The sequence below is a fragment of the Sphaerodactylus townsendi genome, linkage group LG04 (genome assembly GCF_021028975.2).
Source record: "Sphaerodactylus townsendi isolate TG3544 linkage group LG04, MPM_Stown_v2.3, whole genome shotgun sequence".
Taxonomy (NCBI): domain Eukaryota; kingdom Metazoa; phylum Chordata; class Lepidosauria; order Squamata; family Sphaerodactylidae; genus Sphaerodactylus; species Sphaerodactylus townsendi.
Genome location: NC_059428.1, coordinates 20,014,406 through 20,136,301, shown reverse-complemented (window position 1 = coordinate 20,136,301; position 121,896 = coordinate 20,014,406). Strand labels below are relative to the sequence as shown.

At 46.2% G+C, this 121,896-nt stretch overlaps 3 protein-coding genes across 10 annotated transcripts; 2 read left to right on the top strand and 1 right to left on the bottom strand.

Annotated features, from left to right (window-relative positions):
- The first annotated feature begins 716 nt into the window (after nucleotides 1-716).
- Nucleotides 717-61,773, top strand: MTMR2 (myotubularin related protein 2). 3 transcript variants are annotated; one of them, XM_048493649.1, is made up of 15 exons: nucleotides 717-1,017; nucleotides 7,686-7,794; nucleotides 26,900-26,975; nucleotides 29,973-30,067; nucleotides 31,315-31,425; nucleotides 32,949-33,050; nucleotides 35,506-35,589; nucleotides 39,076-39,225; nucleotides 44,013-44,201; nucleotides 46,863-47,048; nucleotides 49,214-49,420; nucleotides 50,712-50,804; nucleotides 53,282-53,395; nucleotides 55,393-55,569; nucleotides 59,272-61,773. In XM_048493649.1, the coding sequence occupies exons 1-15, from the start codon at nucleotides 926-928 to the stop codon at nucleotides 59,431-59,433; spliced, it is 1,947 nt and encodes a 648-aa protein (XP_048349606.1). In that variant the 5' UTR covers nucleotides 717-925; the 3' UTR covers nucleotides 59,434-61,773. The 3 variants fall into 3 exon arrangements, with proteins under 3 accessions (XP_048349606.1, XP_048349607.1, XP_048349608.1); XM_048493650.1 differs by lacking the exons at nucleotides 717-1,017; nucleotides 7,686-7,794 and adding an exon at nucleotides 11,391-11,458; XM_048493651.1 differs by lacking the exons at nucleotides 717-1,017; nucleotides 7,686-7,794 and adding an exon at nucleotides 16,190-16,449.
- A 5,922-nt stretch (nucleotides 61,774-67,695) lies between these two features.
- Nucleotides 67,696-89,441, bottom strand: CEP57 (centrosomal protein 57). 3 transcript variants are annotated; one of them, XM_048495570.1, is made up of 12 exons: nucleotides 89,311-89,428; nucleotides 84,188-84,344; nucleotides 82,960-83,139; nucleotides 81,270-81,391; nucleotides 80,535-80,651; nucleotides 76,928-77,005; nucleotides 73,891-74,007; nucleotides 73,286-73,366; nucleotides 71,779-72,005; nucleotides 69,859-70,003; nucleotides 69,235-69,337; nucleotides 68,505-68,628 (listed from the first exon to the last, which is right to left on the bottom strand). In XM_048495570.1, exons 1-11 carry the CDS (start codon nucleotides 89,347-89,349, stop codon nucleotides 69,272-69,274), a joined length of 1,329 nt encoding a protein of 442 aa, XP_048351527.1. In that variant the 5' UTR covers nucleotides 89,350-89,428; the 3' UTR covers nucleotides 68,505-68,628; nucleotides 69,235-69,271. The 3 variants fall into 3 exon arrangements, with proteins under 3 accessions (XP_048351525.1, XP_048351524.1, XP_048351527.1); XM_048495568.1 differs by lacking the exon at nucleotides 69,235-69,337 and having other exon boundaries at nucleotides 67,696-68,628; nucleotides 89,320-89,441; XM_048495567.1 differs by lacking the exon at nucleotides 69,235-69,337 and having other exon boundaries at nucleotides 67,696-68,628; nucleotides 89,311-89,415.
- Nucleotides 89,442-89,889: 448 nt separating this feature from the next.
- FAM76B (family with sequence similarity 76 member B) lies at nucleotides 89,890-116,216 on the top strand. Of its 4 annotated transcripts, XR_007244285.1 has the most exons (12): nucleotides 89,894-90,390; nucleotides 92,349-92,413; nucleotides 94,571-94,625; nucleotides 95,067-95,222; nucleotides 96,953-97,164; nucleotides 98,168-98,215; nucleotides 98,363-98,443; nucleotides 99,070-99,205; nucleotides 109,893-109,994; nucleotides 112,517-112,643; nucleotides 113,318-115,733; nucleotides 115,848-116,216. XR_007244285.1 is itself a non-coding variant. In XM_048493843.1 (11 exons), exons 1-10 carry the CDS (start codon nucleotides 90,244-90,246, stop codon nucleotides 112,604-112,606), a joined length of 1,092 nt encoding a protein of 363 aa, XP_048349800.1. In that variant the 5' UTR covers nucleotides 89,890-90,243; the 3' UTR covers nucleotides 112,607-112,628; nucleotides 113,318-116,216. The 4 variants fall into 4 exon arrangements, 3 of the variants coding, with proteins under 3 accessions (XP_048349800.1, XP_048349799.1, XP_048349801.1); XM_048493843.1 differs by having other exon boundaries at nucleotides 89,890-90,390; nucleotides 112,517-112,628; nucleotides 113,318-116,216; XM_048493842.1 differs by having other exon boundaries at nucleotides 113,318-116,216.
- Nucleotides 116,217-121,896: the final 5,680 nt, after the last annotated feature.

Here is a 121,896-nt window from a genome sequence, read left to right as displayed (position 1 = left end):
CAGATGGACATATTCTTTTTGAATAAGGAATCTTCTTACATTTGCCTTCCAGAACAGAAGATGCCAAGGCTGTAGACTTAAGGTTTCCTAGGGTTCTGCTAAGGGGGAGGACATCTAGATGTTACGCACAGAAGCTAGGGAGACTGGTTTGCTACTCGGAGGAAGGCAATGGCGAACAACCTTGGCTCTTCCCTTGCCAAACGTCATGTCCCTGGTTGTTGATTATGACTTGATGGCACACAATTATTGTTAAATATATATGTAGGGGAAGGACACATTTGGTAAAGATAGCTATAATCTAACTACCCAAGAGATAGAGATAAGAGATGTCTATAGTTAGATTATAGCTATCTCTTATCTCTAAAACAGAAGTCTAAATGCTTATTCCTGATGCCGCCTCATAATAAAAGAAATCAACTGAAATACAAAGTCTTGTTATGGAACATTCAACTGGCAAAGAATCCTACAGGACTCGAAAGAATTCTATAGGACTTGCTCAGTGTTCTATAGGACTCAGTGTTCTATAGGACTTGCTCACTGTGTTGCATGGTTTTGGTTGGTCCTAATAAAAAGCATGGATCATAATCATTATTTGCAGCTGGGGACAGTGGGGCAGAGGGAGAAAAGGGCGGGGTAGGAGCCACCCTAATTCTTGTTGTTCTTTTCTCTTTCCTTCTTTCTCTCCCTCTCCCTCCTTTTCCTGCCTCTCCCCCAGCTCGAGCGAGGGATGCAGCGGCAGAAGGGGGTGGCAGGAGGTTGGCGCATCAGCCGCCGCCTCAGCCGGCCTCCACTTGCGCGCTGCACTCTGGGCTAACATGGCAGCTTCCTGTCCCCCTCTCGGCTTCCCTCTGCCCTGACCCCCCGCCCCGCGGTCGGCCGTGGGGGCTTCTCTCCGGGCTGGGGGGGCTGCGGGTTGGAGCTCGCCATGGAGAAGAGCTCCAGCTGCGAGAGGCTCAGCCCCCAGCAGGCTGCCGCCCCCGCCGCCACCCGCCAGCCGAGCATGGATTCCCTCTCCAGGTAAGTCCGGACCCTGCCCGGTGGGCTGCACCGGGACCCTCTCGGACCCTCGCTTGCAAAGCCAGGACTGCGGGGAGGGGGTGCCTTTTGGAGACTCGGCCCTCCCTCCCTGGCTGAGCTCTTCCATGTGGGCTCATTGATTTGCTCAAGGCGCCTGAGTCGATTATGGTCAGCGCGGCATAGCCTCTCCTGGGTCTCAGGTTGAGGTCTTTTCCCGTCCTCTGCCACCTGATCCTCTTAACTGGAGATGCCCGGGATCGAACCTGGAGCTTTGTGCATTCAGAGCTGATGCTCTGCCCCTGAGCTGGCGCCCCCACTGCTGGAGGTTGGTGCCCCTGCTGCTTCACATCCATTTCCTAGTGGCAGATTTTGTACACCACATTGTGCATCTGGCAATAAAAGTCGCAGGGGGGCCAAAGATGCTGAGGCTCTGTCATTTGCAGTGGGGGGGGGGGTTGTGTGTGTGGGGGGGTGTTACTGGGTGAGGGGGGAAGCTGCAATACATGTGTCTGAAATTTTAGAAGGCTCATCCTTTGTTGTATCAGAAGTGAACCCGGGTTTAGCGACTTGTGTTGAATTGAGCTCTTTTTTTTTTTTTGGTCATGCTAGGTATACCGAGAGCTGTTTGTTTCTTCACATGTTCAGATGCTAACTGCGTTTCCCTTGCAAAGCTGTGGCTTTGCATTCTGAACAGTGGCCAGCCTGACTCCTTGCAGAGGGATCCCAGGGCTGTGGACACAGAAATAAATCACAGTGTTCAATAGGGCTTTTGGTGGTGGTGGTGGGGGGGGGGGGGGGAGTAAAAACGCAGCTGCAATTCTATTCAAAAGCCCCATTGACCTTGGAGAGATTTACTTCTGAGGGGAGTGAGGTGTTAGTTCAATCAGACTACCCTAACTATTACCCCTTCTCTCCCCCCCCCCCCCCCATACTTCAGTGTGGGCTAGTGGGTGAATCTGGGATTGTAAATCATTTTACCATTGATCTAAAATCCTACATTCAGTTTGGATTCAGTAACATGAGATTGTTCTGAATTGTGCAGTGTGTCATATTTAATAGTTACGTTTGGTGTGAATGACACCTCCGTTTCAAATTCTACTATTCTGAATGCTGTTACGTTACTTATTGTAAATATCATGCTATTGCTTACATGATTTGCATTGTGTAAATGAATGCATTTAAAAATTAGGCACTTATATACTGCTTTTCTCCCCAGTGGAGAGCCAAAGCAGCTTACGAAAATATTCTCCCCTCTTCCACTTTATCTACACAACAACATTGCAAGGTCGGTTAGACTAAGAAAGAATGGCCATTTGCAGATGCGCTACCTACCTTGCAACTGTTTGGATATTTTCCCACCATTTTTTGGCAAAATGTTCTTTCTGTGCAACCTTCATTTGGGGAACTTGTCCACTGCCTTTTTTCCTGCCATCTTTGGTCTAGCATTAGTTTTCTAGACCATGGAAATTTCTTGTCAATTTCACTGGGTCCAGTAATAGACCCTCAGAGAGAGAGAGAGAAGGAAAGAAAGAAAACTGTTCTGATCCTTCTGAAATGGTGGCCCAAAGAGAGGGAGGAACTGCTGTGGTGTGGGTGGGGAAAGTCAGAGATGAGTGAAAAAACCTGAAAAAAGGTAAATGTATGCTGGTCTCCTTTGCTTTCCCCCAAAAGGAAACTAAAAACTTTCAGAAACTGTGGGGGTTCTCTGATCTGAAGGGAGGGATTTTGCAAAATGTGTGTGTTACTGAGAATCAAATCCAAAGGGAACACTTCTCATTGTGAAGGAGACTACAACTGTGTAAATGGCCCGTGTGACCTATACCAAGGTCACCCAGCAAGCATCGTGTCTGGGTGGGGATTTGAACCTAGATCACAGAGATCCTTAACCAGTTCCACAGGGCCTGAAATGTTCTGCCGGGTCTTTGGTTGAGGCAATAATGGGTCTGCTCCAGCTTGCCGATGTGCTCTGCAGGCTCTGATCCTGGGTGCACTGGCGTAATGCCCATTGGGCAAGGTGGGCAGCTGCCCAGGGCATCACCTTGTGGGGAGCATCAAAATGCTGGGTTCGTTTTTGGGTAATTTTAGTGGTTTTCCATTTTTGGCCTGCAGGGGGCGCAGTTTTTAGGCTAGCGGCACCAAAATTTCAGCGTAGCATCAGGAGACTGTCCTTATTCTACCCCCCAAGTTTGGTGAGGTTTGGTTCAGGGAGTCCAAAGCAATACTAACTGGGATTCTTGCAACATTCCCTGGAAAAGAAGAATCCATGGAATACGTTTAATAGTTGGCAAGGGAGGGGTTCCCAAGCAAACCAATGGTTTTTTTTTCAAAGTGATTTTATGGTGGTTTGTGTTGTACCCCACCCAGAGCCCTTTGAGGTTAGGGCGGTATATAAAACCAAATAAATAAAAATAAATAAAATAAAAGTGGTGCACAATGGAATAAAGGCAAGGAGGAGACAGGCCATGCTGTTTCTGTATTCTAATACACTCCGTAGGCTGGATGGAACACTTGCCATCTGCCTTTCTATTTTCAGGCCCAACTGTGATATTTCGTGCTGAGTCTTGATAGAAGAGCAGTTATGTGTATGTTGTGTGTGCTTCAGTTTGTAGGCAGTTGAAACTCGGGGGCAGTTGACTGCAAGTTATGAGCTGGGCGTACATTTCATCATTTTTAAAAAGAGCAGAGGCAGCACAATTTGGCACTTAGGAAACCCAAACTTGCCAGCTGTGTGTCTACTTACATAAGCCAACTTCGTGCTGAATCAGACAATTGGTCTGTTGAGGTCAAAATTGTCTGCTCTGACCGGCAGTAGCTTTCAAAGGTCTCAGATCCCTTTCACATCACCTGCCACTGCTGCTTTGAACTAGGGATGCCAGGGTTTGAACTTGAGACCTTTTGCATGTAAAGCAGATAGGCTACACCTGAGGTCTCCAATATGGGCACCATGGTATTGGCTGCCATCTTTCCAGGTGCCCACCAAATGTTTTTTAGAAAGAGGGCGTGGCCGTGGTTTTTTTTTTAAGAAAGTGGGGCTTTTGCCCAGCAAGGCTTCTGATTGGCCATTGGCCATTTGATTAGCTCGGCAGATTTTGTACTGTTGGTTTGGCAGCAGCTGCCATCACAGCTTAAGGATCTTCACTATGTGACTGAAGATAAACTGTGGCAGCCATTTTGTGGCTGACTGACTCTTGTGGCAGCCATTTTGTGGTTGGCTATCTCCTGTGGCAGCCATTTTGTGGCTTTGCCCCCATCCATGCTGTGTCACAATTCCAAAGGAACCAGCTAGCTCAAAAGATTTAAGGACACTGGTCTTCACTGAGCCACACTCCTGCTCAAAATCCTCATATTTCACTGCTTTTTTTTCTCTGCAGAGGGCAGGCAGGGGAACCTGTATCTTTTCCCTCTTCCAGGTGGAAAAGCAGATGAAGAAGGGGTTTTTTTTGGGGGGGGGGGAGCCCTCAAAGAAAGTGTAATTCCATTTCTTTCATCTAAATCTCCCTCAGACAGCTTCTCATTTAAAACTTGGGGAAGAGGATGAGTTTGGCCCTGATTTTTTTTCCAGGCCTTTCCCATACACTGCCAAGTCTGATGTCGTAACTTGAGGGCTAGGAGCAGCCGTGGCGTAGGAGGTTAAGAGCTCATGTATCTAATCTGGGTTTTATTCCCAGCTCTGCCGCCTGAGCTGTGGAGGCTTATCTGGGGAATTCAGATTAGCTTGTACACTCCCACACACGCCAGCTGGGTGACCTTGGGCTAGTCACAGCTTCTCGGAGCTCTCTCAGCCTCACCTATCTCCCAGGGTGTTTGTTGTGAGGGGGGAAGGGCAAGGAGATTGTAAGCCCCTTTGCGTCTCCTGCAGGAGAGAAAGGGGGGATATAAATCCAAACTCCTCCTCCTCCTCCTCCTCCTCCTCTTCGTCTACTTCTTCGTCTACTTCTTCTTCTTCTTCTTCTTCTTCTTCTTCTTCTTCTTCTTCTTCTTCTTCTTCTTCTTCTTCTTCTTCTTCTTCTTCTTCTTCTTCTTCTTCTTCTTCTTCTTCTTCTTCTTGAACCATGTTTTTAAAGGGAAAACTTGGAATCTCTCTGCTTGCATGCTATATACCCAGTACAAAAGGACTGTGCTCTTAGGGTGCTTTTGAGTCATGAAAAGTATGATTCAGTGGAGACTAGGGATGGTTCCTTAAGAGAACAGGGAGTTGCATTTCAATGGGTCTTGGCTTTCTGTTCTTGGAGGCCAGCTAGAGATCCTAACAATTCACGCTTTGTTTACTGGATGGTTTAAGCAGCCTGCAGGCTTTCTGTCATCCCCCCCCCCCCCCCCCAGGTTTTTTTTAAATGACGAATAGTGCTGGAGCATAGCTTCACACACTGTAGGCTATTGTGTGTTGACAGAGAGAACTGATGCTCTTAGAAAAAGCTCGCTCACGGCCCAAATATAGGATACTTTTTCCCCGCAATTACTTGTGGGAAAATATGTCCCAGATTGAGATTCAGCAGGAAGAAAGCTCAAGCCAAAGTCAGACGCAGAGTCGTTTGCAGTCAGCAGCAAATTTTGCTGAGGCGAATCATTTAAGAGGAGTTAGCATCTTTCCAGAGCCGACCATTTGATTTCTGACGGCGAAGCGTATTTTCTCCTAGAATGGCAGTTTCAACTTTTGATCATCTCATTCGTCCTGGAACTCCTGTGTGTTTCAGACAGTTCCCAGGATTGTTCTAGGGTACACACCTGCTTCATCCAAAGATGTTGATCAAATTTGTGAGGCCTCTTGATCAGGTTCCTGTCACAGGTTCTCCCTGCTGAGAATGAACAGCAATCGTCTTCTCCACCACCCTAAATTCAACTAACAAAGTTTATAAGCACAGCACTGTTTAAATTGGTGCCTGTTCTTTTTTTATTGCATAAAAATAGGATGTAAAAGGGAAATATTGTTACAACAATAGCAAAAAACAAATTGGGCACCTCAGCAACAAAAGCTGGAGAAATCAACAAGGTTCATTAAAAAAACGCAGAAAGAATTGAAAAGATTGGTGTTATTCTTGAAATAATCGCACTGTCATAAGAATATACAGTTAGACCAGGAGTTATAATTATCTGTTGCTATAGAGGAGTGATACTCAGTGGCTCAAGAACCACATGTGGTATTTCCCAATGAAGCACATGTTCTGTTATTACAGTTCATCTCTAGGCAACAGAGATCAGTTCACCTGGAGTAAATGGCCACTTGGGTCGATTCCGCACTTGCGTTATCGACCTAAGTTCGAGCTGCGTTCGACCTAAGTGCTCCGCACAACCACTGGGATCGACGTGGTTTGTACCAGCTTCGCCCCGTGTAACGGTCAAATTTCCGACTCCAGTTGGGAACTACTACTTTTTCAGGGAACCACGCTCAAACTCAGCTCGATTCCAGTAAAGTGCGGAATCTCTAGTGCCAGGAGTCCCCCATTAAGCCAATCACAGCTGAGTGTTTCGGGCATGCATACAGCTGGCCAATCACAAAACGCCACCTTCGTCCCTCCATTCCTGTGGCAGTTTTTTTTTTATGTGTGTGGGGATAGACGGGACATGGCCGTAGAACAGTAGCCAATTGGAACGGAGCGGCGAAGAGGCACAGGATGATTCCACCCTCCGAGCTGGGATCAAGCTGGTTGCAGTGGGGAACAACAAAGGCTTCGACCTAGGTCAGTACCCTTCTCAGGGAACTGGGTCGAACCTATTTTACTTGTGTGCGGAATCGTCCTTGGAAAGGTAGATTCTATGGTATTATACTCCATTGAAGTCCCTCCCCTTCCCAAATCCCACCTTTCTCAGGCGTTTTTTAAATGAGCCTTGTTGATTTAGGACGGCATTTCACATCCCAGAGTTGGCAGCCCTAGGTATAATGCCATAGAGTCTGTCTTCCAAAGCTGCCATTTTCTCCAGCTGAACTAAACACTATCACCTGGGTATCAGTTGTAATAGTGGGAGAACTCCAGCCACCGCCTGTAGGTTGGCAACTGTAGATGGTTCCCACCTTGACGCAGCAGCTATCCAAGGAACAGGCAAGGAACAGGCCTTTCTTACAGGCCTCAAGCCTGGGATGGAAGTGTAGTTCTTGCAAAAGTGACTGTCTGCTAACTGAGCACCAGTAATGTCTTACATTAAAAAATCTTCATACCGCTACACAGTATACCCTGCCTTTCTCTGCCCACATCAGACACCTTGTGGGGTAGGTGGGGCTGAGAGAGTTCTGAAAGAACTGTGCCTAGTCCTAGGTCACCCAGCAGCCTTCGTGTGGAGGAGCAGGGAAACAAATCCCGTTCCCCAGATAAGAGTCAGCCACTCATGTGGAGAAGTGGAGGAATCAAACCCAGTTTTCCAGATTAGAGTCCACCTGCTTTTAACCACAACACCAGGCTGGCTTGAGCAAGTAAAACCTGGGCAGCCCAATCTGGAGGAGAGGGAGTAAGATAGGGAAGTGACATGAACTCCCATCAACATGGACAAACAGTCCCTAATGTGAGCTTACCTTGTCTGTAGCAAATTTCTCTGCATTGGTATTGCTGAAGGTTAAGCACTGATTGTCCCTGGACCTGTAAGTCAGTGCCTGTAAGAAATTTATCTTGGATATGCAGTTCTGCAAGAAGTAAATTGTCTTCCTTTTCTCCCCTCCTCCCTCCTGTGTCTTTCAGCTGCGCGTCCACCTCTCATTCAGACCAGTCAGCACAGACAAAATCTGCTTCTGTTGTCTCGTCAGACTCTATCTCCACCTCCACAGAGAACTACTCTCCAGATTTAAGGGTAAGTCTAAAGGTCATTTAGGCCACAGAGCCACCATGCAAAACAGCTTTGACTGCCCCATGAACCATCAAGTGTGGCAGCAACATCGTAGTGTCCCTTTCTAGGAAGGAAAAACTTCCTGCCTATATAAAGCTAGCACTTCAGGGAAGAAGAGGAGGAGGAGTTTGGATTTATAACTCACTTTTCTTAACTATACGGCTTACAAACTCCTTCTCTTCCTCTCTCCACAACAGATACCTTGTGAGGCAGGTGGGACTGAGAGAGTTCTGAGACAACTGTGACTAGACGAAGGTCACCCTGCCGGCTTCATGTGTAGGACTGGGGAAATAAATCGGGTTGACCAGATTAGAGTCTACCACTCTTAACCACTGCACCACACTGGTTCTCCTGGGCCTAAGGCTTCAACCTCTCTCCTGATGTGGACATTTTCTGTATGGAGGGAGGGTTTTTTAAAATTGCTGGGGAGCATTCAAGCAAGCAGTTTCCCCCTGCAACCTCCAATAAATCTCAGCTTGGGTTGCCTTCTCACCTGCACATGTAGAAAAGCTATCAGTATCATAGTAACCACTCTGTCAGGAGCGCTTTGATTATGTGTTCCTGCACTGCAGGGGGTTGGACTTGATGGCCTTTGGGGTCTGATCCAACTCTATGATTCTAATTGTTGAAGAAGGGCCCACAGTTCTGCTTGTATTCATGCTCTGTTTATCTGGAGGCTAGAAGGTTCAACTGCTCTCTATACGGTAGGACTCCCCAGCCTTTTTGAACCAGCAAACCTTTGGATTTCTAACACAGCTTAATGGGCACTGCCACAGAACAGCTGCCACAGGAGACAGAACCAGCCATTAAATAAGAACATAAGAACAAGCCAGCTGGATCAGACCAGAGTCCATCTAGTCCAGCTCTCTGCTACTCACAGTGGCCCACCAGGTGCCATTGGGAGCTCACATGCAGAATGTGAAAGCAATGGCCTTCTGCGGCTGTTGCTCCCGAGCACCTGGACTGTTAAGGCATTTGCAACCTCAGATCAAAGAGGATCAAGATTGGTAGCCATAAATCGACTTCTCCTCCATAAATCTGTCCAAGCCCCTTTTAATGCTATCCAGGTTAGTGGCCATCACCACCTCCTGTGGCAGCATATTCCAAACACCAATCACACGTTGCGTGAAGAAGTGTTTCCTTTTATTAGTCCTAATTCTTTTCCCCAGCTTTTTCAATGGATGCCCCCTGGTTCTAGTATTGTGAGAAAGAGAGAAAAATTTCTCTCTGTCAACATTTTCTACCCCATGCGTAATTTTATAGACTTCAATCATATCCCCCCTCAGCCGTCTCCTCTCCAAACTAAAGAGTCCCAAACACTGCAGCCTCTCCTCATAAGGAAGGTGCTCCAGTCCCTCAATCATCCTCGTTGCCCTTCTGTCTAGGGCTGCCACAGCTTTCCCTCAGTCACATAGTGAAGATTCTTGTGCTGTGGTAGCAGCGATGTCAACACAACATGTTAAAAATCTCCACAAACAATTGTATCTCCAGTGGCCAACCAGAACCCCTTCTGGGCTGGGCAAAAGCCTCACCTGACCTGGCCCACTTTATTAAAAAAAAGTTGGTGGATACCAGTAATGTTGTCAGCAGGTGCCATGCTTCCCATGGGCAACCCATTGGGGATCCTGGTGTAGAGTTTGTTTCAATCTGTGTTGGTCTCTTCCCAGTTTGTACAATCTGAGTAATTGAGACTGGTAAGAATTAAGTTCCGTCAGTGTTACTGTTTCTGAATTAAACAATAGCTGCTTCTTCCTGAGCTGTAGAAGAAGAAGAAGAAGAGAAAGAGGAGGAGTTTGGGTTTATATCCCCCCTTTCTCTCCTGTAGGAGACTCAAAGGGGCTTACAATCTCCTGTAGCATCAACCATGAGCCCAGGGCCTTCATCATGCTTTATGTGTTACCTCTTGTGCTTGCTTTTGACACAAAATGGAGACCTCGTATGGAATGGCCTTTTGTTTTCACATTGTATTGGCTTGTGTGTAAAGCAGCCCTGTTGAAGGGAGCACAAGGGGGCAGGATGGAAAATCAACATGTTGAACAAAACTTTCACCTGGCTTTTCTGATGTACTTATGTTTTCACATTGGGGCCTATTTCATTACAACGATTCCCCACTTGAATCCCCGCATGAGGGGTTCAAACTCCAGCTGCCCGAGAGCAGGCCTTGAAATTCCCTTATGACAACACTGTCTTTTAAAAATCTGCATGATGACCTTGGATATTTTCTCCAAGCTATCTGTGTTTTTGATGAAGCAACCCAGGAAACAGAAGCTCATATTCCAAGTATACATCAGCAGTATGAATCCCAGCTGTGTGAATGTCAAAACCTAACACTTTCTAGACAGAATCGAGTCTAGCCTTGCTATTAGATCTTGATTAGCATCACGAAGTCTGGGTGTTTGCTTAGGACAGTGGTTTTCAAATTGTGATCTGTGGAACCCTAGGAAACTTACAGTTCAATTCTCAGAAGATCACTAATGAAGGACAACGTGTTTTCTTTCTCTGAAAAACAGTTTCCCCATTACTATTGTCCAACCCCTACAATGTGCCGGATATGTTTGTGATCATAGAGCATCGGATATGTGATCATGGCTCATACTGGTCAGGGTTAGGCCTGACCTCTTCCAAGATTCATCTGAAGACATACCCTAGAACAGTGGTTCCCAACCTGGGGTACATGTACCCCCAGGGACACATTCCAGAGCATTTGGAGATACATGAGAAAAGTTATATAACGGATTTGCTAATATGGGGGTACAAATTGGGGAAATGGGTTGCCAAGGGATCTATGAGTTTAAAAAAAGTCTGGGAACCACTCCCCTAGAATATGACCAAGAATTCTCCACAGCACACAGGGAATCCACGTGGGGTTTGCTGCCAGAGGATATAGAAGTGACAATAAGCAAAGACAGCTTTAAAAGAAAGATTAGACAAATTCATGGAGGATAGGTATCTCAGTGTTTGCTACCATGGTGACCAGGCAATATCAAAGGAAGGCCTCTATGCCCTGTTGTTGACCTTCCACAGTAACTGGCTGGCCACTGTGTGAGACAGCACTAGATGGTCTAATTCAGCAGCACTCATCTTACGTGCATGTTATCAGTAAACCAGTGGAAAAGTAAATCAGATGGTAGAAAGATAGTTCTAAGACCACAGGCCTAAGAAAAGAGTGAAAGGAGCAGCAACTTTACTGTGTGGCAGAAAAAGTTTTTGTTGTTTGGATTTATACCCCACCTTTCTCTCCTCTAAGGAGAGTCAAGGTGGCGTACAAGCTCCTTCCTTTCCTTCCTCTCCCCACAACAGACACCTTGTGAGGTAGGTGGGGCTGAGAGATTTCCAAAGAACTGTGACTAGCCCAAGATCACCCAGCAAGAATGTAGGAGTGCGGAAACACATCTGGTTCACCAGATTAGCCTCTGCCACTCAGGTGGAGTAGTGGGGAATCAAACCCGGTTCTCCAGATTAGAATCCACCTGCTCTTAACCGCTACACTACGCTGGCTCTCTCTTCCCAGAGGCTTTCTCTTCCCAGAATATTTTTGAGATATGTTTTTCTGTGCCTCTGGACAATGGTCGTAGATGGGAGAAGAAAATTAGGAGAACTTTGTGACAGAAAAGCAAGGAAAGGACAGGTAAGTGGGCCCAGTGCATTCTCAAACTGATCATGAGGAGTTGCAGTGAATTGCATTAGTCGGCTGTTGAGGTGGATCTCTTGAGGCATGCCTCAGAGTGCTGTTGCTGCCAGACAGCCAGACTGTGTGGTGTTTGGGTGGTTATCCGTTTGTCCATATGGTTTGAGTTATTTCTGATTATGTCAGGGAAGCCCTTCAGAGTTCCCTGGCATGGATAGCCAGCGTTATTCCTCAGCGTGTGTGCGCCAATTCACACAAGCCATGATTTCATAGCCTGAAGAGATTATTGGAGGCACGGGAGAGAGAAGAAATGGCACATACTGCTTTAGAAAGGGGCTAACAGAAAGGGGGAACCCTCTGAGACTTGCCAAATGGGTGAAGCAGCAAGGGTGAGCATCCCATACACAAGGCCCAACCATTTTAATATCTGTACATCTCTGTTTTTTCTTGTCATCAAGTCACAGCTGACTTACGGCGACCCTGTTGGGTTTTCAAGGCAAGAGATGCCTGGACGTGATTTGCCATTGCCTACCTCCATATCACAGCCTTGGTATTCCTTGGGGCTCTCTGCCTATAGTCTGCCTTATTCTGTCAGCTGAACATGGGCAACTATAATTCATAGAATCATAGAATTGGAAGAGACCCCCAAGGGCCATCAAGTCCAGCCTCATGCTGTGCAGGAACACGCAATCAAAGCACTCCTGATAGATGGCCATCGAGCCTCTCTTCAAAAACCTCTAAAGACGGAGACTGCACCACACTCCAAGATAGTGCATTCCACTTTTTAATCCACATAATTATAGCAATGAATCCTGTGTGCCTTTCCCAGAAGGAATCAAGATGCAAACAGTGAAATTAATAAAGAACTTCCAAGCACTGGTATTATACGATGGAATTAAAGGCCCCCAAAGCTATTGATCCCTGTTTTTCATGTATCTGAGAGCAATTTCACACATTATGTAAAGAGAAACAAGGCTCTTTGACAAGGCTTCTTTGATAAGGGTTCTTTGACAAATCTAGACTGTATTTTGGTGAAATCTAGACTACATTTTAAAGTGGATGCAAAGTTTACATTTTAAAACTGGAAGACTTTATTTATTGGGGCTGTTTGTATCCCAGAACTCTCAGCCAAAGGTTCCTGAGGCAACTTCCAGTCAATAATCAAGCAGTCCAGCAATAAAACAGCAGTTTTAAAGGAAACGGTCCATTCCGCACAGCACAAAAAAGACATCCGGGGAATGTCTTAAAAAGGGGTGACTTCTTTTTACTCTGCATACCCAAAATAAGACGTCCTGGGGATGTCTTTAAAAAGAGCCGCCTCTCAAGTTTGTTCCAGAAAGCACAGGCCTCAGAGGAGAGAAGGTTTTATTGAGCTCTCTGGTCAGTTTTCTCCTCAGCTTGTGTCCGACATTTGGTGTGCTGTTGAAGGGATTCTCCCTGCCGCCATTTGCTGAAGGATGTCCCAGGATGTTTGCACTTCAGGCTTCAATTCTGGGTGCCTTTTCAGCTTGAAGAGTACATAGTTATACTCAGCTTGTCCTGCCAATTCCAGCAATGTATAGTTTTCCTTTAAAAAATTTTTTTTGGGGTGGAGCTGTATTCAAAGAAATGAAGACATGAATACAAGAATCTTAGCTGCTCAAAAGATGGGTCTACTGCCCATTGAAAAGCATTGGGTAGATCTGCCCTCTGTGACCTGTCTTCGTTTTTTTTAAACTGTGTAGAAAAGCTAAGATGGCCGACACAGGTCAGTTTGCAGGTGGACTATAATCTGGAGCATCGGGTTTGATTCCCCACTCCGCCACATGAGCAGTTGAGGGTTATCTGGTGAACCAGATTTGTTTTCCCACTCCTACACTCCTGCTAGGTGACCTTGGGTTAGTCACAGTTCTCTCAGAACTCTCTCAGCCCCACCTACTTCCCAAGGTATCTGTTGTGGGGAGAGGAAGGGAAGGAGTTTGTAAGCATCTTTGAGTCTCATTACAGGAGAGAAATCCAAACTCTTCTTCTTCTTGATAGGCCACATCAGCAGGAAATTTGCTGAGTGCTGTCAAAAATCAATTCGGGATCCATCTATATTATGTAGGTGGTTCTACTATGCTTCGGGATTGGCTTTAAATCACTCACACAGTAGGTATTTTGCCATAAGGAAGCAGTTCATGCAGATCTTAAGTAGGTGTTAAAACACACCTTGAATCCTGGCCATTCTGAATTATAAAACTAGTTGAATCACTAACAATATAATTTTGGGATAAACCTAGATCGTTGTTGTGTGGGATTGCGTGCCTGTAGCATGTACTGTAAAGTCATATTGAAGAAATATGTCTTCACGTTCCATCCATTTTGCTGGATAAATCGGAGGCATTTGGGGTTGGCAAAGATCTTGGATCATCTGGCCAGTCTTCTCACAAGCTTGGAAAATGTTTATGGCTATGGTTATGTTTACCATATGTCTCTTAATACTTGGGCCAACGCTTTTAGAAAATAGAACATCTTTACATTTCCTCCTCCTTTTAAAAGTTTAGGAGCCATCTCAAGCAGGTTTACTTGGAAATAAGTCCTGTTTTACTCAACAGGAAAGCACTGCACACCACTATAAATACTTTTTTTTTGCAATAATACACAAAAGTGGGACATAAACATTGCATTCCTAAACATTTATCCCATGCAAATTCCCACAGAAATCAGTGGGCTTAGAAAGGTGAATGTAACTCTGCTTAGGGCCACCCTGCAAAAGACCTGTCATTCTGGGATGGAGGACCAAAAGGATGTGCCGTACAGCCAATTGACGATCTGAACCTTTCAGTGGAATTTAACCTTAAGCAGAGAAGCACCCGAGCTCTCTAAGTTTCAGCCTCTATTTGGAGATGATGTAACTCTGTGTGAAAAAATTGCTTTGGGGGCAAGAATATAATGTCATTCTTTTTCTTTAACTGACTGCAAAATGGTGCAGGAGACAAGGATGTCCCAGGAAAAATATCAAAAAGCAATATTAGAGGTTCTTAAATACACACAAGAATAAGAGTTGCAAGAAGCTTTCCAGAGGGTTCCTGTATGTATTTAAGAACTCCACCTCTGATATTACTTTTTACTATTTTATCTAGGAAAGAAGTCATATTACCACTTGTAATTTCCCAGCTTTTAAAAAACTGGCTAAATTAACTACCCTCCAGCCAAGAAGTGGCATTGGGTTGCTCTAGGATTCCTAAAGCCATCCACTGTCAATTCTGGTTTGTACCTGGAAGTGACATCATGGTGTATGTGACACCAATTTTTTTTAAAAAAATCTTCCACTGCTGTTTCAAGCAGGATCCCCCTTTGATGTAGTGGTTAAGAGCAGGTGGATTGTAATCTGGAGAACCTGGTTTGATTCCCCACTCCTCCACCTGAGTGGCGGAGGCTTATCTGTTGAACCAGATGCGTTTCTGCACTCCTACATTCCTGCTGGGTGACCTTGGGCCTAGTCACAATCCTACAGAACTGTCTCAGCCCCACCTACCTCACAAGGTGTCTGTTGTGGGGGAGAGGAAGGGAAAGGAGCTTGTAAGCCACCTTGAGTCTCCGGACAGGAGAGAAAGGTGGGGTATGAATCCAAACTCTTCTCCCACTTGGAGGCTGGTAGCCCTAGTTTGACTTATTTTGAAGGATAGGTCTGTCAGCACCTCAGTCATGAGTTTTTTGTAATCTGCTTTGAGTGTCAGCAAAAAAGGTCAACTGCAAATTAAATAAACGATAGGTAAAAGGAGGCCTCCTGTTCAGAGTCAGTATACTCAGAACACCAGTTGTTGGCAGGGGCAGCATCAGGAGAGTCTTTCGAATTTGTGCTCCTACACATATTTTAGAGGTTGACCATTGTAGGAAACAGGATTTTGGACTCTTTGACCTATTGGCTTTATCCACTAGGTCAGACCCTGGCCACCACTGGGACTAAATCAAAGACCGTAGATTGAATGCATGTGAATTTTTAAAAGATGGTTGACACGGTTACGTGTACCTCATGTCTGTCTTCCCAGCTAAGTCTGAATCCTGACTTTCTGAGTGTCTCCCGAGTAATGGGAAAACTCTTATCTCTGACGTAACCTGGTTGCCCACACCCAGTGCTGGCTTTTGAGGGCCCTGTAGCTGAGACGTAACATAGGTCCCCTTCCCACAGATTCTCATTAGGTTCCTCATCACATTACTCAAAAAAGTAATGTAACTACTCTATGACAGCAATATCTTGTGCCCTCCCCCACGTTGATGAAGACATCAACATTTTATCATGTCCCCCACCCCCCTTGCCATGAACATACTTCATAAGCATTACAGAAAAGGCAGAAAGACATATACAACCCACCTTTTTCTATAATGTGGTATGTATCCCCGAGAACCTTGAAGGTCATGCCGTAATTTCTTTGATAGTCAGTGCCGGATGAATGATACTACTTTTAAAAACACTTTCATTTTTAAAAGTGGTGTAATTCATAACTGTTGTGTTCTTGCAAGGGTGTTCTTTTTCTTCTTTTTTGAGGGGGATGGCGGTTGTCCTTAATGTCTTTGGATGTGAAGGGATTTTGCTTATTTGAGCAGGATTCTCTTGATTTTGCCCTTCTCTGCCCTCTATTTATAGCTCTCTCGTCATAGACCTGCCAAAGGCCGGGTTACAAGATATTGATTTAGTGCAAATTAGATCAAGGGAAGCCAGACTCGGTCAATCTTCTGTCTGTGAGGCAAGGAGGGAAGGGAAGGTCCCCAGAGCGTGTTCACATTTCAGAAGACAGCCAAAAAAGAAGGTGATCTTAATAGTGTTCAAGGTCCCTGGGTGTTTGCATAGGCATTAGACATACAGTAAGGGGGCTGTTTGGGAAACTATTTATGACTGTCATTTGTGAGGAACGGAAGACTGAAGGGAATAAGTCAATGGTCTTGGTATGTCCTCTTCGGAGGCGATCCATTATTTCCTAGCAGGCTTCCAATATTAACGAAATACATGCAGTCCTCTTTTGTGAAGGGTAAGAGTTTTTCTTCTTTTCTTTCCCCTAAGCACAGTGAGTCTAATTAAAAAAAAAGAAAAAGCAGGATTGAAATTTAGATAAATTTTGCAGAATGCTAGAACTGAACTAATTTGATAGTATGCTTTTCCAGTACAGGTGGGGGTTTGTGTATATAAATATATATTTTAAGCAGAGTCCTGGGATTTTAAACTCTTGTTAACATCATTGAATTGTGAGCAATACTGTGATCTTCTCATCTGGAATCTTTGCCTTGTATTGCTAAGTGAAAATTCATCCCTGCATACTAGAGCCCACATTCCAAAATGTGGCTTAAGAAGAATTAGGCTGTACAGTATTAATCTTTTTGTTTCCTTAGGCAAAATAATCACAGACAGTCCATGCCTTTGTGTCCATGTATAGGGATGTATTGCAGTCCATGCCTTTGTGTCCATGTACAGGGATGTATTGCTGATTTGTTTTAGTAGAAGGGGAAAGGTGTCCCTGCAACTTTGCAACCCCAGCACTCAGGCTATTTGGGGCATCCTCTTTCAAGCTGCTGCCATGATCCCTATTCTGCTGTCTGTTTTTGCAACACACCGTGTTGCATGTATTGTCGAAGGCTTTCACGGCCAGATTCAACTGGCTGTGGTGGGTTTTCCAGGCTGTGTGGCCGTGGTCTTGTAGATCTTGTTGCTAACATTTCGCCTGCATCTGTGGCTGGCATCTTCAGAAGTGTATTGCAGAGAGAAGTCTGTTACACACTGTGTCTAGTCACACAGCCCAGAAAACCCACCACACTGTGTTGAATTTACTGAATGTTGGGTGTATGTGAGCATGGGGTAATGGGTTATCTTTGTAGTCTGAAGATGTTATGCTCAATCATGTACTCTCAGAAGCACATAGAAATGGAAGATCTATACCAGGACAGGGAGGAGGGGGGAAGGGTGGTTTGAACACCGATTTAAACATGTCAAAGGAGTGTTTTAAAAAGTGTTGCTTTTTCTTATGCTTTCAAGTCTTGGTTCTTTATGTGTGATCACCTGAAGATGAACTGAAATCCTAAAATTGCCTCTAGCTCAAAAAGTTGCATGTTAAAAAGAAAGATGGCTTCTGAATTAAAAGCTAGCTTCAGTTTATTGCAGGATTTCATCTTTTGATATGATAGCCACATATACAGGACAACTCTTCACAGTCCCTGGTGAAACCAGTGGAAGTTGTCATAAAAAAACTTACCCACTTGCATGAAAGCATTGGGGTAGGAGAAGTATAAATAAGAAGTTAAATGATCCAAGCTTTTCCCTGTTTTGGACACGGAATTTTTTTTTATCTTGATACTAGAGCTATTTAGGAGTCAGGGTTTTGAGAGGGTTTGTTTGTTTGTCTCAGAGGTTGCTTTGTGTAAATTGTGGTTTGTTCAGTTTTATACTCCATTACAGCCAAAGCTCTTAAGATGGCCTAGGCATTAAAATATGGAGTAACCACCACAAAAATAAAATGGATAAGAATAAAAATGACATGAGCAAAAAGATTGCTTTTTGCTCATGTCATTTTTATTCTTATCCATTTTATAAGTACATAAGTAGCAGTAGTTGCATTCCAAAATGAAGGTCGACTAGTAAGATAACAGACTTGCCCTTTAACTGCTTGCCATTTCATGTCATCCACCCTAAGTCATCTTGTAGGGGAGGTAAAGTTTCTACAATTTAAATTTAAAGATTCTGGTTAGGGCTGCCAGGTTACCTGCAATTTCCTGCTGTCACTCTATAGAGCCATGAAAGGGAGAAATTGTGTGTGTGTGTGGGGGGGGGGACATTGGTGAGCTACTTGAAGTGATGCTGGTGTGTTCTTGACACTCGAGGAATTTCTGAAAACTTTATAGTATTATCATAGAGTTTGACACTCCAAGAGCATTGCAGATGCAGTGACATAACTTGTGGTTGCTCAAGACACTCCCCCTCCACAGATTCTACTCACAACAAATTCCCCAGGATTGCCAGTGGAGGGCTGGCAACCGTCATTCTAGTTCTTGGACAGGACAAAGGATGCAGCCTGGGGTAGGTCATGGAGTGGGTAACAGAGGACAGTGATTAAGAATGCCATTCCCATAATGATTGCCAGCATGCGACCTTTCTGCCATACCACCTCTCTGCCACCTACCTTTGGCTCAACAGAGCCTGTGAGGCAGCAGGTACGAAAGAACCATATACTTATTTCCCCCTGCATCTGGCCTGAAGCCACATTTGCTGAGCCCAACCCCATCATTTCACTTCACTCTGATACTTGTTCAATGCAAGGATTAGACCTCCACAACAAATAAACATTGCTCTGTTTTCCTGCACTAGAAAAAGATTCCTGATTATTACCTCTCTCCCCAATTCTAGAAACTGTCCTAGGGGAACTCTTGATTTAGGGAAGGAGGTATTCCTCTAGGTGTAGAGTTTGATACAAACACTGATAATCCTGTACTTTCAAGGATTCTACTATGTAGGTCTTTGTATCAATTGCTGATTTTTACCTTCACCGTTTCAGAGGGTTGGTCTTCAGTAGAACAGTTGAATTCAAGTCCAGTAGCACCTTGAGAGTATCTGGCGAAAGGAGCGTGGACTCTCAAAAGTCCATACCCTGAATAATTTGTTGGTCTGTAAAATGCTGCTGGATTTGAGCCTATCTCAAGGTGACCAGACGTCCCGCTTTTGGTGGGATAGTCCCACCTTAAACCAATTTGTCCCGCGGGGTTTTGTAACTGTCCCGATTTTTGGAAGGCTGCCGCATTGCCTTCTGGAGCGCTCCCCTTTTCCCGCCCTGTCACAGGGTGGGAAACAGGGGAGCGCCCCAGAAGGGAGTGTGGCAGCCTCCCACGCACGCAGCCACAGGAGCGCACTGCCTTTTGGGGCTTTCCCCGGTTTCCCACCCTGTGACAGGGCAGGAAACTGGAGCGCCCCAGAAGGCAGTGCGGCAGCCTCCTGCGCTGCTGTGCTGCCACGCTGCCTTCTGGGGCTATCCCGGTTCCCGCCCTATGACAGGGCGGGAAATCGGGGAACGCCCCAAAAGGCAGTGTGCTCCTGCGGTCCCGCGCGCAGGGGGGGTGTCCCAGTTTTTAAAAATGAAAATCTGGTCACCTTAGCCTCATTGATGAGGAATGCTTGTTCCCATGGCAAGAGGCTGTACCACATCTCCAACTGAAAAGAACAGGCAGTAAGTGTTGTGAAAGAGCTCTGCCAGAGGCTCTAGGGAACCACTACTAATCTGAGTAGATAATTTTTATTGTAACTTGCTGTAAAGGGCGTGGTATAAATGTGAGGTAACTGTAAATGAATAGAAAATAAATAGAAATATCGTGGAACCTCAGTTTTCGTTGGTAATCCGTCCAAAAAGAATCGATGAAAACCGATACCGATGAAAACCAAGGCAAACTTTTCCATAGGAATCAATGTAAATCCAATTAATCTGTTCTAGGCACTCCAAACAACATACCAAAAAATGTTTATTTTTGGTGAATAAACATAGTGTCTAATGCTGAAAACAGTAACAAACAATAACACTAGGACCAGCTTCAGAGCCAGTGGACCAATGTCGCACCAGAAAGCTGTCCAAAGAGCTGTCTGTTTCTGATGCCTCTTTAGGATTTGTCTGAAATGGGGCAAGACATTGTCATTAAACAAGTTGCAGACACGGCCTGCAACAGCTTTGTCCGGGTGATTTTTCTCCCCAAACCCCTGCACCTTACTGCAAATCGATGAAAATTGAGGCAAATTTTTCACTGAAAAAATCAATGAAAACCGAAACCGATGAAAACTGAAGGCAATGAAAACCGAGGTTCCACTGTCCTGACCGATAGGCCCAATGGAGTGACTTTGTGAGGCAACTTCATGCATCCATACCTCAAAAATGATCTTAGGAATGTGTACCTTTTAAAATAGTTTTCATAACTTGCTTGCCCCAGAGGCATTTTGACAATTTGTTTTTAATCCAGAGTGTTCCCAGAAAAAACAGCAGTGAGAGAAAGCTCAGTACCTTTTATTATTTCCTCGCATGCCACAAAGATGGTCTTTTGTGTCCAGCTTTTTAAGCAGAAAGGAATGTTGTGGGACAACCTGATTGGCCTACTCGTCTACCGCACACAGCTCCTCCGGAGTGCTTCCATACGTACCATCCTCATAAATAGGCCATCTGGTTGTGGTGTTCCTGCTTCGTTCCAGTTTTTGGACTCATAAAAGTGGAAAGATTAAGATGCGTGGCGTTTCTGTGGGATTAGAGACTTTGCCGGCTCTAGTAATTTCTACTTGAATTATTTACCCCATCTGGTTATTTAATCCCTGGGGGAAAGTCCTTTTTCTCTAATAAAGAAAGGTCGTTGTTAGTGGGTGGGGGTTGTTCTTTCATTTACTTTTTGTTAATGTGGTCCTGTTGAGGGAGGGGCTGAAAAATTCATGATGAGCCAAGACATGTACAAATCACAGAGGTTTACATGTTTAAAATTGGAGTGAAAAATTAGAACCTGAAGAAGAAGAGAAGAGTTTGGATTTATACCCCACCTTTCTCTCCTGTAAGGAGACTCAAGGTGGCTTACAAGCTCCTTTCCTTTCCCCCACAACAGACACCTTGTGAGGTTGGTGGGGCTGAGACAGTTCCCCATGAAGTGTGACTAGCCCAAGGTCACTCAGCAAGAATGTAGGAGTGCAGAAACACATCTGGTTCACCAGATAAGCCTCCGCCACTCAGGTGGAGGAGTGGGCAATCAAACCCGGTTCTCCAGATTACAATCCACCTGCTCTTAACCACTACACCATACTGGCTTTTGCTCACACTCTGTGTGGATCTTGCTCAGCTCGTATCCCTTTTCTCCCACTCTATATGGACCAAAGGTTTGTCATGAACAGCAGTCTGAATATTGAATTCATTTAGGCTTCTGTACTGTACCAAGGTAGCTTCTATGACTGAACTGTGATAGAGTGAAGCAGGACTCAAGTAGCAGATTTGAAGTCCCAGGGTCAATTGTTTAATTTATTGATTATTAGAAGAAGGAGAAGAAGAGTTTGGATTTATATCCCCCCCTTTCTCTCCTGTAGGAGATTCAAAGGGGCTTACAATCTCCTTGCCCTTCCCCCCTCACAACAAACACCCTGTGAGGTGGGTGGGGCTGAGAGAGCTCCAAAAAACTGTGACTAGCCCAAGGTCACCCAGCTGACGTGTGTGGGAGTGCACAGGCTAATTTGAATTCCCCAGATAAGCCTCCACAGCTCAGGTGGCAGAATCAAACCCGGTTCCTCCAGATTAGAGTACACCTGCTCTTAACCGCTATGCCACTTGTGCTCCTTTTTAAACAATAGCAAAGGGGCACCATTTAGGATTTTCCACCTAAAACAACAAAATGTCTTTGACAACCCTCTCACCAATACAAAACAAAATTTCCATCTACAAGTGTCAGACAGTTATGATCATATCAAGTTTATTTCTTTGTTAGTTTCTGCACAAGTACCCAACTATTTGTTAACAATAAGGGAAAGCCGACAGGAGCTGGGGGAAAGCCGACAGGAGCTGAGGTGACTTCGGTTCGGAATACAGTATCTATGGGGATGCAGACAGAGAGGGAGGTTTTTCTAAATCAACCACATACAAGCGAGGAACATAGCAATGTGCATGTGACAAGGGATAGTGTCTGCAAAAGACTTGAGGGTAAAGCACATAAATCCCAGGTTAAGGACAGAGACAGGGTATACAGGTATCTCTATGCTAATAGTTAGAAGCATTCGACCTAAAATGGGGGAGCTAGAGTACAGAGTTTTTGAAGGAGGGACTTTGATATAGTGGGCATTACAGGAGACATGGTGGAATGAGGAGAACCAGTGGGATGCTGCTACATACCCAGGCTACAGGCTCTACAAGTATAGGGAAGGATAGGACAGGGCAGAGCATTGGGGGTGGAGTTGCTCTTTACACTTCAAAGAGAGCATAGTATCACATAAAATAGACAATGCCATAGGGGAGGCTGGTTCCCCTGCAGAATCACTGTGGATATCAATACTCAGGTGTGAAGGACAGTTCTAATATGTAGGAATATATTATCGCGTCCCCCTGACCAAAGTGCACAAGAGGATTCTGAGGATGGAAAAAAGAGAATTAGGAGAGGCCAACAAAAAACAAAAAATGTAGTGGTAATGGGTGATTTTAACTATCCCCATAAGTAAACTGGAAAAAATGCATTAGTTCAAGGTCATGGCAGTAAGAGAGAGGAAGCATCTCCTGGATTATGCTTAAAATGACTGTGATTCTTAGAGCAGATGGTTTGTGTGGAACCAACCCAGGGAGAGAGAGTGGGATCCTAGATCTAATTCTATGTGACCAGGACCCAGTGGACCTGGTGCAGGAAGTCAGTGTTGTTGGAGCCGAGTAGGGAACAGCGACCACAATGCCGCCAGATTCAGTATCTCAGCATGCAAACAAGTGGCAACTACTAATGTAGTTACATTAGCCTTCAGAAAGGGAAATTTCTCAAAGATGAGGGGGATAGTGCGCGAGAGAAGCTGAAAGGGAAAATCAAAGAGAGTCAAAACTGTCCAGGATGCTTGGAGGTTATTTTAAAAAACACAGTAATAAAAGCTCAGCTGGAATGTAAGTTCCACAGGGAGTTAGAAAAAAGGCATGCACCCATGTCCAAAAGAAAGCCACCATGGTTAACAAGAGAGGGTTGAGGGAAATTATCAGGAAAAAAAGAAAAATGTCTTTTTAGAAAATGGAAGTCCAGTTTGACTTGATGAAGAATATGAGAGGGAACACAAATGAGTGGCAAAAGAGAAGCAAAGTTTAGCTGTAAGGGAGGCAAAAAAGGATTATGAGGAACAGCATGGCTGCGAACATCAAGACTCAGCAACAAAACAAGTTCTTCAAGGAGTACATCAAAAGCAGGAAGCCAGCAAGGGAAGGTAGGCCCTGTTCAAGATTGACAAAAGGAACAAAGGGTGTGCTAAAGATGGCAGGGAGATTGCAGGAGAAGCTGAATGAAGTTTTTGTGCATCTGTATGCTTTCCACCCAAGAGGAGGTGAGGAACATTCCTGCACCTGAACCAAGCTTCTTAGGAGGCCGAATCCAAGGAACTAGCGAAGATAGTGGTAGACAAGGAAGAAGTTCTGGCAGCCATTGATAAATCCAAATGTTACCAAGAAATCCCTCTTGGCCCCAGGGATTGCATTCCACCCAAGAGTTTCTTAAAGAGCTCAAGCATGAAATTGCTGATCTTCTCACTTTTAATATGCAACTTATCCCTGAAATCCAGGCTCCTAATCCCTCGAAGACTGGAAGATGGCCAATGTCACACCAATCTTTAAGAAAGGATCTAGGAGGACCTGAAATTACAGGCTGGGCCAGTTTGAGTCGGGTTTGGCGCATCTGTCCCTGGTAAATTAGTAGAATCTATCATTAAAAGATAAAATTATAAACATGCTCGGCAAGCAAGACCTCGTTGAGAAAGGAGTCAGCATGAAAAGCTTTCGCAGAGGCAAATCCTGTCTTACAAACTTACTTAGAGTTCCTTTTGAGGGTGTAAACAGTATGTGGACAGGGGTGAACCGGTGGACATTGTCTACTTGGATTTTAAAAGGCTTTGACAAAGTTCCTCCTGAGACTGTTGAGGAAAACTCAGCAAATGAAGGAATAAGAGGAAGTCCTCCTATGGATTAAAACTGGTTGGAGAAACAGGAAACAAAGAGTGGGTGTAAATGGGAAGTTCTCACAATGGAGAGATGGGGAGTGGTGTCCCAAAAGGATCCGCTATTGGGACCAGTGCTCTTTAACCTATTCATAAATGACCTGAAGTAGGGTGGGTAGCTGGTGGCCAAGTTTGCAGATGATACCAAATTATGTAGGGTGGTAAGAACCACAAAGCGATCGCTAAGATTCAAAGCCGACCTTGATAAATTAGGGTGAGGCTACAAATGGCAAATGCAGTTCAATGTAGTAAAATGTAAAGTGATGCACATAGGGGCAAAAATCCAAACTTCACATAAGACGCTACAGGGGTCAGTTTTATCAGTCACAGACCAGGAAAGGGATTTAGGGCGCTCTTAGCTGATAGTTCCAGCGGGAATGTCAACTCAATGCATGGCAGCTGTAAAAAAAAGGCAAACTCTATGCTGGGGATAATTACGTGGGAAAGGAATTGAGAATAAAACTGCAAAAGATTGTCATGCTCCTTTATATAAAGCAGTGAAGTACCAGACTTGGAGTACTGTGTCCAGTTCTCTGGTCGCCACATCTCAAAAGGATATTGAGGAGATGAAAAGAGAAGGAAGCAACAAGGATGATTGAGGGACCGGGAGCACCTTCCTATGAGGAGAGGCTGCAGCGCTTGGGACTCTTTAGTTTGGAGAGGAGGCTGCCGAGGATATGGATTGAAGTCTACAAATTATGCATAGAAAATGTGGAAAGAGAGAATTCTTTCTCTCTTTCTCACAATACTAGAATCAGGGGCATCCATTGAAAAAAACGCTGGGGAAGAATTAGGACTAATAAAAGGAAATACTTCTTCACTAACGTGATTGGTGTTTGGAATATGCTGCCACAGGAGGTGGTAATGGCCACTAACCTGGATAGCTTTAAAAGGGGCTTGGACAGATTTATGGAGGAGAAGTCGATTTATGGCTACCAATCTTGATCTGAGATTGCAAATGCCTTAACAGACCAGGGTGATCAGGAGCAACAGCCTATAGCCGCCAGCCATGCCTCACATCCTACATGTGAGCTCCCCAAGGCACCTGGTGGGCCACTGCAAGTAGCAGAGAGCTGGACTAGATGGACTTTGGTCTGATCCAGCTGGCTTGTTCTTATGTTCTTATGTTCTGGAAGATCCCTCTGCCAGATTCCATGTTAACATCAAAGCAGGCCTCCTACTGGCTGGAGATACCCAAGGCATCGTGGTTCCTAGGCTGGTATCTATGGTGTCTGTGGTGTGTGGTCTGTGGTGCATGGTATCTACCACATTTTCTAGAGCCCATCAGATGTTTTTAGGAAGTGCTGGAGTTTTTGCCCAGCAAAAGGATTCCTGATTGACGACTTAAGATTCGATTGGCTGTGCAGATTTTGTAAAAAATGTTTCGTTGGTAGCAGTTGCCACCACAGCACAAGGTTCTGGGAAGGAAAGGTGTGTGTCTGTGATGGGGTAATTCTCAGAACAGCTCACCTTTGTGGAAAGATGTTACTTGGCCTAGTAGATGTGACCAGAAACCAAGGATGAAAGCAGTAGGGGTGGACTTTACTCACCCCTTCCAAGTAAGGCAGATGGAAGACCCAAGTCCTGTCCCTATATCCAAGCAGCAGATCCAGGGACCCTCCATATGCAGAAGCAGTGTACCGTGGAACTTCCTGCTAAGATGGGGCCTCCAGCAGTTTGAAAGGGGTGGGGCACATAGTTGGGGTGGGGGACAAAATCACCTCCCCTTATCTACTGATAGAAGTGCCCTTCCACTGCCAGGAAAGGACCACTTGGATGCGACCCACTGGAATTGTCATTGAAGCGGAAATGACAGGCAAGAGTCTGTAGTGTTTCTTAAAAAGACACAATTATACAAAAGATAAGAATGCTATCCTTTCATAAAAGTGATAATAACAACCTTCATAGACAGGCTAGAACAGGGGTAGGGAACCTGCGGCTCTCCAGATGTTCAGGAAATAGCAATTCTATCAGTTTCCTGTCAGCATGGCCAATTGGCCATGCTGGTAGGGGCTGATGGGAATTGTAGTTCCTGAACATCTGGAGAGCCGCAGGTTCCCTACCCCTGGGCTAGAACAATGTCTATAGAGTGGTTGGACTTATCGAATTTATTCAGTCTTAACAAGATTCTACTTCCTGATTGATTTCTAATTCCGCAGCTTTATGTCAAAAACACCAGTTGAATTTCTAATTCTGAGGAGAGGTGCACACTGCTTTGTTTTTACATAATGTCCTTGTGGGGCACCTGGCAGGCCTCATCTGGGAAGGGTGAGACAGAAGAGGAATTACCTCATCTCAGACAGGGCCTACCCACCTACTTTTCAAAATAACAATTTTGTATTTGAAAACAGCTAGACATCTTGGGCCCAGACCTGGATGGTCGAGATCTCTGGTCTCAAAAGCTGAGCAGGGCCAGCCCTGGGTAGTATTTGGACAGGAAACCACCAAGGAAGTCCGGGGTTGCTACGAAGAGGCAAGCAATGGCAGGCCCCCTCTGTTGGTCTCTTGCTATGGAGTTGTTATTGGTTATCAGTGACTTGCCAGGGTTCACAAATCAATCTGCCAGAGATGACTGAAATGTTTTTATTAAGGATTTACCAGCTAACAACAATCATCCTTCATGCTATGTTTGTTTTCTACCTACAAGAACACACACACACACATTATAAAAACCTGCTTCCCAACTGATCAGAAGCCAGCTTCATGCAGTTTATCTATGAACAATCCACACTAATGCTTTTGTTATGGGGCTTCTGTCTTAGGTCCTCAGAGAATCTAATAAATTGGCTGAAATGGAGGAGCCCCCTTTGTTACCTGGAGAAACCATTAAGGACATGGGTAAGTTCTGTTGCTTTGTAGTTGACTGGCTGAGTACATTTGCACTGGCTGGTGATCCTTTCTAGCGGACAAGACTTCTGGGCCACTCCCCCAAGCCCTGGTGTTCCCTTCCCGCTGAAGTTGGGTCATCTATCCCCACATCTGTAGCTGACTTGCATATGAATAGTTTTTGTGTTGATCTGCCATCCAAAGTCCACTAACAAAGAGTGTTGGATTCCTTGCCTGTATGCTGTTCAATTGCCTCATTCTCAAAGAATCACCGCTTGGTTCAGTCAAAGCCAATGACTCCAGCTGTTTCCAATGACCTCGTCCTGCCATCTTATGCCTCGACACACAATTTTCCTTCTTACTCAGAAACCCACTAATTGATCCTTCTGTTTTGGTTAAGTTGGTTTATTAGACTTGTATCCCACCTTGCCCTCGCAAGGCTGGGCTCAGGGCAGCTTCCAACAAATAATAAATGTACAAAATAATATTAGCATTATAACACTGAAACATGTAATTTTAAACTATAGATTTTCCTGTTCTGATATTGCAAGATGATGTCCTAGACTGCATAACCACTTCATGTAGACTGAAGTCTAGACTGCATAACCACTTCATGATGTCCTAGACTGCATAACCACTTCATGTATTAAGCATTGCTTAATAGATGAAGTTGGTCCAAAGATGACAATAGGGAGACTAACAGTCAAGAAATCCAGGTCCAAAGGAACCAGGGACAGAAATGGAAGGAACAAAAAGGAACAAAGGGAGGGTCAAAAAGGGAAGGGAGGGGGGGCAAGGGAAGAAGAGAGGCCAGATGATCTACATAACCATTGCTTCCCTCAACCTTAGGCCCGGCAGAACATCTCTGCCCTGCAAAACTGTATTTTTAGTGTTTTTTCAGTTTGTGGCCTGTAGGGGGCGCAGCTTTTAGGTTGTTGACAGGATCCCAGCTCAGATACTGGCCTCATCAGTTTCTGTGGCCAATTGGCCATGCTGACAGAGGCTGATGGGAATCTGTAGCCCTGAACATCTGGAGAGCTTAGCAGGCACCAACATGGCCAATTTGGCCATGCTGACCGAGGCTGACAGATTTTTTCGAGTGATGCTGGAGACTCTCTCTGATGATAGCTCACCCAGGTTTGATGAGTTTCCAGTTCCTGGGGGGTCCAAAGTTATGGACTCCCAAAGGGGGTGCCCCATCCCCCATTGTTTTCAATGGACACTAATAGAAGATGGGGGCTACACCTTTGAAAGTCCATAACTTTGGACCCCCTGAACCAAACTTCACCAAACCTGGGTGGTATCATCAGGAGAGTCTCCTAAAGGTACCCTGTAATTTTGGTGCTGCTAGCTTAACGATTTCACTCCTAACAGCAGGCACCCTCCAAATTTCCCCAGATTCTCCTTTTAAATCCACCCCCTTCAGCATAGATTGTTTTAACTGGGGAACTCAGATTCTCCCTTTCAGGTGGATTTAAAAGAAGAATCTGGGCTCCCTAGTTTAAACACCATTGAAAGTGATGCTGTTTGGGGGTGGATTCCAGCATCACAGCAACCACCCATGGGGTGGGGGCAAAACTCAGATTTTGCACTGGACTCCATTTTCCCTAGTACACCTCTGCCCAGAGGGGAGGGCAGAAGGGACTGCCGGCTACCAGCTGGGAACCCAGCCAATGGGGGGGGGGACAGGGTGGGCAGGGCAGGGGAGTCTGCCATCCCTGGCCTCAGAGAGCTACTTTTATAAGCACTGAGGCCGGCAAGTCTTGGGAAGGTGTGGCGATGCCCCCAGGGGCAGGTGGGGGTTGGCCCTGCCCCCTGAACCCACCCCATAAAAAATCTATACCTACGTCACTGGCAGAGGGAAAAGGATCGATGATAAATTAATCAATTGGCATTGACTAACCTTTAACAGCCCCGAAAAGTCTGCCAACCCACCTTCCTTAAAGGTAGGTTCACTCTCTCAGGCAAGTGGGTTTTAGACCAAATTATGGAGGCTATGTCCAGCAATGGTTGTTGCCCATGGTGACTGAAAGGGCATGTTCGGAGAGGCAGTAACTCTCCCATGACCACTGGCAGGAAACAATAACTGAGAGGGATTTTGGTCGGTACGTTCTGTTATGTGCCTCTGCAGGCATCTGCATTGTGAATTAGATGGACCATATGGATCTAGCATAACTAGATGGATCTAGCATAATTGTTCTTAGAGGTATGAAATAAACACAGCATGAAGGATATTTATCTATTTATGTATTTATTTATTAGATTTCTTCCCTGTCCTTTATTACAGTCTCAGGCAGGTTGTAATAAAGATGATTGTAGCTAGCTGCTAAATCTTTGGTAAAAAAAATTCCAGTCATATCTGGAAGATTGATTTGTGAGCCCTGGATGAACATCCACTATTAAGTCTTGTAAACACGATCATTAAATACGTGATAGATTTGCAAGCTTGTTCTCTTACTGTGTTCCTGTTCCTCTTAAAACAAAGAAGTGAGGTGAGGTAATTCCTTGGAAAAAAATACATCTCAGTTGAAGATCTTGACCCGACACCCAATCCCTTTTCGAGGACTCAACTGTTGACTAAACAGAATTCCTTCTGTGTTCCGGAACAATCACTGGCTAGGAAATTGTTATGTAAAACCTTCTTCGTCTCATGTCTGCTCATGTGGTGGTTTGCTAAATATCTTCAGGTTTTGATGAATAGAAGCCAAAATTTTGGCTAGAATTTCTGAGGAAAACCACTCCAGGCGGTTGACGGATAACCTTCAGGGCTGCCCATCAACCGCAACACTGAAAATGAATTTATAGGTTCGTTGCCCACCACCATCCCCTGGACATTTTCCCCACTTCCCCCCCCCCCCTCCTTTAGGTTAACATTCACATTACTGCACCCTGTTCTGTGTGAATGTGAGAGAAAAATAAACTTAAATGCACAGCTGCTTCTCCATAGGGATATTAAAAGGATTTCCAAACTCATTGTGGCAATGGAAATATTTATATTTTTTTCCCTAGCAAAAGATGTTACTCATATCTGCCCATTTACCGGAGCTATTAGAGGAACTTTGACAGTTACAAATTACAGACTGTACTTTAAAAGCATGGAAAGGGTAAGTCTTGGACAAGTTTCCTTCAAATAAGTTCTTTCCTACTATTTTAAATTCAAGTGGGGCAGCTTAGCTCAACAGTAGAACGCTTAATTTGAATGCAAAAGGTGTGACACTCAAATTCTGCTCTCTTTATTTAAGGGTCTTGACTGGTACAACTGAGAGAAAGGCTCTTTGCCTGAGGCCTTGGAACAGGATTCTTCAATTTGATGCCTGTGGGTGCCATGGCCTCTGCCAGTACTTCACCTGGCACCTTCTGAGCTGGTCTGAAAGTGTAAGGCAGGGCTTCCAATGCTGCAATAGCAGCTGCAGGCACTAGAGGATCCAGAGGACTGATTCAAATAATACCAATGGCTGGACTCTGAATAAGGCAACTTCATGTATTCCATGTGGCTGCCCTGTGATCCTTTTGCAAAGCAAGGAGGGAGGGATTGGGGTTGGCCTTGACTCCTGCAGCAGCCATTTTGAGTTTGGCTTTGACTTCTGCGGCAGCCATTTTGTTGTGGCACTCACCACCCCTTTTCAGCATTGCTGAGGTGCTTGCAGGCTCAGAAAGGTTGAGGACCAGTGATGGGATTCAGAAGGTTCGCACCATGTCGGTAGAACCGGTTGGTGCTTGCAAACAATGAGTTTGTTAAATTATTTGAATCCCACCACTGTTGAGGACCCTTGTGTCAGGTGGGAGCCTGGCATCCGGGAGGGGTCGCTGCAGACTGGTATGGTGGGAGGGGGGATGGAGCGGTGGAGGAGTACTTTAACGTTGCCTAGGAAACTAAGCAGAGGCGCCTGGGGCCAGGTGGCCTGATCTCATCCCTGGCCTTGAGTCTTTCACACATTCCGTTCTGGGTGCTTCTGTAGTTTGGGTAGAACGTGGGAAAGTGAGAACGGGGAGGTGTCGAGGAATTGATATAGTGTGTTCAAGAAAGCCATATTCAGAATTGGCTTTCGACCTCCAGCTGAACCGTGGTCTGCCAATAAAGACTTTTGAACTGAATGTTGTAGAGTCTGATTTGGGTGCAGATCCAGGGCTTGACACCTTGCCTTAAAGAGCTGCTGCCAGCCAAAGTGGTTCATAGATGGCTGGATGGACAAATGGTTTGACCCAGGCAACTTCATGTGTTCCTAAGTGTATTGTCTGTCAAGTTCATGTCTAGACTTTTTGCCCTGGGCCAGTCCCGGTTCTGTATAGCAGCAATTTCTTGCTTCAGAAAGTTTAAAATATTGCATTAACACATCGCAACTTTCTCCAGGTTCCTCCTTTTGTTCTCGATGCCCCTCTAGGAGTGATCAACCGTGTCGAGAAAATTGGAGGGGCTTCTAGCCGCGGTGAAAATTCATACGGGCTTGAGATCGTCTGCAAGGTAATCCAGTCTGGTAAATTGAAGGTGGGCTCACAGCCCACAGAGATGATTTATTAAGTTCCAAAGTTACATGAATTCAAATTTCTGTAATTTGTTCTGCCAGAAAACTGCCACAGTGGGCTCAAACCAGAGCTAACTAGTTCCAGAGGCATGAATTTTTTACAGCTGGAGGTAGAATGTCAAAGCTTGCCCAACGACAGATCTTACAATAGCGGAATCTTGAGTGTTGGACAGTAATTCTGCAAACCCTTTTGGGTGCTTTTGTTTGCCTCAGCTTGTTGCCATGAGCAGAAAAACTGAAGACGGGGAAAAAGAGTGTTAAAAAAATTAAGAAAAATATAAATTATTTGGCTTTGAGGGGAGGTTTGGGCAGAGAAAAGGATGTTCTTCTCTCTGGGTGTCTGTGTGAACTCTCTGGGTGAACTGCAGGGGTAATGGAACATATTTGCAATAAGTTACTGTTTTGGTCTGGGGAAGATATCTGGAGGGCAAGCGCAGAGTGCACTCACATTCCACTTCTTCCCATAGCCAGGATTTGGGTATAGCACTCTGGGATATAAAGAGGAGGCTGAGAGGAAATCTTGATCTGGGTATCCATAGTAGTTGTGGGACAGCTCTACTCAACAAAGTCAGCTTTCTGATTTGTTCTATTACTATCGCAACTATTACTATTCACCTGGGTGACAACAGGGACTTCCCTGTTTCATTCCATAATTGCTTCTCCTGCATATGTTGTATATTTTGCAGTGTGGGAAAGCTGTCAGTGATTGAATAGTAGTAACCTGGCAATACGGCCATGTCACTTGGAAGTCTGTGGTGTTGTATCCTCAGTGAGACTAGGAGATTGTAAGCCATTTTCTGGGGAATCCTGGCTGCCCTTTGAAATCTGTTCTGAGTTCCTTAATGCAAAGCTCAGTGTTAGCAGCTAGGCTTCGCTGCATGTTCATCTTCCCCCGCAATGCAGCTTCATAGAAAACTGTCTGGCGTGTGCTAAGGTTCCCAGACAGTACTGCCTTGTTGGCATCTTACATTTTCTGAAAATATGCCGTAAGGAGCTGCAGAATCATTTATAATGCAAGGATTCCACAGCAGACAAATTTAGATTATGATTACTTTCATCATTATGTGAAGGACTTCCTGAATCATTATGTGAATGACATTTTCTGAATCAACACAGTTTCATAGAGTACATCAGATACACAATAGAACATCATAAGCAATTTAAAAACGGCAAATCCAAATGAATTTTCAACTGATTATCAGTCACAGAACACTCATCCATGAAATGCCAAATGATATATGAAGAGACGTGGTTTCCTGAACAACTTCAGGGTTATGATCTCGAAGAAAAGGGGCCGTCTACCGAAAGTTTCCCATTTCTTGCTCTATTATTATTTTCAGTTTTATTATTCCATTGTTTGCTCTGTTATCTTACTATTTATCATGGTAATTTATTCTGTCATGCTCAGTTTCTAAATAATATTTCAGAGCAGAACTCTGATTTGCATAACCTTTTTCCGCAGGATATTCGGAACCTGCGGTTTGCACATCGCCCTGAGGGCCGCACGAGAAGGTCTATATTTGAAAACTTAATGAAATACGCCTTTCCAGTATCAAACCACTTGGTAAGCGTTTTCTGCCGCTCTTGCAAAACGTTTGCATCAAAATACCTTTACAGTTGGACGAAAGACAGCAAGGGTGGCTTTGTAATGAGGTCACATGAAGCAGCCCCCTCAGGCTATAGATTGGGAGGGGGGCAATTTTCCATCCATCCATCCATCCATCCCGCCCACCAATCAGTCTCTCTCCTGCTTATCTGCCTGTCCCTACAACAACAGCATAATCGCAAACATCAGTGATCATAACATCAAGCAACAAAACATCAAGAAACACAGCATCAATTAACATAGGATCAATAAACACAACATTTTAAACATAGCATTATAAACAACAAGAACATCAATAATTATAACACCATACGCTATAATGCAACAATAATCATAGCAGCATATATAAGTTGGTTGGTTGGGTTTTGTTACCGCAGGGTAACGGGTTCAAAATATTTAAGCCAAAAAGCTCAAGCCGACAGTGAATAAAATCAAAGAAATATTTTATTCAGACCAACAAAAGGGCAAGCTAGTATCAGAGGAGCCACACCAAATTGGCTGTGGTCCCCTACTTTTATAGGATATCAAAATGCCAGGAAAAGAATACACCCCGAAGTACCATCATCATCAATCAATCATTTAAAAAGGTGGAGATCTTCCCCTTACCCAAAACATTTTAGACATTTTAATGCATTCATTGGAGGATGTCAGTATTTCACACTTCTGACGTCCTGTGAACTAGGACCTAGCACCATCTTATCAGTATTGTTCTCAGTTGCCCCACTTATCTAAACAAAAACCCTAAACATTTGGCTGTGTTCTGTTTTGTATCAGAAAAAGGACAGACTTATGGTGCCAGCAAGCATTACAAGGCCTAAATGAACACATATTTTAATATCTCCCAAATTCCAATGGGTAAGTTAGTACAAAGGGTACTCATCAAGGCTGTGAATCTTTGGTCAATAGGAAGAAAGAAAAGTAAAATGTATAAGGCCTGCATGATTCTTGTTCAGTAGCTTTATGGAAGGAAAAGAATAAAGGGGGGGGGATAGTCTTACAGGTTACTTATAGGGATTGCTGAAATCCTTTTAACAGGGCTATGTGCCTACAGTTTTGAAACTTTCCTTAAAAGTATCTTGTAAAAATTGGGCTTCTGCAGATCTAGTCCATCCAAAGGCTGTTAATTCGCAAAGAAAAATATTACACGCTGTTATGAGCTAGAATGGCTTCATTCATCCTGTTTATATTTGATTTTAAATATAACCAAGGAAATGTTAAACTAGCAACTGAGGCAAAAGTGTTGTCGCCTTCAATCCAGATGGAATTGCAGCCAAATTACATTGCATTAGGTGTTGATCCTCCACAGTGGAAAACTGAACAGTGGTGGAAACCCGCCTGACAACAAACCACCTTCCAGCAGTTTTCTTACTTCTCCAGTGAAGCACAAGCTGTGATGGCAGCAGATGCCAAAGCAACAGTATTTAAAAATCTGTCTGGCCAATTAAATCTCCGGTAGTCAACCAAAAGTCTTGGTGGGTAAAAGCCCAACACGACCCCACCTACTCCCTAAAATAGGCTGACCAGACGTCCCGCTTTTGGCGGGACAGTCCCGCCTTTAAACAATTTGTCCCGCGTCCCGCGGGTTCTTCAAATCGTCCCGATATTTGGGAGGCTGCCGCACTGCATTCTGGGGCGCAAGACAGCCTCCTGCGCGTGCAGCTGCAGGAGCACACGGCCTTCTGGGGCTTGCCGTTTGCCACCCTGTCACAGGCATGTGACACAGGCATGCGCGCGCGCGCGCCTACCCCCCCCCCCCCATCCCGGTTCACAAAAGTGACCATTTGGTCACCTTACCCTAAAAACACTTAGTGGGTACCAAAAAAAGGTGGCGGCAATCACCATTGTGCCCACAGGGGACCCCTGGCCTAGGCAAAGGTTCTGGTAACGGAAACCTACTTCAGTTGGATTGATTTTTGGTTTAAAAGTATATGATGCATTGAGTAAAGCTTTTTTCATTGGTTGTAACTTTGGGGAGGAACCACGTTTTTGTCTTGGCTATTTTTCAAGTGACAAAGATATCGAGCCATCACATCTACAAACCTGTCTGTGAAAGTGAAGTGAAAAGGCAGCCCTGTAATACAGGTTAGAAAGATTGCCCCATAGTTGTGCTTTCATTGGAGAGTTCTTTTCAGTCTGTCTTTAGAAACTACCCTCATCTCCTCCACACCCTGCCTTGGTTCCTCTTGGTGATTTTCCAAGTAATAGGCCGCTGAAAAAAGAATATGGAGACACGTACATTGACGTGCTAATTACAGTGTGCAAAGACAGCTTTGGTTTCTTTCTGTCTGCTTTTTCTTTCATGCTTTAATATTATAGAAACAAAGAGAATGTGAGGAAATGGTTATTTGAAACGCCAGAGCGAAAAATAAGCTGCAAAGAGCTGAATGTTCTCTCTCCTCTCTTTTGTTTTTAGTCCCTTTTTGCATTTGAATACAAAGAAGTTTTCCCAGAAAACGGCTGGAAGGTTTACGATCCTGTTCTGGAATACAGAAGACAGGTAAGGCCCTCAAACTCTGGATTGTTACAACAACTTATTTTTATATGGCAAAGTCCATCTATTGTAAGCACATATCCTTCTTTCAGGAGTAGGAAACATCGAGTCAGTCAACAGATCAAATAAACCTGCTTTCTTCAAGCCTCTCTGGGCTGGATTAATTATTATGCTAAATGCTCTGTCTCAATGGTTCTCAACCAGTGCTACAGGTACAACTAGTGCAGGAATAGTCTAAGACACCAGCTTCTTTGACAGAGCGATTGGTGAGATATGACGCAAAGGCCCCTTCCGCACATGCAGAATAATTCATTTTCAATCCACTTTGCAGCTGAATTTTATTTATTTATTTATTTATTTATTTATTTATTTATTTATTTATTTATTTATTTATTTATTTATTTATTTATTTATTTATTTATTTATTTATTTATTTATTTATTTTATTTGTAAGGATTTTTTATACCCACCCCAACCTGAGGAGCTCTGAAGTGATTGCACAAACTACAGATTCCTAAGCATATAATAGATACAAACAAAAACCCCAATAAATTAGAATTTAAATTAAAAAATTTAAAAAACACAGCTGTAAATTCAATAAAAGAATGGCGTCAGTAATAACCCCAATTAAACCCTCTTTCCAAGGAGGGGGGGGGGAACAGAACAAAAAAGTGGGTCCCCTAGATGACAGGGGACTCGAAACCGGAGGGGAATAGAATAGAAGGGGCACCTCGAGTCAGCGGCTGGGCACTCTAGAGGTCCAGTGGAACAACTCAGTCTTACAGGCTCCTGCGAGAATTCACCAAGATCTGTGATGGGGCCGGACAGCTGGAGGAAGAGTGTTCCCACTCAGGCAGGGGAGCCCAAGGCTGAAGCAAAGGCCCTGGCCCGAGTGGAGGCTGCTAGCCGCATCATTGAGGGGCCAAGGAACCACCAGTGATAAGTGGTGGCCTCCTGCTGAGAGCGCCCAGAGGCCGGGAGTGGGGGGGACATATTGGGTAATGTGGTCCCGAAGATACGAGGGTCCCAGGCAAACAATTGTGAAAGTGGATTGAAAGTACATTATTCTGCATATACGGAAGGGGCCAAAAAGTTGAGAACCACTCCTCTTTAGCACATGCAGCCTATCTGTGGCATAGACATACAGGGAAAGTGGTACTACTAGCCAGCAGAGCCACGGGCTTAGCTGTGGAGTCAGGCCTAAACGTCTCTTGCCTCTTTCATTTCACTGCTGACTGCTTCAAGATTTAAGAAATCTGAGACTGGTCGATGAGATTGTGCTCTGAATGCCCACTGTGACAAAGATTATGCCCTCCCTCAGGCATTTTCCATTGTAGCTTCTATATTCTGTCTCAGAAAAAGATGTTAGTACGGTCAGTTAAGGTGCAGCGGTTGAGAAAATGACATGCTTCTGCATTAGAATAGAGTCAAGGACAAATATGAGAATTGTCATTCATTTTTATGCACTGCCTTTGTCAAAACCATTATGTTATGCATTAGTGAACATGGTACGTTGATACAAGAGCATTTATAGTTCTGATATTCTGCTCCTCCTTTCAAATGATCAAATGGAAGGGGGTGGGGAGCAGGGCTAAGTAGGCACTAGGACCCAGGCAGAGCATTCTCCAACAAAGAAGGTCCAGCATGTTGAGTTATGTGGCAGAGGAGTACACAACCTACTAACATTTTTTCTGAGAGAGACTATAGATCAGGGGTTTCCAACTTTGGTCCTCCAGATATTCATGGACTGTGATTCCCATCAGCCCTTGCCAGCATGGCCAAACGATGATCTGATTAAGTACATCATGTGTGTTCATATGACAGTAACAGTATCTATACTAGGGATGTCTAGCTCTGGCCCTCCAGATGTTCTTGGACTACGATTCGTATCAGTCCCTCCCAATTGGCCATGCTGGCAGGGGCTGATGGGAACCATAGTCCATGAACATCTGGAGGGCCAGAGATGGGACAGCCCAGTCTGCACTTTATAACTCTCGAGACTCGAGCCACTCCTGCCAAAACATTGCTCACAGAGTCCAGGCAGTCATACATAAGGAGAGTCTACCGTGGAGTCAATTTTATCTTATTTATTCAACTTTTACCCTGCCCTTTCTCAAGAAATCCAGCTCAGGACAGCTTCCAATAAAAAGTTACATCAATAACTATAAATACATTAAAACCCCAGTTAATAAAAACTTGATGGCAGCTACAAGGGGAACCAATCTGAAAGTAAAGGAAAGACTAATAGAAGAAGCAAAAACAATCATACAGCAATAACAATAGGGAACAAAAAAGGAAGGAGAGGAAGAAAAGGAGAGGAGGGGGGAGGCCAGCAGGATGGACACTGTTGCTGTCTTCAGCCATAGGTCTGGTGGAACATCTCAATTGTGCAGGCCCTGTGGAATTGCATCAAGTTCAGGTTGTGGTTTTTCTAGCCCAGTGATAGCGAACCTTTTCAAGACCGAGTGCCCAAATTGCAACCCAAAACCCACTTATTTATCGCAAAGTGCCAACATGGCAATTTAACCTTAATACTGAGGTTTTAGTTTAGAAAAAGCGGTTGGCTCTGGGGCATGCATTACTCAGGAGAAAGTTTGGTGGTAGTCAGTGGCTTTGCTTTGAAGCAACTGTGCAACTCTTCCAATGGGTGAATCACGACCCTAGGAGAGTTTATTCAGAAGCAAGCCCCATTGCCAGCAACCAAGCTTACTCCCAGGTAAAGGACTGCACTTTAGTTCTTTGCATGAAAATCAGTGGGGTTTAACAGCGCTTAGCAGTACACTGCTTCCCCAAAACTAGGTCTTAGGTTTAATGCTAATAATCAAGCCCAGCGACCCAGGCCAACCTAGATGTGTGTGTGCCGGGGGGAGGGAGCACTCTGTTTGCGTGTGCCCACAGAAAGGGCTCTGAGTGCCACCTCTGGCACCTGTGCCAGAGGTTCGCCACCACTGTTCTAGCCACACATCATAGGCTGTAATTGACAGCAGCTCTTCCAGGTCTCTGATCAACGTTGTTCCCTGCCCTGATTATTGAGATCTTTGAACTGGAGATGCTGTGGGGTAAACCTGGGACTGGCTTTCTCTGTAGCAGGCATATGGTCAACATCTGAGCTATAGACTCAGCCCACACTATGAACCTGAAACATTGTGCTCTTTGCTGTAGGCTATAGTTTAAACATGGCACCTATGCTTTTATTGTAGAACCCAAGAAGCAATGATAGACACATTCCCACCTCAGACACAGTAATAATGGGCAGTAATCTACCTTGGGTCAGAGAAAGTTCTTTCAGCCTCCAGCAAACAAAGCCTTCTTCCAATAGTAGAAAAGCCATTTGAGTTGGAAGACTGGAGGAAGGCTTCGTTGCTTGGTGTAGTGATAAGTTACAGGCCAATGGTTTTCCTTGTCGGTAATTAGAACGAAAACTTGGGGGGCGGGGTAGCCTTGACTATTCACCTAGAACGGTTTTCTAGAATGCTGTTTTTTCTGCTACAGGGTATTCCTAATGAAAGTTGGAGACTGACCAAGGCGAATGAGCGTTACGAGCTTTGCGATACCTATCCTGCTCTTTTAGCTGTTCCCGCCAATATTCCTGACGAGGAACTGAAGCGAGTGGCGACATTCCGATCTAGGGGTCGCATACCTGTAAGTATGGTGGAGGAGGATAATTTTAACTCTGGTCTAGGGATGGCTTTATAAAGGCAACTCCAGAGAGAGGGGAGAGAGAGAGCGAGAGAGAGAGAGAGAGAGAGCGCGAGAGAGAGAGAGAGAGAGAGCGCAGAATTGGATCCAGGAAGATCCAGTAAATTAGCCCACAGATCTACTAAAATCACTGGATCTCTACTGAGAAGTCACAAATGAACTGGTTCTGGTGGGTTTTCCGGGCTGTGTGGCTGTGGTCTGGTGGATTTTTTCCTAACAAACTCCACCAGACCATGGCCACACAGCCCAGAAAACCCACCAGAACCAGTTGAATCCGGCCGTGAAAGCCTTTGACAATTCACAAATGAACCACAAACCTTAGGCTTTTCAGTTTCTACCTTCCTCTCCCTTTTTTTCCTTCCACTTGTGTATTGCTGGGAAACTGGAGATTTCTTTGTTAAGAATTAACCTTATTTTGTTGTGGCATTCAAATCGGATGAAGTGTCCAGCTGTGGTTTGCTTACCAGTCTGCAAAATTTAGCCCCAGGTTGTCAGCAAAAGAACAAACCACCATTTGTCTTTCCACCAAGTCCTGGGTGGCACCACAAACTGTCATTTGTTCCAAACCAGGAAGGTCTTCATTCTTGGCACTGGAAGGTGCAAGTAAGCTAAGGATGTTCCAACTCATTCTCATCACAGATTGGTTCTTATCTCACTACAGTCACAGAGTAACACAATTCTGCTTGAGAGCCAAAGAACTATTTTAGGTGTGTGTAATTATTTGGGCATGCTTAGTAAGATTTTTTTTGGCTCTTCTAAAAAATCTCTGAGCCGAGAATTTGATCCAATTTGCTAATATGGAACGAAAGACTGTAATTTGAAGAACACAAGCGCTTTAGGGAAGAAGGTAAATAATTGTAACGGCCCTTGTCTATTTCCATTTGCTGATTGATTTCTAGACTAGGGGTCCCTAAATCTACGTCTGGGGCCAAATGTGGCCCCCTGAAGGCATTTATCCGGCCCACCAGGCATGGCGGCGATGGCTCCATTCATGTGCAGTGGGGGCTCGAGGGAGAGGAGGAACCGGCCCCAACGGCTGTTGATTGCAGTTACATGATGGCACCCCCAAATCTCCATGAATTTTCTGACCCAGAGTTGGAAACCTTACATGAGGCAATGCCTGCTCCGCCCTTCCCTCTTGGCTACTCCATGTGTTGCTCTCTCAGGCTTCTTGCTTCCATACCTCACTCCCATTGGCATCAGACCAGGCTGGCAAATCGCCACACAAGCTGGCTAGAGGGAGAAGAAACCCAGGAGAGAATACCTGATCCTGGGGTTAGATGGAATGTTTCATTGGGAAGAAGTTCTGCTTTTTTTTTTTACAGGGAAGGTATTCCACAGCCTCCCACAAATAACATTTGGAACCCACTCTTGCAATTCTGATATACTTTTGGTCACTGTTCTAAAAATAGACCATGACAGAAAGGCTGAAAGGTGAAATCAAACATTTTACAATCATTTGTGCATAGGAATTTGTTCATAGTTTTTTTTAGTCCGGCCCTCCAACAGTCTGAGGGACAGTGAACTGGCCCCCTGTTTAAAAAGTTTGGGGACCCCTGCTCTAGATATTCATACCCAGCTTTTCTCCCCTGTGGGAACCAAAACAGCTTATAATATTGTTCTCCCCTCCTTTGTTCTATGCTTCCAAAAGCAAACCTGTGAGGTATGTTAGAAGACCGTGATGGGCCCAGATTCACCCAACAACCTTCCATGTCAGAGTGGGGAGTCAAGCTTGGGTCTCCGAAATCCTAGTCTGACACTCTAATCACTGCACTGTGTGGGCTCTTGTTTGGAGCAAGAATAAAATTAGCCCACTGTTGTTCTTTCTTTACCATTCAGATCATAATCTAAATAACTGTGTCTAGCCATGTGCACCCAAAAAGGATTGGGACAGATTCTTTGACCACCAGCCCTTCCATCTCACATACTGAAGGGGTTCTGAAAAACTGGTTGTGGTGGGTTTTCCAGGCTGTGTGGCCGTGGTCTGGTAGATCTTGTTCCTGACATTTCGCCTGCATCTGTGGCTGGCATCTTCAGAGGTGAATCACAAAGGGAAGGCTTGGCACACTGTGTCTAGTGAGAAGGGAATGTTTAGTGGGGTATATGTTGTCCATGTCCCAGGGTGGGGAACCGATCAGTAAGTGTTTGAGTGGAACTTGCTATGCAAAGGTGTGATTGAGTGCATTGTATTGTGGGTGGCGTTCTGAAAAAGTTTGTCATATGCTGGGGGAAGGGGTGGAACCAAAAATCTTACAAAACAGAGCTAAACTGTTTGAATGATTCAGTCACATCCAATGGATGTGTCCTTAGAGCAGGTTAGATTTATGCCTAGAAAAGTGCATTCAAGACTGCAGTGTTCACTTTGAGATCCCAGCTCCCCTTGAACTAGGCCATTGATGCTAGAGAGTCCAACAAAACCCAATAAGTCCTGTCTTGGACAAAGCTTTGGTGAACTAGGATGAGAAATGATCACTTCCCCAAGATCACTCGGTAGACATTCAGGGTTAGCCCCAGGTTTCTAGGACAGGGTCAGCTAGCTTCTTTAATACACTAAACTTTTGCTTGAGAGTGTATACAGCTAAAGCTTAGCTGTTGAGCTGTAGGTGTGTTTAGGCTGTTTCTGACGCAAATTTCATCATACAAAGTGCTTTACTGTTCTTAGCCAGTTCTCATTTATTAAGAACAGTAGGTTGCCTTCAGCCTGCTAATTACTTTTATGGTTCACTAAGTATATTAAAACCTGGTCTACAACACTGTGTTTATATTGCCCTTGTAGGAATTATAAATCTACCTGAGCTATATTAAAATGACAATTTATCAGGTCTCTTTAAAATGATGAGTGAATTGGATGGAGAAATGGAGAGGAGGTCTGGCTTGATTCAGAAGTAACCCCAAACTGATTCACTGAGACCAAGTCAAGTCTTGGGCTCACATAATAACTTTCTTCCCACTCCACGTTCTTCCCTCCCTTTTTGGCTTGTGCAAATACCAGTTCAGTAGCATAGCTGCCACGGGGGGTGGGGGGCGCTGCGCCCCAGGTGCGCACCATTGGGGTCACGTGGAGGGTGGAAAACTGCCCCCCCTTCCCCCACCCCACCAGGCCTGGCAGAAGCCCAGAGCAGCCTGGAGTTCAGCCGGCTGCAGAGAGCAGCCAGCTGAACTAAGGTAAGTGAAGGGGGGCATGTGAGGGGCGGTGGTGCCCAGAAGCCATTTCCCCCCCTACACTAAGGTGACCAGATGGTCACCTTTGTGATCCGGGACAGGGGAGGAGGCGGCGGTGCGCGTGCATCCGCAGGAGCGCACGGCCTTCTGGGGCTTGCCGTTTCCCGCCCTGTCACAGGGGCTGACAGCGGCACAAGCCCCAAATGGCGGCCTCCTTGAGGTGAGAGGTGGTGGCTGCCGCACTGCCTTAGCCCCAGAAGGCGAGTCTTGGCAGCCTCTGCAAAAATCGGGACAATTTGAAAGAACCAGGGCGTGGGGCAGCGAGATTGATTTAAAAGGGAGACTGTCCCACTAAAAGCGGAACGTCTGGTCAGACTACCCTACACCATTGTACCAGTTGCAGTCAAATCAGGCAAACCGTGGTCCAAGCAAACCCGTTTGTTAGCAAATCCGAACTATAGATCTCAAACAGTCTCCAGTTCTAATTGGTCAGCAACCTAAAGTCATGTGCAAGCTACAGTTTCTGTTTGCAGACAGTGGGCAATTTTTGTCAGTTTTCTCCTTACTGCTGCAGACTGCCAGCTTGCCGTTTGTAGGGATCCCCGGCTATCTGAGCATATCATTTCTGGCAAGGGGGAGGCGAGAAAATCCCATTCTACTGATACAAATCCCTTCTGTTAACAAAACATCCTTCAGGATCCAACTTTATGGCTTGCTGCAAGAAGGGAGGGAGGGAAGGAATTGGGGCAAGCAAGGGGAGGAGGTGACTATGTGAACCCAGGACTCCTTTGCATCATTTGGGATTACATCTGAATCCACCTTGTATAAACCAGTAGTCCAGATGCATCATAATTTACATTGTGCCTTGTAGGAACTGTCTCACAATTTACAGATGCTTCCTTAACATGGTGGTCTTCATTGTTCCAGTGTAGAGTTGCAAACTCCAGCTTGGGAAATTTCTGGAGAATTGGAGGGCAGGGCCTAGAATTTGGAGAAGAAGAGTCGTTTGGATTTATACTCCACTTTTCTTAACTGTAAGAAGTCTCCAAGTGGGTTTCAAGCTCCTTCCCTTCCCTCTCCCTGGCAAAGGAAACCTTAGGAAGCTAGCTAGGTTGGGAATGAGGAGGAGTTCTGAGGGAACTGTGACTAGCCCAAGGTCACCCAGTAGGTTTCATGTGGGGAAACAAACCTGGTTCACCAGATTAGAATCCACTGCTCGTGTGGACAAATGAGGAATCAAATCCAGTTCTCCAGATTAGAGTCCACCACTCTAAACCACTATACCACACTGGCTCTCTCTTCACCATGCTGGGAGGGAGCTCCTTGGGGATGGGATGCCTTAGAGTTCAACCACCACAGCAGCCATTTTCTCCAGAAGAACCAATCTGTTGTCTGGAGATCAGTTGTAATTCTGGAATACTCCAGCCCTGTTCTGGAGGTTGGCAACTGTACGCCAGTCGGAGTCGGATTAGTTAACAAGCACAGCCCAAAGAGAGCGAAATAATACAGTAACTTCCCCACGTTGGTGCGAATCCTTCGATCCTTTTATTTGTTTGTTCTCGTTCCAGGTTTTGTCCTGGATTCACCCGGAAAGCCAAGCCACAATCACCCGCTGCAGCCAGCCAATGGTTGGCGTGAGCGGCAAGAGAAGCAAGGAGGACGAAAAGTACTTGCAGGCGATCATGGACTCCAACGCCCAGTCGCACAAGATCTTCATCTTCGACGCCAGGCCGAGCGTGAATGCCGTAGCTAATAAGGTTGGACTTTTATAAATTTGTATTAAATTTATATCCCACCCTTCCTGACCAGAGTCAGGCTCAGGGTGGCGTACATACAAATTAAAATGTTAAGTATATAATAAATTCCATAAAAACAAATACTAACATCTAACCTTCAAAACCCAAAGAGATGGCGACAAATAACAGCACGTTCCAGTCCTGTGAGAGAGAGAGAGAGAGAGAGAGAGAGAGAGAGAGAGAGAGAGAAAGATATATATAGATAGATAGATAGAGAGATAGAGATAGAGAGATAGAGATAGAGATATATAGATATAAAGATATATAGATATAGACAGACAGACAGACAGACAGATAGATACTGTATATACTGGCGTATAAGACTACTTTTGAACCCTGGGAAATCATCTGTAAAGTCTGGGGTCGTCTTATACGCCCGAATTACTCTTGTATGGCGAATATATCCCAAACTCTGGAAATTTTAACTGGAAAGATGGGAAATTAGATCTTATACTCCCAATTAAGTCTTATCAGCCGGTATATCCCCGGTAGATAGATATAAAGATAGATATAAAAGAGAGAGAAAGAGAGAGAGAGAGAGAGAGAGAGGAGAGAGAGAGAGAGAGAGAGAGAGATAAAGATATATATAAAAGAGAGAGACAGAGAGAAACAGAGAGAGAGAGAGATAAAGATCTATATAAAAGAGAGAGACAGAGAGAAACAGAGAGAGAGAGATAAAGATATATATAAAAGAGAGAGACAGAGAAACAGAGAGAGCGGTCGGTCGGTCGATCGATACGATCGATCGATAGATAGATGGGCAGATAGATAGATAGATAGATCGATCGATCGATCGATCGATCGATCGATCGATCTTCCCCACCTCGATGCAGGTTCCTTTGCCAAGAACTGTCCGAGCATGGGGAGAAATGGAAAGAGAAGGGAGGAAAGGCACACAATTTAATGTGCATGTTGGTAATTGGTAATTGGGAAGGGGTGTCAGAACCTGTCAAAAAGGCATGTGTAGATGAGCAAAATCTACTTGACAGATGTGTCCACCCCTAGACAGGTGCCGTGTGCATAATCAGTGCAGTGTGCATACTTAGTAACGTATGTGTAACTGATAAGACCTGTGCACCTGATTGGAACCTGATATGTATATAGTTGGCACAGACAACAGAGAGATGTGTGCCTGGAAACACCTATTGTCTGGCGAAGCACTTTGACAGTTAGAGCAACAAATAGAACTTCTGCACCGTTGACTGTGTGTCAGTTGTTTCTGCATTGCATTCTACAAAGTGGCCTACTCCCGAGTAACCGCTGCTTCAACATCCGGCAAGATGGAATTGGACAAACGGGTGGCCTCAAACAAATGGCTGGATATTCCAGCCAATCTTCAGTTTTCAGGAAGGCATCATCTATCACTTTGTCAGAGATGCTTGTGACTAGTATAGTCAGATGTGGGGCCAATACGATCCACGGAGGCCCATGTGTGGAAGTAGCCCCTTGGTTTCTTGACTGGACTCAAGTGTGTTTCTCCCTCACAAACTGGAGATTGGAGCTGAAATTTTAAACAAGCACCTGCGCTTGGATGTCCCGCTAAAATTTGAGTTCCTGAACCAAGGAAGATTTTGGCTGTGCTCTGTTGAGGAGGGTGGGGCCCCGTTTGCACAGCAAACAAGCTGTGTTTGTGCCCATTTCAGAGAGACAGTGGTTTGTTGTCACACTTTGCTGTGATTGAGAAGGCCCCACCCTGCACTGCCATTGTTCAAACTTTCCAAGATGAAGTAAACAAAACAGAGCCAACCCTATTCGTCTTAAACAATGGGCACTCTTGTGTGGGACAAAGTATGTATTCTCTACTTTCTCCAAAGCTGAAGAGGGCTTACAACATGGGTAATGTGTGATAAATAAGCTCTGACCGGGATGGCCCAAGCTGTCCCAGTCTTGTCAAAGCTTGGAAGCTAAGCGGTGTCAGCAGAAGCGTATCTGGGGAAAATGTAACCCAGTGCAAAATCTAAGTTTTCCACACAAACCCTCCCCCACCACAACCAAATAACTTTTTTTGCACCAGTGTATGGACCCAGAGGGAAGGAGGAGGAGTATGGGGGGGGGGCGATTTCCCGCCCCCCACATGACTAAATGTCCGCAACCTGGGGACATTTGACCCCATATGTCCCCCTGGGGGTACGCCCCTGGGTGTCACCCCTCGTTAGTATTTGACTGAAAGACCAGCAAGGAGGTCCAGGGTTGCTACCCAGAGACAGACACCGGCAAACTTAACTCTGTTCATCTGTTTACCCTAAAAACCCATCAAGTGATCACCATAAATTTACTGTGACTTGACAGCACTTTACACAATCATGATAAACAAACAGCATTAAAACAGAACAACAAAGCAATATTTTTAGAAGAAAACCCCCACACTCTTCCAACAACAGCAATCCATAAATTAAGGCTGTGGTTTTTTTTTAAATCCAGGTGCGTTTGTTTATTATGTTGCAGAGCTTCTTCCATAGATTTAGGTGAACACAAAAAAGACCGAACATCTCCCCACAACTATCTTTCAGTGGGATTCAGAGAAACGCTCTGGGATGTCAAATAAATAGTGGGGTTTAGTTACTTTGGGGTTGCAGTTTTGGGGATGTTTTCTAGATGGTCCAATGTGTGTTTTTGGTGCAGGCCAAAGGAGGAGGTTATGAAAGTGAAGATGCCTATCAGAATGCAGAGTTGGTGTTTCTGGACATCCACAATATCCACGTGATGAGAGAGTCACTGAGGAAACTCAAGGAGATTGTATATCCTACCATAGAAGAGTCACACTGGCTGTCAAATTTGGAATCCACTCATTGGCTAGAACATATCAAGGTAAGTTGGTTGCAGAGGTGGGATCCAGCAGGTTCTCACAGGTTCCTGAGAGTAGGTTACTAATTATTTGTGTGTGCCGAGAGGGGGTTACTAATTGGTGATTTTGCCACGTGATTTTTGCCCCTCCTCTCAGTTATGCCCCTCCTCTCAGCAGTAGCGCGCAGAACTTGAAGCAGTCTAGCAGGAGGTGCACCAGTCTAGCAGGAGGTGCACTCAGCAGTAGCGCGCAGAACTTGAAGCAGTCTAGCAGGAGGTGCGTGGCAGCCTGCGCCTGCGTGCATTTGTTTCCCCTCCCAAGGACCGGCGCAGCGGCTGCGTCCTTGCCACAGCCCTGCCCAGGAATGCCCCGCCCCCGGCATGCATCCTTGCCACAGCCCTGCCCAGGAATGCCCTGCCCCTGGAATGCCCCGCCACGCCCACGTCGTGCCCCACCCAGCCCCATTGGCTCTACGCCACAGTTTGAAACCCACCACCATGGGAACCTGTTACTAAAATTTTTGGATCCCACCACCGGTTGGTTGTATATATTCACGTATCTCTGTGTGCTGTTGAGGGCATTGTTTTTCAGGTGCAGCCTCGGCAGAGCTGGGCCATACCGCGCCTGGTATGCACTCTGTGTCTTCCGCTACCCCTCCCCCCCCCCCCCGCCCAGCCCAGCCCAGCCCCACACACACTTACCTTAGTGAAACAGTGCAGGCTGGAATCGGCCTGTTCCCTTAAGGATGAAAACGGCCTGGTGGGAACTACACTTTCCATGAAACCTTGGGGCTCGCAAGGTCTCCTGGGAAGTGTAGTTCCCAGCAGGCCGTTTTCAGCCTGAAGGAAACAGGCTGATTCTCCAGCCTGCATTGTTTCACTAAGGTAAGGGGGGGGGTGTTTGCCGCATGTGTGTGTGTGATTTTCCGTCCCCAGGTGCGTGCCTGGTGCAACACGCCCCCCCATCCCCCTGGTAGCTCCACCTCTGAGCCTCAGCAGTTCCTGTAGATGGGTCACATGCTGGTCAGAGAAGTGCATCACCTGTATGAACGCTGATTGCAATGTCCATCCTACATGGATGGAAGATTCGATATAGGCCCCTGGAAACCATGTATGGCCGCAGTTATATGGTTTTTGCCTTTCAAAAAAATCATTCATGAATTGATGCTTCACAATTTCATGCTGTGATTCTCCACACTTCACCTCGAAAATTGGCCCCCCCAAAATAACAAAAACAGAAATTATTACAATCCAGATGAGGGAGAACAGAGTGAGCTCAGAAAATGGCGCCGAAGGAGCACGTTCAGGGATAGCAGAGAGGTGTGGCAAACATTGTGAAGAGATACACAGCAAGTGAAAACGTTTTGAAAATGTTTCAGCCTCCGGAATTGTTTTAAAAGGGGATTCATTGAAAATGTTTTGAGGCTGGAAATAAAACGTTTGAGGGTAAAAACAATGCGGAACTCCATTGAGGAAACACTTTATTTCCTCAAGATGTTTTCAGTGAATTGTGCGGAAAGGGCCAATCGCATACCAGTGAAGGGTGGGAAGTTATCTCACTTTGCATGCCGATCAAAACTGTTTCAACTACAGTACAGCTTGGTTGAAGAGGGGAAAGGCGGACTTCCAGGCCAGGAGGGAGTTCTCCTAATTACTGTAATGACATCAGGGACAGTGCTTACAAATGCCTTTCCCCCATTCTTGGGCTACTTGCTCCAGTTGTAGCAGGGACACATTTGCGTGAGCATAAACGGAAGCAGCCTTAACCATCCATTCTAAAATGACCCTCATTTTGTTTTTCTCCTTTCTCACGTACCTTTTATGCTTTCTCACTGGCCAGACCTAGAACCCATGTTCTCCTTTTCCATTTTAATCATGCATAAAGATGGGGATTTTTTTTGTGGGACAATTTGAATAGCCCAGCTTCACCCATACGTCAGAGCTTGGGAACAAGCAGAGTTGGACATAGTCAGTACTTGAATGGAGGAAGACCACCAAGGAAGATCTGGGATGCTTGCCAAAGAATGGCAAACCACCTTTCTCTTGCTTGGAATGCCCCATGGATGGGGTTGCCATGAGTTGGTTGTGACTCAACTGCATGCCCTTATTCTTTTCTGCGATGGTCTCGCATCAAGCAGTCACTCATTGGTGCTCAGTGTTAAAATCACAAATGCCCCCTTTTCATCCAGCTCATTCTTGCGGGTGCTCTTCGGATCGCTGACAAAGTGGAATCCGGGAAGACCTCGGTGGTGGTCCATTGTAGCGACGGCTGGGACCGAACTGCTCAGCTCACCTCTCTGGCTGTGCTCATGTTGGACGGCTACTACCGGACAATACGAGGTTTCGAAGTCCTGGTGGAAAAGGAATGGCTGAGTTTTGGGCACAGATTCCAGCTGGTGAGTGGATGGCTTTTGAAAGGAGCCAAAAACAGAAGTTCTCCAAGGCCTTATTTTAAACACCTATAAGAGGCAAAAAAATGTCCTGGGAAAATCTAGTTAACGTCTAGATCAGGGGTGTCCAACTCTGGCACTTCAGATGTTGATGGACTACAATTCCCATCAGCCCTTGCTGGCATGGCCAAGTGTAGTCCATCAACATCTGAAGAGCCAGAGTTGGACATCCTTGATCTAGATTTTTCAGATGCTGTATTATTTTAAGAAATATATTCAAAATGGCTCAGAGGAAGATTGGGAACTTTACACGTTGATGTTAACCAACTGGAAAAGAGCAGAACAAGTCATAGTTTTTTGTACTGCTTGCTGTTTCCCCCACGACTTTTCCATTCCCATCCCCTTTTTTTTCTCTCTGTTCATAGTATACATATTTACCCACTGAGGGGGGTTCCTTTCATGCATTGGATGAAGTGGGCGTTGGCTATAAAAGGTCATGCCACCAAGGAGGCTTCTCCTTTAATGATCTCAGCCCTGTTATCAACATTTAAGAACATAAGAACATAAGAACAAGCCAGCTGGATCAGACCAGAGTCCATCTAGTCCAGCTCTGCTACTCACAGTGGCCCATCAGGTGCCTTTGGGAGCTCATGTGCATGATGGGAAAGCAATGGCCTGCTGCTGCTGCTGCTCCTGAGCACCTGGTCTGCTAAGGCATTTGCAACCTCAGAACAAGGAGGATCAAGATTGGTAGCCATAGATCGACTTCTCCTCCATAAATCTGTCCAAGCCCCTTTTAAAGCTATCCAGGTTAGTGGCCATCACCACCTCCTGTGGCAGCATATTCCAAACACCAATCACACATTTAGGGTGTAAGGATGTCCTGATCAGAGCCAGCATGGGGTAATAGTTAAGGATTCTAATTTGGAGAACTGGGTTTGATACTCCACTCCTTCACATGGGCAACCTTGAGCCAGTCACAGTTCTGTCAGAACTCTCTCGGCCCCACCTGCCTCACAAGGTATCTGTTATAGGGAGAGGAAGGGAATGTGATTGTAAGCTGCTTTGAGATTCCTCACATTTGAGAAAAGCAGGGTATAAATCCAAAATCTTGTTCTTCTTCAGCCCTGCGTGCTTCTCTGTTTTAGCACTCCTTCCTGGCCGCGTTTTTAGAATGCCTGAAGTGTGTACCGGGGAGCCGGGTGGTTTGCCAACCTTAAGCCATGCAATCGTCTGTCTATCCAACTGTATTGATCTTTTTTTTTAAAAAAAAATTCATTTTCTTGCTTTGTTTCAGAGGCTGGGTCACGGAGACAAGAATCATGCGGACGCAGACCGCTCTCCTGTTTTTCTCCAGTTTATCGACAGTGTCTGGCAGATGACAAGACAGGTAGATTTGTGTGAGGAAACTATCAGCCCAATACCTAAGCAAATGGAGACAGGGTCTTGCCCCTTCTTATGTCCATCATGAATGGAGAAGGAGGTCTTGCCTTCTCATCCACCAAGGTGGTTTGGGATGTTAAAAAGTTCTGGAACAAGCTGAGCCCTTCCAGCTCTGGCACCACGGCAAGCTCCACTCATGTTAGAGCGACATGACAATGGCAATAGAGGTAGGCTTGCCCAGTGGGTAAGCCTGTGCCCATTGGTAGTTTCACCGTGGCCCAGCTTTGAGCCAAACCCGACTGGCGAGCCGACGCCCATTGCCAACACCCAGACCCAGCATGGTATAATGGTTAAGAGCAGGTGGATTCTAATCTGGAGAACTGGGTTTGATTCCCCACTCCTCCACCTGAGTGGCAGAGGCTTATCTGCTGAACCAGATGTGTCTCCGCACTCCTACATTCCTGCTGGGTGACCTTGGGCTAGTCACAGTTCTTCGGAACTCTCTCAGCCCCACCTACCTCACAAGGTGCCTGTTGTGGGGGAGAGGAAGGGGAAAGAGTTTGTAAGCCACCTTGAGTCTCTTTATAGGAGGGAAAGGTGAGGTATAAATCCAAACTCCCCTCCTCCTCCTCCTCCTTCATAATGAGCAATCCCACACAAGTTATTATCAGTGCCCCAGCTCAGATCCCAGCCAAGTTCAGTGACTCTCGCCAATTTGTAATTCATCCTTGATCCCTGGCATAAAAACAGTGCTGTAACAAGCATGACCTTGTTTCCATCTGTAAAAATCTAGAATGCACGACTTCTGTGACCAGCCTACAAAATAGCACAATTTGTGCTGGTAACGCCTGGCAAAATCTCAGAAATTACACGGGAGCTGAACGGGAACAGGGATATAGGTAGTGTGGTCTCTGATAGGAATCTACGCAGCTCCTTGAATTGTGGAAAATATGTATGCACATGGAAATATGCTTAATTTGCTCAAGCTGCAGAATGTTGTCTTTCCTTGGCGCGGCATCTGAATTACCTCGGTGCAGATGTTGAAAAAAAATTCTAGATACAAAGTTTACATGCACGGTTAATGTATGGAACTCATTGCCCCCAGATGTCTAGCCTAGTGTCTGCAGTTGTAAGAAAAGAATTAGACAGTTTTATGGCAGATAGGTCTCTTGGCTGCTATAAGCAATGTTATTTGAACGACCCTCCTTGTACAGAGGCAGTGTATCTATACTAGATACAATACTAGAACCCGGGGGGCCTACATTGAAAATGCTGGGGGGAAGAATTAGGACTAATAAAAGGAAACACTTCTTCACGCAACGTGTGATTGGTGTTTGGAATATGCTGCCACAGGAGGTGGTGATGGCCACTAACCTGGATAGCTTTAAAAAGGGCTTGGACAGATTTATGGAGGAGAAGTCGATTTATGGCTACCAATCTTGATCCTCTTTGATCTCAGATTGCAAATGCCTTAACAGTCCAGGTGCTCTGGAGCAACAGCCGCAGAAGGCCACTGCTTTCACATCCTGCATGTGAGCTCCCAAAGGCACTTGGTGGGCCACTGCGAGTAGCAGAGAGCTGAACTAGATGGACTCTGGTCTGATCCAGCTGGCTTGTTCTTATGTTCTTATCTCTGGGAACCAGATGCTGGGGGCAAGCAGCAGGGGGAGTTGTTTCTTCATGCCTTCTTCATGAGAGTGGCAGTGTAGTGGTTAAGAGCAGGTGCACTCTAATCTGGAGGAACCGGGTTTAATTCCCTGCTCTGCTGCTTGAGCTGTGGAGGCTCATCTGGGGAATTCAGATTAGCCTGTGTACTCCAACACACACCAGCTGGGTGACCTTGGGCTAGTCACAGTTCTTCTGAGCTCTCTCAGGCCCACCGACCTCACAGGGCGTTTGTTGTGTGTCACCCCCTTTGAGTCTCCTTATAGGAGAGAAAAGGAGGTTATAAATCCAACGTCTTCATTCCCCTGCTTTGTATGTTTCTCACAGCGCAAAGTTATTCCCATCTGAACTGTGTTTTCAGTGAGCTTAGACTGGACTGATTCAGGATGGATTTAGATACTGCCACAGGCATCGGGATGATTGTTGTGGAAAACAGGATTCCAGACCCAGTGGAACTTTTGGTCTGATCCAGTTAGACACCCCATATTCTTTTTACACGCTTCATATAGGGTGTACACAGCAGTCCTACCCTTCTGGCCTTTGGCTCTCAGTCAGCATTCCTTGCTGAATATGTAAAATGGTCTAATGTCTTGCCAATGAAGAGAGCCGTAATACGGGTCTGACCAAAAGCCAGTTGCCAGACAGTAATGCAAACAAATTATTCACTGGGAGTCAAGCGCGGGGGGGGGGGGGGGGGCGCTGTATTCTTTCCTCTCTCCACCCCCCCCCCTTAAGCATAAACTCCTCGCAAGGCTCTGTTTTCACGTCTCGCAAGGTCCAGCAAAAATAAACCAGTTGCCTGCTGTTTGTCTTTTGAAGTTTCCCACAGCGTTTGAATTCAACGAGTGCTTTCTGATCACCATCTTGGACCACCTCTACAGCTGTTTGTTTGGGACATTCCTGTGCAATAGCGAGCAGCAGAGGGTGAAAGAGGTAAAAGGCTTTGCTTCCCTCAAGCTCCGCCCCTTCCTCTGTCGGTCGTTTGACGAAGCAGGTGTAGGACTGAGAAATCTTGCTTGCACAGTAGCCCAAGAGCTTGGGGGCTGGTATACACGACTTTGAGCCTGTTTGCCAAAGGGCTGACCAATAGCTGTTTCTGATTGAGACTAGGGGCTTTGGGGCACTGATTGAGACTAGGGGCTTTGGGGCACTGCTTTCTGCACTGCTGTTTGTTTCACAGTGGGGTTTTCCTGTGTTTTTTTGTTTAAACAGGGATCTTCCAGCTGCGAAGAATCCCCAAGTGAGCTGCCATTTTGCCGCTTCCTTGGTCTTTCTGTACAACCCTCCCTTTCAGGAGGTGGCCTGCTTCCTTGTGGGGGTAGGGGGGCATCCAAAACACTGCCCCCGCCCTGAGCACTACACCACTGGGTATAGTGGGTTGGTCTAGGGATCTGGGAGACCTGGGTTTGAGTCCCTGCTCGTGCCATGGAAACTTGCTGGGTAACTGTGGGCACGTCATATATTTTCAGCCTAACCTACCTAACAGGGTTGTTTTGAGGATGAACTGGAGGAGAGGATAATGACGTAAGCTACTCCTGGTCCCTGCTCAGAGGAGAGGCATGTTATAAATGAAGTACAATCAGAGGAACTTTGGGGAGCATTCCATAATGTGACTCTACCATATGGTCTGAGGTGGTACAGCCCCTTCATTGCCTTATTCCCACCTCATGCTCCTGCATGTGTAAATCCAGAAGAGGATCCAGCTGGGGATGGGGATGAATTGTGGGTTTGTAAAAATTGTATCTTTAGGAGAGCTCTTGTTAAACTGGCTGTTGTGGGTTTTTTCTTTCTTTCTTTCTTTCTTTCTTTCTTTCTTTCTTTCTTTCTTTCTTTCTATTTATTTGTTTGTTTGTTTGTTTATATTTTCCTGTTTATATCCCACCCTCCCCAACAGGGCTCAGGGCAGCAAACAATAAAACAGGCATAAAACAGTTCAAATACATCCCTCCCTCCCCACCATTCCCACGGAAGGCCAATGAGAGTAGTCATCAAGTCAGGCTGGCTGGCGGAAAAGCTCCCATCTTGCAGGCCCTGCAGAAACCACTCAAGTCCTGCAGGGCCCTGATCTCACTTGGGAGCTTATTCCACCAGGTAGGGGCCAGGGCCGTCAAAGCCCTGGCCCTCGCGGTGGCCAGCTGGATATCTTGTGGGCCTGGGACCCCCAACAGATTTCCCTCCAACGAGCAGAGGGACCTAGCAGGTCCGGATGGTTTGGCTGTGATCTAATGGTTTGGCTGTGATCTAATAGTTTTTGCACCTAATGTTTCGCCCCCATCTATTCCTGACAGCTTCAGAGGCATGTCACAGTAAGATGTGTGTGTGTGTGTGTGTGTGTGTGTGTGTGTGTGTGTGTGTGTGTGTGTGTTTGTGTGTGTGTAAATATTCTCCTCCCTTTCCTTTTCCTTTCTTTTCCCCACTTATTGTCTTTTGGAGCTTGATTTTAAACACTGTACAATTTAAATATAATGTCATCTCTTGCAAGGTGTTTCAGTTGAATTGGACTGCCTGCTGTCCTCACGAACCAGGGACGTGTGCTTGATTTGCACACAAGCATGTTGATCCGCAAGGCCAACTGATCTTCGGTATGCCAGCAAGCTGTACTTAGCGGTTTTGCCTGAATTGTGGGACAGTTCTCTTAAACACCGAACCCAGATGAGGTTGCGCAGGGAGACTCTTTCCTTCGCCAGTCTCGCGTTTCAGTTGGGCCTCAGTCTGTAAGCCTGCTATGGCCAACGGGAACCAGTTTGAGAGATTTGTCTGAAAAGCCACGCTTAACTGCAATAAATCATTCGAAAGTTGCCTTCCTCCCCCCCCTCCCCCTTCTCCGTAGCTGTTCCCTCAGTTTTCTTGGAATGTTGCTATGGTTTTATGTTCCACAAAACTGTGCTGCTCTGTGTGCCAACTAAAGCATTTTGTGTGGCTCTTTGCAGGGCATGCCAAACAAGACAGTGTCGCTGTGGTCCTACATTAACAGCCAGCTCGAAGACTTCACCAACCCTCTCTATGCCGGCTACACCAACCATGTCTTGTATCCTGTGGCAAGCATGCGCCACCTAGAGCTTTGGGTGGGCTACTACATCCGGTGGAATCCACGGATGAAACCACAGGTGAGCAGATTAAGAAGATAGTCAGGGGTCAGGTGAAAATCAAAGACCTCTGCTTGCCCACCACTTCTGATACGTTCCATGATATCCAAATCATAAGCTACAAGACTGTTGTCCTAGTGTAGCTTTAGAAATTTCCAAGGGTTTCATATATTTCATAGACCATGTGTTTCATAGAATCATAGAGTTGAAAGAGACCACAAGGGCCATCAAGTCCAACCCCTGCCATGCAGGAACACACAATCAAACCACTCTGGACAGATGGTCATCCAGCCTCTCTTTAAAAACCTCCAAAGAAGGAGACTCCACCACACTCCGAGGTTGTGCATTCCACTGTTGAACAGCCCTTACTGTCAGGAAGTTTTTCCTGATGTTTCGGTGGAATCTCTTTTTGAACCCATTCCTCCTGCTCCTAGTCTCTGGAGCCGCAGAAAACAAGCTTGCTCCCTCACCAACATGACATCCCTTCAGATATCTAAACATGGCTATCATGTCACCTCTTAACCTTCTCTTCACCAAACTAAACATTCCCAGCTCCCTAAGTCTCTCCTCATAGGGCATGGATTCCAGACCTTTTACCATTTTGGTTGCCCTCCTCTGGACCCATTCCAGCTTATCAAAATCCTTCTTGAATTGTGAGGCCCAGAACTGTACGGAGTATTCCAGGTGAGGTCATCTGGAGGGTGGCTCTTATTTGGAATGCAGAACATGGTGCTTTGAAAGTTGTTTTCATGTTCGCAGGACTGTCTTGATAAAATGAGGCACATTGCATAACTATTAAAGGTTTGGTATCCGTGACTAATTTTGTAAACTCAGTCTGGATTTGTATATTCCATAGCTTGCATGGGATGGGTCCCGTAGCACAACTGCTTTGAAAAAGAAGGAGGCGGGTTCCATTCCTGGCATCTCCAGTTAAAAGGATCAGGTAGGAGGTGATGTGGAAGGTCCCTGCCTGAAAACCTGGAGAGCCCGTCAGAATAGACAAGAACTTGACGGGCCACCGGACTCATCCAGAGGGTGGTTCTTGCATTATTATGAGTGAAAGCAAGAGCCCACCACATGGACCATCATCGTGGTGGTCAGCTAGGGTCAGGGGTTAGTGGTTAGGGCTAGGGCCGGGATGATTCTTCTTAGTGTGTGAACTCTGAACCCCACCCCCCACCCGGTTGGTTATACTCACTCCCTTGAAATGATTTCTGGCAGACATTACATGATTTCCCCTTTTGGGGGGGGGGGATGAGGGAGGAGTTCTGTGTTTCATCGATGCTTCAGTGCTTCACGGCTTTGTACTGCACTCTATAGTTCTCATTCACTTGATGCTTCAAAGACTGACCCCCTAAAAATAAAAGAACAAGGGGAGAAATGCTGCAAATAAACAGGCGAGATAGAAAAAGCGCAGAGAAGGGCAACAAGGATGATTGAAGGATTGGAGCACCTTACTTATGAAGAGAGGCTGCAGCGTTTGGAGAGGAGAAAATCTGAGGGGGGGATATGCATGCATTGAAGTCACATAAGAATTATGCATAGGAGTCAGAAAATGTTGACAGAGAGAAATTTTCTCTTTCTCACAATACTAGAGACCAGAGGGGCATTCGCTGGAAAATGCTGGGGCAAAGAATATAAGGACTAATCAAAGGAAACACTTGCTTTGCTACGCAACATGTGATTGGTGTTTGGAATATGCTGCCACAGGAGGTGGTGATGGCCACTAACCTGGATAGCTTTAAAAGGGGCTTGGACAGATTTATGGAGGAGAAGTCGATCTATGGCTACCAATCTTGATCTGCCTTGATCTCAGATTGCAAATGCCTTAGCAGACCAGGTGCTCAGGAGCAGGAGCAGCAGAAGGCCATTGCTTTCACATCCTGCACGTGAGCTCCCAAAGGCACCTGGTGGGCCACTACAGTAGCGAGGAGGTGCTGCCGACCTAGATGGACTCTGGTCTGATCCAGCAGGCTAGTTCTTATGTTCTTATGAGGGGGAACTGAGTGAGCACATAATGGTGTTGAGGAGCAAGTTCAGGGAAGCAGAGAAGCATGGGAATTGTAGTCAGTAGATCACACAGCAACTGAAGGCATTTTCAAAACGTTTCAGCCAGAGAATCATTTTAAAGGGGGATCATTTAAAACGTTGTGAGACTGGAAACAAAATGTTTTGGGATAAAAAATAATGCAGAACTCCACAGAGGAAACATTTTATTTTCTGCCTCAAACTGTTTTCAATGAATTGTGTGGCAATGCAGAATGACCTCCACAATGACCTATTATTTACAGCCTTGCCCAGCTTTTGCGGACTGAGGGCTGTACACTATCGCGCTATCATTGTGCTGTTTGCTTCCTGGAATGCCTTGGCCACAGAGAAGCAAAACATTCCTGTAAGGCAAGGACAGCACAAATATCCAACCGTGGGAAAACCTTTTTCGACATTGCCACCTGGTGCTGTGGACTCTCGTATGTGGACATGGAAATTTTCTCCTCCTTGGATGTGGCCAGAGCTCTCTGCACAGATTCGGAGGTCACAGGCAGGATGTTAAGAACATAAGAACGAGCCTGCTGGATCAGACCAAAGTCCATCTAGTCCAGCACTCTGCTACTTGCAGTGGCCCACCAGGTGCCTTTGGGAGCTCACATGCAGGATGTGAAAGCAATGGCCTTCTGCTGCTGCTGTTCCCAAGCACCTGGTCTGCTAAGGCATTTGCAATCTCAGATCAAAGAGGATCAAGATTGGTAGCCATAGATCGACTTCTCCTCCATAAATCTGTCCAAACCCCTTTTAAAGCTATCCAGGTTAGTGGCCATCACCACCTCCTGTGGCAGCATATTCCAAACACCAATCACACGTTGCATGAAGAAATGTTTCCTTTTATTAGTCCTAATTCTTCCCCCCAGCGTTTTCAATTAATGCCCCCTGGTTCTAGTATTGTGAGAAAGAGAGACAAATTTCTCTCTGTCAACATTTTCTACCCCATGCATAATTTTATAGACTTCAATCACTCTGCTACTTGAGCCCATGTTGCCATGGGCTCAAGGAGACTTCCTCCAATTTCAGTGATTCTTCCATTAGAAAGACCCTTTGTGCACTTACTGTTCGGGGAGCAGCTTGTGCTTCGCACTGCTTCCCCTGAGCCTAGCCACCATTTTGCCCGCCCTGTGCTTCCAGGTCGGTAGGCTGTTTGCTGCCTGTTTTTTTTTAAGCCCCCCACCCCCTGCTGTTTTCACAATTTATTGCTCCAGCTATGAAAGTATTTTAAAAATTAAGAGAGAAAAAGCCCAGTCGATGCCCCAGAAATACTGGCAGGGGAGTGGGTGGCGTTGCTCTTTCATGGATAGGGGAAGATGGGGAGGAGTGGAAGATCCAAAGGAAGCAAAACATTCTGGTCTACTTTGCTTTTCCTGCACAGGCAGGGGAAAAAATAACACTTTCACAAATGACAGGCTTCTCTGAAAATCCAGCCTGAAGGAAACATACGCTCTATGTAAAGGAGGCCACAAGTGTGTAAATAGCCAAAGAGACACTGAAGTTTGGAGAAAGTTTCCTTGGGCTGGGCAAAGCTTCCACCTTGGCTTAGTGCAGTGGTAGGATCCATGGCAATGTTGCTCCTTGGCAGCATTGTTTTGGCCCTGAAAATTAGGCCTGCGGTGAAGCCCTGCATGTTTATAGATTCTCCTCCAAGCCTGAACGCTGTGCTTCTTTTCTTCACCATAGGAGCCGGTGCACAATCGTTACAAAGAACTCCTGGCGAAGCGGACGGAGCTCCAAAAGAAGGTGGAAGAGCTCCAGCGGGAAATCACCAACCGGTCCACCTCATCCTCCGAGAGAGCAGGCTCTCCCGCCCAGTGCATCACTCCGGTCCAGACTGTTGTGTAACAGACTCTTTGATTCGGAACTCTGCAGGTCCCGTCTCCACAAGAGGCAGTTTCTATTTCAGAGAAGAGGAAGATGAAAGCGGAAATCTCTGAAGCCGGAAGGCAGCGTCTCAGAGTCAAACACGGCTTATTTATTATGCTACACCCCTCTAGAGAGCTTTTATTAGTATTGTAGCGCTGTAGGAAATGAAAGATTTTCCCTTTCTTTTTTAAAAAAGGCCTCTTATAATGACCCCCTGAGGCAGGTAATTTTTAAAAGGAAGCAGTCTTGCCTGATTCCCGAGACAAAACAAAAAGTGTTCAGAGGTCAATCTGGTGTTGAATTAAGCTGCAAGCCTTCGTGCCAATGTCAGGCAAACAGACCTGGAGACAAAACACCCGGTGGGGAAATCTGGGTCTGCTCCTATCCCTACTGCCGCTTCCCAATGAGCAACTCCCCAAAACTATCGTACGTGGGTTGCAACATGCAGCTATCTGAAATCTACAGGGAGGAAGCAGTTAAGAATTCTTGGTGATCAGATGTAAGCACTTAAACAGCCCTACGGAGTCTTTTGGATTCAGAGCCTTTGCCAATGGAAAGAACAGCTTCCAAAGAGGAGAGATCAAGACTGTCCGTTTTGGCATGTTAAGTGCTTAAGAGAGTCAGGCCAACTCCGGCATCAACAGTCCAGCAATGCCTTGTGCCCCCCAAAACCACCATTGGCGTTGGTGCAATTGACACCAGCACGCTAGATGAGAAACGAGCACGGCACCAGCTTCATATCAGCACGGGGCCTGTTCCATATCAAGACGCTGCTAAGTGCTGTGTGTGCGTTGCCTCCATCTCTGATGAGGGATTGCACCTGAAGCAAACCGCGGAGGGCAGCGGGTTTTTTATAGGGAAGGACAAGAATGCACCCGACTTGCGTGCTTAGGAGGACTAGCGAGATCCGGGTACTTTGCTTACTGGCACGGCAAAGGAGACTCTTTTCCCGCTTGGGCTGCAGTAGAGTTATTGCAAGTGTTAAAGTGATGAGGATGATTATCTGGTGGTCTCTGTGTTCGTGCAGCTGACCATGTTCTGCCACTGACAAAAATGGGTAATTTAATAGCAGACATCTGATTATGGGAAAAAGCAAGGTACTGGCATTGTCATTTTCCCTTTCTTTTCGCGATTAGCGTGTAGGTAGCGGGTAACGCCACATCGGTACGACTTATCAGTATCACCAAGCCAGAACTAGAATCTGGCGGCACAGGAGCTGGGCTTTTCATTCTGCCCTTATTTCTCCCTGCAATCTTTTCAGTTCTGCCTTCTATTTTCCATTGAAGCAGTTGGCAGAGCGGCTCAAAGCCTGTGGAGACGCATGAAATGGGGATGTTTGGAGGCGGGGATTACCTTTTTTGGGGGGGGGGGGCTAAATAGATAATTATGGTGGAAGAGGTTGAGAGCGATAACTTTGAACTCAAGGGCCTTTCTGCATGGATAGGAAACGTATTAAAGTTGTACTGTGTCGTAGTAGCCAGTGGGTGGCGTAATTTTGCTTTCTGAACATTCTGATAGCTAACGTTTGGGTCTGGAAAACTTTGCCGTGGCTTTGAAAAGAAGTGTTTTGTATGTTGGGTGAGCACATGTCTTTGATTGGCATCAGTGGTAAAGTGGATACCTGTTTCATTTTGACCAACGTGCACATTTTGAGGTTCTTTCCAGTTGTGCCAAAGTAGTTTCTGAGGACCGCTGGGGTTGCACGGAAACTGATGGTGGCATCCCATCACCAGTAAGATGAGTCAAAGGGATTTTTTTTTGCAAGTTTTAAGAGGAGCTAAGTCTATTCTACCTCTCCAGAAAATCGCTAGAAAGAGGCTTAACCCCCTGTTCCCCCACTAGGCTCCCAAAGACACCCTTTTATTTCTAACCCCCTCCCCACATAAAGAGACTGATAACCATTAATTAAACAGGGGGGAAATGCTTCACCGAAGACCACTGTTGCAGTGATAACACTCTATCCTCCAGAGGAATTTCACTGGGCATCAGATGCATTTTTCTCCATACAGAGCTGGCCTCGCATCATAGAGATGTGCACTTTTGCTACTATCCCTAGAAGAGACATATCCCCCTGTGGATGATACTAGTAGTCATTGGGCCCGTCATGGCTTTGGGTGGGCCTTTATCTCCAGAGCATTTTCCAGGAACTCTCCTTTCCACTCTTTCTCTTGCCAATCCAGGGTCTGACACTAAAGAAGAAGAAGAGTTTGGATTTATACCCCACCTTTCTCTCCTGTAAGGAGACTCAAGGTGGCTGACAAACTCCTTTCCCCACAACTTAGTGAATACCTGGTAGAGGCAAGGTGGGGCTTCAGAGAGTTCCGAGACGCTGCTTATTCTAGCTTCAAAGAGTTGCTCAGCAGGGGTCGAGTGCGGAAACACATCTGGTTCACCAGATAAAACCTCTGCCATTCAGGTGGAGGAGTGGGGAATAAAAACTGGTTCTCCAGATTAGAATCCACCCGTTCTTAACCACTACACCACACTGGGAGCTGATTCACCTTGGATTATAGTTTTCTCAGACCCAAAAAGGTACACTATGTCTCACTCTGTATAATTCCTCTCTTTTGACCTAGATCTGGGGTCCTCCCCCTGTAGATTTGGAGCAGGGTGCACAAGAGCGACATCACTGAGTGAATTTCACCCACTGCAGCTTGTCATATAACAACAGTGTGGGTGGGGTGGAGGAGTCTGAAAATGGTCAGCGCCTGGTTTTAAAGCTGTCGCTTCTTGATCTGTTCTCTGAGCCTGTGGAAAAAGAGGGAACAGCTTTGGCTGCTCTGTTTTCTGACAACATTTTTAATGTATTTGAACACTACCAACAAGCCTTTTATCTCTTTCGTTCTCCTGAGGCCTCTCTGATAAATGATAAGCTAATAACTGCTAGAGTTTCATTTGTTTCCCTGTTCCTACCTTGCTGGTGGTGCTTAATGCTCCAAACCAATCCGTTGCCTTTCCCAGGACGCAGTGAAAGGAGACTGTCGAAAGGAGCAGAGGAAGCGTTAATTTTCTGGTAGTTTTTTCTCTCTGGACTCTTCATCCGTTATTGCCACTCCCAGTTTTCAGGAGAACTTCCTTATCAAACTTCTCAACAAACCAGAGCCAGAGAATTGTACTGCCACAGCGCAAGTGAGCCTGGCGGAGACTTGAGAATGCTTTATTAACGATAAATCTCCAAAAAGATTGCGGGCAACTATAGAGACCAAGAAGAGCTGAAGAAGTGGGCTCAGAATCCTGCAAAACGCTACTATTGACCGGCACAAGCGTTCTCTGGTTCCCGTTTTGCAAGCCAGATGCTATTTAAAGAAGGATCAATCCTAAAAGAAATATCCTTATGAAGCAGGACTGTTCGTAGTAGACCCACACAAGCAAGCCCAGGTACGCTACATGCTGATCATAACAGATCAGCGTGTAGAGTACCTGGGCTTGCTTGTGTGGGTCTACTACGAATAGTCCTGCTTCATTAGGATGACATTTCTTTTAGGATTGATTCTCTGGGAAATGGTGTACCTTGTCAGTTGTAGGCAGTTTCACTTTGCGTGTGGATCCGCTTTGATTTTTTCATTCCAGTTGGTTTGTGTCGGCACACTGTAATACAATTCGTACTGCATTTCCTTAGGGTTCACGTTCTATGATTCTGTACATGGGATAATGATACTTGAACCCTACTTGTTTATGTAATAGCACTTTCTGATGGGTCAACAATCTACTCACACTTTTGAATGGGCACAGACTGGGTTGCAGCGGAGGCTGAGGTTACAGCAGGCAAGTTCTCTTGGGACCACTCCTCCTCGATAAAGGGCGACGGGATTGTGTCCCCTCTTGTTAGCTGCAGCATCTGGGCTTCGTTATTAGGAACAAAACGCACATCTATTTCTTAACAAAGTAGCGGTGTAACAGAATGGCATGCCCACCTGCTCTACACTTGCTGCAGAACAAAGCCGTAGAGAAGGGCTGAAGAGGCTCACAAGTCACAGGTATCTTCAAACATTTCCCTGCAAAAAAATCTAGCACTTCATGATGAAAGGGTCTAAGCCAGCCCTGTCCTGCTACCTTTCTACATACAGGGTATTTTCATGTAAGAAGGCATCCAGAATAGTTTAAAGCAATGATGTATTCCGTTATTATATTCTGCTTCCATCATATCTGTAGACCAAATTCTGTGGGTGAGGTTGCCATTTCTTTATTATGTGAACTAGGCTTTTAATTATGCCTTTTTTGGCGGATATGTTGCTGTTTTTAAACTTGGTTATTAACAATGTATCGTCTCAAAGAAAGAGATAAATGGAATTCCCAAACCTTCTCTTTGCAGCCCCTTTCTTGCTTCCATTGATATTCCGCCATTTTTATGTGATGATCAAGGTAACTGAATGTACACCGACATGTTTACAAAGTCGGCTATTGCGCCGATTTCTCCAAAAATCTGTATTTAATACAATTGGTAGATTTACACTAGCGCTTCAGCTTAGCAGAGAAGATCCCACTGGGCCACAGACACAAGCAAACTGAGCCAAGAGCCCTGCTCTCCTTTACTACTGGCAGTGATGTGTGGGCAGCTCTCCATAGGCTGTGGCAAGGATGCCTTTAGGTGCACCTGTGGCATTGTTGTCCCAGCCTAGGTCCAAGCCAGTCTGCCCCACAATGCAGCCACTGTATGCAAGAACCATGCAGCTCAGCTTGTTCCACTACTATTTTGATGTCCTCGTCCAGTGATGGCGAACCTTTTCGAGGCCGAGTGCCCAAATTGCAACCCAAAACCCACTTATTTATCGCAAAGTGCCAACACGGCAATTTAACCTGAATACTGAGGTTTTAGTTTAGAAAAAACAGGTGGCTCCAAGGCGTGTGTTACTCGGGAGTAAGCTTGGTGGTGGTCGGTGGCTTTGCTTTGAAGCAACTGTGCAACTCTTCCAACGGGTGAATCACGACCCTGGGAGGGTTTACTCAGAAGCAAGCCCCGTTGCCGAGCTTACTCCCAGGTAAAGGATCGTGCTTTAGTTCTTCGCAAGAAAATCAGTGGGGTTTAACAGCACTTAACAGGGTTACCTACACTGTTTCCCCAAAATTAGGTCTTAGGTTTAATGCTAATAATCGAGCCCAGCGGCCCAGACTAACCTAGATGTGGGGGGGTGACTCTGAAACCCACCCACCCCGAGTGCCACCTCTGGCACCTGTGCCATAGGTTCGCCACTACTGTCCTAGTATGCTCTGGGTAGATTCTGAGCATCTGAATCAAATATCAATATTGTCTTTTTCATAGGGGAAGTTTCCGGTGACCTCTGCATGAAAAGGTCAGACTGAGTCCACAGTGACTTAGATTCAGCCATAGTTGTAGCATCTAATGTTGCCATTACCTGCCAGCCACTCGCCGTGGGTAGAGACGTGACAATTCTACAATACAATTATTGTATGGCATACTGACCAGTTGCTTCTAGCAGTTCCTAATTGTCCCCCGCAAGAGGCAGTGGCATGCTTTTGGCCAGCTGATCTGTGGCTTTGCAGCGTGACTAACTTTCTCTTCATGCCACCTTTGTTAAGAATCCAGAGTCCACCATGTGGGCTTCATCAACGGTCCTTCGCGCCATCAGGATGAACTGGAATGTTTTGCTCAGCATGGCTGCTATGATTTCTGAACCCCACCCAAGGCTGAGAACTGACCACCAGCAAATGTGTAGGAAGCGACTGTTAAATATTATTTAGTCTATAATGCATAAAGCAAATTAGTTCCTTTCACACAGATAGCAGGAGGCTCCCATGACAAAATAGATTGTGTTAAAGACATTACTTATTAAACACAGCAAGGTGCTGATTCCAAATAATGACACCTGTTTCAAATATTATTACCTGACGACACTGTTAGGTGTGCACACGCTAACTGCTTTGTTTGTGGCATCTTTTGGTAGACCTACCTGTTGTGCCATTATCTGAAATTGTCCCCTCAAAACAAACCCTGCGAGGTGACAAGGCTGCAATATTGCCTTCAAGCTAAAACAGAGGGCTTTGTGACTTAGGAGAGATTTCAACCCGAGGGCTGCTCTAGACTTGGTTCTAGAGCAGGGGTAGGGAACCTGCGGCTCTCCAGATGTTCAGGAACTACAATTCCCATCAGCCCCTACCAGCATGGCGTAGTGTATGCTGACAGAAATGATGGGGTTATCGGATTCCTGAGCTCTTCCTAATTCTAGAGCATCCTGCACCAAGGAAGTCTCGACAGCAAGGGTGCTCTATCACCAATTTCCTTTCAGACTTCACTCCTAAAAGAAGTGGCAGAAGTCGGTTACCAACAGAGGCCCGTTTCGGCGAACGACCAGGCTGGAAATACCTGCGGCCAATCTGACTTCCTCATCAAGATTTTTTTAATTTCATCTATCAGCTTGCTGCCTGGCAAAGGCACCCAGTCTCGAGCAGATATGTCTAACAATAAAGCCTATGTAAGAGGTAGCTTCAGTTTGTCTGTGTTCTTTCTCTGTTTTTAACAGCAAGTTTGCCTTTCCATCCAGCCGGAGCTCAGTGCAGCAGACGAAAATTTCCGAGTGATCTTTGCTCACCCTGTCACCGCGGCAGAAAAGCCTCACCTGCTTAAGTAAATCAGACATATTCCATTAAAGGTTTACAAGAGTTTGGATTTATTCTACCGCTTTCTCTCCGTGTAAAAAAAGGGGCCTCTCAAAGTAGCTTAAGATTCCTTTTTCCCTTCCTCCCCATCAAGCGGCTTTGGCTGGAAGCCCAGAAGGGGCTGAGAGAGTTCTGAAAACTGTGGATGACCCTAAAAAAAGGTTACCCAGTAGGGCGGCTACCGATGCAGGAGGCGGAAAAACCGGATCATCAGATGGCAATCTGGAAACATTTGGAGAATCGGCCAGTTAGCCAGATTAGAGAGTCCAGTATCGCAATTGCCACACCACACTAGTAGCGTAGCCTGTTAAAGATGGACCCTGGACGATCGGAACTCGGATTCGAATCCCCGCCCATGCCATGCAGTGGTATTGGAGCCTAGCGCCAGATCATTCATAGACTACAATTCCCATCAGCCCTTGCCAGCGCCCAGCCAGTGTATTCTGGCGGGGAGGCTGTCCATGTTTATCTAAGTGCCTGGGATTTCCCTGCTCTCTAGAAGGCTTTTGGGTCACAGGCCAGTCATTATGCTCCCCAGTCTTCTTAAACCTCTGGGTTTGTTGTAGAAGATTAAACAGATGACATAAGAATAATGTCAGCTGCTTTGGGTCTTCACAGAATAAACTACTGCATTATTCCTTACTGTAAATTGAGCTGCTGTCTCTAGCTCGGCTATTGGTCCTGCTGCTGGGGTGGTTTCCGGTATACCGTCTTATTCTAGCAGCATTCTCTGGCGTTTAGTAAAGCTTCTGTGGCTGGCGTCTCCAATGAATGCTGCTTTCGTTAGGCTGCTTTAACTCAAAGTGGCACTGAAGTGATTCGGCTGTGGCTTTCCGACAATGCATTGGTCGCCTCTTGGCTCTCCCGCACAGACGGCAAGGCTGTCAATTATCTCTTCCCTATTCTGGCTATCATCCTAGTATCCCACCTAGAAATGTGGTCACTTAGGGGTTCGAAGGAAAACAGAAGAATTGGCGGAGACCCGCACCTGTTCCATTCACAAAGCCAATTGCAGTGCCGTGAAGAGGCCAACAAATTAGCAATAGAGGCAAAACGAACAACTAACGGAATTCACACTTTTGCATCTGTAGACAGATGTGGTCTTGGGGTTTTCAAGCAGCTCTTGGAAAGATGCATTCCATGAGAGAGAGATGGTTTCCCATTTCACTCACTCCATTAACAAGTTGCCTTTATTGGATTCTAATCAAACCTCAGAGAGAACGCGGGCAAATGTTGAGTCATGAACATTTCAATCATTGGAAACTCGCCTTTATAGTAATGGTACTGCATTCGATAATATCAAAGTGAAAATGCATCATATAAAATCTTCGAGGTGCATTTCGGCACTGCAGTTCATTTTATGCAGAGTTAGCTAAAAAAAGCCAGGCCGTGGGGATAAAAGCAAGCGGGCTGCAAGCCGTCGAAGCTCATCTGCCTGGAAGCTGATTAAAATTAGAGAGCTGGGCAGAAAAGTCCAGTGTTACCATCATTGGGACGGGGCTGGAAGGTTCTCCACTTTGTTGCAAACGGCATCAGCATCGCCTTAAGCGAGTAAAGAATCCATGGGTTGTGACCAAAGGTCAAAGGTTCTATACACACACCCAGCACCTGCAGGGGTGAGGGGCAAAAGCTTGCAAGAATTGGCACCTCTTTTAGGGCATCCAAAGTGACAAGAAACCGCGCAGGGAAATGGCCCTCATATATTAAAAAAAGGCCAGGTGACACTTGAGGCAGGAGACAGATGTAGAGCCTTTGTTACCTGTGGAGGATACATACCTTTCCAGCAAAGAAACCGTCTGGCCAAAACCACAAGACATTGGGTAGCCAGTTCACAAACACACTTTAACCTGTCAATGCCAGAGGAGGTAATAAAGATGATTGCCCATGCACACCGCCCACACAGGTAACAGTACCCTCTGTTGTACCACCTTCAGTTCTCTTGTGGATGAAGCATTGTCTGCCCAGCAGGCAGAGTCATGGCCGAGCAATTAAATAAATTGCCTATGAGGTAGAAGGAAGCAGGGCAAAGATTAGGCCTCACAGCAAATAAGCAACAATCCCCCTCCCCCCACCCCAAAAAAGTGTATGGATAATTGACAGGAAAGTAAAAGGGCTGGAAATGTACTGAAGTAATAGAAGGGTCTTCTAATTTCCCCCCACCCCTGGTCCCAGCAGGATTAGGGCTGTAACGCGATCAGGCCTACAGGTGGGAAATTGCAGGGCTGCTTACAAAGTGCAGCTTTGATCTTGTTTGTGTCAGGGAAGTCAGCTGGGCTGGAGCCGGAGAGAAGGAGAAGTACAAAACAGAATTAAAAGAAGAGGGGGAAACCACACAAGCAAGACACCTCAACAGTCCCAAGCGACGTCATCTTTTTGAAGGGAGGTCTGTATACTTTGCATTTCCCTCAGCAGCTGTAGGCTCTTCTTGCCTTTCTCCCCAGGCTTTGCTTTCGAGCCGACATCTTTCGCCTTCGCCGGCACTGTTTTCCTTTCACTGGCTTTTCTCAGCTGTTGAGGGCTATGACATTTGGGTTTGCCTTCTCGCCTGTGTTTCTCCAGCTAGAGAGGAAACCGAGACACAGACGTTTCTTTCTTTCTTGTACTTCAGAACACGTCTCTTCCTGCTCTTTCCTCCCAGTTCTAAAATCCACCCAATCCTCTCAGGAAATTCTTCCCTCCTAACTGAACTATTGTGCTTAAGACATTTTTGCCATTATCATCATTAACACCAAAAAGTAACTCAGGAGCCTGTGCCAGTCATAAAAGCGGCAGAATTCAAGGGATTTGCATACAAAATGATGGCATCTACAAACTAAACTGGACCCCCCCCCCCATGTAGACATAACAACTGATCTAAATGTGAAACCACAGGACAGGCGTGAAAATAACAGGGCATGCTTCATAAGGCGCAGAATGTTAACATGAAAAAGAAGAGTTTGGATTTATATTCCACCTTTCTCTCCTGTAAGGAGACTCGAGGTGGTCTACAGACTCCTTTCCCTTCCTCTCCCCACAACAGACACCTTGTGAGGTGGGTGGGGCTGAGAGAGTGCCGAAGAACTGGTACTGGCTCAAGATCACCCAGCAGGAATGTAGGAGTGGGGAAACGCCTCTGGTTCACTAGATAAGCCTCTGCCACTCAGGTGGAGGAGTGGGGAATCAAACCTGGTTTTTCAGATTAGAATCCACCTGCTCTTAACCACTATGCCATGCTGGAGTGGAGCGATGGGACAATTAGGCAGTTTAAGCCCCTGAGAACTTTGCAAATCTAGTAAATAAAATAAAATAGAATTGCTGAAATCAGGGAATGTTTGATGAGGAAGTTGTAATGTTAATTTTATTGTGGATAGATACTGTTTTTTGAATTGTGCTGTGAGCCGCTCTGAGCCCCAAAGGGGAGGGTCGATTTATTAAATCAAATACATTTTTTTTAAAAAAATTTGCATCTGAGTAGGGGGATGAAATTTTCAAATAATTGACACACACACACCCTTGATTCTATGCAAATTTTCAGCTTGCTCACACACATTTTTAGCGTGTTCAGTGTTTATGGATTCTTCTCTCATTACATCACAAACTTGGGAACCGCGTGAAAAATCTGAGATGTGATTTTGCTAAAACCGAGTTTCTGGATAAGAGTAAAAAGGAAATGGGGGGGGGGTGGAGTAAATCACAGTCTTGAAAACAATGTTTGTGATCAGGGCTCCCACCACCCCCACGGTCTTGTGCCAGGAGGGAAACATGTTTGGCATTTAAGATGGGGATAAAATTCCAGAAGCGTAAGCTCACCCGTGCCCGATGTCGCTGGATTTTAGAGATTTGTTCTGCCTTGGCCTCCATCCTTTTCACCAGCCCTTCTCGCTCCTGCTCCAGGTCTTGCCGCTGGACAAGTGTCGGAGCATCCTGGATGAGTTTGGCCAGCCGCTGGTGGTCACTAGCATGGAATGGAAAGAATAATGCATTAAGAATACCCTCCATGGGCATGTTCAGAATATTTTTGCTGGGGGTGGGGAAACTTCTAGTGGTGACAGAAAGGGCCATCAGGTGACAGCCAACTTGCAGTGACCCCATGAGGGTTTTCAAGGCAAGAGATGAACAGAAGTGGTGAGCCACGGCCTGCTTCTATCTAGCAATCCTGGACTTTCTTGGTGGTCCCACATCCAAGTACTAACCAGGGTTAGCCCTGCTCAGCTTCTAAGATCTGATAAGATAAAGCTAGCCTGGGGTATCCAGCTCAGGGCAAACTCCTAATACTATAGTCTGTCTCAGAAAAAGACGTTAGTAGGGTTGCACATTCCTCCACCACAAAACTCAACATGCCGGATCTTCTTTGTTGTAGAATGTTCTGCCTGGGCCCTACTGCCTACCTAGCCCTGCTTCCCTGCCCCCCGCCCCCTCCCCCCGCTTTTGAAAGTAAAAAATACATTTTGGCATTCAGCTCTTGTATCAAAGTATCATGTTCAATAACGCCCAAAATAATGGTTTTGACAAAGGCAGTGTGTAAAAATAAATGATAATTCTAGTATTCGTTTGGGACTATATTCTAATGCGGAAGCATACAATTTTCTCAGCTGATCGTACTAACATCTTTTTCTGAGACAGAGTATATCAAACAATTAAATACTTTTCCATCGATGAACCTTCTACCATCTAACAAGTGTAAATTCATTTGAATATTACCAAATAAGAGGTGCATTCTTGAGAGGCTCTATAAAATAGGCTTGAGATGGGATTATCGGGGATAGCCTGAGGATGTTACATGAGGGAAACCACGGCACCGGGTCCTCCCTCGCAGAGATTCTACAGCACAGGTGTCAAACTTGCGGCCCTCCAGATGCTATGGACTACAGTTCCCATCATCCCCTGCCAGCATCATGTGGGCAGGGGATAATGGGAACTGTAGTCCATAACATCTGGAGGGCCGCGAGTTTGACACCTGTGTTTTACAGCTTTTCAAACCAAGACAGATCTTTCCCTAATAACTGTTCGAGATGGAAAAAGCTATTTCAGGGATGCCCCAAAAGGGCTTAGGAGGCATCGTGAGCTACTTCTGAAAAGCCCAAAGACAGCCTCGGCAGCACGGAGAGGCAGCCCCAGTTGCAGTTTGAGATATACAAGCAGCAAGACACCTTTGGGGTGCACCAAATGAGCCACACAGACCTTCGGATCCCGGCCTCTGGCAATGCCTCATCAGTCACTAGTAGTCACTAGTAGAAATACCCATCTGTGGTTTACTGAAGCACCTTCGGTATTCAAGAAGTAGGAGGTCCAAGAGACTCACGGAGGGGAATCTCACCTCCCCCCTCCCCAAGGCCCTTTCTGCACACCCAGAATAATGTGTTTTCAATCCAGTTTCACAACAGTTTGCAAATGGATTTTGCGGGACGGCCCGGTCCAGGGGCGTGGCATGGTGTTCTGAGGACTTGGAGGGGTGTGCGGCGCGTGCACGCACTGGGCGCGCTTCCCCTTCGCTCCATCCCTGGTGACTACCTAGGCCCAGCTGCTTCGCACAGAGAACAGCCCAATTTGAACGAGACCCCCCCGCACGAGGGCCAAATCACAGGACGAAGCACTTTTACTTCTCAGCCTCCCATCTAGGCCTCAGGCCTGACCTGAGGCACAAAGAGAGGCGCGTGAACTGGCAGGCCTCTCTAATCGACCACAGAAGAGAACCACACTTGCAAATGTCGTGCCCAAGTTCCGACTCACAAGCTCATCTGCCCGAGTTCGTCCTGCAAAGTCAGCAGAACCTCCGAAAGGTCTCCCTGGGAGGCGGAAGCGATGGACGACACGGAGGACCTCCGGCCCCGGTTTGCGTGCTTGCTCAACGGGACTTCGCTCACCACGCGATCGTTGCAAAGGGCTTTCGAGTGATGCTTCATGAGGTAAAGGACGTGCTGGACGTTGGCCCCGACAGAGTGGCTGGGGCTGGTGGACTGAAAGAAAGAAACGCAGGGGAAGGGGGAAAGGTGACAGAGGCTTTGCAGGAAATTTAACACCAAGCTTCAATGGTAGCGCCTTTTCCGCTGGTGTGAGGTCTGGGTATATGAAACTGCACTGGATCGCCTTGCCCAGTGCTGGCTATTACAACTGGCAGCCACTCTCTGCTATCTCAGGTAGGGACTTCCCAGCGCTGCCTTCCTAGGAAACTTTTTTAACAGGGGTGGGTAGGATCGGGACCTCTGCAGGCTTTGTAGTCTGAGACATGAAGGAGGAGGAGGAGTTTGGATTTATACCCCACCTCTCTCTTCTGTAAGGAGAATCAAGGTGGCTCACAAGCTCCTTTCACTTCCTTCCTCTCCCCACAACAGACACCTTGTGAGGTAGGTGGGGCTGAGAGAGTTCCTAAGAACTGTGACTAGCCCAAGGTCACCCAGTTCTTCAGAATTCTCTCAGCCCACCACCCCCACCTCACAAGGTATCTGTTGTGGGGAGAGGAAGGAAGGGAAAGGAGCTTGTAAGCCATCTTGAGTCACCTTACAGGAGAGAAAGGTGGGGTATACACCCAAATTCTTCTTCTTCTTCACCATTACAAACCGCTGGCTCGTTCAGCAATTATTCCGCTTAAATAATGTGGAGGTGTAACACACAAATGGGATCAGCAGTGTGCCATGCAGAACTGCTTCCATGTGACGGTGATCTGTGTGGTGGAAGTTTTCCCTGCCCTTTGCTTGCTTTGTTCCCCTTGGCCACTATCCCACCCTTTGCATTTTTAAAGAAATCAGTAACTGACATAGCATGCCATTCAAAATAGCAAGGAACACAGGGAACAGCTCAACTGGTGTCCACCAAGGTCCACATGGAGCCTCTGGGAAATGCCCAAATGTGCAGCGCTCAGACAATATCGCCTGGCATTCCTGAGTGTCAGGACTACAACTCCCAGCATGCACCGGCTCCCGCCTTTTTTCCCAACAAGAGCGGGAAATGCAGCTTCTCACATCCCACCGGAGCTTCACGGCCAATGAGAGGCCAGAGACTGGGCGGGGGGAGAGAGTTGATTGGTTGTCGTTGGTTTTGGAAATAAAATAAATACTGGAACTGAGGGCACGAATCCTCAGTTCCAGCAGTCTGCATTTAGGGCGATGAAAGTCAATAAAGTTCTTTTCTTTAAGTTAACTTTGTTTGAGTGTGTTCAGCCTTACACTGAGTGTATCATAACCATTCCTCAAGGATCACATTTAGCCCCTGTGTCTTTGAAAATCAGCCCCACCCTCACCTTTCCAGCCACGAACGGCACATCCCCCAGTTGCAGCCTGTAGTGGGGCTGGGAGTGGACGTGGGTCGTGGCAGAATCGCCCTAAAGGAGAGAAGAAGAAAAAGAGTTTGGATTTACGCCCACCTTTTCTCAACCACAAGAAGTTTCAAAGCAGCTTACAAGCTCCTTTCCCTTCCGCTTCCCACGACAGACCTCTTGTGGGGTCGGTGAGGCTGAGATAGTTTGGAGAGAGCTGTGACTGGCCCAAGGTTGCCCAGCAGGCTTCATGTGTAGGAGGGGGGAAACAAATCCAGTTCACCAGATAAGAGTCCGTCGTTCGTGTGGAGGAGTGGGGGAATCAAACCCGGTTCTCCAGATTAGAGTCCACCACTCTTAACCACTACACCACGATGGCTCTTGCACTTAAAGGTACCTCGTCATTTTAGAAAATCCCTCGTGGCCTCTTTCCCCAAAGCCATCTCACTGCTGTCCCTGAGAGCAACACAGAAGGCCTATGACTCTGCCGTCTGTTCAAAGAAGTGGCTCCAAACACAGAGCGCTTGTGCCCCATCCCCCAGGCTACGGAAACTACCAAGCGCCCACCCTCCTCTGCGCCTTTGCTCTACCTTGTCCAGCTTCTTCGCTTTCTTCTTCTTCATCTTCGGTTTCGAGGGCAGCAACTCCAGTCCCGGCTGCGTCTTCGCTTGCAGCAGCTTCCTGTTGATCTCCAATCCGGTCTGCAGCTGCAGAGATAAGCCTGGAAGTTATTTCGTTAGTTAAAAAAAACGGAAGGGGTAATCTCAGGGATGGGGGTGAGCACTATCCAAGGAGCGGTCCTTTGCTTGTTGGTTTTGCATCGCGTCTGTGTATTTTATTCCTGGGCAAGTTTGGAGGGGGCAAGAAAATGGAGTTTCACGGAGAGCCTGAAAGTCGCCTGTCCTGCGCTCAGCTACTGCAAAGCATATACCTGGACTTCAAAAATCAGCTAAGGGGTGTGTGTGTGTGTGTGATAAAGCTGACAAGCTGCAGACTGGCAGCAGAAAAGTGTCCCGCATCTCAACCCCCCTGCTCCCCTCCACACACAATTTGCATCCTCCCCAGATCGCCAACGAACACCTGAGCTCCCAAACTCTAACCCCCCCACCCCCCCATAATCAAATGTTTTGCTTGGCCTGAATGATGTTCCAGACTCCTTTGAGAACAATCCAGCCAGGCTCAGCTACGAGCCACTTTCCTCCTCACCTTTAAAAATAAACGCCGGTTGGTTTTCATACCCCGCTTTTCTCAGCTGCAAGCGGCCTACATATGCCTTCCCTTCCCACAACAGATAGTAGGTGAAGTAGGTGAGAGAGTTCTGAGAGAACTGCGACTAGCTTACGGTCACCTAGCAGGCTTCATGTGGAGGAGCGGGGAAATGAATCCAGTTTAGCAGATTAGAGCCCGCCTCTCTTAACCAAGACACAGCGGTGCCCTTTCTTTAGATAGACAAAGTGATCCGACACGGATCAAAATATATAGAGCAAGAGATTTATTTTATTTATTTATTCAACTTATAGGCCGCCTCATCCCCGAAGGGCTCGAGGCGGCTCACAACACAGCTGTTCTTCAAGATAGCAAATCAAACAACGTAAAACTTAAACCCATTAAGCAATTAAAAACTTAAGCAGCAGTTACACACAACAAATATAAATTAAACAACAAAAGTTGTTTAACAAAGTTAGTTAAAACAAGCGCCCGATCTAAAGGCCAAAAAGAAAGGGAGGGAGTGGCAGGGCCTGTGATGGAATCAGAAAATCAGGCCCAACCGAGATGGAGAAAGATGGAAACAGGCAGCCTCAATTTCAATTTCAGTTTAGGAGCATCTACCAGAAGAGCAGGAGCAGAGGAGCTCTAACTTGACGGCAGGATTTGGGTTTTCAACCAGAAATTGCTGTGTTTTCCACAAAAGGGAAGAATTGGCGGGTCAATAATTGCACCATGAGATCAGGAGGAAAGCCCATCAAAGGATTCTCTGATTTAGTTATAAGCATAAGCATAAGCATTTTATTGTCATTGTGCACGCACAACGAAATTTACAGCAGCATTCCTCGATGCACACAATTTCAGACTCACACATCATCCTCACTTTCCCTTCCTCCACCCATCCCTACACAGCCCCAAAAACATCAATACGAAGCCGCAGAGTTTAGCATAGCCACAGCTCTGGAGTAGAAGCTGTCTCTAAGCCTCTTTGTCCTAGTTTTGATGGCCCTGTATCGTCTGCCGGATGGTAACAGTTCAAAGAGAGAGTGTGCTGGATGAGACGGGTCCCTCAGAATATTTTGGGCTTTATTTAGGCTTCGGGAATTATAGAGTTCTATAGTTATTAATCACCGGCTAGCGCAGAGGTCTGCAACCTGCGGCTCTCCAGATGTTCAGGGACTACAAATCCCACCAGTCCCTGCCAATTGACCATGCTGGCAGGGGCTGGTGGGATTTGTAGTCCATGAACATCTGGAGAACCGCAGGTTGCAGACCCCTGGGCTAGTGCCTGACTGGTAGGGAGACCTCTGTTAATCACTCTCTCCTTTTTTCAGAACCAGCGTAGTGTAGAAGAAGAGTTTGGATTTATACTCTGCCTTTCTCTCCTGAAAGGAGACTCAAGGTGGTGTCAGACCTATGAATCCACTCAATGACCAGCCCTGGATTTCTTGAATCGGAAGCCATTATTGAATCGGACAACGTGTGCCTGGCTTTGCAGAAGCCGGTTTTGATCCAACATTCAAAACCCCCGCAGTATAACCCCTCTGTGTCCAACCCCCAACCTGCCCTTCCCACGTAACGTGGAAGCCCACCCCTTGGAAAAAGGAGTCTTGAGGAGAAAAGCTAAGAAGAAGTGAAAACTCCCTAGGAAGGCCGGGATGGGAGACAGCAAGCCACCTGGCCGAGACCAGAGATGCCTCTGTTATCTGATTACCAAGCAGACAGGAAGGAAAGGAAAATAGCATAGAGCACAGAGGCCCCTTACAGGCCCCAGCATTGAACACCCAGAGTCAACCTAACAGGCGGCTTCCAAACTCCTTTGCCTTCCTCTTCCCACAACAGACACCTTGTGAGGGAAGTTGAGAGAGTTCTGATGAACTGTGACAAGCTCAAGGTCACCCAGCGGGCTTTGCATGTAGCAGCAAGGAGACCAATCCAGCTCACCAGATAAGAGTCCGCTGCTCATCTGGAGGAGTGGGGAATCAAACCTGGTTCTCCAGATTAAAGTCCATCTGCTCTTCACCATTACACCATGCTGGCTTATGTAGTGTAGCCATTAAGAAGGCTGGCCTCTGCTTGCAGAGAAGTGAGTTCAGGTTAGGCTCACTCACCAGGTGACCTTGGGCCAATCACCTGATCTACCACTCAGCGTGGTTACAATTGGGGCAGGCGACGTACTGCTGAGAGGACAAGAGAAGAATGGGACAGATTTTTATCTGAAGGAATGCCATGGGTGGGGGGGATGTGCAGCACAGCCAACCACCCAGAGTTGTTTTGAGGGTAGAAGAGAAGGAGGTCAGCCACATACACCACCTGGAGCTCTTTGAAGGAAGGGGGGGGGTGACCATGTGACAGATCCTTCTCCACTGGAGTTGCTCCTTCTGCAGAACAACACAGACCACCGCAGCCCACAAAACGTACCTCGGCTGCTTTCTCCTGCATCAGTTTCCGGGAGTGTTCTTCCTCTCGGAGCTTCTCCTCCAGCTCTTTCATCTTTTTCTAGATGAAGAAGGGAAGCAAAACTGAGCAATGGCAAAACATGGCTATCGGTTGAGGGCCAGGATGGAACCGCAGGCAGAAGATGGAGGCTGGATTTGGGAGACACACAAAAAACGCCTATCAAGTCAGAGGCTGGTCTGTCAAAATCGGTGTTGCCTGTTCTGACTGGCAGCTGCTCTCCAGGGTCTGAGGCAGAGGTCTTTCCCATCTCCCGCTACCCGATCCTTTTCTCTGGAGACACCTGGGATCGAACCTTCCACATGTTGAACAGGAGTTCCACCACTGAGCTATGCCCACAACCAAGAAAAAATCCATGCAGAGGCTATGAAATGTATTGGGGGAGACAGGAGGAGGAGTCTCGGGCACACGGCTCTGATTTTGTTATTAACTCCTTATTTATCAATGCAGGCAGCAGAACAAATCTGCAGAATTCTGAAGTGGCAAAACGGGCCGTACCATTTCAGCCAGGAGGGGACAAATTCAAAATTTCAGTGCCCCTCCATCTGCACGTCAAAGCTTGTTGCAAACATAACACCTCTTCAGTGAGCCATTTTCATACAAGGTGGTAGACACTACAGAGAAGGAACAGCCACTAGTAGATGCCACCTAGGGTTGTTGTTGTTGTTGTTGATATTTATTATTTATTAAATTTAATAGACCGCCCTGCCCCCGAAGGGCTCAGGGCAGTTCACAAACCAATCAACGTTTGAATACAACAAATAGTTTCAGTTAAAACAATAAATAAATTAAACATTAAAACACTAGCAGCAGTGATCTTCCACAATTAAAATAAATAGATGATGTCCAGCATTAACCCCCCGGGAGGGGACTAGCTGATATTCAGTCAGCAGATGACAAAGCTGTAAGGAGCAACGAAGAAGGGCAGACTCAGCAGCCAACCTCACCAAAGGCCCGGTGGAACAACTCGGTTTTACTGGTCCTGCGGAACTCCCCGAGGTCCCGCAGGGCCCTGACAGATGGAGGAAGAGCGTTCCACCAGGCAGGGGCCAGGGCCATAAAAGCCCTGACCCGAGTAGAGGCCAGCCGCATCATGGAGGGACAAGGGACCACCAGTAAATTCGCCTCTGCCGAACAGAGAGGTCGACTCGGGACATATGGGGTAAGGTGGTCCCACAGGTATGAGGGCCCCAGAGAGGGTTGATGGCTCCAGGTTGGGAAATACCTGGATATTTTGGAGGTGGGCCTGAGAACAGTGGGGCTTGGGGAGAAAAGGGAAGAGACTTCAGTGGGGTATAATGCCACTGAGACCACCTTCTAAAGAGGCCATTTCTCCAGAGGGACTGCTCTGTTGCCTGGGTATCAGCTGTAATGCCAGAAGATCTCCAGACACCGCATGGAGATTGGCAACCCTAATGTTACCTGAAGTAGGGGGTGTGACTAGAAGGTGTCCATCAGAAGCCACAGAAGACACCCGGGGATATGCATGGAGACACGTCCTTCAGGTGTGTATCTATGTATCCCCTCTTTATCCATCTCCCTGTCCCCTGCCCTTTTGCCCTCTGCAATGTGAACCGAATATGAACTAAGCAAAGCCAAGAATTGATGTGAAATCTAATTATCTCCCTGGAAGAAAAGCAGGACTTAAATGCAACAGAAAACCAACAGAAAACTGAGCAATAACGTTGCTGTTTATCAGATCTGTGGCTCTTAGCATCATGAGGAAGGCCTGTTCACTTGCTCTGAGTTCAGTTGCTAAGGAACCAGAAGAGAAAAACCTCACAAAAGTGATATGGGGCAGGGAGATTATGCAAGGCTATATAACAAAATAAATATACAATGAAAGGCAGACTCAGCATTGGCCTGCATTGGCCTCAGACTCCTTCCTGGTACCCAATTGAGATTCTTGCAGTGTGGTGCTAAAAAGTTTGGTTTCCCTGAACAGAAAACCGAGATTCAATGCCAATTCAGTGATGAAGATTCTTCAGTCTTAGTGAACCGATCGCATGAATTTTAGTGGTTCAAATAAACGGCGCATGATTCAAAACCAATCGTTTTTGGTCAACATGCCAGTGTCACAAAAACAAGAATGCAACTGCAAAACGTTGGCTATGGAAACCTAAGCAGATTAGACCCTTCCAAGTCCACTGAAAGGCGTAACTCCCCCTGTTCAAGTCTGTATATCAGCTGCCTTTCTGTACTCAAGGATCCCAAACATACTTGTATGAAAATGCTGTCAAAGTTACAGGAGCTTCTAGCATTTGGGGAAGGGAGGGGGAGTCAGTTCCTTGAGTACCATGTTGAGTGCCTTGTTCCTTGAGTAGCATGTTGGAGGATTGGCGGGAGAGAAACGGGGCGGGGAAGGATCTTATGACAAAGCAAATACGCGCCTTTAAATAAATCAAGTCATCTTCCACAACGAATCAAATCACAAGACGTTTAACCAGATTTAAAAACCAGCCCAATTTTGCAGCCGTCCCATTCAGGTAGTCCCGGTTCATTAACAGAGCATCACACACTTTGGCAAGTATGGAAAGCAAACTGGAAAAAGCTGCAGCGGATAAGACAAGGATTTATCTCACCCAGCTTCCGGCTTTCCAACCAGATGCCTCCAAGAAGCCTACGGAAAGGATGTACAAGTGACAGTGTAGTGCAGTGGTTAGGGCACCGCATCAAGACACGGAGCTCTCTCAGTCTGCCTGGATGGGTCAGTCATTTCCCTTCAGCCTGAGCTACCTCTCAGGGCTGTTGTTGTGAGGGTAAAATGGAAGGGGGAGACCGTGCTCACCAGCCTGAACTATTTGGGGGGAAAGCGGGATTAAAAAATGCAAAGAATTAATTCAATTGGGCCTTCCTGGTTGAGGATATGACCAGTGGTGGGATCCAAAAATTTTAGTAACAGGTTCCCATGGTGGTGGGATTCAAACTGTGGCGTAGCGCCAAAGGGGCTGGGTGGGGCATGACAGGGGCGTGGCCGGGCATTCCGGTGTGGCGACTGGCATTCCCTGGGGCGGGGGGGCTGTGGCAAAGGATGTAGCGCTGCTGTGCCGGGTCCTTGGGTGGGAAAGCAGTGAATATGCACGCAGGCGCCAGGCTGCCACGCATGCGCCTTGAGTGCAACCTCCTGCTAGACTGGATTCAAGTTCTGCTGGCAGCTTACTGGGCTGGAGAGAGGGCGTAGCTAAGGCAAAAATCACGTGGCAAAATCACCAATTAGTAACCCCCTCTCGGCACACACAAATAATTAGTAACCTGCTCTTGGGAACCTGTGAGGACCTGCTGGATCCCACCTCTGGATATGACGTGGCTGGATACTGATTCAGACCAATGGGCCTATTAAGATGAGTATCATCTACTCTGACTGGCAGCAGCTGTTCCAGGTCTCTGGCAAAGGTCATCCACATAATCTCCAACCTTATTCTTTTAACTAGACATGCCAGGAATTGAACCTGGGACCTTCTGCATTCCAAACACCTGCTCCACCACTGAACTACAGCAGTTTCACTATGGCAGCTCCCAGTTATGAATTCAAATCCTAGCCTCCGACGCCCAAGGCGTCAGGCTCACCTACCTCTGCCACAGACTGCATCGCCGTCAGCCGGGAGTATTCCTTCTCAAGCATATCCAGCCTCTCCAGCTTAGCTTTCACATGCGACTGGTCGAAGAGATTCTCGCTCTCCAACGTGGCCTGGAAAGAGGACAGCAAAGTTCTTTACGGGCGTGGTGATAAAAGAATGAGAGGACTTTTTTCTCCTGTCAAATCTGAAATCACAGAAGCAGACCTCTTCTATATGTCAAAAATGTCAACAATATCCCAGCCAGTCTAGCCTCTGTTGTGGTCAGTTCCCACAGGAGACCCCATGCCTGGATTACAGAACCTGGGGCAGGTTGATACGAGAGGAGGTTCTTCTTGGATAGGTTGTTGTGGGTTTTCCGGGCTGTGTGGCCGTGTTTCTGGTGGATCTTGTTCCTAACGTTTTTCCTGCACCTGTGGCTGGCATCTTCAGAGGTGTATCACAGAGGGAAGTCTGTTACGCACTGTGTCCAGACTTCCCTCTGTGATACACCTCTGAAGATGGCAGCCACAGATGCAGGCAAAACGTTAGGAACAAGGTCTATCAGACCACGGCCACGCAGCCCGGAAAACCCACCACAACCAGTTGAATCCGGCCGTGAAAGCCTTCGACAATACACTCTTCTTGGATACTCTGTGAAAGCTAAACACAAAATCAAATCCACTCGTTAAGAATAAAAACAACAACAACGACAGAAAGAAGTCAGGCACACTGTGACCCGGTGGCCGTACCTGCTTTCTCAAGACGCTTGTCTTTTCTTGCTCCGCACGTTCTATCATTCGTCGCATGTACTCTAGCTGCTTCTCTAGCAGGTTGCAGCGACTTTCGGCACCGGCCAGCTGAGCAGCCAAGTCTGGAGGTACAGGGACAACAAGGGGTTCGTTAGCACTGCCAGGAATTTCCAACGGTACATAGAGATTAGCTATGGCAAAGCACCCTCCTCTCATTGGAAAGGGTCCGAGGGAAGTGAATGGGTATGTTGCAGATCCAACACAGGGAGTGGGACCTGTAGGGTTATAACAGTCGCTTACCAAGGCTTAAAGCAAAGGATGGGCCCAGAAAAGAAAAAAAGAAGGCTTGGAGGGGCACCCGACTGAAGCCAGGAACACATCAACAGTTGGAAGGGCTTGTTACATGGATGCACAGTGAAAAGGATCAGGGAACGTGATGCCCAATGCTAAGATATTCCAGCCCAGCCTTGATAAAGGGCAGATACTTTAAGTGAGAAGCCCAAGAGGAAGTTCCAGCTAACGGCACAGAGAGGCCTGTCAGACAGCAAGAACAATCGGGTACTGCGGTTACTGGGCAGCTTCTGGAACCAGGCTCTGCATTCTAATTCTGCTCGATGCTCCGTAGACAGGGACGGGGCTGCTGATTCCAGACAGAACTTTGGTGGATTTCCTTCCGTTCACTCAGTTATGTTTTCAGACAACGTTCCAGGGAATTCAAGGATTTACCAGCAGTTTAGCAGAGAAGATCGGCAACAGCTGACAAACTGCCTCAAACCCAGATTTGTTTCCCCACTCCTACGTTTCTGCTGGGTGACCTTGGGTTAGTCACTGTTCTTCAGAACTCTCTCAGCCCCACCTGGCTCACAAGGTGTCTGTTGTGGGGAGAGGAAGGGAGAAAGGAGTTTGTAAGCCCCCTTGAGTCTCCTTACAGGAGAGAAGGGGGGTAATACATCCAAACTCTTCTTCTTCCTCTTCTTCAAAAATCAATTTTCCCATAATTACTTCTCTTCCAACTTGACACTGTAAGCGTCCAGGCCGTTCTGAAGCACATGCACAAGTTCTCATGCCCAAGTTCTCAGCCTACCTTATCTCACAAGGTTGTTGTTGCAAGAGTAAACTAGAAGAAGAGTTTGGATTTATACCCCACTTTTCTCCCCTGTAAGGAGACTCAAAGGAGCTTACAAATTCCTTTCCCTTCCTCTCCCCACAACAGACACCTTGTGAAGTAGGTGGGGCTGGTCCATCAGATAAGAGTCCACCACAGAGGCGGAGCAACCACGGGGACATGTGGGGTCACATGTCCCTGGGCACTTGCCAGCTGGTCACGTGGGGGGGGGGAATTGCCCCCACACCCCTGCCCTTGGCCTTGCCCCGCCAGGCTGCTCCTTTCATTTTATCTAATCCTGTTCTCCAGATTAGAATCCACCTAATCCACAGTGTGGTGTACTGGTTAGAATCCACCTAACCCAGTGATGGCGAACCTTTGGCACGCCAGATGTTATGGACTACAATTCCCATCATCCCCTACAATTGGCCATGCTGGCAGGGGCTGATGGGAATTGTAGTCCATAACATCTGGAGTGCCAAAGGTTCGCCACCACAGACCTAACCAGTACACCACGCTGAGTGTATGTCGTCGTTAGACGTTTGGGGGACCTAAATATACGATAAAACGATGAAGTGGGAATACCTTCATTTTTCCTGGCCACCTCCAGCTTCGAATACTCTTTCTCCAGCAGTTGGTCATTCAACACCTTCTTGTACTCCGAGGTCTCCTTTGTCAGACTTTTCACGCTCTCCTCAGCTTGAACCCGCTCCAGCTCCAGCCGCCGTATCTTCTCCTGAAGGTTCTTCAGAGCGGAGAATATGGCTAACAATGGGAGCAGGCAAATATTACTCGACCTGTTTGCGGGCAGACCAACCTAGCGGCAGAGCGATGGGTTTGAACGGGGAGGGGAGAACCCACGTTCAAATCCAACGCCCACCGTCTGTCTTGGGCCTAGCCACTCTCAGTCAAACCTCGCAGGAGCATGGTGAGGCTGATACGGGAAGACCCCAAAGGTGCTACCCTGAATATCTCAGAAGCAGGGTGAGATAGGCTGGCGCCGGGCGGTGGAACACTTGCCTTAACAGTCCAGGTGCTCGGGAGCAACAGCCGCAGAAGGCCGTTGCTTTCACCTCCTGCACGTGAGCTCCCAAAGGCACCTGGTGGGCCACTGCGAGTAGCAGAGAGCTGGACTAGATGTACTCTGGTCTGATCCAGCTGGCTTGTTCTTATGTTCTTATGCTCTGCAGCCCGGCCTAGCTGTTTGAAGGTGGGGGGCGGGGGCTTGTGGCAGCCTGCAGAGCAGTCAAGGTGAGGAACCCTCGTCCAATGAGGGAGCAGGCCAATTGGCCATGCTGGCTGGGGCTGATGGGAATTGTAGTCCATGAACATCTGGAGAGCCACAGGTTGTAGACCCCTGATCTAGGTCAATACTGTCTACCTTGACTGGCAGCAGCTCTCCATGGTCTTATGTAGATGTCTTTCCCATCACCTATTACACTGTCTTTGTAACTGGAGATGCCGGGAATTGAACCTGGCACCTTCTGCCTGCCAAGCAGATGGTCTACCACTCAGCAATGGACTACGAAGGAGTGCTGCTGAACAGCAAACCACCCTGAAGACTGAGCATTTCACAATGATTTTTCTTGTCCTTGTTCATTCGGGAAGGGGAAAAGCACAGATAAAGAAAGAGGGTGGATCGGCTGATAGATCAGATCAGCTGACAGATTTTATAAAAAGAAAAACACGACCTAACAAAGGAGACAGCAACCTCACGCTGATGAGGGATTACGGATCTTCCTGGCTGATATACAAACTGGTTCAATTCCCAACGCAATTTAGAGGCCGCATCTCCTCGGGGTGGAAACATTACCTCGGCTGTTACTCTCCGGATATGCAATTACTGGCCTGGCAGGGGATCGCTGCAAGTCTGCGTTAATGAAGGGCTTGTGCCGGGGGTAGTCTGTGAACGAGGCCGCCGAAAGTCCATCTGTAAACGATGCCGATCTGCGACTCCTGCAAAGAACACCCTGAAAAAAAGATTAAAATGGTTTTTCTCAGGCATCTTGTAAACTGGAAGAAGAAAGCCTTGTGATCTGTGGGGGATCGCAGAAGAGGTAAAGGAGGAGCTGCTGGGCAAGCAGACCTAAGGAGCACCAATGAAAACTCAGAACTGCAGGAGCAAGATATCCGATTGCACATGTGACTGATTATGCAAACCAGGAAGCCAACATAGTGTAGTGGTTACAGGACCAGTGTAGGATCTCAGGGACCCAGGTTTGAATCTCCGCTCTACCATGGAAGCTTACTGAGTGACCTTTGCCCAGTGATGTACCCTTAGCCTAATTTACCTCACAAGTGGTGTAAGGATAAAAGAAAGCAGAGAAGTACAAAATAAGCTGCTATGGGTCCCCATTGGGGGGAAAAGGCCGGTTATAAATGTAGAAGAAGAAAAAGAAGAGTTTGGATTTATATCGCCCCTTTCTCTCCTGCAGGAGACTCAAAGGGGCTTACAATCTCCTTGCCCTTCCCCCCTCACAACAAACACCCTGTGGGGTAGGTGGGGCTGAGAGAGCTCCGAGAAGCTGCGACTAGCCCAAGGTCACCCAGCTGGCTTGTGTGGGAGTGTACAGGCTAATCTGAATTCCCTAGATAAGCCTCCACAGCTCAGGCGGCAGAGCTGGGAATCAAACCCGGTTCCTCCAGATTAGATACACAAGCTCTTAACCTCCTACGCCACTGCTGCTCCTAACCAAAAAAATCCAAAATGTAGTCCAAAAAAATCAATTGAAATGAAGGTAGATGGGAAGGAAAAGTCAGAAACAAGGGAGACAGTTCACAGACACATACAAAACGTTTAGAACCACAGAAATATAGAATCACAGAGTTGGAAGGGGCCACACAGGCCATCTAGTCCAATCCTCTGCTCAACACAGGATCAGACTAAAGAATCCCTGAAAAGGGTTCATTCATTGCTGCTGCGCAAAGACTGACAGTGAAGGGAACGTGTCCGCCTTCTTAGGCACCCAATTCTACTGCTGAGTCAATCTGATTATTCGCTCCTAGAAGCACAGGCTTTCTTCAATCCAATTCATTAGGACCCAAGTTCAGCAAACAAACCAATAACAGTGACTATTACGCTACTATCTTATAGGACAATTCCTTAATTTAAAAATACTGTGTTCCAAATGATGATGAAGAAGAGGAGTTTGGATTTATACCCCACCTTTCTCTCCTGTAAGGAGACTCAAGGCGGCTTACAAGCTCCTTTCTCTTCCTCTCCCCGCAGCAGACACCTTGTGAGGTAGGTGGGGTTGAGAGAGACCTGAACCAACGCCGTGCTCAGCACCAGATCACCTAACCAAGAGAATTCCAGCCTCTTTTGGAGCAAAGCCCTCTCTATCCAGCAAGGTCTTGCAAATTGATCAGCCTGGGGAGAACTGTTTCTTTGCACTGCTGTTACTAAAAATACAGGGGCCAAGAGGGCATTGAGAAAAAGCAGTCAGGGACGGGAGCCAAGACATCCACAATCAAAACAGTGACCAAGAATTATTTAGTATTAAAGAGAAAGGTTTCCATTAACCCCTCTTTGCTTAAAACACCAAACAAATTCTAAGTCAGTCTTTCTCCAAGTAGATTAATTTGTGTTGAGCTTTTGTGGAGATGTAGCTCAAGATTTTGTTCATGATACCAGCTTCCCTTTGTTTTAAACAGATGTTCTTTCCGTGTCAGCAGAGACCCAGTTTTCCAACTTTAAACATAAGACAGTCGGGCGGCTAAAAACATAGGAGGCACTGGGCTGATTGAAACAGTTCTCTGTTTCAAATTGCTGGACATTCTTTTGCAAAACAAACCAGGCTTGATCTAGCCACACAGTCCGAGGCTCAAGGAAACAGATGCCATTCAGACTATAGCATGAGCATTAGGGAGTCACTCAAACTAGCTTGCTGTCCTATCGCAAGTTAGACTCTCTTCTCAATGACTTAATTGTTGTGGAGGCATTCGGGCACAAACCACATGTTTCCCTGAAAATAAGACAGGGTCTTATATTAATTTTTGCTCCAAAAGATGCGTTAGGGCTTATTTTCAGGGAATGTCTTATTTTTTCCCATGATTTTGTGCCCCCCACGTGACCAGATCAGCTGCGCCGGGGCATTTTTAACTAGGGCTTATCTATGTGTGAATAAAAGGGTTAGCAACATTTTTTCCGGTCTAGTCTGATTTGTAAAACTGTTTCCAAGTAAGCAAAGGTCACAATTAGGCTATGGCTGCAACTGAGTTGCCGTAAGACACCCTTCTCTCTTGCTATATTCAGTTCCTTCTGCTGCCTGCCTCGCACACCCTCCTTGCGAAGAGGTTAGGCCACACGACATTGGGGTGGGGGTGATAAATCATTTGTGGCTTGTGCCAGTCAAGTTAAGCATTTATCAGGTGAGGTGGCGGCTCAGTTCCCTGCTTTAGTTTCTATGAAACACCATGATTGATGCTCTTGGAATATTCCGAGTGCTTCCAAACATACAGATCGGTCAGATTAGGAACTGGACAGATTTACGAAAGCGAGGCATTCTCTGTTCTTGAGAAGCACCGAAATATGCCTTCAAAAGAAGACAGAAATTGCAAAAGAAAACAACAGGTGAGAACACCATGAACAATTTTGGTCCGAGGCCTTTGCGTTTTTCCTTACAGAAAATCAGTGGGAACAATTCACGACAAAGATGCGGATCTTAGGCTCCTTCCGCACATGCAGAATAATGCACTTTCAATCCACTTTCACAATTGTTTGCAAGTGGATTTTGCTATTCTGCACAGTAAAATCCAGCTGCAAAGTGCATTGAAAGTGGATTGAAAGTGCATTATTCTGCATATGCAGAAGAGACCTTGGAGAGCCTGATCTTATATATGCTTTCTTGGATGTTAAGCCCCAGTTAACTCCTCAGTAACCTTAATGTGAAACTGCACATGGTTTCATGACCATCCTCCTGACCTCAAGCCCAGGATGGTTCCATAGATCAGCTGAGACCATTTCTACAATGTTTTGAAAAATGGGGGTGCTTCTCTAACTTGACTTGACTTGAAAGCATATTCCTTAGAAACCAGGCTTAAGGGTCAAAAGGAGCCTTGTGACACGTTAGACTAGGATCTGACAGACCCGTGTTCAAGTCCTTACGTGGCCAGGGATGACCCTGGGCCAGGCACAGATCCTCAACCTAACCTACCTCACATATTTGTTGTTAGGATAAAACAGAGCGGAAGAGGACAACACAAGCTGCTTTGGCTTCCCATGGGAGAGAAAGACAAGGGTGTAAATGAGGAACAAAAGAGAGCACCCCCTCTCTGATAATCTTCAAGCAGCGGTTGGACAAACACTTGTTAAGGGCTAGACTGCACTGAGCAGGGGGTTGGACTAGATGGCCCTTCCCAACTCTAAGATTCTAAGTAAATGAAAGAATAGCAACCTTTCATGAGCAAAATTTTTATTTAGATTTTAAAAAACTTTTTATTTATTTGTTTGTTTGTTTGTTAATTAGATTTAATATACCGCCCTATCCCAACAGGGCTTAAATTTATTTATTTATATGTTTCATTTATTTAAATTTATTTATTTAGATTTTTATTCCTGCTTTAACAGACTCCTTCGCTTCCTTCTCTGGAGTTCATCATCACGTTTGAGGACACTCAGAGATGTGAAGTTTCAGAAGTTTCCTAGACAAGAGGCATCTCTTCCTCCACCAGCCCCCACTGTGCTGGCAAATAAAACCCTACATCTCCCCAAAATGGTTTGAGACACGTGACATGCTGGGCATCACCGACACTGAGAAAAAATGCAGGCAGATGCGCGGCCAGAATCATTTCGGCCTACTGAACAGAGACACATTGGCTGGGAATCCAATACTTTCTCAATACAACTGGCTGTGCACAGAGAACAAGCAAAACAAATATCACAAAAGTTCAGTGTTGACTGCAAATAAGAAACATCCCTGCTGAGCTACAAAATGCATGTGGATGTCCACCTTGAAATGACGGTTCTCTTTCAGAATTTCTGCAGAGATTAAATGGGATAGCTCCATGGAAGCCGCGCAACAAGGATAAAAGTTATATTTTTATCCTTATTTAGTCCTCTGTATTGTTTTATTTGCTTTTATTTGTAAGCTGCCCTGAGTCCTCCGCGAGACCGGCGAGGTATAAATGCAACGAATAAAAACAAAATACAATGCAGCAGACAAAAAGGTGGATCCCAAGTGCAGTAGCGTTTTGTTCCCTAATCAGTTATGGATTTCACTGAAACCTCTGATTTTAAGGGACATCATGTACAGTTAAATCTATTATCACTATTTCTTTTAATGAGTTTTATCCCATCCAGGCAACCTCCATGGTTCTTCCCTCCTTCGCTTTACCCTCACAACAACCCTGTGAAGTAGGTTCAGGTTGAGTGGCCCAAATGAGTTTAGGCGTATTTATTGAATGTTGTGAGTCACCAGCAACCCTGTGAGGGGCAGGGCATAAGTCTATAAATAATTCACAAATAAACACGGTATAAATAAATAGCAGGGCATAGATAAATAATAAAAATGCTCTAAAATTAATCACAAAAAAGGCAACGGGGGGTTGCAAAGTGTAGCAAGTTTGCTATTAAATCTCCCAGCCTCGATTCCGCACAGGGAACATCCCAGTCATTTTTTAAAACGACGTTAGGATAAAACGTTGTTAAAGACAACTCCCCCTCAACACACACCGTTCACTGAACGCAGTCACTCCGTCTCTCATCTTAGCCTACCTCGCGGGGCTGTTGTTCTGACGGGGAAAGGTTCTCCCCTGTTTTGTTTTCACAACAACCCTGTGAGGGTGGATAAGACAATACCAACACAGGCAATCGTCCTGAACGACCGTGCCTCCGAGCATGTGAAGAGTGTTTTCCTTCTCATCACTGCGCAGTCTTCACAAGTACAGGCCGAGAGAAGACAGTCAAGAGAGTGAGAACAGGCGGAGCACTTCTACCTCACTCACCGCAGGCTCCGAATCCCCAAATCCGGCCATGTCGCAAGAAAGCAGCCGTAAAGGGGGGTCTGTCTCTTTAAGGACGCAAGCGCCCAAGGAGCGGCTCTTCCGCCTTCGCCCCACCTCCCTATTCCTTCAGCTGTCCCACAAACGCCGCCGTTACGCCTTCAGGGCAGCTCTGAGAGTGACACTGCTGCCAACCAACCCGGCAGCAACGCTCCTCCCTTCTGTCTTTTAAGATTGTCTACGTCACAGCAAGGAGGCGTGATTGATATTATGAACAACCAATTAAAATGCAAAATAGTCGTCCGTTGTCCGGATTTGGCTCTTATTGTTCCCACCCTTTTGAGCTGACGAATCAAGACTAAACAAAGTTACGACGCTACTGGTTTTGTTATCTTTTTTTTTTGAGGGGATAGAAAAGAGGAAATGGGCTTTCCCTTCTGCGCAGGCGCAAAACCAAAAAATGACGGGAGAGGAAGGCGGGTGGGAGAGACTGGAGCCAATGAAATACAAAAAGAACTGGGGCCAATGAGAAGCGAGGGAGGCGGTTCGAGACGACGCCAAAGTTATTGACGTGCCCTCACGGGGGCCGCGATTGGCCGGGCGAGGTTTGAAGGCGGCCTTGGCGCGCGGCTCTGATTGGCTGAGGCGGCGAGGCTCGCGCTCGGTCCGTCCGTCGACGCTGGCTCCGCTCTCTGTGTTTGTGTGAGGAAAAGGAAGGGCGGGAGGGAAGCGGCTGGGAAGGAGGCCTCGACGCCGATGCAGACCCGGGAAGGAACCGGGGCCTAAGCGACAGCGGGGGAGGACAGAAGAGGCCGCAACCGCCCGGGGAGGAAGGCCGGCCTGCGTTCGCCTCGCTCGGGGTTGGTGGGTCCTGGCCCGGCCGGGGTCTGGCCGTTGGCTGCTGCCTCTGCGCTGAGAGCAGGACGGATGGCGGCAACATCCGGGGCCTCCGCGGCGGCGGCGATCGCGGCGGCGGGACCGGGCCCCGGCGCGGCCCCGGCGCTCTACGCCTGCACCAAGTGCAACCAGCGCTACCCGTTCGAGGAGCTCTCCCAAGGGCAGCAGCTCTGCAAGGTGCCGCTCCCCGAGGCCGGCGGAGGAGGGCAGCCGCTCGGTGGAGGGACGGGGCGGCGGCGGAGGAAACGGGAAGGGCGGGTGCGGGCTGGGCTGGGCTGCAGGAGGGGAAGCTGGATTGCCGAGGAAGTTTAAAAAGAAGGAGGGAAGCTAACCCAACGTCTTTGGCTCGATTCTGGAAGGACACGCGTGTACAGTGCCTGTTCACACGTTATTCTGTGTCGCACTATAGTTGCAGCAACTGTAGTTGATCTTTGGGTCGATTCTGGAAGGACACGCGTGAACAGTGCCTGTTCACACGTTATTCTGTGTAGCACCACAGCCTAATGCGGGCTCACAATACTTCCTGGGTGAGCCCCGGACAGAACTGCCTTCCCGTATCTTTTTTCCTCCTATTCTCCCCAAAATATGTAGGTCCAAATATGAATATCAGGTGGCATTTTCTTTCTCCACCTTCAGTGTCGGGGTTTCAGGATCAGGCAGGGTTTTATTATAGAATATATTGGGCAGAAGAGAATGTCATAAGGAGATATATATTTGGTGACATCCCCTTGTTGGGTGTGCTGCCATTCCACGTGTTTATTCCCACCTTATCTTTTCAAGTGCAGATGTGGGGAATGCAACCACATAAAACAAAGCCAAATTCTATCAATTAGGTTCTTTTCTGCCACACTGTGCATGGCTATACTGTTTGTAAATGCTGTTTGTTGTTAGATTTGCTGTAGATTGTTGGCTCTTCTATCAGAGTAGCAAATGTCAGAATTTGGTGTAAGCATCTACGGTGTCAACAAGACTAAAAACTCTTTACCTGTTTAAGTATGTTGTGACTTGAGCTTTCGTAAACAGCAGTCAGCTTCATGGGGTATTCATAGGGGGTTGGAGTGTTCTAGAGAATAAACTCTGAAACCTTTTGGCAAATCTAATTTCTTTGATTTTGAGCTTGTGTTCCACTAAGTGTCAAATCATGCATTGCATTATCCATGTGACTTGCTGCATGCTGATTGTGTGGGGAATTGCTTTAGGTAATTGACATTTCTTGTTTCAAAACTCTGAAGGTTGGCACTCACGGGTGCTGTGTTTACATAATTTCTCTTTACTGTGCAACCACAAAACAAAGCTGAAATTGTAGACTAAATATACAGCCGGTTGAATAAATAGAGGTTGTGTATAATTTCCCCATCTTATAGGAATTAAAAGCAGAAAAGTTGCTTACAGATTGCTTGAAGACTTAATAGTACAGTGCTTGCCCACTCAGTGTTAGTGGATGGTGGTGACTTCACACAAGTTTGTTTCTCCAACCTCAGCTTTTTCATAATAGAGAATAGTTACTTGATACCAGTGACTTCCAGGAGGGATGATTCCATTGGTCCACTTCTGACTGTGTGTACCTCAAGCACTAATATATACAATAGTTCATCGCACACGTGATGTATCATTAACATATTGTAGTGTGCCTGATCCGTGGTTCTGAATTTTGTTCAGGTAGTGATTATGTTTCCACTGTTTAAGATATGTTGCACAAAAGATGGGTTAAGATGCATAAAACCTGACAGAGATTCTGTTTTGACCTGGGGATGAGAAGTGAAACTAAATTTCAGGCATGAAAAGACAAAGTGACTTGAAGCAGCTATGATTAGGGGGACTGAAAGATCTCAGAGTTCCTACAGAGTCCTTGAAGCTGATTTCTTGTGAGAGAGATGCACTTATCTTCATATTTGTTTTTAGATGTGACAGATTCAGGGAGCGAGAGCAAATAGTTTTTGGAAACTTAAGATTGGTTAGCCAAAGCATTGGTCAGCAAATAGTTGTGCAAACTATTTGTTGATAGATGTTTTGGCTAACCAGTCTTTACAGTCTCTGGTATAATTTTTAAAAGGGGATGAGTTTGGGGTATTTATAATTTCACATTTCTTAACAGTTCTGACTTGCAGTTTCTGGGTTTTCCCCCTCCTTTTTAGGAATGTCGCATTGCCCATCCCATGGTAAAATGTACCTACTGTCGGTCAGAGTTTCAACAAGAGAGGTATGTCCTTGCCATGTTAATTTCCACTTGCAAACAAAAAAAAATTGTTGGCCTCATAAAGGTACATTCACCCATATAAAGTATATCAGTTAAGATTCTAATAAAATTTCTCTCAGAATTAAAGACTGAAAGCTATATTGTTCAGCCTGATAAATGAAAAGGTGAGAGTGCCCGCTCACCTCTTCATTCTCCCAGGTCTCTCTATTCTGCCCCTTAGCAATTCTGCTTAAACTTCCTTAGAGCCGCTTCATATGTTAATGTTTTTAACATTAGTCTGATACTAAGGTGAGTCTAGAATTGAAGTTTCTTTTTTTTGTAGTCTGATTCCATTGGGGATTCAGATGCTGCCAAACTTTACTAGAGTTACACCCATCTTAAGTTCAATAAAGTCGCTGAGCTTGAGACAGTATGATTTTGCTTAGGACGGCCCTCAAAGTTACCCTGTGAGAGGTTACAGTTGCAGCTCATTTCATTCTGTATCATTCTCTGATTATTATTTATTTCATTCCTAGGCTGTCCTTCTTTTGGCTCAGGGTGGCTTTCGACCTGCAAAATATAATAATACAAAATATAAGATATACAAAATATATGACAATCATTAAGTGCTGTACCTTATGATTCTTGACAAATGTATTTTCTTTTATGTACACTAAGAGCATATGCACCGGAGACAAATTCCTTGTGTGTCCAATCACACTTGGCCAATAAAGATTCTATTCTATTCTACAAAATATAAGAAAGCAGCAATCAAAACCATAATCCATCACTACTTTAAACTAAATGGCAGCCAAAACAAGTCACAGTAAATAAGGCATATTCCTATTATTCTTTCTAAGACAATGAGAAGGGGGGGGGCATTAGGTGGTGAACCATTGCTGCCTGAAGCACAGGCCTGGTGGAAGAGGTCTGTCTTACAGACCCTGCGGGATCTCATACCTGGGTTTCACCTGACAGAATCTTTCACCAGTCTTGGGCCCGGGCCAGAAAAACCCTGGCCTTGGTGTAGATTAGCCAGATTTCTTTTAGCTAGAGAACACCAGCAAGTTGTTGATCACTGAGCAGAACGCTCTTTGCGGGGCATATTCAGGGTGGCGGTCCTGTAGATGCAGCACCCCAGACTGTTTAGGGCTTTGAACATGAGTACCAAAATCTTGACCCTGATTTGGTCCCTCACCTGGAGCCAGTACAGCTGGCAGAATATGCATCCGCCATGGGGTCCTGCTGAGGACTCACACTTTTGCATTTTGCACCAGCTGGAGTTTCTGGATCAGGCTGAAGGGTAGTCCTGCATAGAGTGAGTTGCAATAGTCCAGTCTAGAGGTGACTGTTGCATAGAGTACTGTAGTCAGGTCGGGTTGGGACTGAAAAGGAGCCAGTATCTTTGCTTGGCGAAGATGGTAAAAAGCCAGGTGAACCACATGTGAGGAATCCCTGTGCCTTTAAACAGCAGTTAATGTCCATGCTGACAGTATTTGACTGTTGTTATGGTTGGAGGCAGGAATTGCGTCTAAGATGGAAAGGATTTTCACCATGTCTTAACTGCAGTGGAGTTTGTTTCAACAGTTACTGCATTCCATTCTAATATTTTTTCCCTTCGATGCAGTGTATTTTTTCCTGAATACTTTTTGTGTTCTGTCTTTATCAAGGCTACTTCTAAATGAGTGCAGATAGCAGATTTTAATCTTCAATTTTAATTTGCCAAATCATATACTGATCAAAATATTTTGGGGTCTTTGAGGCATGTCATTGGTTCCAAGCCTGCAGGAATGGCCAGTCAGCTCTTCCCCCGATTTTTTTCATCTCCTTCATTAATTCTTGGAGGATGACATCCAGTTCAGGCCTGTAATCAAGTAAATTAGACTGATTCATTTTGGGTTTGAGGTGGGGGCTGAAAATCTGTTTCTCTTGCAGTACCCATCTGGAAGGCTGCTAGCGCTCATTTTCAGTCACAGATTGGTTAATCTGTTGTGCGTGAGTGTTTCAGTTTTGGTAAAACTTTAACATGCTTATAATGAAGTAGGTGAAAGGTTGTCTTTATTTACATATATCTATACTTTCAGAACAAAAGAGAAAATTACTTAACAGTTAACACACTTAAAATTTCCAAATGCATTATATGGTTTAAGCCAACCTGCTTTTTTTCTTTCTCTTTTTAAGCAAAACTAACACGATATGTAAGAAGTGTGCCCAAAATGTGAAACAGTTTGGAACGGTGAGTTGGCATCTGTAAATCGTTTTGTTTACCTCATTTTGTCCTACATTTCTCCCTGCTGGAGTCCCAGAGTGGCTTATATTGTTCTCTTGTCTGTTTTTATCCTCAAAACAACCCTTACAGTGCAGTCTGGATGGGGGGAGGGAAACTACGAACTATAATTTTTGTTACACTGTTGCTAAACCTGTAGCTAGGGGTAGAATTCCGCACCAGTGTGTGTATGGATTGGTGTTGGTCATGTTTACCTTTTTTAAAAGTAATGCAGTAACTTCTTGTTCTAGTTAAAAAGCGTAACATAGTTTTAATGTACAAATAATGTTTTTCAATGAACATTTTTGGGAGGTTTAGAATAACCAGCTTTACTTTATTTCCTCCATTGTCATTTACAATATCAACCTTGTAAAAACAATAAATACTATTTTGGATCTCTTGTTCCTCCAGCCGAAACCTTGCCAGTACTGTAACATCATTGCAGCTTTCATTGGCACAAAATGTCAGCGTTGCACAAACTCTGAAAAGAAATATGGACCCCCTCAGACATGTGAACAGTGCAAGCAGCAGTGTGCTTTTGATCGCAAAGAAGAGGGAAGAAGAAAGGTAGGTTTTTGGCTGTTAGAGCTTGATGAAATAGAGCATTTCTGAGTTATTAGTTTAAGTTTCCCATAATAATCGCAAGCCCCTGGCTTATTTTACATCAGGATAATGATGTACTTGCTCTGGCGAGACCATTTGCCCACTTCTGATGGGACGGCCTAGGCTGGAAACGAAATACAGTTTTGGGAGATGGCTAAAGTGTCACCTGATGCACCTGCATGACATTCAGGTTTCTGGGTGGATGTGATGTCACACATCAGGTCATTTCTGGCCTGGACACCACCCAGAAAGCCTCTAAGAATGCCAGCCAGTGGCCTGACATCACTAACCCATGCCCTATTTAAACATACTTTAAACTGTGTCGGTTGTAAACATGAGGAACAGAACTGAGATACTTGAGTCTGTCTTGCATCATTGCGAATGTAATATTGGAATAGGGTCTATGTGCATGGAGTCCAACCTACATACTTGATTTTGTGGGATGACTGTTGCTTAACTTATCCAAGAAACAGGGAGATATTTGGGTGTAGTCATTCAGAGCCAATGTGGTATAGTGGTTAAGAGCAGGTGGATTCTAATCTGGAGAACCAGATTAGGGATTGATTCCCCACTCCTCCACCTGAGTGGCAGAGGCTTATCTGGTGAACCAGATGTGTTTCCGCACACCTACATTCCTGCCGGGTGACCATGGGTTAGTCAGTTCTTTGGAACTCTCTCAGCCCCACCTACCTCACAAGGTGCCTGTTGCGGGGAGAGGAAGGGATAGGAGGTTGTAAGCCACCTTGAGTCTCTTTAACAGGAGAGAAAGGTGGGGTATAAATCCAGATTCTTCTCTTCTTCTCATACATGCCTGCCCTCACCTTGGTGGACATTTGGACCCAAAGTCTGTCTGTACAGATCCCAATTTGATAATAGTACTTTTTTAAAAAGTATGCATTGTAAGCAACGTTAACTCTATTAGGAGAACAGAATAAAACGCAAGAAAGGGGGAAATTTCAAGTGGTAAAATATATGTTGGTATGATACTTAAGCCAGCTCGACTTTCAAAGTTACATTCAAATTAGATGCCTTCAGCAAGCGTTGGCATATTCTACAGTTTTGGTAGACTTGAGTAAAACTGTGTAAGTGCATTAACTGTGGCAAGATCCAATGATTAAGATTCTCAGTTATGTCTCGCTCGCAACTAGCCGGTGTCAAAAATCATTGCAGAATGGTTGAGGAGGATTTCTTGGGTGGCAGGCTGCCAGTGTTTCAGGTAAACACTGTTGCCTTTGCACAGTGACCAAGAGTCACGTGAAAACAGAAAACTCTTTGTGCTGAGCTTTTCATTTGCTCCAGCTGAGAGTTTTGTGGTTCCCCATTTCCTTGTATTACTGCAGTTATTGTCATGCTGTGAAATATGAGGCAAGCCTCTGTAAGTGAAGTAGGCTGAACAAAATTACTGGCAAAGTGTTGACCAGCCCAGTAGCGCTTCTTGAACATGAGGCAACAGAGCCAATGTCATTATAGTTACCTGTGTGTTAAGGTCAGATGGTTTTTGTGTGACCCAGCTTTCAGCAACGTGTCTGACATGCTGCATTTCATGCGCTGCTGAACCTTCTCTGGATTTGTAAACTTGCCTATATGCGCAAGAATCACAGCAGTAGCATTTGATCATTTTTATTTTGGCTGTTGTGTGTCTTTTTAGCACTCAGTACGTGTAACATAATTTGCTGCGAATGATTTCCCAAAAGGTTGATGGGAAGCTGTTGTGTTGGCTCTGCACTCTGTCCTACAAGAGAGTCCTGCAGAAGACCAAGGAACAGAGGAAGAGCTTAGGGGCGGGGCACTCTAATTCTTCCTCCACCACGGCTCTCTCTGAAAAAGACCAGCATCATTTGAAACACCACCACCGCCATCACCACCACCACCACCACCATCATCGTCACAGCGGCAGCCATCACAAGTAAGTGCTGTGAAAACACCCAAGAATGGAATTGCTCTGTTCTCATATTGGGCCCAGATTCGAGTAATAATGTTACTGCTAATAACAGCTAATACTGGGGAGGAAGTCAGTTCCTGTAGAGTATGATCAGTGTAAGAGCCAGTGTGTTGCATTGGTTAAGGTGGTAGACTACAACCTGGGAAGTTCAGAGGGCCAGAATTCACACTGACCTTGGCCAGGCTGTTGAAGCCAAACTGCATCAACTCCTAGAACAAGGCATACACAGTACAGTATCTGTATATTTGGGCCACATCACCTGTTTAACATATTATTCACACTTAAGAAATGTTAACTTGCAGGGTCTCTCTCTGCTTTAGTGATGGCATTAGTAGATACAGTTATTTTTAAATAAGAAGAATTTGAATTTTTATTTTATTTTATTTTATTTTTATTTATTTATTTATTATTGGCTTTTTATACTGCCCTCCCCCGGAGGGCTCAGGGCAGTGTACAAATAAACATGTATAGACAGGGGAAAGTTAAAACCGGTACAAATATAATACAAGCCCTGCACTTATATCCCATCTTTCTTTCCTGTAAGGAGACTCAAGGTGGCTTACAAGCTCCTTTCCCTTCCTCTCCCCACAACAGACACCTTGTGAGGTAGGTGGGGCTGAGGGAGTTCAGAGAAAACTGTGACTAGCCCAAGGTCACCCAGCAGGAATGTAGAAGTTCAGAAACACATCTGGTTCACCAGGTAAGCCTCTGCCACTCAGGTGGAGGAGTGGAAAATCAAACCTGGTTCTCCAGATTAGAATCCACCTGCTCTTAACCACTACACCACACATCGTCTCCCTTTTAGACAAAGAAGAACTGCATGTTTGTTTACACGGGAAACAAAATGCAAATTCCAAAAAGAGTGCATAGAGACAGCTTTTGCCATGTGAAGTGTAGATGGTCACTTAGTTCACAAACAGCTGTTAGGGCTGTCACTGTTAAGCCTGTTCTACGCTCTGTATTTCAGAATCAGCAGTCTGAGTCCAGAACAAGATCAGGGATTGTGGAAACAGAGGTGAATATTGGTTATTTTATTTAGCCTTTTATTTCAAAAGCAGGTCATCAAATCTTTGTTAAATTGTTGGCATACGGTACCTTTTGTGTAAAAGTAAATGTTTCTTGACACACACACATGAAATGATCTCGTGTGTGTGTTTTTCAGCCATAAATCCTCTGCAGCTATTCAGAATGAAACTCCAAAGAAAAAGCCCAAAATGGAATCCAAGCCATCTAATGGAGATAGGTAAAATTCGGAATTATTTTTTTCTTCTTACCAAGTATCCTATGCTGTCATCAAGTACAATGATTTCCTGACAGGTACAACTCATGCTATGCTTTCCTTTTAATTCCCCCCTTTGTTTTTTTCCATATGGTTCAGGCTTGTAATTTTTCTTTTGATAAGATGGATCTGCACTTAACGTTTCTGTAAACTGGGGGAGGGTTAACTAAAATTAGAGCAAGGGACGTGGAGCCCAGCATAAGATGATGCTTCTATAGCAACAGGAGTTCAATTGTTACGCAAGTTTGAATCTGTTGCTTTATTCTGGTTCTTATGAACACTTTGTTCCCAATACATTTTGTTAGACAAGCGACAATGAGCACAGATGCCTCTGAAACAGTTGGAATTTATGTAAAAGGTAGCTGCTTCGTTTAGTAAGTATTTGACCCTTTGAAGCTAATACTGAATTATATTTCTGCAGGTGTATATATTGTGTGCCATTAGTAAGCTAATTTGCCAGTTTCATCCATTTCTGTCAGGTACATACTTTTTTTGCATTAGTCCTTAAGGATGTTTGTGAAACTGTTAGTTTGGAATATGTACAATTTTTCCCTCCATCTTTGCTCACGACAAGTGCTGTTATTTTACAGTAGTTCTATAAATCAGTCTGCAGACAGTGGAGGGACTGACAACTTCGTCCTGATCAGTCAGCTGAAGGAAGAAGTGATGTCACTTAAACGTCTTTTGCAACAGAGAGATCAGACCATTCTGGAGAAAGACAAAAAGGTAAAAACCCATATATGTGTTCATCTGACTCAGCAAGTCGCAGATAACGTTAAAAAGAGAGGCTTTGGTAGAAATGGATTTTGTTCATACAGGTTTGATCCTGAATTGTCTTCTGGTAATGTGAGGAGGGGGCATTTTCTTCAGTTCCCCCCTCCCACTGAGAGAGATCCACACACAGTGCCACAGGCAGTCTTGATGGTCAAGATGCCCACTTTATTCCTGCTAATCTACTCAAGGAGAATGCAGCAAATCCCCAAGTCATGAATAGGTTGTGGCGCAGAAGCCTGGAAGACATCTAGTTCCTGGAAAGCATTGTCCCGTAAAGATGCCTGAAATAAATGGTATAATGAGGTTCCCAAATTAGTCCACGGAAACTTGTTAGGCATCTAACATGGCTGAACCACAGTTACACTGAAATACACTCTAAAGAAGGGCTAACACTGCTTCCGTAAACTACTTGTATAAACCTGAGATCTTTTTCAAGAATTGGGCTGTACTGCAGACACGATGATGCAATGTATCAGCAGCCACAGAGACACTATGTCAATTTCTAATATTCAGCGTTAGAAAGCCAGATGTAGGTTTGCACTGGTTATTGAGATTGTGGCCTGGAGACAGGAAAAACACTGCCCCCGCAGCACAGCTGTCTTTTTTCAAAATTTGTGACCTGATTCTACCCATACACTTGAGGCACTGAAAAGCACCAGAACAGAATTAAATCTAGGTTGTTGTGGGTTTTCCAGGTTGTATGGCTGTGTTCCAGTAGTATGTTCTGACGTTTCGCTTATATCTGTAGCTGGCATCTCAGGTTAAAATCACCCTTGTAGGGATGCTGTCAGCCTTGTAATCCTTTCATACCTTCAGTTACCGTGATATTCACAAGAAGCTAAGAAGACAATGTGGTGTAGTATTTATGAGTGTTGGACTAGTATGTGATAGACCTGGGTCCAAATCCCTACTCATGTCATGGAAGCTCACCGGCAACCTTGGGCCAATCATACTCTTAAGAAGAAGATTTGGATTTCTATCCCCGCTTTCTCTCCTATAGGAGACTCAAAGGGGCTTACAAACACCTTTCCCTTCCTCCCTCACAAAAAACACCCTGTGAGGTAGGTGTTAGGGTAGCCTAATCTAACTCACAGGATTGTTGTGAGGATAAAATGAAGGAGAGGAGAACCCCATAAGCGGCATTGGGTTGCCATTGGGAAAAAATGGCCGCTAGTGAGTTAAATGACGGCACTGGATATTACTCTATTTGATAGGACATGTCTTCAACCTACATCAGAAATATCCCAAATCCTCCCAGCTCCTTTGCTTCCCAAAATGTAAATACTTTTTTCTGTGCTGAACAGAGGTGTAGTCGTGACCGCGAGGTCAGCGCAAGAACGAGACGAGACGCGGTGGTAACATCTGGTGGAGAGTGCCAGCAGCGGGAGCGCGGGTGTCCGTATTCCTAGCGACTCTGCCGCGTGCTGGTTCCTGGCACCTTTTATTATAATTCTAACGGGGGCGTGTAGAAGGGCGGAACGGGGGGAATTCCGGGAGAGCGGGAGACTGAGAGATCATCATGTGATGCATGATCTCATCTGGCTGCCTACGCGGCGGAGAGGGAGCATCAGCGTCTGGGCCTCAATCCTCACCCGGGGGGCAAGACCATTGTCCCTTTGTCCGGGACACACCCGTGGTTGTGAGCCAGGTAGTTCATGACCTGTGACTCCATCGAGGAGGGGATGAGGGTGGGATGCAGTGCGACGACTCATTCAAGACGCATTTAGGAGCGCCCGGCGTGCCAAGCTTCTACTTACCATGGTGCTGCTGGAGTCAGCAGTGCATCCCTACATCTCCTCCTTTTACATTTAGAAGAGGAGTAAATAAAATGTTAGGGGCTTATTTAAGGGGACGCTCGTCTCCTGGCTCCGCTTGGCCAAACTGGCGAGCGTGGCTTGTGCTGCTTGTGCAACATTAGAACTTTGGTTATCGCTGTATGTAAAGGAAAGTCGAGGGGTTTCTTGCCACATGTTACAAGCAATATTAGATATACATTGAATGGAAATAAGATCCGGTCGCATGAGGGGACTTCAATCAAGCCAATGCAGAGCTGTACAATAGCATTCTTAATCCATCCCCCCTCGTAGCCAGGCTCCAGAGGGCTGACCACCAGTGGGGTAAAACGTCATAATTTCAGATTAGATACAACATCTCTTGCAGTTCACGACTTTCATAAGGAATCAAAATGGGAATTATCAGAAAAGATTAAATACAACACATATCATGTAAGCATTCTCACACAACCTTTGGTGGATGCAATAACAAATAAATAAATCAAATAGCTGCACGATTATCTAAAGTCGCTTGATCGATGAAGTTCCTGCTGCTCGGAGGCCAGGAGCATCCAGAGCAATGGAGGTGGAGTTGATGGACCCCTGCATGAAGGGCGCAGAGGCCAGCCGCCAATGGTCTTAGTGTGTTGTAAGAAGCGAAGTCCGAGGGACTCCTAACACTCAGGGAAGTTCGCTGAGGGAGACGAACTCCGCTGGAGGGAGGGTGGCAACCGCTACGCGCCCGCAAGAGGGAGTCGAGGGGCAGAGTGGAGCTGGCGGACGGCGACTGGTGTCCGGGCTCCCCGGGTGGGAGCCTCCGAGGCAGGACGATGGGTGAGGCGAAGCTAAGGCAATAGAGAGTCCCGCAGAAAAGCCGAGAGCAGGGATGTAGTTAGAAAGTTCCTCTCCCCGCAAGTCCAGAACCAACCCTTGGGGAGCAAGACATTCGCATTAACGGGGAATGTCCTCCGTGGCGCTGCAGTTCCACCTGGGGACAATTGAGCCGTGAATGGGCCCGGTCGGTCTGTCGTCCTTCTGCCGCTACCGGCAATGCGGGCGCAAGTATTGGACTTGTGGGATTACGCGATAGTCTTGGTGGACAAGGGAGAGAGCTACCGGCCGAGGGTTTGGACTCCAGCGGGTCCCCAGTCAAGCCATAGAGCAATTTGATGGATGAAGCACTTCATAAAGGGGCTTAAACCAGACTCCGGCTAGGAAGTCTCCAGGAAGGGCTTTGCCAACCGGGGAGCAGGCAGGAGCTTAGCAGGCCTCCCGGACCTCCTAGGTACTGGCCCAGGCAAGAAGGACGCGAGAAACATTGGCAGCTGCAGTAAATTGGCTTCCCAGATGTTGGCTCTGGTCAGTGCTCGTGGTCAGTGGTGGCCGACTGCCACTGGCAGGGAGGCAGCAGGAGCAGGCAAGTTGGATGAGTGGTCAGCCGAAAGTTGGCAGTGATGATTGCAAAAGAGAGGCTGCGCAGAGAGGTTCCCCCGGGCGTCTCGGGTGGCTCTTGCTGGCATGCAGCGAGCTCTTGGAGGCTTGGCTGGCGGTTGCTTTGACATTCCCCCAGGTCATCCTGGATGCTCTTGGACGTCTGCCCAAGGCCGGGTGGGCGCCTGCTCCCGCTGAAGGCTGCTGGGCTACGGATCCTCCAAAGAGATTCGCTCCATCTCCGGATGTAGGGTTGTTTTCCACCTGGCGCCCATTCCATGGGCTGGCCTGTCATGGCGAAGTCGGGATCTACCCGAGCAGATCTGTAGGAAGAAGGACTGTTCACACCCCCTTCCCAGGTTATGGGAGGGGGGGGCCGGTCCTGCCAGGGTTTGAGAGCCGGTGATGGCGAGGAGGAGTCAAAATCAAGCTTTGTTGGATTTAGTGTTTAACTATTATAAGACAACTCATATAATGAAGGCTTATCTTGCTGCCTGGCGTAAGGGTTACTTCTAATGCAGTCTCTACTGAGGGCCTCTACCTCTCTTCTTTCTTCGAGAATTCGTTTGACAGGAAGGGCAGAGAGGTAGCTTAATTTTACGGATAGAGCCGCTGGCTTCAGAGCTGCCATCAGAGATGCGCTGTGAGCGAAGGGAGTCCGAAAGCCTCGAGGGAGGAGGGGCAAGCGGACCCTGGGGAATCTGTGGGTATGCATGCTAATTTGCAACATAAGAGGGCTTGACGCTTTTGGGTGGTGGATGCATCCAGGAGATAAAGCAATCAGGCTGTTAGGGTAAACTCCACACACAAACAGGGAGGGGCCTTCTTCGCAGGGAAAATGTACTCTACCGTGACCTTTGGTGGTTAATGCCGAGAGGCTGGAAATGGTGCTGAATTTGTAATCGAATTATCTTGGGGAATTGCCGTCACGAAACCGGGCCCCTTAAGGGGTTGTTGCATAAGCCTGGCTTTGGACGCAGGTATTGGTAAAAGCTGCCAGGCTTAGGTATTGCAACCCAAACAGGTTTGGGTATTAGGGGCATAGGTGGCTGCAGCCCCTTTAACCTGGGGCCTGTCCTGGCAGTGCTAAGGTACCCAGGATCGGGCCCAGATTTTAATCCAGGGAGGGCCAGTCAGCCAATTGGCCCCTCCTGCCTTTGCTGGTTGAAAATAGAGGGAAGAGAAAAGGAAAAGGAAAGGGGGAATAGTTTCCGCGGAAGTTCAAAATGAGTTCAGAAGGCACAATTAGGATCAATAATCTGTGTGGATGGGTTTATCCATCCCAGACTAGGCCGTCGTTTGACCTGGCTCATGAGGTCCCTTCCCCAGAGATTGACATGGATGTCCAGAATGATAAGGACCGTGAGCTGCCAACCGCCGAGCCCTGGGCTGTGGACTATGAGCTGGCGGATCTGGCCTCAAGGGTTTGTCTCTCCCCACCCCCCCAGATGTGCGGATAGGAAACTGTTGGCCACTGGTTAGGCCATACTCGGCTGCTCTGATGACGGTCACATCAGCCGTGTCCACCAGGCCCTTGAACAGATACCCCTCCATGGTGAGCTCCAGATACGGGCGGGAGCTTCCGGCGGGTGTTTCCACCTGCTGCTGGCTGGTGAGCCTGGCTGCCCCTGATGGCTGCCGGGGCTCGTGGCCTGTATTAAGGCCGGGATGGCTGGCAGCATGGGGCAGGAGGATCAGCTGTGCAGCTGGTTCCGCTTGGGCAACTCCCCATGGATGTTCCGCCCAGGCTTGAGATGGATGGGACCCTGGTGCGTGGAGTCGACATTCGGGACGGCGAACAATCCCCTGTTCAGCGGCGGAGGCCTTTGGCAGCACCAGCCCAATGGTCCCGGTAGGGATGGGGGTCGCCATACCGGCTGGGGCGACGAGGACCTCGTGGGGAACTTGGAAGGGAGATGGGCTGGGTGCACGGGAGCGAGATGCCAAGCAAGAGGGGGGGTGGTTTGGGTGTGGGTCTTGGGCGCTTGGGGCCTGTTCTAGTACCTCTCCTCCTTGGTCCTGGCTGGGAGAGATGCCCGGGCTGAAGCCTCCGGGACGGGCGGGGCCCTCCAGCCCTTCTGGCCCGGGGCATCGGGTTTTGGCGGTCTCGGGGCCTTCGCTCCCTTGGGAAGACCTCCTCCATCGGGACAGTAGGCCTCACTGGCTGCCTACACTCCGGAAGTGTCCTGACCTGCCGCACTTAAAGCAATCATCCCTGGGGCTGTCTCCCCTGGCGGTGGAGAGTGCTGCGGCGAAGGGCGGAGGCTAGCTTTGGTGGGCGGAGACTGGGGATCCGATGTCCTGGCAAGCCTTAAGCATGTCGGGCCAGTTCAGGGATCCTTGCCTAGGCCTGCGTGATTGCTCTAAGCGGCACTCAGTGGAGGCTGCTCTCCTTGGCGCAGAGCGCATGAGGAGCCCGCTTTGCGGCCTCCTCGCCATCTACTAATTCGCCCTTTGAGAGCCTCCTGGAGCCTGGGTTCACAAATTCAGCGAGGGGCTCTTTTGGGGGGGTTTTTTTGGCCGGATGCATGCGAGAAACTCTTTGGGTTGGCTGGTCGGGCATTGGGAACCTTTGATAAACGCCTCAGTAGCGCACTCCAGAGGCTGCAGTAATCGTGAAGGGTATTCTCCCTGGCAGGACAATCTGATCGCTAGTTGGCTACGGCTAAGGCATCGCCGCAGGCCGTAGTTGTGGCGAAGCGGTGTGTAGGCGCTCGCTTCGAGGCGGCTCCCAGCAGACATTGCTGGCGGAACTCGCTTCCCAGATCACATATTGTGCAGGGCCCAAAAGTACGCGAAAAGGTGGTCTCTCCCAGTCATCCGGAACCATTAGGGTGATTCCTTGCGACTGCTTCCAGCATGCCCTCACATAGGGCCGCTGGGTGGACTCCACGTCCCGCATCGCTTAAGTGGAGCTCGGTGAGGATGTTAGTTATAGCCCCAAAGGGTTGCACTCGGCTAACCCGGGCCATAATAACGCCTATCCCTCCCCTCTTGGTATCCGTGGTAAAGTGAACGTGGGTATAGAGCGAGGATATCGGGCATCGCTCTTCCGCTGCAGAGTTTCCCCTTTTTCGCAGGTCGTGGCTTAATACCGCTCTGGGCGCAGGGTCTTTGAAACCCGCCGCATTACGGGCGCTTTGACGGAGGTGCTATGGCTTCTGTAGAAAAATCGAAGGCGGAGCAAGGGGAGGGGTGGCCGCAAGCCAGCTGGAGAATTTGAAGGAGGCAGGGGAGCAAGTGGGGCAGAAGGAGGACAGGAGTCCAATTTAGAGGATAGGAGAAAAATTCGGGGTGAAAACTGGAAGTTGAAAGATCGAAAGGAGGGCTACTCTACAGCAAGGGGAGCCATAGGTCTGCAGGCTGGGATGGCTACATAGCATTGTCTCCTTACCGCCAGTAGCAGTGGACACCGGGCGCTACGCAGGCTCTGTGCGTAAGAGTGCGCCCGATGTTTTCCCCTTAATCCTTAAGATTCAATGTCCCTCCTCGGGTACCCATGGACATTGAGCTTCAATCTCCTCAACCACCCCATTTGGCGCAGCTCCTCTCTTTACTGGGACCCTGCTGCCAAGGCTAACGCTTTTAGCTCGCTAACGCAGTTTGTCATAAGCCCTGCTTTTGCAAGCTCTCTATACTTACCGGGTGTTCCGGCCGGATGAGAGGAGCGTCCTAGGACTCTGGTCCCTGGATGCTCGCATCCAGCTGGACGGGCGTATACCGGGCGGTGGGTCCCTGGATGCGCACTGACATCCAGCTGGACGCCGGTACCGCTGCCCTTCCTGTGGCGACGGTAAGCAGGGGTGGAGGGTTCGAGGATTCTTCCCGGTTTCGCACCAGTTTAGGTAGTCGCGGACCGCGAGGTCAGCGCAAGAACGCAGACGAAGACGCTGTGGTAACATCTGGTGGAGAGTACCAGCAGCGGGAGCGCTGGGTGTCCGGCATTCCTAGCTTAATTCTGCCGCTGCGGCTGGTCCTCTTTCTGGCACCTTTTATTATAATTCTAACGGGGGCGGTAGTGAAGGGCGGAACGTGGGGAATTCCGGGAGAGCGGGAGACCGATTGAGATCATCATGTGATGCATGGATCTCATCTGGCTGCCACGCAGCGGAGAGAGGAGCATCAGCTGCCTGGGCCTAATCCCTCACCCGGGGCAAGACCATTGTCCCTTTGTCCGGGACACCCGGGTGGGTTGTGAGCCAGGTAGTGTTCATGACCTGTGACTCCATCGGGGATGAGAGGGTGGGCTGGGTGCTGCACTCAGAAGTCAGTCAGGAGCCCGGGGTGTGCCAGCCCTCACTTCACGGGTGCCAAGCTGGGTCAGCAGTGCATCTCTACACAGAGGCACATTAAAGCAAATAATTTTCACACATTTACACGTGGAAGAATTAAATTTTCTATACTCCTGTCCTTATAATTTACTGTGTATAGTACTTTCTTTAGTGTATAGTACCTTGTTTCCTTGGTTATATGTTCCTGCGTTGCAGGGGGTTGGACTTGATGGCCCTTGGGGTCTCGGAAGTCTCTTTGATTCCATGATTCTGTATTTATACCCCACCCTTCCTGACCTAAGCCAGTCTCAGGGCAGCTCACATTAAAACAATACCAATACATTTAGCACTAAGTCCTAAAAACTGTACAGATGGTGACCTATTGGTGTCCAAGGACCCCAAGCCTAACAAGCTATTTCATCTTCATTCTAATATAATCCCTTTCATAAAACTGTTGGGGGGGGAGAGAAGGGGGTGCACAAATAAAAAATGTATAAGATGGAAATTGGGAGGCCAGCAAGACAGAACAAATCGAACTATGGGATGGCCTCAACTAAAGACCCAGTGGAATATCTCTGTCTTGCAGGCCCCGTGTAACTGAGTAAGGTCCCGCGGGGCCCTGATGTCAGCCGACAGAGAGTTCCACCAGGGCCAAAAATGTCCTGGCTCTGGTTGAGGCCACCTTCATGTCCTAATGTTTCAAGCCAAAGTGCAATGCAGAGTATATAATATATAAAGTCACTTGCCTTTTCCCCTTTCTTGCAAGTCCATCTTGAGAAAAGTCCAAAAATTAGGTCATGACCCCAACTGTTGATTGTATTAGCTGGGTAGGATATTTCCCCCAAATCTTTCCAGTATGTTGAAACACATTCGTAGTGCATCAGAATTACATGGCTCTGTTTTATTTAAATATTTATGTATTTGCTGCCTCACAGCACAGGGCTCTTGAGGCAGTTGTATCATGGTTACAGCTGACATAAACATCGTTAAAGCCAAGTAAACAACAAACAGCTTTGAAACGAAAAACAATCTTGCTGTAAAACATCAAGCAGTAGAGTTTAAAGGGAATAAAAGTGAAGTTCAAACCACCACTACCCAAACTTCGCCCTGATCTCCCATTTCTTCATATGCAAAGGAAGTAGGGGTGGGGGGGGGGTTTCTTCCATTGAGGTATCATAGTTGTCCTTTCATCTAAGGCAGGGGTAGGGAACCTTTAACACTCAAAGAGCCATTTGGACCCGTTTTCCACGGGAAAAGAAAACACTTGGAGCCGCAAATAATTTTTGACATTTAAAATAAAGATAACACTATATATATATATATAGGGGGGGTTTTTTTACCTTTTACTCCGCTCATTCTGAGAAGTGCATGGATGCACGTGCCCTGCTGCCTGCAGGGTGGGCAAGGTTGAAGCCGGTGGCTCAGCCTCGCCGGCCGCCGGGGAAGCACCCACCCCGCTCCAACGGGGCGGGCGAAAGGGGAAGCCTCACGGCGCCGCTCCAGCCGTAATCGTGGGTATGCTGGTTGCGCTCGCTTCCGCTGACACTGCAGGGCGGGCAAGGATGGGGTTGGCGGCTCGGCTCATGGAGCCACAGTGCAAGGGCAGAAGAGCCGCATGCGGCTCTCGAGCCGCAGGTTCCCTACCCCTGATCTAAGGGCTAGCAAAAATATGCCACAGGACTTCCAGTGTAGCTCAGTGTTCAGACAGATACAAGTGGGAGCAGATAGTCTGTAGGGATGCCCTACTCTTTGTTCATTTGGGGCTTTAAAAGGAAGTGCCAGCACTGGTATAAACTCAGAAACAGATTGGTTGCCACTGCAGCTCTTTCAAACCTGTTGAGGTACATTCCCAAGGTACCTGTCAGTAGCCCAGTCAGCAGCACTGTTCTGCTCTTTAATTTATGTTTTTGAACTGTCTTCTACGACCCATTTGCAGTAAGCTAATTCAGACATGAGAAATGGAAGCCACTGCACATATATTTAATTTTGTAGCAAACAAATTTTGCAGTTACCCCTAAAAGTACCGTACATTGTGACATTGTTGTTCTCTCAGAATCCTTTCAAAACAGTACCATTGGATTTTCACCATTTAATTCTTTGTCATCTCAACTGTGAATGTGTTGTGTGCATTGTAAAAACCTGGTTAAGCACATGTTTCTTAATGACGGCATAGAAGGCATCACTGAGGACCAAAGATAATACTAACGTTTCAAGACGTGCGTTTTATTTGCACTCCTGTTTTTGTCAATCTTGCTGTTTGGAAATTTGATCTGTTATTGGCTAACCCCCGGGACAAAGCTTTCTTCTTGGCCCCAGAAAAGTGCATAAGATGCACACAAAATCCAGAATAGTTCAAGTTGTCATACTTAAAAAAAACGCTTTTTAGGTTATTGCCTTCCTATTGTCATTTGTTGGCTTGTTCTTGGAAGATGCTCTCTCACAGCCCCATCCAAAGAGGGGGGGGGGGATCTGCTGTAGGGTGCAGTGCAGAACCTCACCAGCAGGATTGCCCCAGCAGAGAGGCGAATCTGCTGGTTGGTGGCCACTGCAGCCCTCAACAATGGTGGGATGCTCACCAGTGTCCCTGCGCCCCTGGTGCCAGAGTAGCAAGGGCGTGGCTGGGGAAGCAGCTGACATTAGTCAGCTTCCACTCATCCATTGCCCCCGGTACACTGTCAGCCAGAGTCTGCAACCTGCAGCTTTCCAGATGTTCATGGACTACCATTCCATCAACCCCTGCCAGCATAGCCATGCTGGCAGGGGCTGATGGGAATGGTAGTCCATGAACATCTGGAGAGCCGCAGGTTGCAGACCCCTGGACTAAGCCCGTTAAGCCCCCTTGGGAATGGCAGCACAGCCACAGCACGGGGTCTGGGTCCCTGGCCCTTTGGATGGGGCTATACTTGTTAACTTTCCCCGTAATTCATTTTTCCTAATAAAACAGACATGAAATTCTGAAATGCAGTATTGTGTTATCAAGATAGGCTAAGATTATTTGCCCAGGCAAATAAAAAAGTTTCTGAACCTATTTCCTTTGCTAATTTTCAAACCATTGGAAAAGTGGATTGGATTTTCTACTGCTTTCACCAGTGGGGCCAAAAGCTTTATCAACATGTATGCAAGCAGTATCCTAACGATCCCAAACAATTCTCTTTTTTTGCCTAGTTGACAGAGCTGAAGGCGGATTTTCAGTACCAGGAGTCAAACCTAAGGACAAAAATGAACAGTATGGAGAGAGCTCACAAGGAAACTGTGGAACAACTTCAGGTAAAACCCTTGGGAGGACCTGACATGCACATTATATATTCCTTCTGTCATGTCTGGGTTCATCAAGAAGACTTTCTGTCAGATGTGTAGAGAGTTCTCCTTGGGAAATCATTTTCCCAAGTGTGTGTGTGTATGAAGGTTGATTTGGACCAAGGAGAGGAAGCTTGAACCTTCCCCTGGTGCTGTTTTTCCTAATAAAGTGACTGCTGTGTGCCCGTTTGGGGGAAGGGAGTGTGTATGTGTATTGGTGAGATTCACATAAGCTTTCTGGATGGAGAAGGTCGAGTCTCCTGAGGTTGTTTCATGTTGAAAAATGATGCAGGGAAAGCTTAAACTTCCTTTCCCTGCACTCTGCAGTCCTGATCACTATAACCAGGAATTACGGTGCTGATCACTGTAACATGGGAATTGCAGGGCTGATCCCAACTGATGCCCATAACCTAGGAATTACAATCCCAGTGGAAAATTTGCAGGTCAGAGCAAGACTGCTGAGGATAGCTGACCTGCAGTCCAGAAGCAGCTCAGGGATCCATGGTTCCCATTTCCTACCAGCATGGCCAATTGGCCATGCTGACAGAGGCTGATGGGAATTGTAGTTCCTAAACATCTGGAGAGCCGCAGGTTCCCTACCCCTGGTCTAGGATCTTTGGAACCCATTGAATGGACTATAATGTAGGATACAGGTTGAATCCAGGAATTGATCACCCCTGCCTGAGACACTGTCATTGCCGGGGTTAAACCCACATTTTAGTGCTAATCCTGAGAGTGACTCCGTTTCTTTCATTGTAAAGGACCACACATTCGCCCTCGGGAGCTGGGTTGCCTACTGTCTTCTGAAAGCTTTCTTTCCCATCATAGCTCTGTAGACTCAAGGCGGCTAAGAATATGGTCTAAAATACAGTTTAAAATGCACAAAAAAGCTCTCAAGGTTTAAATCCCGCATAATCAGTCCTCCAACAACTGGGAACGACTGCAGTTTTTCCTTCAAGTTTTCCAGGGCAATAATAATGGGACATAGAGTCAAAATGACAGGTACATTCTCTGGGTCTTATGGCATGGTTTCAGTGCCAGAAGTAGGAAGGTATTCACGAGTAAGATACCTTGGTTGCTCTCAGGCTTTCATTCTAAGGCTTCTTGTGCAGCCATTGTATTGAAGGAGATGGCATTAAAGAAGGCTGGCTTGAATTGGTACATAGCCGTTCTCCGGTATACTATACTTGATGTTTTCTTGGTATTCATTTTCAAGGACTATCTCTCTCCTCCCCCCCCCCCCCCCCCCCCAAATTTGGCTGCTCTGGCTACAGTGGAAACAGAGAGAGGCTTTTAAACTGTTCTCTCCTTTCCCTGTTTCCTGATGAAAGAATAAAACACCTCAGGGCTACTGATATTTCTACTAATGGGAAAATGTGAAAGTAACGGTATTCTTTGAGTAGGGAAATGACTTTTTTTCAGAAGAGAAGGCAGGGGAGGAAAGAGTTTTTAAAGCCCCTTTTCTTCCACTCCTGTGGAAAAAGTAGCTGCATTTGCAAACTATTTTTAAAAATTATTTATCACCAGCCTTTGAACTTACATTTTGTGCAGAGCTGTGCCTTTAAATTATATTTGGAGTTTAGGGAGATTGGGTGGTCACCTTCAGTGTCGTCATATGCTGGAAGTAAGATAGCTATTTTTAGCACCCTCCTGTTGGTAATATTTAAACTAAATATTTTAAATATTAAATTATTTATCCGTAAGCCAGTGCACCTAAAAATAGCTCTGTGGATCCTAGACTTTAATGTTAGCTTCAGAAGTACAAATTTATGTCAGTATGTGCCTGCCATCCATACATTGATACATGGGACTAAGGTGCAAGGATTCGCACCTGCCTGTAGGGGTGGGGGGCGGGAAAGCTGTCTTCACCTCTGATATGTTAATGGGCCTTTTCTGTTCTTTCTCTTTCCTTTGATGCTTGCAACTAATAGCTGATGTAGACGCAACCCTGGTGCCGACCCAGCAGGGGGAGGCGGCAGGTGGCTGGGCATTATCACTGCACTGTCCTTGAGATGCTCAACTCCCAAAGATCTCCCTTTCCACTGTAACATTCCTGTATTTCATGAGAACCAGGGAGGGGGGATTCTGGCAGGAAAACCATAGGGATAAATGCAGCCATTGTGCTATAGCCCCCCAGAACTGGCTTTGCTAAGCAGGTACCAGCTGTGTTCAATAAAGACTTCTGATCCAGCGTCCAGAGCCTGTTTATTGACTTCAGTCCAAGACCTGACAATAAGAGGGTATGATCCTGCTACTGTCTGTTATAAGAATATTTCTGCTTGTGCATGCAGCAGGAGCTCTTGAAGTCTTCACGACAGTGGCACAAAACCGGAAGAGGCGCACTTTGCACTGGGAGAACTGAAGCAAGAAAACGCTCTGTCAACTAGGCAAAAAAAGAGAATTGCATCGCCAAAAAAATGTAGTTGGTTAAAGCAAAGTGATACCAAAGAATTATGAAATGCTGAAGGGATCGGGTGTTTGCTTTCTTACAGGCAAAGAACCGGGAGTTGCTCAAGCAAGTTGCAGCATTATCAAAGGGCAAGAAGTTCGACAAGAGTGGGAGCATGCTGACGTCTCCGTGAAGGGCAGACGGCGCGCAGAGGTGTGAGTATTCAAAAGGTAAATGACTCTGTGGGAACTTCTTAGCTTGTGTCGTCAGAAGAAAAATATTTCTGCACACAATTATATCAGCAGAGTTTAAAGCGGAGCTACTCTGGTAAGATGAGAAGGTCTATAGTCTTCTTGCACTCACTGCAGCCTCCTACCACTCTTGGAAAAGAATACTCTCCACTCAAGATGTTCTTTCCATAGGAAGGTTTTACTTTAGCAGTTGCAAGGTTACGCAATTCTATGCTATACAAAACTATATAACTATACAGAACTCTTCAGCTAGAACAAAGTTCAACACACACTGAACTTAACTCAGACTCTATATCTGTCTCAGCTTAGCATAGCATATACAATACATCCAACAGGATACTTTTCCTTGCCCAGGCATCAGCCTCTCATTGATCTAGAGTCACAGTTGAATTCACCAATCATGTTAAAGGTTAACTGCTCCTTCGCCCCTAGACTGACTGTCTCCGGCCTTTGGGGTTTTGCAAACTTCTGCTAACTTAGAAGATGACCTTTTAGTGAACCTTTTACTCTCTTTTTTATATAATGACAAATTTCAGGCGTGTTTTCCACACAACTTTGTGTAACCCACTTTAAGTTTAAACCATGTGGATTAAAGCAGGTCAGCTGTCTTGAAGAAAGCTTTTAAACCCACCTTTTTTTTTTCCCCAACGCAGGCAACGTTTTGCCAATAACTGGCATGCAGTAAGAGTGAGTACTTCTTTTTAAAACCACATCATGCAATGCAATAATAAGTGTGACCAGCAGCAACTTGAGGGAACCTGTCCATCAACACTGCTGTTACACGGGCTTATTCGCTGAAACTGGGTTTATATAGAGCAAGGACAGAATTGGCCTGAGGTCTGGGCAGACTGGCATCAGGAAACACGAGACCAACCATATCGATACTACAGCAGCAGCTCTTTTGGAAGAAGAAACAGCAAGCGGATGGCAGTTCTGCTTAATCTTTTGGTCAAAGCCAGAGCGCACTGAAGATTTTGAAATCATGGTGCTTTTATTACACATCATTTAAACCTTATAAATATGTGTAAAAGAATTTTAACAGTTTTATTCTTAGTGATTAGTGTTTTGCATTTCTTGTGATAGAACTTTAAAAGAGAGATTCTTTATTGTAAGTACCCAAACAAAGTGTGGTTTTTTGAGAATTTACTGTAGACTTTTTTCCTCCTGCCCAAGTGCCTTTTTATCCCAACTGTTTATTTATAGGAATGCTGGTATTTTGTATATAAGGGGGTTTGGTTTTTTTGTTTTTTAAAAAACATGGTTAATTTTTGTGTGTATATATAAATATATATGTGTGTGTACAGAAGAATCAAACGCTAAAATCAAAATCGTTAGGATGCTAGGCGAGGTGCTAAGAACTGGTAAGCAAACGGAAATCTTGGCTGTAGTTAACTATATGAGATGTGTCTATAGAGAGTTTCCTAATTTTTGTTGTGCCTAATTTAATTTTAAAAAAAAAATTTTGGCTACACTAAACCGTAGGGCTTTTAAAAGAATACTTCTCATTTTTGTCTCAGCGCTAATTTGCATTGACGGCCCCATGGTGTCTCCTGAATTGGACAGTGCAGATGTTGCTTTCAGGAACATCTTGTCATAATTTAGTGCTCCTTAAAAATTTGATTAGGGTAACATGCTGTGTGAGTACAAAATAACAGTCTCTCCCCTTTTCCAGCATAAAATAGCTTTACATTGCTGTGTACAGACTCACACAGTCACTGTATGTTTTGACAGGTGACCTGGGAGCTACAGATATTCCCCTCGACACCTCCTGCTGAGAGAGGGAAAAAACCCCGGTCCCAATGGGGACTGTATGGCCCTTGCTAACTCAGCTGGCCTATAGGGCAGCTAGGCAGCTGTAATTCAGTGCACGCAAAAGCCCATTGTGGATTTGAGGGGCTGGATGAGCTGAAGCAGCATTCATTCCACCTGGTGAGAGCTATGCAGTCATGTCCCAAAGCAGTGACTTTGTCCCAGGGGACTCTGGGAATCCATGGAAGTCTATCATGAAGATCAGCAAACAGGCTTGCCATCTTACCCTTAGCCCCATCATCCTTCAGCTGTAATATGCCTGTTGTAGGGGGCATTTTCTAATTAACTTGCATGCACTAAAACAGTAGTGAGACCTTAGTGGTCAAACCAGTTCCGCACGAGCAGACACACTCCAGAACTGTCCCCTAACCAATTCTACAGGACTCAGGAGTTTCGCAATGGAGAGGCAGACTTTCTACAGCAGGCATGTGTTGTGGGGGGGAGGGAGGGAGGATCCCCTGCTGGTAGGAATTCTAAGATAAGCTTTTTGAAGAGAAGTAGTGGTGTCAGAAATCTTATTCCCTCTGTTAAAAGTTCTAATTGATGCTTTGTGACGCTAGTACAAATTTAAAAGGTCAAAGAAAAGTCACTGTTTTACCAGCTTTAAAACTTTTTTCCCCCAAGAAATGGAAAGCCCGTTCGATACATGGATGCTCAAGTTATTGGAGGAATTACTTGTACTTCGGCTATTTTTGAGTTTCTAGGTCCTGAAGATTGGAAGGGTTAGTTCCCACCAGACTACTGAATAATTGCAATTCAAAAGGGGGAAAAAAGCTGCTTTCTACAATATTGAGATTTTTTAAAAATTCTTTTGTACACTAAAATGAACTCAGTAAATTTATAAATACTATTTCCTGATGTCACATAACACAGCAAGGGTAGAATCTCCTATTGGACCGTTCTGTCACTGAATTTTTTTTTTTTTTAATTACAGACTTTCTTTTCATAGAATTTTGATATCTTTTCCAGTTGAACAGCAACATATCACTGATATGTTCGGGTTTTTTAAACGAAATGTCTAAAATCTTTGCATGAAATGGATACTTTCAAATAAGAGCGTTCCCATTGAAACTTGCTGTGCCGCAGTTGGAATGCTGTAGAGAAAGAGATTCAACATTTTAGTTTCTACGTACTGGAGTTTTACCAAGCCCAGTATAAAAGCATTTAGGGGCTTCACATTGGGTTGGTGAAAATATCATTTTGGGTTTTTAAATTTCATAACCTCTTTTTAACTTGGAATTTGTAAAGGCTAGCCCAGGGGTTTGCAACCTGTGGCTCTCCAGATGTTCATGGGTTACAAATCCCATCAGCCCCTGCCATCATGGCCAATTGGCTGATGGGAATTGTAGTCCATGAACATCTGGAGAGCCACAGGTTGCAGACCCCTGGGCTAGACACTAGCGAATGAAATCTTGGAGCTGTAGGGTATTTTCTCAACGAACCTGATTTTTATATAGACTTTCAAGGCGATGCATTGTACTATAAATGTGCGTTTTAGTCAATTTCTCCACTAATTAGCATTGAACAACAAGGCTCACTTGGCTGGTGTTATTTATTTTTACGCCTGTGAATATTGCAGTCCCCCTTTTTAGTCATGTCTGTGTCCATTTTGAAGTGGAGATGTTAAGCTGGCTGCATATGTATATACTATTGAAATTCTGTATTGGAACACATTTGACGGTCAGCATTTTTTGTACTTTTTTCTAAATCCAATATTTCACAATAAAAAAGCTTGTTAAAACATCCAGTCTGTCCATTTTCCGTCATTCTGAAAGTCTTATTACCTGCCCAGTTCCACAGCCGTCTTGAACAGAGAAAAGGTAGAAAGGTTGAAGATTTTTTTTTTAAGTTTTCAGTCTGGTTTTTGTCTCTGCTACCTTGAGCAGGTACGATGGATCCAGCAAGCTACACCAAGTACAATTAAGGGAATGAGAAAACCACTGAAGCTTTAACCCGCTTTTCTTGAGCAGCAGGTTTCCATGGTGTAGTGGTTAAGAGCAGCAGACTCTGATCTGGAGAACCAGGTTCAATTTCCCACTCCTCCAGATGATGAAGAAGAAGCGGCGTTTGGATTTCCATCCCCCCCCCCTTTCTCTTCTGACTCAAAGGGGCTTACAATCTCCTTTCCCTTCCCCCCCAACAAACACCCAGAGAGGTAGGTAAGGCTGAGAGAGCGCCAAAGAACTGTGACTAGCCCAAGGTCACTCAGCTGGCATGTGTTGGAGTGCACAAGCTAATCTGGTTCACCAGCTAAGCCTCCACAGCTCAAGTGGCAGAGCGGGGAATCAAACCTGGAGTGCACCTGCTCTTAACCACTACACCATGCCTGCTAGGTGACCGTGGGCCAGCCACCAGTCTCTCAGACATCTCTCAGCCCACTCAGAGGCAGGCAATGACAAACCACCTCCAAATGTCTCTTGCTTTGAATAACAGCTGTGATTTTCTACCACATTTTCTACCACATCTGCTACCTTGACCAGATATGATTGGCTGGATCCAAAAAGCTGCCTGAAATAAAATTAAGGGCATGAAAAGTCCTGTGGAGCTTTACCCTTCTTTCTTGAGCAGTAGAGTCCAGCGCCACGTAGAAAGCCTACTTTTGAGCTTCTCATCTGTTTCAACTATGATCTGGCACGAAGCATGGGAGACTGCAAGGGAAGTCTGTCCAAATGCCACCCACCTTCCCCCTGAGTATCCATCATGAGTTGTGGAGCCCTTGGGAGCCTAGCTACTGTGTTGTGTTTCTATCAGGCAATTATAAGGCGTAACGATGCTACTGAACAGCATCTATGGAGTTGCAGAAATCAGACACATTCCGGGCATCTTTCTCCAAACTGGAGAACATTAAAGTGTGATAAAGGCTACCTTCTAACAATTTTAACCACGTTAAATAAGAGGTGCAAATAAGAGATTATGTATTTTTCCTGCATAAACTGTGAAAAGTTTGTGTGCATAACTGCACGTCCCGTTATCCCAACCTGAAACTCAAGCTTTGATGGAACGTTCAACTGAGCATTCAATTGTCTTTTTTAATTGATTTTTTTTAAAAAAAAATTTAACGTAAGAACATAATCATTGTGCAGCTTGCATACAACTGTATTATTCAGTTTCACAATATCTTAAATTCTAATCAGAGGTTTTAAGGCTTAAGAAATCTGTTTGAGATATATTATTATAAGAGATTATTGCTTAGTATAGTGTTTAGTTATGTTAGCATAAGGCTTAAGAAATCTGTTTGAGATATATTATTATAAGAGATTATTGCTTAGTATAGTGTTTAGTTATGTTAGCATAAGGAAGGGGTTTATTTGGTCTGTTTGAGATATATCACTGCAAAAGATTATTGCTGGACTAAATTGTCATTGTGGAGTTTGTTATATTTATGTGTTTGTTAAGTGTTGTTTAAGTATACTGGGCGTCACAGTATTGGAGCCTTAAAAGTACAGAACAGTTTTCTAACTACTTATGGGGAGGGCGGCATTCGAATCGAATTAAATAAATAAATAATATGCCCTGTACTTTCAGGGATATTCAATTGATAAGCCTTTATTTGGCATAATCTTTCAGGGATATTGTGAACAGTATATTAGATGTCACCTTGGGAAATGAGAAGCTGTCTGAAAAACCTCTTCACAGGTCCCATAATGCTGACCAAATCAAATGTTTGATTTGGTCAACAGCACTATGGGATCTGTGAAGAGGTTTTTGAAAACATGATTATGCCGTTTTCCCACCCAATCAGGGTCCATCAAGCAGCTAACATAAAAACATTTAAAACCATTAAAACAGAGTTAAAATATTTTAAAAGTAATTAAGTATGAAAGAAGATGGAAAACTTTTTTGAATTTTACCAGTTGAGGACTTGGATAGTTATATAAATTAACGACATGTAGAATTAAAGCGTATGAGGACTATAAATGGGTAAGGATAAGTGATTGAGACCGCATATTGTAAATAGGCCCCTATTATGTAATTTCTGTACTGCTTAAAGTGTCGTGTTAATACTTATGCTATGATTCTGATCATTGCGGAAGTCTAGTATCCCAATGCATTAGTTACTGAATGTCCCATTTTGTTGACTGTACTATGTATAATCCGCCTTGAATCCTCATGAGAAAGGCAGACTACAAATAATGTAAATGAATAATAAATAAATCCCTGGTTTACAAATAAATGGCAAGAACTTTGATCATTGAGTTAAATAATATAATGGGTAGCTTGCACAATGAGAAAAGTGCTTGATCCAATAATTCGATTTTGTGCTTGTGGGGAAATCTAGTTTTGAGTCTGTTCTAAGCAATAGAACGCCAAATAAAGGAAGGCACACACTGAAGCAAAGTTCAGTCCTATTTATCTGCATGCAGTAAATGTGCATTTTCTTGATAATAAGTAAAGCCGCTGTCAATGTTTTGGTGCTTATGCAAGGCCTTCTTTACCTCTGTTATTCCTACACGACTGTCTGCTTTTACAGTATCAGCCACTAGAGGCTGCTGAAGCCCTATGAGACTTGAAACCTGTACTGACTCTCTCTCCTGACCCAAGTGTATTCCTCTGAAGTATAAGCTGTGCCGAGTGAGTTTGAATAACAGACTTGGGCGTACAGCTTCAGAACTGAAGTGGCTTCTCTATGCTTGTCTAGCCCAGGGGTCTGCAAACGGTGGCTCTCCAGATGTTCATGGACTACAATTCCCATCAGCACCTGCCAGCATGGCCCCTGGTCTAGCCAATACCTGCGGTAGGAAAGTTCCTGCTTACCGAAGAGATCAAATGTGTGGTGCTTTATTGTGAATGTGTATAAGTGCTTTTAAATGGCCAGAATTTCTTGCAATACGTGCAGACAGGTTAGGATAGTTTCCCTGCCTCACTTCTGTGCTTTGCAGAGAAACATCATAATTTAAACACAGGTAGACTATCCGGAACTGATGGCTTTATATTTTTTAATTTGTTTAAGTTAGAGGTACTCGGTTTGATTCTGTCTAATTTTGGTGTGCATAAGTGCAATTTTTCCTGCCTCCCCTCTGCTGCTGCAGCCTGAAATGCCCAGGAATTCTGCTCCTGGGGTGTGCTGCATCCTTAATGCTAGGCATCAACATAAGGAGGCAGCATGGTTTCAAACAGGAGTGCTGTTTAATAATCTGTTTAATTTTTATAGGATGCAACTGAAATTCCGTGGTGATCCTAGACTGCCACTGTGCCATGGCAATGCAAAGATTCTCACGGAGTTTTAGGTGAATCCTAAAATGTCACCCAAAACAACGACATCACTTCCAGCTTCACACAGGAAGTGATATCATGGCATTGGAGCAATGCGAGTCCCCACCACCCCCACCAAAATTTGCTCCCACTGCTCTACTGAGCCAATAGTAGATGCAGTGGAACCCAGAATGGTATAGAAATAGGGCTGCCTACCCTGGTTGTGGTTGTGGCTGACCCTACTTATCCTTGGGGCTGGGGGGCTGGGATAGGGACGACAGCCTTCAGGTGGGACGTGGAGATCCCCTGGAATTTGGGCTGATCTCCAGACTGCAGGACAAAAGGATGCTCTGGACGGGGTACTGTATGGCATTGTAACCCACTGAAGTCCATACCCTCCCCATGCTCCATCCCCAAAATCTGCCAGAGTTTCCCAACATGGATCTGGCAACCCTACCCTCATCCCACCCTCCTCTGGTGGCCAGGAGGGACCTGGCCACCTTAGACTGGGGCCCAGTGGAAAGATGAAGCAAACTCAGTGCAGCTGTCAAATCCAACTGGAAACCGATGTGTGTGTAAATATATTATCCTCATCCTTTATACTCTTTATGCTCATGACCACAACCTTCATCCAAAACCCTGCACTACACCGCAAAGCTGTCTCTCGTTGGTGCTAACCAAGTCAGTAGGCGTTGACACCAGCCCCTCCCTCTAAGAAACTGTACAGTCCTTTCTTGTTTGCTTTTCGGGTCACTTTCCAGCAGACTTTTTCCTTTGTACCATCAACTCCAGCAGTCGTCCTTTCCTTTGATTGGCAGGAGGGGGTGTGGTAGAAGAGAAGAAGGAAGCAATGCGGGGTCAGGCGCCACTTTTCAGTCCATCCGTTCTTCCCTGAAAAAAGATCTTATCCCCACACATACCTTTTGCACATTAGGAGTGAACGTGGGGTCGGGAATAGTCTGGTTCTGGCCTAAATGTGGCAGTCGCTGCCTAATCATTGTAACACTGCGCATTAGATAATTTCTGGTCCGATGAAAACATCATCTGTGTTTCGCTGGTAGCATATTTTCAGCCATCTGCATTTGCCTCCCACTCGGCACGCGCTTCATCAGAGCACACAAACACACTCCTTCTGCTGAACTTTAAAACGTGGCCCTCTTTCTCATTAAGCTCTGCCGCATGGGTCTTCAAAGACTCTCCTGGTGGAGGGGGGGGCTCACTAATCTGGATTTACCACCAGCAGGAGCTGCGAGGGAGACAGCGGTGAGGGCGAAGCTGAATTATTGATTTGCCCCTGGGACTCAGCGTCATTGAAGCTGGTTTCAAAAAGAACGATCTTGTCCTTCGTCAGGGGGTTGAGGTCACGGCGTCCCAAATATCTGCTTAGCCCACCACCCCACCATCAGAATGGGACGGCATCTCTTTTGATTTTTAGGCTTCCCCGTTCAAAGGTCAACAGAGGTCCATTTGCTTTGTTACGCTGGGGCAGAATTTCACCTACAATATCCAGCGTTCCACTTGCCTTCCCTGTGAATTGCGGCCCCTTCAGGAAAGTGACTTTCTGAGGGGAGCCCCATTTCTAAATTTCCTCTGCCCACCACAACAGTGTCACAGGGCTGCCAGATGTTAGAATGTGCGTGAGCTTACCCCTATTACCTCCTGCACAACTGGGAGCAAGACAACCTTCTGGCAGGGGCAGGGCAAAGGAATGGGGAGTAGGGTTGCCAGGTCTCCCCTGGCCCCCAACAAGGGATGGGGGGATTACCAGGTTCCACCTGGCAGCTAGTATCCTTAATGGCGAGGAGCTTTTCCCACCCCTGCTGCAAAAAGTGTTCACCCAGCGGTCCAACCCAATCACACAAGTACCTTCTCTGGCTAATAAATGCTTCCAAGATGGATGTCCCACCTTAAATTGCAATAATTATGAGCAATGAAATTGCATCAATACTGATGGGACATGGTGCTTGTTTTTCAAGCACATAATGGCTAAACTGGACATGTTGTTGTTGTTGTTGTTGTTGTTGTTGTTGTTGTAGATTTCACAGCTGCCAGATTTTTAGCTGGTTGTTGGCCTTCATTACAATTCGATCCTCACCCAGAGGCCTAGGAAGTTGTAATGTGTCGGCGTAGTATTCGTGCGGATCCCAGCAGGGCTGCCTTCTGAATTTGACAGATGTTAATTTTGTCAATTCGAAGATGTTTCAAGTGCTGCCCTATTATTATTATTATT

What these genes read in the sequence shown, in the direction of transcription:
- CEP57 (XM_048495567.1), bottom strand. Translation starts at nt 89,349, where the DNA reads ATGGCCGGATTTGGGGATTCGGAGCCTGCGGTGAGTGAG. An exon ending in TGCAGGAGAAAGCAGCCGAG is followed by an intron (nt 74,008 to 76,927) that starts GTACGTTTTGTG and finishes TTATCTCTGCAG; the next exon opens with CTGCAGACCGGATTGGAGAT. An exon ending in TCCAGCGACATCGGGCACGG is followed by an intron (nt 68,629 to 69,858) that starts GTGAGCTTACGC and finishes TTTCCTCTCTAG; the next exon opens with CTGGAGAAACACAGGCGAGA.
- MTMR2 (XM_048493649.1), top strand. Translation starts at nt 926, where the DNA reads ATGGAGAAGAGCTCCAGCTGCGAGAGGCTCAGCCCCCAGCAGGCTGCC. An exon ending in TTCTGGAATACAGAAGACAG is followed by an intron (nt 35,590 to 39,075) that starts GTAAGGCCCTCA and finishes TTTCTGCTACAG; the next exon opens with GGTATTCCTAATGAAAGTTG. An exon ending in ATTGGCTAGAACATATCAAG is followed by an intron (nt 47,049 to 49,213) that starts GTAAGTTGGTTG and finishes CTTTTCATCCAG; the next exon opens with CTCATTCTTGCGGGTGCTCT.
- FAM76B (XM_048493843.1), top strand. Translation starts at nt 90,244, where the DNA reads ATGGCGGCAACATCCGGGGCCTCCGCGGCGGCGGCGATCGCGGCGGCG. An exon ending in ATGTGAAACAGTTTGGAACG is followed by an intron (nt 94,626 to 95,066) that starts GTGAGTTGGCAT and finishes TTGTTCCTCCAG; the next exon opens with CCGAAACCTTGCCAGTACTG. An exon ending in AAGCCATCTAATGGAGATAG is followed by an intron (nt 98,444 to 99,069) that starts GTAAAATTCGGA and finishes GTTATTTTACAG; the next exon opens with TAGTTCTATAAATCAGTCTG.